Source organism: Ziziphus jujuba, chromosome 11, assembly GCF_031755915.1.
Source record: "Ziziphus jujuba cultivar Dongzao chromosome 11, ASM3175591v1".
Lineage (NCBI taxonomy): Eukaryota > Viridiplantae > Streptophyta > Magnoliopsida > Rosales > Rhamnaceae > Ziziphus > Ziziphus jujuba.
In genome coordinates, this window is record NC_083389.1 from 21339342 (window position 1) to 21483520 (window position 144179).

At 36.4% G+C, this 144179-nt stretch overlaps 1 protein-coding gene across 2 annotated transcripts; it reads left to right on the forward strand.

Moving 5' to 3' along the window:
- The first annotated feature begins 123888 nt into the window (after positions 1 to 123888).
- LOC107433045 (WUSCHEL-related homeobox 11) lies at positions 123889 to 126981 on the forward strand. Of its 2 annotated transcripts, XM_025079527.3 has the most exons (3): positions 123889 to 124676; positions 125667 to 125842; positions 126785 to 126981. In XM_025079527.3, exons 1-3 carry the CDS (start codon positions 124070 to 124072, stop codon positions 126800 to 126802), a joined length of 801 nt encoding a protein of 266 aa, XP_024935295.3. In that variant the 5' UTR covers positions 123889 to 124069; the 3' UTR covers positions 126803 to 126981. The 2 variants fall into 2 exon arrangements, with proteins under 2 accessions (XP_024935295.3, XP_048321917.2); XM_048465960.2 differs by lacking the exon at positions 126785 to 126981 and having other exon boundaries at positions 125667 to 126769.
- Positions 126982 to 144179: the final 17198 nt, after the last annotated feature.

Below are 144179 nucleotides of genomic sequence, written 5' to 3' on the forward strand. Positions count from 1 at the left end.
TTGGCCGAATGGAGCTTTCTTCACCTAGTTTCGGTTTTTGTCTTGCTTCAAAGGTTACTTCTCCAAGCACTTGGATTTGATCTTCCACTGTTAGAAACTCCTCCAAACCATGATCCTCCACTGCTCCTCTTGAATTGATGCTCTAATTTAATAGCCAAATGCAACATCTCCTCCAATTCCACATATTGTTGCAATTCTAGTTGATTAGCTATTTCAGGATTCAAACCACCAAGAAACCTTGCCATGGTTGCTTCTCTATCCTCATTCATGTTTAACCTCATCATAAGCATCTCCATCTCCTTGTAATAGTCTTCCACGGATCTACTTCCTTGAGATAAAGATTGAAGCCTTTTATGTAGCAACCTATGATAGTGTGATGGTACGAATCGCTTCCTCATGGCTCCTTTCATTTGTCGCCATGTAGTGATCAAGTCATGACCAACACTCCTTCGGATGTTTTGCTCATTGATCTACCATTGGAGTGCATAATGACCAAGTTCCATTGCTGCCAATTTCACCTTCTTAGCCTCCGAATAGTTATGGCAATCGAAAATCATCTCCATACGCTCCTCCCATTCCAAGTAAGACTCCGGGTCACTTTTCACCATGAAAGGTGGTATGTTTACTTTGATGTTGCCAAGATCATCATCTACCTCTTCTTTCTTATGCCTCCCACCGCCTAGCCTCTCTTGGACAGCAAGTGTTTCATCCATTCCTTCCTTGAAATCATCTTCAAAAATTTCCTCTTCTAACTTCTCTCTAGGTCATCCACGTCCTCCTCGACCTCAATCTCATCCTCCATGGAACTCTGGCCTCAAACTTGGTCCACCATGAGATGTTTCTATTCTATCCATCCTTTAATTTATGTGGTCAAATTGAGCATTCATCCACTGTAGTTACTCCAAGATAGACCTCATGTCCATTTGGTCACTACTCCCCGAAGCTCGAGAACTGCCATGGAATCCTATGGACACTTCTTCATTAATTCTTAAAGGTGGATCTCCTCTTTTCACCCTTGAATCTACCATGTTAGTATAAATAATGCAAAATAAAATAAATTCTCACCAAAAGTCACTCCCTCATGTGTTTCACTCAGATAAGGTCTCGACACACTAGTTTTGGCTTTTACCCTCTTTTAAGCTCACACACTCTTGCATTTTTCCACTTAATGAATTATCTCAAAGTTCTAATTAAAACACCCACAAAATAGCAATTAGATCATAAGTATGTTTTAATTAAACTTATCAACAAAACAGTAGCAAGAAGTAAGCAATACCGAATGAATTGACAAAACTTAATTTTTGGCTTTCTAGGCAAAATAAAGCAAAATAATAAGGAAAATTTCGAAATTTTTAAGAATTGGACCAGATGGTAACTGTTTAGGGATTCAATAATAAAATTTAGGAAAAAGAATTTCAAATACGGACAAGAATCAAATTGAACAAAAATATAGAATAGTATTGGTTGTTGTTCTTGTAATTCAAGTTTTGTATCAATTCCTTTATCTAATTTTAATCCAAATAACTGAAGCACCCAAAATCCAAATATCCAGCAGCAAAAATAATTCTCCAGCAAGTCCAAATATGTAACAAAGAGTCAACAATGCAGCAGTTCAAAGAATTTTCCAGCAAACACCAAATTCAACAAACCAAAATTTTGTTTTTTCTTAATCCTGCTTTTTGTTTCTTCTTCTTCTTTTTTTTTTCACTCACAGATCATAAAAAAATTGCAATAGCAAATATAAACACTAAAAATTGCAATTCCACACCAAAAATCTACCAAACCTGTGGCCTCCAAGAAAATACAAAAGTGCAGTTTGAATATATGAATGAAAATATTGAAGACTAAAACAGCAAAGAAAAATCAACAAAAACCAAAATTAACAAGAACAATAATGAAAGACAACCAACAAACTAGGAAACAAAAATACGATAAAACTAGAAAATCCTAATTCAATTTGAAATGAATTATTATTATTATTTTTTTAAGGTGCAGAATGTGTATGGAATGGATGCAACCTTGAACTATTGATAAAATTAAGAATAAAATAAAAACATATAAAGCAAATAAAGATAGATCAAACCTGAACAAAATCTGGCTTTGATACCAAATGATACAAACCTAGTACGACCTGCTCCTAATTATATTAGCCCTGATCTAATTATGTTGTTCTAATGGTCACCTTAACCCCTAACCAACCTATGATTAGAAACCTTGGTATATAAGGAAGACACCACAATAGATGATAGAAGTTCTATTGATAAGTCAAACTAAAACATTCACTCTCTAATGGTGTTTTAGATGTTCAAAAGAACAAAGAGAATTCAATCTCACAAATAAATTTTTGTATAAAATTCAAGCTTGATTTTTGATTGCAAATAAGCCTTTAAGTAGGCTATGATTACAAAGAAAAAAACCTAAAAAAATTAATTCAAAACCGGACTCAAAGTTTGGAGAAAAAGAAAGTAGAGAAAAAGAACGTGCCTAATTTTTCGTAGTTTCTTAAACTAATTTGGATTAATTAATTCTTTTATTTTGAATTAGGAATTAATTAATTTACAATTGAAATACTAAAATAATAACTTTCCTAAACTTATTTTTCCAGCAAATAAATAAATAAAAATAAAAATAAAAGACTAATTTCCGAAAACAAAAAGTCAAAGTCAAATTAGGAAACTAGTTGACTAGTTTGACTACTAAGGTATCTTTGACAAATCTCCAGCTTGTTTGGGCTCCAAATCAGCTTCCATATCCTATTTAGGATGCCAAATATAATTAATAATGATTCCCACACGTTGCCCCTTGATTGGAATAAGTCAAACAAGAAGAAAAGTCAAAATCAGCGCCAAAACAACACATTTTCGGCCAAATTAAGATGTTGTCTGTACAAGTCCTTTTTAGATGCTTTTGGTTCTACCTTGGCTGGATTCCATGTCCTTTTAATGATATTATTTGATTTCATGAAGTGTTAGACCCATTCCTTACTATCCGGACTCCATAAATGCACCAAAACTGCTACCCGGGCCCGTATTGGCTTCCACCACTTGTATGCCCAAAACAAGTCTTGGATGTTCAGATGTGGAAAAGTGTTCTTGAGAATGAATTGCCCCTAAATAAAAGTGGCAAATTTGTCCATAAACATCTGAGCTTAAGCCCTAGTGATTGGCCCGGTCTTCATCAATTGTGCGGGCTCGGTCGGAATCACATCAGATTGGCCTGAACTTCAACTGTATAGGATCTGCACCTAGTGGGTTATCGATTGAACAGGTATGGGTGGATTCTCATCAATTCTCTTACCAAAGCTTTACAACCCTTGGGTTCATTTGAATTAGATGATTACTCATTTTTAAAAACCTCTCATATTTATAGGAAAAATCAAGCATGTGTGGCTTTATATTCCTACCTCCACCATGACCCTTTGGAACAATAAGGTGTGTGCCTTACCTCCATGTGGGGAGAGACAACGATCGGTATCATGATGCCATACTGCAATGGCTGCACCATGCCTCAATAGGAGTTTAGCCTAAGTTAATGTTATTCGTAACACCGTGCTATTTTCACTTTTAGGGGGTTATGATATGTTCCCAATTCTGGTTATTGCATAGTATGTGTATCATGTATTTAAGATGTTTGAGGAATTACTTCAATGATATTAGGCTAGGAACCATTTACAATAGAACCCCTATCAATGGTGGTATATCTAAATTTAAGGCAATATTTTATCTCTATGATCATAAGACTGAGAACATTGTTTTTTGTCTTACTCATTCATTAGAACATCATAACATAAAGTATAGTGGTGTTTGATCTTCTTTATGTTTAGGCTATTATTTTGGAGACAATATTTTGAGACCAATATATATATATATATGTATTTTTTTTTCATTTCTATTAAATTAATCTTGGATAATATAATATTTTATCCAATGTTTTGTGGATTTCACCTTAACACCTAAAGCCCACCCCATTGCTAAGTTTACTTGTAGACCAAATTTACTTGGTGGCCAAATTTCATAAATTTGTTTATAATTTGACCTCTAGTTGAATTATATATTAATCTAAAGAAGCTATTATAATATTCATAATCAATCATGATCTTTAATATATTAACATTATTAAAAACACAACTCCAACATTGTCCACGTGCCATGCATGTTGCACATTCTTGTTATTAGATAAATTGCCTCTCTCTCTCTCTCTGTCTCTCTCTCCATTCCAATTCTCCTGCCACTTTCCCTCTAGACCCAAATTTGTCTCTCTCATTTTTCCATCATTCATCACCATCCAATTGGCTTCATGGTCTCTCTCAGGAAATTCACCCATCATGTGTCTTTCAATCTTTGTTTTCATCTTTCTCTCTCTCTCTCTCTCTCACACACACAATCTTTGTTTTTCATTTTTTTTTCTTTGGTTTCTTCTTGGTTATGGTAATCAATTATATGTGTTTTCCCTTTTTATGTCTATATTCTCATGATGTCTGGTATTTTGGAGTAATGCACCTGTTTTAAGGTTTTATTGTTGAGTTCTTACAATTGAAAGATTCGATTGAATGGTGTCTTGCAATAGAATCTTTAGGGTTTTTGATAAACATAGGGAGGCAAATGCTAGGTTTTAAACTGGTTAATGGAAGGAGCTATGACATTCAATCTTTGTTTGGTCATCTTTAGGTATTTTTTAATTAATTTTGCATTGGTATGAAGATTAATTTTATCCTCGATCTTATGTATTAGAGGTTGTTAGGAAAAATTATACATAAAATAATAATAATAATAATAATAACACAATGAAATAATACATGCTTTTCCCCCTTTTCTGCAATAAAATGGGCAAGCAACAACCAAAACAGTAATACAAATAAATAAAATTAATAGAAATAACACCTAAAAATTTTACGTCGAGACCCTTAAAATAAAGGGATAAAACCATAGTACATTATCTCAAACTCATCTACTAAAACTAATGAGATATACCCTCTCTCTAAACAAGTTTAGAGGCTCTCACACTTCACTCAAAGAGTGGCTTTTACCTAAATGGTATGTTCTAGGAAGTGGAATTAACAATAATAAAAAAAGAGAATCCAATAGTCCATGACTATTGGACAAACTAGAAGAACCACCTTTTTTTCTTTCTCTCTCTTTTGCCCTCTCCCTTTTTCTTTACACCTTTCTCTCTTTCTGTCTTCCAGAATTCAATTGCAAAACTCTACAACACTTAGGTTCATTTCAATTGGATGATGGCCTATTTCAACATCCTTCGCATCCATAGGAAAAATTAGTAGGCATGTCTTAATATTTCTACCTCCACCTGAAGCTTTTTGGAACTATAAGGTGTGTGCCTTATCTTCACGTGGGGAGAGATCATCCATGCTATGGTGAGGCCATTCTCCAACTGATGCATTATGCCTTACAATGCCACACAATGTCTCAATAGGGAATTAGCCCAAGTTAATGCTACGTCTAATATCATGCTATTTTCTCTTCTAAGGGATTGTGATATTTTCCCATTTATGGTTATTGTATAATATCTGCATCATGTATTTAATGTGTTTGAGGAATTACTTCAATGATATAAGATTGGGAGTATTTTTGCATTAGCATTAGAAGCCCAACTAAAGGTGGTATGTTTAGATTTACAGCTATTTGTTATCTCTATGATCACAAAATTAAGAATGTATTTTTTGTTTTACTTATTAGAACATTGTAACATGAAGCAGTGGTAACTACTCCGTTTTATTTTTAAGCTAAAATTTTGGCGAGCATATTTTAAGAGCACTACATAGATATATATATTGTTTTTTTTTTCATTGTATTAAATTAATACTATGGTAATTTAATATTATATGAAATGTTTTTTGTGGTGTAGCTTAACTTGTAAAGCTCAACCATTATAGTTTTGCTTGTTTACTAAGTTTACTTGTTCACCAAGTTTACTTGGTGGTCAAGTTCCATAAGAACCTATATAATTTGATCTGTAGTTGTACTATATACTAAAATATAAAGAAGATATTGTTACATTAATAATCAATGAAAAACTTGAATATATGAAGATTACTAGCAACACAACTATAACATGGCCAAGGTGCCTTGACCACACCCATAATAGTTATAAGATAAACCACCTCTGTCTCTCTCTCTTTCTCTCTCTCTCTATTTCATATTTCCTGACTCTTTCCCTCTATACTCAATTTTTCTTCCTCGATTTTCTATCATTTGTTGCTATCCAATTTGCTGCATGGTCTCTCTTAGGTAATTCACCATCCATGTCTCTTCTATGTTAGTCTTTGTTTTCCTCTCTCTCTGTCTATCTCTTTTTCTTAGTCTCTATTGTTAATCTTTTTTTCTCCGGTTTATTCTTGATTATAGTAGTCATTTATATGTGTTTTCCTTTCCTCTTTATCTTTTCTTTGCCATATAATTTTTTATTATTTTACAACAATGCATATGGTTTAGGGTTTGTTTTTGGTTTGTAGGTATTAAAAAATTTGGTTGAATGGAGTCTTGAAATAGAATATTTAGGGTTGTTGATAAGCATAAAGATGCAAATGCTAGGCTTTAGGTTGTTCAATGGAATGACCAATGATGTTCAATCATTGCAATTCCTGAGGTATTTGTTGAGTAATTTTGCATTGTTATGAAGATTAATTTTTATCCTCAATATTATTTAGCAAGGGTTGTTAGGAAAAATTACACAAATAATAATAATAATTATTATTATCACAATAGGATAATAATAATAATAATAATAATAATAATAATAAAATTGTTGAATAATATATGTTTTTCGCTATTTGTGCAATTAAATGGGCAAGCAGCAACCAAAACAATAATATAAATAAATAAATTGGAACAAAAATAACGCCAAAAAATTTTACATAGAAACTCTTAAAATAAAGGGAGAAAATCATGGTACCTTAGTCCAGACTCATCTACTAGAATGATGGGGTACATCAAACTCTTTTTGAGCTATTTTAGAGGCTTTTTTAAACATTAGTTAAAGAGTAACTCTCACCCAAATGGTATGTTCTACGAAGTGGAATTGACAATAATTCAAAAAGAGAATCTAATATTATATCGTTCTTGGACGACCTGCTCCTAAACCCGTATTATATTAGCCCGAATCTTTAATTAAGTTTAAGTTCTAATGGAATGGACCTCAACCCCTAACCAACCTGTGGTTAGAAACCTTGGTATAATGTAGACGCCACAATAGGGGATGGAAAACCTATTGATAAGTCAAGCTAAAACAACCAATTCTCTAATGGTGTTTTAGGTGTTCTCAAATAACAAAGAGATAATTAATTTCACAAGTATTTTCTCAATCAAATCAAAGTTGTTTTCTTATTGATAACTAAGCCTTTAAATAGGCTACAAAGCCACAAAATAAAACCCTAGAACATAAAGAAAACCAGCCACCACACATAAAGAAACCTAGTTGGCTGAAACTATACTTCCTTTCCTAATCTAAGTTTGATTAATTAATTCCTTTATATTAAATTAGGAATTAATTAATTTACAATGGAAAGAATAAAATAAAAACCTTCCTAAAGTTATTTGTCCAGAAAATAAATAAATAAAATCCAAAAAGTAATGGTAGTTTCCTAAAACAAAAAGTAAAAACAAATTAGGAAACTAAAAATGCTAGCTTTTTTATCAAGTTGAATTTGATCAATCTTTGACCTCTTTGAGCTTAAAATCAGCTTCTAGATGATTTTTAGGATGCCAAATAAGCTGAATATGAAGTCCCACACGTTGCCCATGCTTGGAAAAATAAGAAAAGGCTAATACAGTAAAATACAGTAAAGCCAGCAAGCAATATAGCAAATTCGGCCAAATTGTTGATGCTGTCCATACAAGCCCTTTTTGATTGCATTTGAGGCTGCTTTAACTTGATTCCATGACCTATTAGGCATATGTATTGAACCCATAAATCATTGGAACCATTTCATGCTTCCCGGACTCAAAAAATGTACCAAAACTGTCACCCGGGTCCGTATCGGCTTCCACCACTTGGATGCTTAGAATAGGCTTTGTATCTTCAAGTATGGACAAGCTCTGTTGAGATTGATTACCCCCTGTATAAATACTCCCAGGTTGTCCTTAAATCTCTTAATTTGAGCTCTTGTGATTGGCCTAGTCTTCATCAGTGTCGAGTCAGCACCCCAGCGGGTTATCGGTTGAGCGGGCTCGGGCAGAATCACATCATTCCCCTCCTCTTGAAAAGGATTTGTCCTCAAATCAAGATCATCACCCGCAGGAAAAGGAGTTAAATCAGCAACATTAAATGCAGCACTCATGTTATACTCACCCAGTAAATCAAGCTTGTAGGCATTCTTGTTATTCGGCTCAAAAACTTGAAAAAGTCCATCCATAGGCGGTATGAGCTTTGACTTTCTTTGTTTAGGAAACATTTCCTTTCGTAAGTGCAACCAAATCAATTCCCCTGGGTCAAACACTATTACAATAAAATCTAGGAATACATGCTCATTATGGTAAAAATTACACTTTTTAAAGTTAGCAATCAATATTTCCCAAATTCTCAAATTACCAATAAGTAAAGCTCTCAACAATGCAGATAAAGTTCTATGCAATAAAGACATCTTTAAATAAGTATCTTTAAAATTCATGGTCAGCAATGATTTCTTATTCATAATTACTTTATTAACATCACCAAAGCTAAGATAAAAATTTATATTCTTCCTTTCTTGTCTTCCTTTTCCTTTCTCACTCAATGCCATCTCACCTTCCTCACTCTGGGCTTTTGCACCAAACTTTTCACTCTTGGTTTTATTAAAATCTTTCCACACAACCTGAGTATTAGAAGACTTACCTTGGATAGCAAGCTCACCTTTTCCCTCTTGATTGGATGGTAGTCCACTTGGAATTTCATTTGGGAAGACATCTCCAAATTCCTTCAAAAGAGAAATCATTGAATTGGGCAATTCAAGTTCTTCAAAGTTAGTTTGATCATTAAAATAATTTTCTTTATAAATCATGACCAGCAAAGGTTTCTTACACTCAATAACCTTATTAATATCCCCTAAACTCAAATAAAAATTCTGGTTTTTCCTCTCTTTTCTTTCTTTTCTTTTTCTTTCCTTGGTTAGGCTCTCATTGGCGGAAATTTCCAGTTTTTTTGTTCTTTCGGGTTTGCTCTCTTTCCTCACCCCTCTCTCAGCTTTTTCTTGGTCTTTCCACTCAATATGAACCTTAGAAACCTTACCTTGGTCAGCAACCTCAATCTTACCTTCTTGAAAGGATGGTGAAGCCGTTGGTGCCATACTTGCTTTTTCCTTGAGCTTTTCGGCTTCTCTCCTTTGTTGCATTTGTAATTGGTCTTTGTAAACCTCTTTAGGAGATAATGGTTCCAGCTTGACCTTCTTCCCTTTAATCCTGAAAACAATACTATTTTCTCGACCAAAATGAGTAGCATCTTTATCAAATTGCCATGGTCTACCTAATAGTATATGTCCGGCAATCATGGGTACAATATCACATAAAACTACATCCTCATATCTACTTATATTAAATTTTACTTTGGCTTGTTTGTTTACTTTCATCTCACCACTATCATTAAGCCATTGTAATCTATAAGGTTCTGGATGTTTAATTGTTTTCAAGCCTAATTTATCAACTACAAGATTACTTATCACATTAGTACAACTCCCACTATCTATAATCATGCTACAAATTTTACCTTGTATTTCGCAGCGAGTGTGGAAGATGTTTTCTCTTTGTATCTGCTCTTCATCTTTGTAGACAGCAAGTACTCTCCTTGAAACCAAGCTCAACTCGGCATTAGATGTATCTACAGGTTCGGCTTCATCTTCATTGCAATCCTCCTCTTGCTCGGTTTCAGCCCCACTTTCTTCACTTGCGGATTCCAGATCACCATCACCCTTTAATACCATGATTCTTCTATTTGGGCATTGGCTGGCTATGTGTCCTCTTCCTTGGCACTTAAAACAAATTATTTCTCTTGATTTTTGAGGTTTAGGATCAGATTTTATCTCACCTCTAAGTGCTTGGACAGATTCGGTCTTGACCTCCCTTCTTGGCCGGTTGGTAGATTCTTCTCCTAATTTCAGCTTCAACTTGTTTTCATAAGTGGAATTGTTTTTCCAGCCACTTGAACTTGTCCTTCCACTGCTAGAAACTCCTCCAAACTGTGTACTAACACCCCTCCTCTTGAATTGGTTCTCAAGCTTAATGGCTACATGCAACATCTCCTCCAATTCCAAGTATTGTTGTAATTCAAGTTGGTTGGCAATGTCTCGGTTTAACCCTCCAAGAAATCTTGCCATGGTTGCCTCCCTATCCTCATTCATATTCAGCCTCATCATTAACATCTCCATCTCTTTGTAATAATCCTCCACGGACCTACTTCCTTGAGACAAAGATTGAAGCCTTTGATGCAGCAACCTATGGTAATGGGATGGCACAAACCGCTTCCTCATGGCTCCTTTCATTTGTCGCCATGTTGTAATTAAGTCATCACCAACTCTCCTTCAGGTGCTTTGCTCATTTGTCCACCATTGGAGTGCATAATGGCCAAACTCCATTGCTGCCAACTTCACCTTCTTACCTTCCGAATAGTTGTGGCAGTCAAAGATCATCTCCATTTTTTCTTCCCACTCCAAATAAGCTTCGGGATCACTTTTACCCATAAAAGGTGGGGGATATTAACCTTGATATTTCCCAAATCATCATCTGTATCTTCCCTCCTATATCTCCCATGGCCAGCTCTATCTTGGACAGCAAAGGTTTCGTCCATACCTTCCTTAAAGTCGCCGTCGAATGGCTCCTCATCAAATTCCTCTCTCGGCCTCTCGCGACCTCCTCGTCCTCGGCCTCGTCCTCCATGGAATTCTTGCCTATTTCTTGTATTCGGCCTTCCTTGTGAGGCTTCTAGTCTTCCCACTCTTTGATTTACATGCTCAACTTGAGCACTAACCCGCTGTATTGACTCCAAAACAGCTCTCATGTCCATTTGGTCTCCACTCCCGGTAGCTCCGGCATCGCCATGGAATGCTACGGACTCTTCCTCATTGATCCTCAAGGATGGATCTCCTCTTCTTATTCTAGAATCTGCCATGTTAGTAAAATACTGCAAAAAATAAAATAAACCCTCACAATATTCACTCCCTCACGTGTTTCACTCAAACAAGGTCTCGACACTCGTGTTTGCACACTAGTTTCGGCTTTTACCCTCTTTTAAGCTCACACACTCTTGCCTTTTTCCACTCAATGAATTATCTCAAAGTTCTAATTAAAACACCCACAAAACAGCAATTAGATCACTAGTATATTTTAATTAAACTTATCAACAAAACAGTAGCAAAAAGTAGGCAATACCGAAAGAATCCAACAAATCATAATTTTTGGGCTTTCTAGACAAGAAAACACAAAATAATGGAAAAATGTTGGAATTTTTGAAAACTGCACCAGATGGTATTAGATTATGAGTTCAAGAATAAAATTCCAGGAAAATAAATTCAAATACGAACAAGAATCAAATGGAACAAAAATATAGAATAGTCGTTGGTTGTTGTTCTTTGTAATTCAAGTTTTGTATCAAATCCTTTAACTGATTTTAATCCAAATAATTTAAGCACCCAAAATCCAAATATCCAGCAGCAAAAATAATTTCCCAGCAATTCAAATATTGAATAAATAAACAAAAAACCAGCAGCTCCAACAAATTCCCAGCAAACAAATCAAACTCCAACAAGCCGAAATATTTTTTTTTCTTTTTGTTTTTTTCTTTTTTGTTTTTTTTTTTTATCCGGCTTTGCCTCTTCTTCTTTTTTTTTTTTTTTCACTCACAGGACATAAACAACTTCAGTAGCAAGAGTAAGTACCAAAATTGCAATTCCAAATCCAAAACAAACACCAAACCCGTGATCTCCAAATAAACAAAATGTGCAGTTATTTTTAATTTTTTTTTTTAAATGTTGCTGCAAACTTTTTTTTCTTGTTTTTTTTTTTTTGAATATATGAATGCAAATATTTAAAACTAAAAAAGCAAAGAAAAATCAACAAAAACCAAATTAACAAGAACAATGATAATAGACAACCAACAAACTAGGAAACAAAAATACGATAAAACTAGGAAATCCTAAATCAACTAGGAATGAATTTTATTTTATTTTATTTTATTTTTTTAAGATGCTGAACGTGTATAGGATGGATGCAACCTTACCCTAATGCTAAAATTGCAGAATAACACAAAAACAAATAAAGCAAAAAAAGATAGATCAAACCTGAACAAAATTTAGCTCTGATACCAAATGATACGAACCTAGGACGACCTGCTCCTAAACCCTTATTATATTAGCCCGGATCTTTAATTAAGTTCAAGTTCTAATGGAATGGACCTCAACCCCTAACCAACCTGTGGTTAGAAACCTTGGTATAATGTAGACGCCACAATAGGGGATGGAAAACCTATTGATAAGTCAAGCTAAAACAACCAATTCTCTAATGGTGTTTTAGGTGTTCTCAAAGAACAAAGAGATAATTAATCTCACAAGTATTTTCTCAATCAAATCAAAGTTGTTTTCTTATTGATAACTAAGCCTTTAAATAGGCTACAAAGCCACAAAATAAAACCCTAGAACATAAAGAAAACCAGCCACCACACATAAAGAAACCTAGTTGGCTGAAACTATACTTCCTTTCCTAATCTAAGTTTGATTAATTAATTCCTTTATATTAAATTAGGAATTAATTAATTTACAATGGAAAGAATAAAATAAAAACCTTCCTAAAGTTATTTGTCCAGAAAATAAATAAATAAAAGCCAAAAAGTAATGGTAGTTTCCTAAAACAAAAAGTAAAAACAAATTAGGAAACTAAAAATGCTAGCTTTTGTATCAAGTTGAATTTGATCAATCTTTGACCTCTTTGAGCTTAAAATCAGCTTCTAGATGATTTTTAGGATGCCAAATAAGCTGAATATGAAGTCCCACACGTTGCCCATGCTTGGAAAAATAAGAAAAGGCTAATACAGTAAAATACAGTAAAGCCAGCAAGCAATACAGCAAATTCGGCCAAATTGTTGATGCTGTCCGTACAAGCCCTTTTTGATTGCATTTGAGGCTGCTTTGACTTGATTCCATGACCTCTTAGGCATATGTATTGAACCCATAAATCATTGGAACCATTTCATGCTTCACGGACTCAAAAAATGTACCAAAACTGTCACCCGGATCCGTATCGGCTTCCACCACTTGGATGCTTAGAATAGGCTTTGTATCTTCAAGTATGGACAAGCTCTGTTGAGATTGATTACCCCCTGTATAAATACTCCCAGGTTGTCCTTAAATCTCTTAATTTGAGCTCTTGTGATTGGCCTAGTCTTCATCAGTGTCGAATCAGCACCCCAGCGGGTTATCGGTTGAGCGGGCTCGGGCAGAATCACATCATTTCCTCTCTCTCTTTCTCTTTATTATGGATTCCTTACAAAAACATTCCAACACCTCGGTTCACTTCAATTTGATTATGGCCCATTTTAACATCCTATTTTACTTATAGGAAAAATTACACATGTGTTACTTTACATTTCTACTTCCTCCTCAAGCCCTTTGGAACCACAAGGTGAGTGTCATATCTCCACATTGGGAAATGATGTGATTCCACCCGAGCCCGCTCAACCGATAACCCGCTAGGGTGCTGACCTAACACGGATAAAGATTGGGCCAATCACAAGAGCTCAAATTAAGAGATTTAAGGACAAACTGGGAGCATTTATACAGGGGTAATCAATTGTCAATAGAGCTTGTCCATACTAGAAGGTACAAAGCCTATTCTAACCATCCAAGTGGTGGAAGCCGATACGGACCCGGGTAGCGATTTTGGTACAAATATGGACACCGAGTAGCATGAAATGGTTCCAACTCTTTATGGATTCAATGCATATGTCGAAGAGGATATGGAATCAATTCAAGCCAGCTTCAAAGGCATTCAAAAAGGGGTTGTACGGACAGCTTCAAATTTGGCCTGTTTTTTTACTGTATTTTGTGCTGGCTTCACTGTATTTTGCTGAGTTGGCTTTTTGTTCTTCTTCCAAGCATGAGCAACGTGTGGGACTTCATATTCAGCTTATTTGCATCCTAAAAAGCATATTGAAGCTGATTTGGAGTTTAAATTGGTCAAAGATTAGTCAAAGTCAACTTAGTCAAAAAGCTAGTATTTTAGTTTCCTAATTTGTTTTTACTTTTTGTTTTAGGAAATTAGTTTTTTATTTTGATTTTTATTTATTTATTTGCTGGAAAAATAAGTTTAGTAAAGTTATTATTTTAGTATTTCAATTGTAAATTAATTAATTCCTAATTCAAATAAAGGAATTAACTAATCCAAATTAGTTTAGGAAACTAGGAAAAATTAGGCGCTTTCTTTTTCTCTACTTTCTTTTTCTCCACACTTTGAGTCCTGTTTTGATTTAAGTTTTTTAAGATTTTTTCTTTGTAATCTTAGCCTATTGAAAGGCTTATTTTTCAATAAGAATGAAGCTGGAATTGATTGAGAAAATATTTGTGAGATTAATTATCTCTTTGTTCTTTGAGAACACTTAAAACACCATTAGAGAATTGGTTGTTTTACGTTCACTTATCAATAGGTTTTCCATCCCCTATTATGGTGTCTACATTATATCAAGGTTTCTAACCATATGTTGGTTAGGGGTTGAGGCCAATTCCATTAGAACTTGAACTTAATTAAGATCAGGGCTAATATAATACGAGTTTAGGAGCAGGTCGTCCTAGGTTCGTATCATTTAGTATCAGAGCCAAATTTTGTTCAGGTTTGATCTATCTTTATCTGCTTTATTTGTTTTTGTGTTATTCTACAATTTTAGCGTTAGGTTAAGGTTGCATCCATCCCATGCACGTTTTGCATCTTAAAAATAAATAAAAATTCATTCCTAGTTGAATTAGGATTTCCGCCTTTTATCATATTTTTGTTTCCTAATTTGTTGGTTGTTTTTCATCATTGTTCTTGTTAATTTTGGTTTTTGTTGATTTTTCTTCCCTGTTTTAGTCTTAAATATTTGCATTCATAAATTCAAAAAAAAAAAAAAAAGAAAAGAAATTCGAACAAATATTAAAAAAAAAAAAAACTGCACTTTTGTATTTTGTTGGAGGCCACGAGTTTGATGGATTTTTGGTGTGGAATTGCAATTTTTAATGTTGATCTTTGCTACTGCAGTTGTTTTATGATCTGTGAGTGAAAAAAAAAAAGAATAAGAACAAGCCAAATAAAAAAAAAAAAAACTTTTGGTTTGTTGGAGTTTGATTTGTTTGCTGGAAATTAGTTGTAGCTGCTGGTTTGTGATTATTTATTCAATATTTGAGTTGCTGAAGAATTATTTTTGCTGCTGGATATTTGGAATTTTGGGTGCTTAAATTATTTGGATTAAAATTAGTTAAAGGGTTTGATACAAAACTTGAATTACAAGAACAACAACCAACACTTTTCTATATTTTTGTTCTCTTTGATTCTTGTTCGTATTTGAATTTCTTTTTCTAGAATTTTATTCTTGAACTCATAATATATTACCATCTGGTCCAGTTCTTAAAAATTCCAAAGATTTATCCTTAATTTGCTTTATTTTGCCTAGAAAAGCTGAAAACTAGGTTTTATTGAATTCTTCAGTATTGCCTACTTTTAGCTACTGCTTTATTGATAAGTTTAATTAAAACATACCTGTGATCTAATTTCTGTTTTTTGGGTGTTTTAAATAGAACTTTGAGATAATTCATTGAGAGGAAAAAAGCAAGAGAGTGAAAGCCAAAATTAGTGTGCAAACACGAGTGTCGAGTTCTTATATTTAGTGAAACACGTGAGGGAGTGAATCTGGTATGAATTTATTTTATTTTTGCATTATTCATACTAACATGGCAGATTCAAGGGTGAAAAAGGAGATCCACCTTTGAGAATTAATGAAGAGGAGTCCATAGGATTTAAAGGTGATTTCCGAGCTTCAGGGAGTGGTGAGCAAATGGACATGAGGGCTATATTGGAGCAATTACCGCGGATGAATGTCCAATTTGACCATTTAAATCAAAAGATGGACAGGTTAGAAACATCCCAAGGAGTGCCCAATATAAGGTTAGATGTTCATGGAGGTCGAAGAGGCCGAGGGCGACCAAGAGAGGAATTCAGGGGAAGTAACTATGGAGATGACTTGGATGAGGGGTTTGATGAAATTTTTGAACATCCAGAAAGGCTAATCCATGGGAGACCAGTAAGGAATGAAGATGAAGATCTTAGCAACATCAAGGTAAACATCCCACCATTAATGGGTAAAAGTGATCCAGAAGCAAATTTGGAATGGGAAGAGAGAATGGAGATGATTTTCGATTGTCATCATTATTCGGAGGTCAAGAAGGTGAAGATGGCAGCAATGGAGTTTGGTTGTTACACACTCCAATGGTGGACTAATTGTTGAAGTGTGGCAATTTTGCCACTTGATGGTGCATGTCACCGGCTAGCATGCACACCTTGGTATCAAATCCTTTCCTTTTATGAGTTTATATTTTTTTTTGTATGTTTTTAATTTATGCAAGGTATATTTTGATAATGTTTTGTGCCTAATTTATGTATGCAAAAGTATAGGCAAAATTATGCACAAAAGAGTAGGAATGTTATGCTTGAAATGCCTATGGTGCTGGATTCATAATTTCCAGCAACATAGTTCCACTATTTATCTTATATCTCAGGTTGCAAATGGAGTTTTGGGGTGACATTTTGAGGCATGTCTACAGACATATATAGACGACTATGGTTCAAATTTCAGGTCCAAATGACATGGGAAAGTCCATTTTCTATTCCAAAAAGATTGCTGTATCTGATGGGCCCAGTATACAGAGTATGGGTCAGCTTTGGAGCTGTTTGGCCCATGATCCGGTTCCAGAACTTTCCTAGCTCTTGGAACAATATTTATTGATGACCAAGGATGCTTCAAACCAAGTTTCATAAGCAGATACAAAGGGAAACTAAGTAGGTGAAGCTAGTTTGGTTGTTTACCCAAACTAGTTAAACAATAGGAACTTAGTTCAAACCATGTGCCACTTTTTACTATATTTGGAATAGACATGTTGCAGCTGGTTTTTGACTCTTTTGTGTATTAAAAGTTAGGTGTTGACCATTTTAATTTTTAAATTTCAAATACTTTACTCATTTTGTAAGCTCACATGCTTGGCATGTGTGAACTAGTTGTAATTTCAAGCTTATATTGTAAAATGAATGAAATGGCTAATCAACTAAGCCTTATTTTCAAAAGCCAACGTGTTCCTCTTCTTCTTATCTCTTCTTCAACACCTTAGAACACTTTAGGAACCCTAAAAACCAGAAAACACCATAACCAAAACCTAAAAACACAACTCACACACAACCATTCCCAAGGGCATCACCAAAAGCTTGCTTGTTGCTAACACTTCAAGCTAGCTTGCTCTTGGTCATAACCTTCTCACCCCAACAAAGTGGTATCAGAGCAAGGCACATTTTTGTGAGATTTGTGAGGTTTTTGGGCTGGTTCGTTCCTTGAGAGTGAAGAGATACTTGAAATCACAAATATATTTTCATATTCCTTCATACTAGAAAGCAACATTCACATGGCTTCTTCAAGTTTTTCAACTCCTTCTCCTCCTATCTTCAATGGGGAGAACTACAACATTTGGAGTATCAAGATGCAAGCCTACTTGAAGGCTTATGGTCTTTGGGAGGTCACCATAAATCCCCAAGAACCCGAGCCTTTGAGACAAGGGGCAACGGTCAACCAAATCAAGCACCATGAGGAGGAATTGGCTAAAGGTTTCAAGGCTCTCACTGCCATTCATTCTTGTATTAGTGATACCATTTTCACAAGGATAATGGCATGTGAGAGTGCCAAAGAAGCTTGGGACAAACTTCAAGATGAGTTCCAAGGGAGTGCAAGGACAAGGCAAATGCAAATCCTTAACCTAAGGAGGGAGTTTGAGACTATCAAGATGAAAGACAAAGAAACGGTTAAGGAGTTCACCACAAGGCTTCTTAATGTGGTGAATCAAATTAGGGTGCTAGGTGAAAGATTAAGTGACCAAAGGATTGTGGAGAAGGTGTTGGTCTCCTTGCCCGAGAGGTTTGAAGCTAAGATATCTTCATTGGAGGAGTCAAGGAACCTAAATGAAATTTCCTTGATCGAGTTGGTGAATGCCTTGCAAGCTACGGAGCAAAGGAGGAGGATTAGACATGAAGAATCAATGGAGGCTGCATTTGTGTCTAAACAACATCAAAAGACACAAAATCAAAAGAAGAACAAGCTTAAGGTCATAAAGGAGAAAGGTGAAACTAGCAAACCCGAGAGGAAGTCCTATGAACCTTGTCACCATTGCAAGAAGAAAGGTCATCATCCAAGAAGGTGTTGGTGGAGTCCGGATGCATTTGGCCATAAATGCCAACAAAAGGGTCATGTGGAGAGAGTATGCAAGGCTAACAAGAAAGATAAGCAACAAGCAAATGTTGCTAAAGATAATGTAAGTGATAGTGAATCCGAAGAGTTGTTTGTTGCTACTTGTTTTAGTAGCATCAAGAATGATGAAGGATGGATCATTGATAGTGGAGCAACACACCATATGTCTCACAAGCATGAGTGGTTCACAAACTTGGATAGGAGCAGCCACAACAAAGTCAAAATTGGAAATGGAGCCTTGATGGAAGTGAAAGGCAAAGGAGATGTGGTGATACACACCACCAAAGGTATCAAAACTATCCATGATGTTCTCTATGTACCTTCTTTACGTGAGAACTTACTTAGTGTAGGTCAAATGCTTGAGAACAAATATGCATTACACTTCTCAAACATGACATGCACTATAGTTGATCCACATGGAAATAAATTAATGTGTGTTGGAATGAAGAACAAGAATTTTAGGTTGAATATGGATGAAAATGGTGCATCGGTTGCATTGAACACCAAAGTTGAGAACACCTCTCAACTTTGGCATAAAAGACTAGGCCATGCTAGCTTTAAGTCATTGGTAGGCACACATGAACTTGTTAGGGACATGCCATTGGTGGAGAAGCAAGAACATGTGTGTGAAGTGTGTCAAAAAGGAAAGCATACTAGGCTAGCATTTCAATCTTGTTCTTGGAGATCAAAGGAGAAGTTAGGACTTATACATTCGGATATTTGTGGTCCTATGAGTATTCCATCCTTAAATGGCAGCAAGTATTTCATAACTTTCATTGATGATTACTCAAGAATGTGTTGGGTGTATTTCCTTGCTCAAGAAGTTTGACATGGAGGATTGTAATAGCGTTGCCACACCTATGAATGAAGGCACCAAGTTGGTGAAGGATGATGATTCTCCAAAGGTAAATCCTTCCATCTATAGAAGTTTAATTGGTAGCCTTTTATATGTATGCTCTACTAGACCGGATATCATGTTTAGTGTGGCTGTTTTGTCAAGATTTATGCATAGTCCATCACAAAATCATCTTAGTTGTGCAAAAAGAATCCTAAGGTATTTGAAAGGTACTAGTGATTTTGGTATATGGTACAAGGATGGCATGAATGAAGCTTTGCTTGGTTATAGTGATAGTGATTGGGCTGGTTCTTTGGATGATAGCAAAAGCACATCGGGCTACATTTGCACTCTTGGAAATGGTCCTTTCTCATGGAATTCCAAGAAGCAACAAACCGTTGCACAAAGCACTGCGGAAGCCGAGTATATTGCTTGCTCAAGTTGTGCTAATCAAGGTGTTTGGCTTAGGAAATTATTGGAGGACTTGAGCTTGAAGCAAGAGGAAGCCACGGTAATATTGTGTGACAATACTTCAGCAATAGCAATTGCTCAAAATCCAGTCCAACAGGGGAGGACCAAGCACATACCGGTCAAGTATCATTCCTTAAGGGAATTTGAAGCAAATGGTGAAGTGAAGTTGGAGTATGTGACTTCCGAGGAGCACTTGGCGGATATCTTCACCAAGCCATTGGGAAAGAAGAGATTTGAGATATTGAGAGGACTTCTCAACGTCTCATACAAAATTGCCAAGGAGGAGTGTTGAAGTGTGGCAATTTTGCCACTTGATGGTGCATGTCACCGGCTAGCATGCACACCTTGGTATCAAATCCTTTCCTTTTATGAGTTTATATTTTTTTTTGTATGTTTTTAATTTATGCAAGGTATATTTTGATAATGTTTTGTGCCTAATTTATGTATGCAAAAGTATAGGCAAAATTATGCACAAAAGAGTAGGAATGTTATGCTTGAAATGCCTATGGTGCTGGATTCATAATTTCCAGCAACATAGTTCCACTATTTATCTTATATCTCAGGTTGCAAATGGCGTTTTGGGCTGAAATTTTGAGGCATGTCTACAGACATATATAGACGACTATGGTTCAAATTTCAGGTCCAAATGACATGGGAAAGTCCATTTTCGATTCCAAAACGATTGCTGTATCTGATGGGCCCAGTATGCAGAGTATGGGTCAGCTTTGGAGCTGTTTGGCCCATGATCCGGTTCCAGAACTTTCCTAGCTCTTGGAACAATATTTATTGATGACCAAGGATGCTTCAAACCAAGTTTCATAAGCAGATACAAAGGGAAACTAAGTAGGTGAAGCTAGTTTGGTTGTTTACCCAAACTAGTTAAACAATAGGAACTTAGTTCAAACCATCTGCCACTTTTTACTATATTTGGAATAGACATGTTGCAGCTGGTTTTTGACTCTTTTGTGTATGAAAAGTTAGGTGTTGACCATTTTACTTTTTAAATTTCAAATACTTTACTCATTTTGTAAGCTCACATGCTTGGCATGTGTGAACTAGTTGTAATTTCAAGCTTATATTGTAAAATGAATGAAATGGCTAATCAACTAAGCCTTATTTTCAAAAGCCAACGTGTTCCTCTTCTTCTTATCTCTTCTTCAACACCTTAGAACACTTTAGGAACCCTAAAAACCAGAAAACACCATAACCAAAACCTAAAAACACAACTCACACACAACCATTCCCAAGGGCATCACCAAAAGCTTGCTTGTTGCTAACACTTTAAGCTAGCTTGCTCATGGTCATAACCTTCTCACCCCAACACTAATGAGCAAAACACCCGAATAAGAGTTGGTGATGACTTGATCACTACATGGCGACAAATGAAAGGAGCCATGAGGAAGCGATTTGTACCACACTATCATAGGTTACTGCATCAAAGGCTTCAATCTTTATCTTAAGGAAGTAGTACCGTGGAAGACTATTATAATGAGATGGAGATGCTCATGATGAGATTGAACTTGAATGAAGATAGAGAAGCAACCATGGCAAGGTTTCATGGTTATTTGTATCGTGAAATAGCCAATCAACTAGAATTGCAACAATATGTGGAATTGGAGGAGATATTGCATGTGGCTATTAGATTAGAACATCAATTCAAGAGAAGGGGTGTAAGCTCATGGTTTGGAGGTGTTTCCAATAGTGGAAGGTCTAATTCAAGTGGCTGGAGGAACAACCCCATCTATGAAAGCAAGCCAAAGCCGAAAGTCGGGCAAGATAGTTCCAATCGGCCAAAAAGATAAGCTAAAGCCAAAGCTATCCAAGCACACAAATATGAAGACAAATCTGATCAGAAACCTTTAAGAACTCATGAAATTGTGTGTTTTAAGTGCCAAGGAAGAGGATACATTGCCAATCAATGCCCGAATAGAAGGATCATGGTGTTGAAAGGCAATGTTGAGCTAGAATCGAAAAGCGAGGAAAGTGAGGATGAAGCCGAGCAAGAGAAGGAGTACTTAAAGGATGAGGCCGAAACTTTGAATGTGACCAATGCCGAATTACACTTGGTTTCTAGGAGAGTGCTTGCTATATACAAGGATGAGGATCAAGTCCAAAGAGAAAACATCTTCCACACCCGATGTGAAATCCAAGGTAAAATTTGTAGTATGATTACTGATAGTGGAAGTTGTACAAATGTAATTAGTAACATTATGGTTGATATATTAGGTTTAACAACATTTAAAAATCCCAAACCATATAGATTACAATGGCTTAATGATAGTGGTGAAATAAAAGTGAATAAACAAGCCAAAGTAAAATTTAGTATAGATAAATATGTGGATGTTGTTTTGTGTGATGTTGTGCTTGTGCATGCCGGACATATTCTATTAGGTAGACCATGGCAATTTGATAAAGATGCTACTCATTTTGGTCGAGAGAATTGTATTGTTTTTAGGTTTAAATGAAAGAAGGTCAAGTTAGAGCCATTAACTCCTAAGGAAGTGTATAGAGACCAATTACAAATACAACAAAGGAGAGAAGCCGAAAAACTCAAGGAGAAGGCTAGTATGGCACCAATGGCTTCACCAACCATCTAAGAAGGTAAGTCCAAGCTTGCTGTCCAAGGTGAGTGTTCAACTTGAGTGGAAAAACCAAGAGAAAGCCAAAAAAAAGGTGAGAAAAAGAGAGAAACCCGAGAGCTTTGGTGAGGAACCTGAGAGAGGGAAACCTTGTGTCGTGGCCTAGAGAGAGAAAGAAAAAGAAAGGAAAGAGAAGGAAAATAAAAAATTTTATCTTAGCTTTGGTGATGTTAATAAAGTAATTATGAATAAAAAACCATTGATGGTTATGAATTATAAAGATGCTAATTTAAAAATGCTTTTGTTGTATAGAACTTTATCTGCATTATTAAAAACTTTACTTAGTGGAAATTTGAGAATTTGGGAGATATTATTTGCTAATATTAAAAAGTGTGATGAATTTGTATTTCTAGTATTTGTTGTGATAGTGTTTGACCCAGGAGATTTGGTTTTGTTGTACTCAAGAAAGGAGAGGTTCCCCGAACAAAAGAAAAAAAAAAGTCCAACCTTATGCCGCATGTGGATGGATCTTTTCAAGTTTTGGAGCCGAATAACAAGAATGCCTACAAGCTTGACTTACCGGGTGAGTATAACATGAGTGCTGCATTTAATGTTGCTGATTTGTTCCCTTTTGCTGCAGGTGATGATCTAGATTTGAGGACAAATCCTTTTCAAGAGGAGGGGAATGATGTGATTCCACCCGAGCCCACTCAACCGATAACCCACTGGGGTGCTGACCCAATAGATAAAGACTGGGCCAATCACAAGAGCTCAAATTAAGAGATTTAAGGACAAACTGGGAGCATTTATACAGGGGGTAGTGAATTCTCAATAGAGCTTGTCCATACTAGAAGGTACAAAGCCTATTTTAAGCATCCAAGTGATGGAAGCTGATACGGACCCGGATAGCGATTTTGGTACAAATATAGACACCAAGTAGCATGAAATCGTTCCAACTCTTTATGGACTCAATACATATGTCTAAGAGGATATGGAATCAATTACATCCAGCTTCAAAGGCATTAAAAAATGGGTTGGACGGACAGTTTCAAATTTGGCCTATTTTTTACTGTATTTTGTGTTGGCTTCACTGTATTTTGCTGAGTTGGCTTTTTCTTCCTCTTCCGAGCATGAGCAACGTGTGGGAATTCATATTCAGCTTATTTTGCATCCTAGAAAGCATATTGAAACTGATTTGGAGTTTAAATTGGTCAAAGATTAGTCAAAGTCAACTTAGTCAAAAAGCTAGTATTTTAGTTTCCTAATTTGTTTTTATTTTTTGTTTTAGGAAATTAGTTTTTTATTTTGATTTTTATTTATTTATTTTCTGGAAAAATAAGTTTAGGAAAGTTATTATTTTAGTATTTCAATTGTAAATTAATTAATTCCTAATTCAAAATAAAGGAATTAATTAATCCAAATTAGTTTAGGAAACTAGGAAAAATTAGGCACTTTCTTTTTCTCTACTTTCCTTTTCTCCACACTTTGAGTCCGGTTTTGAATTAATTTTTTTAGGATTTTTTCTTTGTAATCTTAGCCTATTTAAAGGATTATTTTTCAATATGAATGAAACTGGAATTGATTAAGAAAATATTTGTGAGATTAATTATCTCTTTGTTATTTGAGAACACCTAAAACACCATTAGAGAATTGGTTGTTTTACCTTGACTTATCAATAGGTTTTCCATCCCCTATTGTGGCGTCTACATTATACCAAGGTTTCTAATCACGGGTTGGTTAGGGGTTGAGGTCAATTTCATTAGAACTTGAACTTAATTAAGATCTAGGCTAATATAATACGGGTTTAGGAGCAGGTTGTCCTAGGTTCGTATCAGGAAAGACCATGCATGATATGGTGAGGTCATACTTCAATAGTTGCACACTACCTTAGTATGCTACACTATGCATCAACTAGGGTGTCGGCAAAGTTAATTCTATTTTTAATATCATGTTACTATTGTTTTAGGGTATTGTGATTTGTTTCCAATTTTTGTTATTACATAATATCCACATCATATGTTTGAGGTGTTTGATGAATTACTTCAATGATATAAGGTTGGAGCATTTTGAATTAAAAACCCTAGTGGAGGTTGTATATCTAGGTTTAGGGCAATTTTTTATCCCTACGATCACAAAACTAAGAATATATTTTTTGTCTTACTCATTAGAACATTAAGTAATGAAATAGGATCTTCTTTATATTTAAGACAGTATTTTGGTAAGAATATTTTGATGGTAATAGATATATATTTTATTCATTTTATTAAATTAATATACATTAAATTAATATATAGGTAATATAATGTTATATCCAATGTTTTGTGCGATCCAACTTAACTTTTGATGCCAAGCCAATTTGAGCTTTACTTGTTGACCATGTTTATTTGTTGGCCACGTTGGTTTTTTAAAAAGATAACCTTATTAGCCTATAAATTAGTGCTAGTTTTTTAGTCTTATATCATTGACAATGTAAAATTTTAGATAATTTAGGGAGAGTTTTGAGAGAGCTTTTTTTTTTTTTTGTATATATTAATGTCCATAAAGAAATGATAATACATCTTTTTTTTTTCTTTTTCAATTTTTCTGTTTTTGTTTTCTTTTATTTATTTATTTATTTTTTTAGTGTTTTTATGGTTAGAGAATCACAATAAATTGTATCAGAGCTTCAGGTTCAGAGATAGGGTATGTTGCAAAGAAGCTCCAAATAGATATTTAAGCATACTAGATGATAGATCTCATTACGGCAAAGAGAATGGGCGTAACTAGACAGCCACGCACTGCTGCATGTGCCATTTAAAGTTTTTGTAGTTTTTATCATGTGTTGGTCACACACACATGCACCACTATGTGTTTTAAGGGTTGAAGATAAATCGAGTCCAGCTAAGCCATGAGAAAAAGCCACACTAGAGACACATTAGCTACGATGCAGTGCCAACTTGTTTGACATGTTAGCATATTTGCCACCTCATGCAAAACATAAGCAATGGTCCCAAATTTTTTAAAAATTATAAATATATTCATATAGTTGTTGGAATTTGCAAGTCAACCCCATAACCTATGTATTTGCAATTTGACTCTAAAATTTTTAAGATTCTGATTTTGACCTCGGAATAGTCAAATCCAAAATTTTTAATTGGTTTAGATGCATTGGTGAACTTTGTTTTGCAAGGTTCATCTTTGATTTTTTGATTAAGCCATTATAGAGCAAGATACCAATGGAGGAATCATCTTCAGGAGCTATGATTAAGTTTACTACCATCAGCAATACACTTTGGAGACCATGGATGGAAGATATCCTTAATTAATAAGATTTTTTTGAACACTTAGTTGCTAAAGGAAAGAATCTTAATCTCACTAAAGGAGCAAAATAGAGGAAGCTGAACATGAAAATAATCGATAAGAATTGATAGTGAATTGATCATAGCATCTTCGATCGTGCTTTGTTGGATATAGACATATATGCCTTCTAGAAGAAATTAAAGAACATGTACCAGCCTAAAATTACTTAGAATAAATTTAAATTTAAAAGGTTAATGGCGAATTTGAAGTTAAAGAGTGAAACTTTTGTAGCTAAGCCCACTAATAGGTTTCATAGATTGGTATTAAGCCATTTACGGTGGAGTTACAACTAGGAATAAGGGACATACACTCCTACTTCTTAGCTCTCTTGTAGACAGTTGGGAGACGCCAGTAGCCTCTCTTCATAATTTTGCCCTAAATGAGAAACTTACTTTGACTATGGTAATGGATGCCTTATTTAATAAGGAGGCTAGGGAGAAAAGAGATAAGCATTAATCAATCACATGCTTTTATCACAGAGAAAACAGGGGAGATAGTAATAAGGTAGTCTAGGCAAGGGGAGTGGCTGGAGATAGAGTAGAGATAAATCAATAATGGGAAAAGGTCAACATATGAGTGCCATTATTAGAGCTTAAAAGGTCATTTGAAGAAGAACTACAAGAAAATGTTATGGGAACAAGGATAGAAAAGCAATAAACCAAATAAGGATGGAGAAGTGGCATACTACTCTACCCATGAAGAGACATGCCTTCACGTACGAAGGCAAGAAGTAGAGTGGGTAGTTGATACTATAGCATCCCACCACATCACTTTGCATAAAGATACTTTGGTACAATAAAGATAGGAAATAACAATTTTACGAGGAGTGTTAGATTTAATGATGTTCAAATAAAGAGCAATAAAGAAATATCTAATTACTTTGAAGGATGTCTATCAAGTTTCAAACCTTCAACTCAATATGCTTTGAGGAATAGACTTTGATAAGGCTAGCTTAACCAATTTAGCAATGACACATAGAAAATGCTAAAAGGTGTCATGGTTAAAGCTTGAGGGCATATATGTGGAACACTTTACAAGACTCATGTGAAGATTTATGTAGACAGCCTTAATATTACAAAAGGTGAGGTGTCTCAAAATTTGTTGCATTAAAGACTCAATTACATGAGTGAGAAAGAATTATTTGTATTGGTGAAAAAGTTTATCACTGCTTTCAAGGATGCTGTGCTAGATCCTTAGAATAATTATTTGTATGGTAGAAACATAGTCTCTTTCAAGTCATCATCAAGGCGAATAATAGAGTTACTCACTCTGGTGCCGTTCGATATTTGTGGTCCCTTAAAGGTGGAATCACTAGATGGCAATAAATGTTTCCTGAATTTTATTAATGATGCTTCTCAAAAGGAGTAGGTTTATTCCGTAAAGATGAATGGCTAAGTTTTAGACCACTTCAAACAGTTCCATGCCACAAGAGAGCATGAGATATGAAAAAACCTAAAGTGCCTTCACTCAAACAATGGAGATACGTATACTTTAAGAGAACTCGATTCCTACAGTAGAGGATGGTTCCCTTGAATCCCACAACATAATGAAGTAGCCAAGAAAGTGAATTGAATGATCATGGGAAAGGTCATAAGCATGATCAATATGGCTAATATGCGAATGCCAATTTAGGGAGAAGCTATTTATATTGTCTGCTATTTGATCGATAAATTTGCCTCAGTACGATTGAATTTTGATTCAAAGATAATTTGATATAATAATAATCACTTATACTCTCATTTAACTATATTTAGATGTTTAATATTTGCACATGTATGCAATGAACTTAGGCAAAACCTTGATGCAATGACTACTCCATGCATCTTCATAGGATATGGAGATGAAAAACTCAAGTATAGACTATGTGATTCAATAGTAAAAAGATTATTAGAAACAGCGATATAGCATTCCATGAAAATAAGACAATAGAAGACATTAAAAAGCCCATGAAATTTTTGAGTTCTAGTGCATATGATATTGTTCTTCATCCAGCACCATCACAAACCACCATAGATGACAACAAGGTGCATAGAAAATTACCAAAAGCAGAACAAAAATGAGAAAAGGATGTTGAGTAAGGTGAGACTCAATCCTTTCCACCAGAAGCTACAACCAGCAAGGCAATCATAGTGGTTAAATGATGGTATATCTCTTGAAACTAATAGTTTATAGGTCTAAGATCTATGTGAAGCCATATTCCATGAAGGAGATATCCAGTATCTCAATGTATCCTGCTTATTGAAGAGGGAGAGCTAAAGAGTTTTCGGGAAGCTAATTCCCTTAAGGAACAAGAAAAACAGTTGCAACCAATGTAAGATGAGATGATATATTTACAAAGGAATAATTTTGAGTTAGTTGAGCTTCCAACATTAAATGGGTGTTTAAGTTTAAAAAAGATGGTGGTGCAAGGGTTGTAAAACATAAAGCCTGATTGATAGACAAAGTTTCTATTTAGAATAAAAGAATTGACCTTGATGAGATTTTCTCACTAGTAGTGAAGATGGAAGCAATATGAGTTATTCTTAGCCTAGTTGCCAGTTTAAACATATAGTTTGATCAAACGGATTTAGAGACAACATTTCTTCATGGTGATTTACATTAAGAAATATATAAGGAGTAACCAAAAGGCTTTGACATTTCAAGGAAAGAGAACCTTGTTTACAATTTAAAAAATAGCTTGTACGGCCTTAAGTAAGCACCTAAATAATGGCATAACAAGTTTTACTCTTTTATGGTGAGTCAAGGATATAAGAAGATTGTCATAAATGAGTTGGTCTATATTTAGAGATTTAGAGATGGAAACTTCATTGAATTTTGACATATGTAGATAAAATGTTAATTGTTAGAGAAGATGCAGTAAAAATTAGTCAGCTAAAGAAGAAACTTTCAAAGTCTTCTCAATAGATTTTAAAAATGCAAATAGCCTAAAGCAGGAAGAATCACAGGTTATTGCTATCTCAGGAGAAGTATTAAAAAGAGTGATAAAGAGATGCAACATGGATAAGGCCAAACTAGTCAATATTCCATTAGCATACCATTTTAAGTTAGGCAAGAGATCATGCCTTTCATCCAAGAAAGAGATGGAGGAAATGGTTTCGGTGCCTTATTCTTCAATAGTAGGAAGTCTAGTGTATCCAATGGTGTGTACTAGATCAGACGTTTCTCGAGCAATGGGTATCGTTAGTAGATTTCTTTTGAACCCTAGAGAGGAACACTAGGAAGTAATTAAACAGATTTTTATGTATCTTAAGGGTACATCAAAAGCGTGCTTGTTTTACGAGAGAGGTGATCTAGTTCTAGAAATGCTTGTTTTATGAGAGAGGTGATCTAGTTCTAGAAGGCTATACAAATTCAAATAAGGCAAGGAACCTTAAATGTAGAAAATCTACTTCAGGTTAAGTTTATAATTTTGCTAGAGAAGTTGTCTCATGGTAGTCAAAATTGCAGAAGTATATAGCTTTATCTATGACAGAAGTAGAGTACATTACTGTAGGGGAAATTGGTAAAGAAAAGTTGTGTTTGAAATGTTTGCTTAATAAAGTGGGCATCATGTGAAAGTGCTATGAATTTAAGCAAGAACTCAATGTATGATCCCTGGACAAGGCACATTAATATTTTTTAATAGAGCATAAACTATTCAAATCAATAAATATTCAAGTAAAGGAGAATCCAACAAACATGCTTACAAAGGTTGTCATGCCAAAGAAGGTAAAGTTATACAGAGACTTGGTTGGAATGGATTGTAGGTGAACATTAATTTGGAAATGTGGCTAGAGGGGGAATATTTTAGGATCTAGCTTGATGAGAATCCGCCTGTACCCCTACAACCGACTGCCCGCTAGGTTGCTGATCATTTACAAATGAAGACGGGACCAATCACTAGGGCACAATCTAGGAAATTCAAGGATAATCTGGTTAGCTTCATCAAATATGTGACTTAATCTCAAAAGGGCATGACAATACTCGAAGATCCGAAGCCCGTCTTGTGTATCCAAGTTATGAAGGTGGAAATGGACTCGACAAGCTGTTTTGGTACATTTTTGGACCCCGGGCAGCAAGGAATGGATTAAGCACTTTATGAACTCAATTGATATCACCAAGAGGCTATGGAATCATGTCAAGTCATAAGCAAAAAGCATTTAAATTCCACTTGTGCACATAACTCATCTTTTTGGTTGAAAATGCTCATTTGATGCTGACTTTGATTTCTTTTGTTGATCAAGCAAGTTTAACTTATTCCAATCAAGGGGCAACGTATGGTAATTAGTACTAATCCTATTTTTCATCCTACATGGCATATGCAAGCTGATTTGGAGCCTAATCTAGCTGGTCATTGATCAAAGACAGGTTGTTTGACAAACTAGTCAACTAGCTTCCTAATTTGAACATTTAACTTTTGTTTTAGGAAATAATCTTTATTTCTGTTTTTATTTATTTATTTGCTGGAAAAATTAGTTTAGGAAAGTTGATATTTTATTATTTTAATTGTAAAATTCATTAATTCCGATTTCAAATAAAGGAATTAATTAATCCATATTATATTAGGAAATGATTGAAATTCTACCAACACCATTGTTTTCTAATCTCTATGGCCGGTTTTAATGACAAGACCCACCCCGGGAATCCTCCGAGGATTTCCTGGGTGGTCCCATCTGGTGAAATACCACCAGACAATCCTTAGAGAATATCTAATGGAACCTCACCTTAAAACGTGGACAACGAACACATGTAATAACAATAATACCTCAATATGTATATATAAAAATAAATCCATAACAACGTAAAGTCCACAACTGGCCTACTGTACTACAGGCCATAACTACACACATAAGTACCATGGCTTCTACTGAGTCCCATATTGAAAATTAGAGCATTCAAAAAGTGTTAACGAAGTCTAGGTGTACAGATAAGTAATAAATAAGTCCAGAAGATAACAATAGATAAAGAAAGGATAAATACGGCTGCTGTAGTGGAAGGAAACAAGCGATAAGCTGTGCCCGAGGTAGACTGCTACTAGCTGCCTGGGCCTAGGAGAATGAATTTAAAACAAATAAAACAGAAGACAAAGAAATCTCAGTGAATGGTATAGTATAATAGAAAAATAATAATTTATGTATGAAAAATCTCTCTCAAGACCTCTCGTTCCATTCGTTTGAAAAGTTCCCCGTTAAAAAATCATTTCACAAAATCCAAACTTATATCCCAAATTAATATCATAAAATCGATGCTCAAACGTATCAAGTGCATGATTAGTGTAAGATTATAAAATGTATTAATCAAGATATAAGTATTGAGCATAATATGTAATGAATGCAGTTCCACAAAATAAATATGAAAATGCAGAAATCACCATAATATTTGTAAATCAACAATATATTCAAATGTGTATAATGTACCATTTGATGTACCAAATTGTAAACCGTGGGATACCCCCACCTCATGACCCTCAATAACAGAAAGGTATCGTGGAAATAGTAAACCATCGGGACATACCTAACCTCACGGTCCGTGGCAATAATATCCTGTAGGCCGAGCCCAAACTTACGGTACCGTGGCAATAATAACATGTGGGATAAACCCAACCTCACAATCTGTGGCACTAATATTCTGTGGGCTGAGCCCAACCTCACGGTACCGTGGCAATAATAATAAACCATCGGATAAACCCGACCTCATGGTCCGTGGCAATAATATCCTGTGGGCTGAGCCCAACCTCACGATACCGTGGCAAAAACCCAGCGTGCTATAATATAATATAATATAATACTGATCCAAGATATTGGCATTACATGGTACATCAATTTAAAAATAACCGATACAGTATCCTTAAAACAATCTTGTAAGATCTCAAATACTTTTCCAAACAATACTGTATTATGGGTCCTTATTTAATTTCCAAATTTATCTGCTTATTTAAATATTCCAAAATTTCAAATCATCATTTCATATAAACCAGAAATACCACAGGGAAAAATATTCATCATAAACCAATTTTAAGCATATAAAATTTTAAAATACTTGAACATGCTTAAAATCATATAATTTTTAATCTGCTTTCTCAAATCAATCATACCACAAGTTCACTTAGGAACTCATTAGAATTGGAAACCATTTAAAATATTATTAAGGGTCACATAAAATGACAACTCATATTTATAAAGACAGATTTGTATATATATACATAAACCAAATATTTAATCAAATGGTATGTACGCAAATTATTCAAAGCACATATATATTATATTATACCCCAAACAGTGCTGTAGATGCTCATTCCTGCCTCTCTGCAGGATCACCTCCAGGCTCAACTCGAGTGCCTGTAATATAATAAAATATTCATCAGGCTCTAAATAACTAAACCAAAGAAACTTGTAAGACCCAAATGTCTTAAACTAATTTATGGTACTATAAAATTATATAAATTGGACAATGAACAGTCCAATTACACCGCGTATCCTTAGGACCCGGTACCCAAAATTGAGAATTTTCACCCAAAGCCTAATTTTTCAAAATTGAACCACCTAATGGGTCCTAATAATATCCAACTTCACTAGTCCAACTCCCATTTTAACCAATTTGACCAATTTTGTCCAAACACAGTCCTAACTTATTCGAAAATTAACTAATTGACACAAAAATGGAAAAATTATCAAACGACCTCCAAAATTCACAAACTTTATATCCACGGAAAGCCCAAGAGACAAGGAACCCAACATTATACTCTCCTCCGTCCAAAGATTCTTTGGTGGCCAGAAAACACTGTTGAAGCATCGGCCAAACTTCCTGTTGTCGGATCTCTCAAATGGTGAGGAATCTGGGAAAAATAACCATGGGAATGAGTTCAAACGGGTTGGCCCACCTCGCCAGCCATCGCAGACTTTGCCGACCTGATCTTGGTGCGTCCGGCTGCCTCTCTCCATGAAATTTCATGGTTCATCTCGCCTTCAAGTGAGCTTTCTATGTGGCTAGCGTGTGTAAATGGTGATTGGTCGAAGATGGACAAAACGGTGGTGACCGGGTTTGACAGTAAACAGGTTGAAATGACCCAGTTCGAAGCCATGGATCAAGGGGAGAATATCTCAGGTTTCGGAGATGAAATGGCTATTTTGGGGTTTACTTCTTGTTTAGCATGCTTATCGAGGCTTATATAGAGCCTAAGGTCACTAACAGACAAAAACTGGGATTGATTTGGACATTGACATAAAACTTATGCTTAAAACTTCTTAGAACCATAACTTTTTATCTGTAACTCGAAATTTGACATGCTACCAGTGTATGAACTTGTATCAATGAGATCTACACAATGATACCTCAGTTAGATAAAAAATATTGGCTATTGAAAAAGTCAACTTGGACCACATATTGTTCACTTGGTCAAACTTACTCAACTAGGTCAAACTTGTTTGAAATATGTGTATTTTGGTAGGGGGTTACATTTAACCTAGTGTTTTAGGGTTTTTTTTGTGAAATTTAGCCTATTTAAATGCTTATTTTTTCAATAATATTCAGTACATTATTCATACAGAAACATATTTGTGAGAAAGAATTTTTTTGTACTCTTTGAACACTTAAAACAACTAATAGAAATCAACTGTTTTAGCTCGACTTGTCAATAAGACATCCATCACCTATTGTGGCATCTTCATCATGTACCAAAGTCTCTAATTACAAGTTGATTAGAGGTTAAGGTGACCATTAGAACATGAACTTACTTGTGACTTGGGCTAATATACTACGGGTTTAGGAGCAAGTCGACCTAGGCTCGCATCATTTGGTATTAGAGAAGAATTTTGTTCAGGTTTGATCTATCTTATTTGATTTATTTTGTTTTGTGTTATTCTGAAAGTTTATAATTAGGTTACAGTTTTTTCCTATTTATCCGCGTTCTATATATTACAAAAACAAAAAAAAAATGATTTTTTTCTTCATAGCCAAATTTGTTCCTTATTTCATCTAAATTTTTACTTACTAGTTTTTTGGTTGTTTTGCATATTAATTCTTAGTAATTTGGTTTATTGTTGATTTTTCTTTTCTGTTTTAATCTTAAATTAGTTGCATTCATATATTGAAAAAAAGAAAAAGAAAAAAAAAGGAGTTTGAGAACATATTGCATAAAACTTACAAATTTTTGCAATTTGCTTTTATTGAAAGTTTGTCTCAGGTTTGGTGGAAATTTGGCATTTGAAATTGTAATTCTGGTGTTGTTTCTTGCTGCTGGAGTTTTTGTTCACAAATTGTGGGCGACTTAAAAAAAAAAACATTCTACACATAGATCGGTTTGCAGAAGGTTGAAAAATTGAGTTTCCTTTGGTGTGGAATTTCAATTGTGATTATTTGGAGTTGCTGTTATTTATTTTGTGTAGCTGCCAGAGGTTTTAATTTTGAGTGCTAAAATTTTTTGGATTAAAATTGGTAAAGAATTTGAAACAAAAACTTAAAATTACAAGAACTACAACCAACAATTTTTCCATATTTTGTTCAAATTGTTTTTTGTTCATTGTTTGAATCTCTTTTCCATGCTTTATCCTTGAATTATTGGCCCTAAATATTTTGATTCATCCCTTGTTAAACAAAAACAATTTCTTTGCTAATTTACCTTGTTTTTGGTTAGTTAGATTGAGACAATATTTTATCAATTTACCCGATATTTGCTTGTTTTCGTTGCTATTTTGTTGATAAGTTTAATTAGGGAATACTTGTGATCTAGTTGCTATTTTGAGTATGTTTTAATAGAACTTTGAGATATTTGTGTGAGTGGAAAAGTGTAAGAGAGTGTGAGCCTGTAAGAGGGTCAAAAGTCAAAACTAGTGTGCAAACACGAGTGCCGATACCTTATTTAAGTGAAACAAGTGAGGGAGTGGATTTGGTGTGAATTTTTGTGTTATTTATACTAACATAGCAAATTAAATAATGAGAAGAGGAGACGGCTCATTAAGAATTAATGAAGAGGAATCCCTAGGGTTCAAGGGTGAATCTCGAGCAACGAGAAGTGAAGATGAACCTATCGACATGATGGCAATCTTGGAACAGCTCCAAAGGATGAATGCTTGCTTTGACAACCTAGATAAAGAATGGACAAATTTGAGAATTCACAAGGTGGGCCGACTCCTAGGGTGGATTTTAGTGGAGGCCGAAAGAGACGTCAAAAAGGCCGTTGACATCCTAAGGTAGGATCTGAGGAAGGTAATTTTGGAGACAATCTAGAGGTGGAGTTTGATGGTATTTTTGCATTTCAAGGAAGGCAAAACCATGGGAGGCAAGTTAGAGATGAAGATGATGACCTTGGGAATGTAAAAGTGAACATGCCACATTTTTTGGGGAAAAGTGATCCAGAGGCTTATCTAAAGTGGGAGGAGCGTATGGAGATGATTTTTTATTGCCACAACTATTCCGAGGCAAAGAAGGTTAAATTGGCTGCTTTGAAATTTGTACATTATGCAGTCCAGTGGTAGAATAATGAGAAAAGTACCTGAAGAAGAGTTGGAGATGAACCCATTACTGCTTGGAGACAAATGAAAGGAGTCATGAGAAAGAAATTTATACCAAGTCATTACCATAGGTTGCTACATTAAAAGCTTCAATCATTGACACAAGGAAGTGCGATCGTGAAGGATTGCTATAAAGAGATGTAGATGCTAATGATGAGGTTGAGCATGAATGAGATAGCTAACCATGACCCAGTTTTTGGGTGGTTTGAATCATGAGATAGCTAACTAAGTGGAGTTATAGCAATATATGGAATTGGAAGAGATGCTTCATATGGCTATTAGAATTGAGAACCATTTTAAAAGGAGGGGTACAAGTTCATGATTTGGAGGTGTTTCAAACAGCGAGAGGACTAATTCAGGTGTTTGGAGAAGCAATCCCATCTATAAAGTAAGGATAAAACCAAAGTAAGGAGATGGGAGTACCAATTGGCCCATCTATAAAGTAAGGACAAAACCAAAGTAAGGAGATGAGAGTACCAATTGGCCCAAGAGGGAGATTAAGGTCGAACCTACACAAGCAATAAAGTTTAAAGGTAAAACTAATCCTAAACCTTCTAGAACCTGTGACATTGTTTGTTTTAAGTGCCAAGGTCAAGGAAATGTTTCCATCAATGTCTAAATTGAAGAATTATGGTGCTAAAAGGTAATGGAGAGTTGGAGTCTAAAAGTGAAGAATCTGGGGGAGAGTGATGTGATTCCGCCCGAGGCCGCTCAACCGATAATTCGTTTGGGTGCTGACTCGACACGGATGAAGACTAGGCCAATCACAAGAGCTCAAATTAAGAGATTTAAGGACAAACTGGGAGTATTTATACAGAGTGTAATCAATCTCAACAGAGCTTGTCCATACTTGAAGATACAAAGCCTATTCTAAGCATCCAAGTGGTGGAAGCCGATATGGACCCGGGTGACGGTTTTGGTACATTTTTGGAGTCCGGGAAGTATGAAATGGTTCCAATGCCTTATGGGTTCAATCCATATTCCTAAGAGGTCATGGAATCAAGTTAAATCAGCCTCAAATGCAATCCAAAAGGCTTGTACGGACAGCATCAACAATTTGGCCGAATTTGCTGTATTGCTTGCTGGCTTTACTGTATTTTACTGTATTAGCCTTTTCTTATTTTTCCAAGCATGGGAAACGTGTGGGACTTCATATTCAGCTTATTTGGCATCCTAAAAAGCATCTAGAACCTGATTTGAAGCTCAAAGAGGTCAAAGATTGATCAAATTCAACTTGATAAAAAAGCTAGCATTTTTAGTTTCCTAATTTGTTTTTACTTTTTGTTTTAGGAAACTACCATTACTTTTTGGCTTTTATTTATTTATTTTCTGGAAAAATAACTTTAGGAAGGTTTTTATTTTATTCTTTCCATTGTAAATTAATTAATTCCTAATTTAATATAAAGGAATTAATTAATCAAACTTAGATTAGGAAAGGAAGTATAGTTTCGGCCAACTAGGTTTCTTAATGTGTGGTGGCCGGTTTTCTTTATGTTCTAGGGTTTTATTTCATGGCTTTGTAGCCTATTTAAAGGCTTATTTTTCAATAAGAATATAACTTTGATTTGATTAAGAAAATACTTGTGAGATTAATTATCTCTTTGTTCTTTGAGAACACCTAAAACACCATTAGAGAATTGGTTGTTTTAGCTTGACTTATCAATAGGTTTTCCATCCCCTATTGTGGCGTCTACATTATACCAAGGTTTCTAACCACAGGTTGGTTAGGGGCTGAGGTCCATTCCATTAGAACTTGAACTTAATTAAAGATCCGGGCTAATATAATACGGGTTTAGGAGCAGGTCATCCTAGGTTCGTATCATTTGGTATCAGAGCTAAATTTTGTTTAGGTTTGATCTATCTTTATTTTCTTTATTTATTTTGTGTTAATCTGCAATTTTAGCATTAGGTTAAGGTTGCTTCTATCATCATACACGTTCTGCATCTTAAAAAAAAAAAAATTCATTCCTAGTTGTATTAGGATTTCCTAGTTTTATTGTATTTTTGTTTCCTAGTTTGTTGGTTATTTTCTTTTCATCATTGTTCTTGTTAATTTTGGTTTTTGTGGATTTTTCTTTGCTGTTTTAGTCTTAAATATTTGCATTTATATATTTAAAAAAAGAGAAAAAAAAAAAGAGTTTACGGCAACATTTAAAAAAAAAAAAAACTGCACATTTGTGTTTATTTGGAGGTCACGGGTTTGGTGTTTGTTTTGGAGTTGGAATTGCAATTTTGGTAATTATTCTTGCTACTGCAGTTGTTTATGTTCTGTGAGTGAAAAAAAAAAAAAAAAAAAAGAAGAGGTAAAGCCGAATAAAAAAAAAAAAGAAAAGAAAAAATATTTCGGTTTGTTGGAGTTTGATTTGTTTGCTGGAAATTTGTTGGAGCTGCTTTTTTTTTATTATTTATTCAATATTTGAGTTGCCGGAGAATTATTTTTGCTGCTGGATATTTGGATTTTGGGTGCTTAAATTATTTGGATTAAAATTAGATAAAGGAATTGATACAAAACTTGAATTACAAGAACAACAACCAACACTATTCTATATTTTTGTTCAATTTGATTCTTGTTCGTATTTGAATTTCTTTTTCTAGAATTTTATTCTTGAACTCATAATATATTACCATCTAGTCCAGTTCTTCAAAATTCCAAAATTTTCTCATTAATTTGCTTTATTTTGTCTAGAAAAACCGAAAATAGGTATTTTCATTCCGTTCGGTATTTGTTTATTTTTGCTTACTGTTTTGTTGATAAGTTTAATTAGAACATACTAGTGATCTAATTGCTGTTTTATGGGTGTTTTAATTAGAACTTTGAGATAATTCATTGAGTAGAAAAAGGCAAGAGTGTGTGAGCTTAAAAGAGGGTAAAAGCCGAAACTAGTGTGCAAACACGAGTGTCGAGACCTTGTTTGAGTGAAACGCGTGAGGGAGTGAATATTGTGAGGGTTTATTTTTTTTATTTTTTGCAGTATTTTACTAACATGGCAGATTCTAGAATAAGAAGAGGAGATCCACGCTTGAGGATCAATGAGGAAGAGTCCGTAGCATTCCATGGCAATGCCCAAGCTATCGGGAGTGGAAACCAAGTGGACATGAGATCTGTTTTGGAGTCAATACAGCGGGTTATTGCTCAAGTTGAGCATGTGAATCAAAGGATGGGAAGGCTAGAAGTTTCCCAAGGAATTTCGAACACAAGAAATAGGCAAGAATTCCATGGAGGACGAGCCCAAAGACGAGGAGGTCACGAGAGACCGAGAGAGGAATTTGATGAGGTGCCATTCGGTGGAGACTTTGAGGAAGGTATTGATGAAAATTTTGCTGTCCAAGATAGAACTGGCCATGGAAGATATAGGAGGGAAGAAATAGATGAGAATCTTAGCAATATCAAGATCAACATCCCACCATTCATGGGAAAAAGTGACCCCGAAGCATATTTGGAATGGGAAGAAAAGATGGAGATGATATTTGACCGCCATAATTATTCGGAGGCTAAGAAGGTGAAATTGGCAGCAATGGAGTTTGGCCATTATGCACTCCAATGGTGGACCAATGAGCAAAACACCCGAAGGAGAGTTGGTGACGACTTGATTACTACATGGCGACAAATGAAAGGAGCCATGCGGAAGCGATTTGTACCATCACACTATCATATGTTGCTGCATCAAAGACTTCAATCTTTATCTCAAGGATATGGATCCGTGGAGGATTATTACGAGGAGATGGAGATGCTTATGATGAGATTGAACTTGAATGAAGATAGGGAAGCAAGCATGGAAAGGTTTCTTGGTGGTTTGAATCGTGAAATAGCCAATCAACTAGAATTGCAACAATATGTGGAATTGGAGGAGATGTTGCATGTGGCTATTATATTAGAGCATCGATTCAAGAGAAGGGGTGTAAGATCATGGTTTGGAGTGTTTCCAACAGTGGAAGGTCCAATTCTAGTGGCTGGAGGAACAATCCCATCTATGAAAGCAAGCCAAAGCCGAAAGTCAAAGAAGAAAGTTCAAACTGGCCAAGGAAGGAGACTAGAACTGAATCTGTCCAAGCACCAAAGAATGAGGTAAAATTAGATCCTAAACCTTCTAGAACTCATGATGTTGTGTGTTTTAAGTGCCAAGGAGGAGGACACATTGCTAGCCAATGCTCGAATAGAAGAATCATGGTGTTAAAGGGCAATGACGAGCTAGAAACGGAAAGTGAAGAAAGTGAGGATGAAGCCAAGCAAGAGGAGGAGGACTTGGAGGATGAACCCGAAACCTTGAAAGCATCCAATGCTGAATTAAACTTGCTTTCTAGGAGAGTACTTGCTGCATACAAAGATGAGGATGAAATTCAAAGAGAGAACATCTTCCACACCCGATGTGAAATTCAAGGTAAGATTTGTAGTATGATTATTGATAGTGGAAATTGTACAAATGTAATTAGTAACAGTGTAGTTGATAAAATAGGCTTAATAACTATTAAACATCCAGAACCTTATAGATTACAATGGCTTAATGATAGTGGTGAAATAAAAGTGAATAAACAAGCCAAAGTAAAATTTAATATAGGTAGATATGAGGATGTAGTTTTATGTGATATTGTACCCATGATTACTGAACATATACTATTAAGTAGACCATGGCAATTTGATAAAGATGCTACTCATTTTGGTCGAGAAAATAGTACTATTTTCAGGTTTAGAGGGAAGAAGGTCAAGCTAGAACCATTATCTCCTAAAGAGGTTTACAAAGACCAATTACAAATGCAACAAATGAGAGAAGCCGAAAAGCTCAAGGAAAAAGCAAGTATTGCACCAACGGCTTCACCATCCTTTCAAGAAGGTAAGAATGAGGTTGCTAATCAAGGTAAGGTTTCTAAGACTCATATTGAGTGGAAAGATCATGGAAAAACCAAAAGAGAGGGGAAAGAAAGTGGCAAACCCGAGAGCTTGGAGAAGGAAGAGAAATTCGAAGGTTTGCGTCAATCCAAGGGGGAAAAAAAGAAAGAAAAGAAAGGTTAAGTAGCAATTTTTATTTGAGTTTAGGGGATATTAATAAGGTTATTGAGTGTGAGAAACCTTTTCTGGTCATGATTTATAAAGAAAAATATTTTAATGATCAAATTAACTTTGAAGAACTTGAATTGCCAAGTTCAATGATTTCTCTTTTGAAGGAATTTGGAGATGTCTTGCCAAATGAAATTCCAAGTAGACTACCATCCAATCAAGAGGGAAAAGGTGAGCTTGCTGTCCAAGGTAAGTCTTTTAATACTCAGGTTGTGTGGAAAAATTTTAATAAAACCAAGAGTGAGAAATTCGGTGCAAAAGCCGAGAGTGAGGAAGGTAAGATGGCCGTCAGTGAGAAAGGAAAAGGAAGACAAGAAAGGAAAAATATAAATTTTTATCTTAGCTTTGGTGATGTTAATAAAGTAATTATGAATAAGAAATCATTGCTGACCATGAATTTTAAAGATACTTATTTAAAGATATCTTTATTGCATAGAACTTTATCTGCATTGTTGAGAGCTTTACTTAGTGGTAATTTGAAAATTTGGGAAATATTGTTTGCTAACTTTAAAAAGTGTAATTTTTACCATAATGAGCATGTATTTCTAGATTTTGTTGTAATAGTGTTTGAACCAGGAGAATTGGTTTGGTTGCACTTACAAAAGGAAAGGTTTCCTAAACAAAGAAAGTCAAAGCTCATGCCGCCTATGGATGGAATTTTTCAAGTTTTGGAGCCGAATAACAAGAATGCCTACAAGCTTGATTTACAGGTTGGGTATAACATGAGTGCTGCATTTAATGTTTCTGATTTAACTCCTTTTGCTGCAGGTGATGATCTTGATTTGAGGACAAATCCTTTTCAAGAGGAGGGGAATGATGTGATTCCGCCCGAGGCCGCTCAACCGATAACTCGTTGGGGTGCTGACTCGACACGGATGAAGACTAGGCCAATCACAAGAGCTCAAATTAAGAGATTTAAGGACAAACTGGGAGTATTTATATAGAGTGTAATCAATCTCAACAGAGCTTGTCCATACTTGAAGATACAAAGCCTATTCTAAGCATCCAAGTGGTGGAAGCCGATATGGACCCGGGTGACGGTTTTGGTACATTTTTGGAGTCCGGGAAGTATGAAATGGTTCCAATGCCTTATGGGTTCAATCCATATTCCTAAGAGGTCATGGAATCAAGTTAAATCAGCCTCAAATGCAATCCAAAAGGCTTGTACGGACAGCATCAACAATTTGGCCGAATTTGCTGTATTGCTTGCTGGCTTTACTGTATTTTACTGTATTAGCCTTTTCTTATTTTTCCAAGCATGGGAAACGTGTGGGACTTCATATTCAGCTTATTTGGCATCCTAAAAAGCATCTAGAACCTGATTTGAAGCTCAAAGAGGTCAAAGATTGATCAAATTCAACTTGATAAAAAAGCTAGCATTTTTAGTTTCCTAATTTGTTTTTACTTTTTGTTTTAGGAAACTACCATTACTTTTTGGCTTTTATTTATTTATTTTCTGGAAAAATAACTTTAGGAAGGTTTTTATTTTATTCTTTCCATTGTAAATTAATTAATTCCTAATTTAATATAAAGGAATTAATTAATCAAACTTAGATTAGGAAAGGAAGTATAGTTTCGGCCAACTAGGTTTCTTAATGTGTGGTGGCCGGTTTTCTTTATGTTCTAGGGTTTTATTTCATGGCTTTGTAGCCTATTTAAAGGCTTATTTTTCAATAAGAATATAACTTTGATTTGATTAAGAAAATACTTGTGAGATTAATTATCTCTTTGTTCTTTGAGAACACCTAAAACACCATTAGAGAATTGGTTGTTTTAGCTTGACTTATTAATAGGTTTTCCATCCCCTATTGTGGCATCTACATTATACCAAGGTTTCTAACCATAAGTTGGTTAGGGGCTGAGGTCCATTCCATTAGAACGTGAACTTAATTAATGATCCGGGCTAATATAATACGGATTTAGGAGCAAGTCGGCCTAGGTTCAAAACTTGAAAAGGTCCATGCCCATGCGGCATAAGCTTGGACTTTCTTTGTTCAGGAAACCTCTCATTTCTTAAGTGGAACTAAACCCAATCTCCAGGTTCTAAAACAACCTTTATTCAGCCTTGGTTAGCAATCCTTGCATATTGTTCGGTCCTCCTCTCAATAATTTCCTTTGTCTTTTCATGAATCTGCTTCACAAAATTAACTTTTTGCTTTTCATCTAGATTAGCACGTTCACTTAAAGGTAAATGCATTAAATCTAATGGAGTCAATGGATTAAAACCACAAACAATTTCAAATGGAGTATATTTAGTAGCTTAATGCAAAGATCTATTATAACCAAATTCAAGATGTGGCAAACATTCTTCCCATGTTCTTAAATTTCTAATAATTAAAGCCATTAACAATGCAGATAAAGTTCTATTTACTACTTCAGTTTGTCTGTCAGTTTATGAATGGCAAGTAGTTGAAAATAAAAGTTTAGTTCCTAATTTAGCCCACAAAGTTTTCCAAAATAACTTAAGAACTTAATATCCCTATTTGAAATAATAGTTTTAGGCATACCATGCAACCTCACAATTTCCTTAAAGAATAAATTAGCAACATTAGATGAATCATTAGTTTTATTACATGTAATAAAATATGCCATCATTCTATCCACAACAACAAAAATAGAATGTTTATCTGTTCTAGACCTAGGTAAACCAAGAACAAAATCCATAGACAAATCCACCCAAAGAAAGGTTAAAATCGACAAAGGATGATACAAACCATGGGGCTTGAATTTAGACTTGGCTTTTCGACATTTCAAGCATCTTTCACATATTATCTCCACATCGATCCTCATGTTAGGCCAATAAAAATGTTCTTGCAGCAAGGATAAAGTTTTTAAAACACCAAAATGACCTATTAAACCACCACCATGACCTTGCCTTACTAACAATTCCTGAATGCTACAATTAAGCACACAAAGTTGGTTTTCCCTAAATAAATATCCCTCAAAGATGTAAAATTTATCAAACCCATGTTATGTACAGCTTCTAAATATTTTACCAAAATCACTATCATGCTCATAAAGTTCTTTCAATTGTTTAAACCAAAACAATCTAGCATGTAAGGATGAAAACATTACATACCTTCAGGATAATGCATCGACAACCACATTTTCCTTAGCATGCTTTTGGTTGAGCTTCCTTTGACCTTTAATGTTCTTCAAAGATTCATGATCCATATGAATCACAAACTCCTTTGGCATTAAGTAATGTTGCCATGTCTCCAAAGCTCTCACCAAAGCATACATCTCTTTATCATAGGTCGGGTACTTCAATGCCGCTCTATTTAGCTTCTCACTAAAGTATGCTATGGGTCTTCCTTCTTGCATCAAAATAGCTTGAATACCTACACCCATAGCATCACATGAAATTTCAAAATTTTTATCAAAATTAGGCAAAACTAGCAAAGATGCATTAGACAATTTTTCTTTCAAAAAATTAAAAGATTTTTCTTGTGCTTCCCCCCATTTAAAGCTAACATTCTTTTTTACAACTTCAGTCAAACGTGCTGTGACGGTGCCAAAATCCTTGACAAATCTTCAATAGAAATTAGCCAAATGATGAAAGGTCCTCATTTAGGTAATAGAGATAGGTTTCAGCCACTCTTGGATTGCTTGTACCTTGGATTGATCAACTTTAATTCATGCGGCACCTATAACAAATCCTAGGAAAACAAGTTCATCTTTGTAAAAATCACACTTTTTTAGGTTAGCAAATAACCTTTCCTTCCTAAGCACTCCTAAAACTAACCTAAGATATTCTATATGCTCATCTAAATGCCTACTATATACAAGAATATCATCAAAGTAGACAACCATAAATTTTCCAACGAATGGTCGTATAACATGGTTCATTAATCTCATGAAAGTACTAGGTGCATTAATTAAACCAAAAGGCATCACTAACCATTCACACAATCTATATTTAGTTTTAAATGCGGTTTTCCATTCATCACCCTCTTTTATCCTAACTTGATGATACCCACTCCTAAGATCAATTTTAGTAAACATGCATGCACCATGTAATTCATCTAACCTAGGAATTCGATGCCTATATTTAGTGGTTATGTTATTAATGGCCTTACAATCTACACATATGCACAATGAAACATCTTTCTTAGGTACTAACAAAATAGGAACAACACATGGACTCATGCTATCACGAATACAACCTCTATCTAATAGCTCACTTACTTGTCTTTGTAGCTCCTTTGTCTTCTTAGGATTACTCCTATATGCAGGTCTATTAGGAATTGTAGCTTCCAGCACAAAAATTAATTTGATGTTCAATTCCTCGAATAGGTGGTAAACCATTAGGAATTTGCTCGGAAAGACATTATCAAAATCCTATAAAAAAGAAAAGATAGAACTTGGCAATTTAAGTTCTTTGGGATTAGGTTTATCATTTAAATATATATCTTTATAAATCATAGTCAGCAATGGTTTCTTATTCAAAATTGCTTTATTAACATCACCAAAGCTAAGATAAATTTTTTTATTTTTCTTCTCTTTCCTCTCTTCTTCTTTCTCTCTCTCGACCATCTCACATTTACTCTCATTCTCGGCCTTGTCCAATTTTTTTCTCCGCTCAGCTTTTTTATCCCTTTTCACCCTATTGGCTTTCTCTCTTTCTTTCCCCTCAAGTTTGAGTTTAAGACACTTACCTGGTTGGTCTTGTTTGGTCTTTCCCCCTTGGATTGGAGTTGAAGCTGTGGGTGCCACACTAGTTCTTTCTTTGAGCTTTTCGGCCTCCCTCTATTGTTCTATTTGAAGTTGGTCTGTAAATACCTTCTTGGGAGTCAATGGTTCCAACTTGAACTTTTTACCTTTAAATCTAAAAAAAATAGCATTCTTTCAACCATAATGTATAGTATCTTTATCAAATTGCCATGGTCTACCTAATAAAATATGTCCAGCATGCATAGGCACAACATCATACAAAACAACATCTACATATTTATCAATGCTGAATTTTACTTTGGCTTGTTTGTTTACTTTCATTTCACCACTATAATTAAGCCATTTTAATCTATATGGTTCTAGATGTTTAATTGTTACTAAGCCTAATTTTCTACCACAATATTACTAATTCTATTTGCATAACTCCCACTATCAATTATCATACTACAAACCATACATTGGATTTCACAATGAGTGTGGAAAATGTTCTCTCTTTGAATTTGATCCTCATATTTGTGCACGGTCAAGACTCCCCTAGTCACCAAGCTCAATTCGGTGTTGGAAGCATTTAGGGTCTTGGCTTCATTTTCAATTTCCTCATCTTCTTGCTTGGTTTCACCCTCACTTCCTTCACTTTTGGATTTTGACTCACCATTACCTTTCAACACCATGACTCTTCTATTCAGGCATTAATTGGCAATGTGTCCTCATCCCTAGCACTTAAAACAAACAATATCACGAGTTCTAGAAGATTTAGGATCATATTTACCTTCATTCCTTGGTGCTTGGACAAATTCATCTTTGGCTTCTTTCCTTGGCTGATTGGTGCTTTCTTTACCAAGCTTCGGTTTTTGCTTGTTCATATGTGGGATTGCTTCTCCAAACACTTGGATTTGTCCTCTTGCTGCTTGTACCACCTCCAAACCTTGAACTTGTACCCCTCCTCTTTAATTGATTCTCAAGTTTGGTAGCCACATGTAACATCTCTTCCGATTCCACATATTGTTGTAATTTTAGTTGATTGGCTATTTCTTAATTCAAATCTCCCAAAAGCCTTGCAATGGTTACCTCGCGATCCCTATTCATACTCAATATCATCATGAGCATCTCCATCGCCATGTAATAATCTTCTATGGACTTATTTCCTTGAGATAAAGATTGTAACCTTTGATGTAGCAACCTAGGGTAATGCATCAATACAAATCGCTTCCTCATGGCTCTTTTTGATTTGTAGCCAAGTAGTAATCAATTCATCACCTACTCGCCTATGAGTACTTTCTCATTTTTCCGCCATTGGAGTGCATAATGACCAAAAATATCATCAATTTCTTCTTCAAGGTTATCTCCAAAATTACCTTCCCCGAATTCCTCTTTAGGTCACCCTCGACCTCCATGTACATCAAACCTTGTATTCGGTTCATCTTGTGAGTTCTCCACTTTGTCCAATCTTTAATCTAGGTGATCAAAGTAAGCATTCATCCATTGGACTTGTTCCATGATCGCCATCATCTCTGTATGTTCGCATCCACTTCTCATTACTTTTGAATCAACTTTGAATGCCACAGATTCCTTTTCATTAATTCTTAAAAATCCATTTCCTCTCTTTGTCCGTAAATCTCTTGTTAATAAAAATAATACAAAAATCCTCACCAAATTCACTTCCTCACATGTTTCACTCAAACAAGGTCTCGATACTCGTGTTCACACACTAGTTTTGGCTTTTACCCTCTTTTAAGCTCACACTCTCTTTCCTTTTTCCACTCAAAGAATTAACTCAAAGTTCTACTTAAAACGCACTTAAACACAAGCTAGATCACAATTGTACCTTAATTTAAACTTATTGACAAATTAGCAAGCAAAGATAATCAATTACCAAGCGGATTGATAAAACCTAGTCTCGGCCTTTCTAGCAAAAACAAGGTGAATCAGCAAGCAAATTTTTGGAATAAATAAAAAGCTTACTAGAATATTAATAAACTAATAATTCAAGAATAAAATATAGAAAAGAGATTCAAACAATGAACAAGAATCAGTTAGAATAAAATAGGGAATATTTGTTGATTGTTGTTCTTGTAATTTAAGTTTTTATGTCAAATCCTTTACCAATTTTAATCCAAATAATTTGAGCACTTAAAATTCAAATATCCAGTAGCAAAATTGAATTTCTGGCAACTCCAAATTTCACAATTCAAAATTTCCAGCTTAAACGAATTCAAAATCCAAATTTCAACAAACGGGCCTCCTCTATTTATTTTTTTTTAATTCACTTGTAGAACTCAAACACAACTCCAGTAGCAAGAATCAACAACAAAAATTGCAATATCAGCACAAAAATTACACCAAACCTGAGACCTTACTCCAATAATAACAAATTCCACAACCTTTAGGTTTTTATGCAATATGCTTTAAAAACCCTCTTTTTTTTTTTTTTTTTTTAATATATGAATGCAACTAATTAAGATTAAAATAGCAAAGAAAAGTCAACACTAAACCAAATTATCAAGAACAATGATGGAAAACAACCAACAAAGTAGGAAGTAAAAATACGGTAAGACAAGGAAACCTAATTTGACTAGGAATAAATTTTTGTTTTTTTTAATATGCAGAACATGTATGATGATAGAAGCAACCTTTACCTAATGCTAAAATTGCAGATTAACACAAAATAAAATAAAGCAAATAAGATAGATCAAAATTGAACAAAATCTTGGCTCTAATACCAGATGATACGAACCTAGGTTGACTCGCATCTCAACCCATATTATATCAACCCAAAATCGAAAAATTAAGTTCAACTTCTTACGGTTACCTCAATGCCCAATCACCCTATGACTAGAAACCTTGGTATATGATGCGGACGCCATAATAGGTGATGGAAATCCTATTGATAACTTAAACTAAAATATTCACTCTTTAATGATGTTTTAGGTGTTCAAAGAAAACAAAGAGAATTCTTTTCTCACAAATAATTTTTGCTAGCTGATTTTTCGTTAAAAATATGCCTTGAAATAGGCTTGAAAGAACAAAATAGAAACCCTGAAAACTAAGACAAAACTGGCCATACATTGACACATTCCTAATGTGGCTGAAAATTCCATTCCTTTCCTAATCCAATTTTGATTAATTAATTTGATATTAATCTTGGATGACCTACGCCTAAACCCGTGTTATATTAGCCTGGATCTAATTATGTTTAAATTCTAATGGTCACCTTAACCCCTAACCAACCTGTGATTAGAAACTTTGGTATATAATGAAGATACCACAATAGGTGATGGATATCCTATTGATAAGTCAAAACTAAAACACTCATTCACTAATGGTGTTTTAGGTGTTAAAAGAGAATAAAGAGAATTCAAAAAAGTGAAACCCTAAAACAAAAAAGGAAAAAAACCAAAACTGGCCATTTTAGTTGTTTCCTAAAGGTGGTCGAAACTTGCATACTTTCCTAATCGAAATTGGATTAATTAATTTCTCTATTTTTGAATTAAAAATTAATTAATTTACAATGAAAATATTAAAGTAATAACTTTCCTAAACTTATTTTTCCAGAAAATAAATAAATAAAATCCAAAAAGTAACGGTAATTTTGTAAAACAAAAAATAAAATCAAATTAGGAAACTAAAATACTAGCTTTTTGACTAAGTTGAGTTTGATCAATCTATGACCAATTTAAGCTCCAAATCAGCTTCAATATAATTTTTAGGATGCCAAATAAGCTTATTATGGAGTCTCACACGTTTTCCTTTCTTGGAACAAAGAGAAAAACCCAATTCAGCAAAATACAATAAAATCAGTGGAAAATATAGCAAAACCGGCCAATTCTTCAATCCATGCGCATAACCCCTTTTTGGATGGGTTTGAATCTGCCTTGAATTGATTTGATATCCTATTAAACATATGCATTGATTTCATGAAGCATTGGAACCAATTCATGCTGCCCAAACTGTTGGGGTGAGAAGGTTATGACCAAGAGCAAGCTAGCTTGAAGTGTTAGCAACAAGCAAGCTTTTGGTGATGCTCTTGGGAATGGTTGTGTGTGAGTTGTGTTTTTAGGTTTTGGTTATGGTGTTTTCTGGTTTTTAGTGTCAGGACCCGTCCAAAGTTCCCCACCGGAACCCTAGACAAGCCCTGATCCCAGGGAAACCCTACCGGACCCTTCTGTGGAAGATCCGGCAGAACCTCCCCTAAGGGATGGACTTACCACAAAATTTCCTGCACTGAAAACACACTTCTATAATTGTTCCCTTATTCCTCCCACAGTACGACGAACTGGTTCCACAAATTTCAGCACTCCAAAATAAAAATACAGTAATCCAGTGCAATACAAATACATAAGTGTCTCATACAGTATACAGAGCTTTATGAAGTACTACAAAATACAGAATACAGTAAAAGTGAAAGAAATAGTACAACTGCAGTAAAAGAAGAACAGGGTACTGCACGAACAAATACAGCGAGGAAGATCGAGTCCGCTCCGAGTGAACACCGACAACCTGGTACCTAGAGGAACGGAATTTAAGAGTGTGAGATGCTAATCATCTCAGTGAGCGACCCTACTACTCTACACTATCATACCACGGTAATAGGTATATAAATAATAATTATTTGGAAATAATAATGTCTCTCAAAACCCTTACAATTCTCTCAGTTGGAAAGGTTCCCCTTTTAAAACATTTTCACAAAACCCTTTATTCATATTTCCCGAAAACCAAGACATCAATTAAATACCAGAAGCGGTAACAATTATATTTTTCATTAACATTTTATTTTTAAAACACAGTTCTGAAAATCATTTGATGCACCCACTATATACCAGTGGCGCCAACAGTACCCAGCGTCCCAAGGTACCGCCAGACAGGAGGTTATAGAAAGAAACCGGCATACGGTCGCGTGGCGTCCCACTGCGCCGCTGCTAACCTGGTGTCCCGGCCAAAGGGGGGTGGCCGCCCTCTCCGATGGCATCCACAGGACACCCTCATAATATCAACCGCGCGCTACTCACACCCACCTGCGCGCTAATCATATCCGTGTGCACAATATCCATATCACATATACCATATCACATAATCAGAACACCAGTACGTGCACGGTGCATCTAAAAATCATAAAATCCACAATTTAAATTATAAAACAAATTTCACATTTTTCATAAACATAGCGGGCATAATCCATCCGCTTGAACCGGGAAATTCTCCACAATTTCCTTATAATTAATACCATAAATTCCATGATTTTCAAATCCATCAATTCAAATATCCACATTTTTTCCAAGCATAAATAATTTCTCGAAATATCAGAATCAAATCCCATAATATTTTATGGGCATATTTCATAAAAATTGAAATCACCAACATAACCAAATATTTTCCTTGAAATATTTGAAAATCAAATCGTACCCAATTTACCATTAAAACCACACCACTTTCAAAATCCTCAAATCCATAAAATAATTTCACATGGCATACTTTTATAAAATGCACATTTTCTTAAATCCAATAAATTCATAAATAATTCTACAATAAATCCAATAAATATTTGGCACATAGAAATTAAATTCCAAATATTTAATTCACACATAATATATTCATCAATTGAATTCCCCAAATTAATTTGAAGGTGGGTCACTCACCTTGTGCACGTATCTCAATCAAGATCCTCCGCAGGATCGACTCCGCTACTTGCACGTGCACCTAAAACATCCACAGTACCAAAACCACAAATATTAATATTTTATTCGGGTAATCCCCAAATGGGTACCCGAGGAGCGAACACCAAACGATAACTAAAATTTACGAATTATATACCGAATCGAAGCTCGAGTGATGCTAATCACAGATCCGGTCTTAATTTCCGATGATCGTACCCGACGGGGTCGAAATTTATCGGGAAGCTTTTCGGGTTTCGGCTCCGCAATTCTCCCAAACCGTCGCGAATTGGTGGAAACGGAAGTCGGATTTGGGTTCAGGAGGTCGAACACTGCGGACTGGAGCTGGCCGGAATTTTCAGGGTACTCGCCGGAACAGTACTTTCCGGCGGGCCGCCACGTCACCGGCAACCGTCGCCGGAACAGTAATTTCCGACGGTGGCCGTTTGCTGTGAAATTTTGCAGATTTGTAGATCGTGAGGAGAGCAATCCAACGGGACCGACGGTGAGCAAAACGGAGGTCGGACGGCGGAGAAATCACCGTTTGAAGATTTTCGACCCCTCGCCGGAAAACGCTCCGATCCCGGCGCGTCGGTGGTCCGATGGCCGTGATTTTTGGTGGGTAGGCCGGACTTGAGGAGAGGATCAAGGCTGTCAGGCGCGTGTGGCCGGAAAATGGCCGGAACAGTGCCGATTCGCGGTGGCCGGCGGTGGAGGGGAAAAATCGCCGCCAAACTTCGGACGTCCGATCCGGGCGCGTCCGGCGGCCGTTCGCCGTGAAATTTGGAGGTTTTGCCGGAAATGAGGTGGGCAATCTGGCTGGCCGGCGCGTGTACAGTAACTAGGCCGGAAAAACGTGAAAATGGCCGGCGGCCGGCGGGTCCTCTCTCTCTCTTTCTCTCTCCTCTCTCTCTTTCTCTCTCTTCTCTCTCTTTCTCTCTCTTCCCCGAGAGTTTTTCAAAATTAAAACCCTGCATGATACTGTTCATGCCACGTGGACCACTCAGAAGCTGACACGTGGCATTTCACTGTTCACGACCCAAAAACATTAAAATAATACGGTATCCGGTAAACTTCAAACGTCCATAACTTTTTAACCGGATGTCCGATTTAAGCGTGCCGCTAGTCTATGAACTCGTATCGACGAGTACTTTACAACCATACAAGAGTCAACTCACAATTACATCACAAGAAAAAGTCAACTCCCGGCACCTTTTAGACAGTTTACACTTCAACTTGTTTTGCCCATAACTTTCAAACCGTAGCTCCGTTTTCGACGTGCTACTAGTCTACGAACTCAGGGCGTCATGCACTTCGCCACGGTACCCTGGTCAACTCGAAATTCCCACCGAGTCAAAAAGTCAACTTTGACCCCTTCGGTCAACGGTCAACGGTCAACCTCGGTCAACGTGCACGGATTCCGGTGCGATTCGGGACGGGGTGTTACAGCCTTCCCCCCTTACAAAAATTTCGTCCTCGAAATTTCCGCACGTCACTGGAACAGATACGGGTACTGCTCACGCATCTGTGCTTCGGGTTCCCACGTTGCTTCCTCGACCAAGTGGTTCCGCCATAAGACCTTAACTAGAGGAATAGTCTTGTTGCGTAGCGTGCGTTCCTCGCGATCCAAAATCTGTACTGGCTGCTCCACATACGAAAGATCTTCCCTTATCTCTATATCCGGACTCTCGAGTACGTGCGACGGGTCTGCAATATACTTCCGTAGCATCGACACATGAAACACGTTGTGTACTCGAGCTAGCTCTTCCGGTAACGCCAACCTATACGCCACCGGGCCAATCCTCTCCGTAACCTCGTAAGGCCCAATATAACGAGGACCCAACTTACCTCGTCGTCCAAAACGTACTACTCCTTTCCATGGAGATAGTTTTAGGAATACCCAATCTCCTACCTCGAATTCCAAATCCTTTCTACGCACATCGGCGTAACTCTTCTGTCTATCTTGGGCAACCTTCAATCGATCCCTAATGATCTTCACCTTGTCCAAGGTCATCCTTAAATACTCAGATCCGACCGCATTAGTTGTTGCAAGGAGCCTCTCTTCTCCTACCTCACTCCAACACAAAGGTGTCCGACACTGCCTCCCATATAAAGCTTCATACGGGGACATTCCAGTACTCGCTTGATAACTGTTGTTGTAGACAAACTCTATCAGTGGCAGTTGTTCATCCCAGCTACCGCTAAATTGCATAATGCAAGACCTTAGCATGTCTTCTAATGTCTGGATTGTGCGCTCTGCTTGTCCATCAGATTGTGGGTGAAAAGCGGTGCTGTAGTTAAGTCTTGCTCCTAGTGCATCAGCCAACTTCCGCCATAGTCGTGAAGTAAAGCGCGGATCTCGATCGGAGACGATGGCTAACGGTACTCCATGAAGACTTACAATGCGTTGCACGAACAACTGGGCTAACTTCTCGGGCGAAAAACGTTCTCGTACCGGTAGGAAGTGTGCCGACTTGGTGAGACGATCAATGATTACCCAAATGCCGTCGTACCTTCTAGGTGTGGAAGGAAGCTTGAATACGAAGTCCATGTTGAGTTCTTCCCACTTCCACACGGGAATCGGTAAAGGTTGGAGTAGTCCCGAAGGCTTCTGTCTTTCTGCTTTCACTTGTTGACAAATCAAACACTTTGATACAAAGTCTGCCACTTCTCTCTTCATACCAATCCACCAATAATACTTAACAAGCGTCCGATACATCTTGGTACTCCCAGGATGCATCGCATACATCGAGCTATGCGCCTCCTCCAAAATCTCCTTCTTGAGTCCTGGGATATCCGGAACGCAAAGTCGTCCTTTATACACGAGGGCTCCATCCCTCCTTATGGAAAATTCCGGATCAAGACCTTCTTGTACCTTGCCCTTAATTGTCCTCAACTTAGGATCTTCCATTTGGGTCTCTACTATACGATCCACCAACACCGGTCGTACCTGGAAGCTAGCCATGAGAACTCCTGAAGGATGCATATGCATTAACACCCCCATCTTCTTCAACTCCACCATGAGAGGTAGTTGGATGACTTGGATGTGAGCAAGGGATCCAGTAGCCTTCCTACTCAAAGCATCTGCCACTACATTCGCCTTACCCGGGTGATAGTCAATCACACAGTCATAATCCTTTAACAACTCCATCCATCGCCTTTGCCTCATATTTAACTCCTTCTGAGTGAAAATATACTTGAGGCTCTTGTGGTCGGTATAGATTTGGCACGTGGCCCCATACAAGTAGTGCCTCCACTTCTTTAGAGCAAAGACTACCGCCGCCAATTCTAAGTCGTGCGTAGGGTAATTCTGTTCGTGCTGCTTCAATTGCCGAGATGCATACGCTACCACCCTTTGATTCTGCATTAGCACGCAACCCAACCCTTGATGGGATGCATCACAATAAACTTCAAAACCTTCATTCCCATCAGGTAAAGTTAAAACAGGTGCGGATGTCAACTTTTGCTTCAACTCCTGAAAACTCTGTTCACACCTGTCCGTCCAACTAAATTCAACATTCTTTCGGGTCAATCTATGAAGCGGCCCGGCAATCCTTGAAAACCCTTCAATAAAACGACGGTAGTAACCCGCTAATCCAAGAAAACTTCGTACCTCCCTCACAGTGGTAGGGCGCTCCCAACTCAACACTGCCTTTACCTTATCAGGGTCCACATAGATACCTTCTGCCGACACGATATGTCCGAGAAAACCCACTTGATTCAACCAGAATTCACACTTGTCGAATTTAGCATATAGCTGATGCTGCCTTAGAGTTTGGAGCACTCTCTTCAAATGCCTCACGTGCTCTTCTTGGCTCCTTGAATAGATCAGAATGTCATCGATAAATACAATGACAAAATGATCCAAGTACGGACGAAACACCCTATTCATCAAGTCCATGAAAGCTGCTGGGGCATTGGTGAGTCCGAACGACATCACTAGGAATTCATAATGTCCGTACCTCGTCCTAAAGGCAGTCTTAGGAATGTCCGACGCTCGGATCCTTAACTGATGGTATCCCGACCTCAAGTCGATCTTGGAGAACACCTTGGCACCTTGGAGTTGGTCGAATAGATCATCTATCCTTGGCAACGGATAGCGATTAGGAATGGTGACCTTATTAAGTTATCGGTAGTCTATACACAGCCTTAGACTACCATCCTTTTTCTTTACAAACAAAACTGGGGCTCCCCACGGCGATATACTTGGTCTAATAAACCCCTTATCTACCAAATCTTGCAACTGGACCTTTAGCTCCCTTAACTCCACTGGAGCCATCCGATACGGTGGTAGAGAAATAGGCACGGTGCCTGGAATCAATTCAATGGGAAAGTCAACTTCCCTTTCCGGAGGCAATCCTGGTAACTCCTCAGGAAACACGTCCGGGAAATCCCTCACAACGGGCATGTCTTCCAACCTGACCCCACTTACTCGGGTATCTATCACATGAGCCAAATACCCCTGGCAACCTTTATTCAGTAGCTTCTTGGCGGTAAGGGTAGATATCAACCTCGGTAAGGGCCTTCCAACTCCTCCACGGAATACTACTTCTGGCAACCCTGGCCTCCTGAATGTAACTTCCTTGCTGAAACAGTCTACAGATGCATGGTTCCTTGCCAACCAATCCATGCCCAAAATTACATCAAGTCCGGACAGATCCAACAGGATCAAGTCCGCCTCCATCACTTGATCTTCGATGCAGAAGAAACATTCCTTGATTAACTGGCTAGGCCACAAGGATTCTCCTGCAGGAGTGGCTATCTCTACTAGACATTCTAAAGGAGTAGGGGTCATACCGACCCGAGTGACGAATTCCTTGGAGATAAATGAATGTGTTGCTCCCGGGTCTATAAGTACTAATGCATCATTACCAAATATATTCAACGTACCTGCCACGACGTCCGGTGTAGCTAGGGCCTCCTGCTGCGTCATCGCAAACACTCGACCCTGCCCTGTCTGCTGGGGCCTCCGTCCTCTACCCCTGCTCGGTCCAACAGGCTGTGGGACTGATCCCGATGAACCTCCTACTGCATAACTCCCTCGGGAACTCTGACCCCGCGATCCACTGGCCTGATGTGATGGTGGGCTCGCCCCTAACACTCCCGCCTCTCCATAAGGGCAATTTCTCTTAATATGTCCCGCCTGTCCACACTGAAAGCACACACCCTCAAACTGGCAAATCCCATGGTGTGCTCTATTGCAACGTCTGCAGAATGGCTTGGGGCTAAACCCAGAGTGCTGATATGAGCTCGTGCCGCCGCTGATGGAATGGCGCGCTGGTTGGGGCATACGATAGCCGCCTCTCCTCTGAAATCTGCCTCGAGGGCTGAACCCACCACTGTCTGAGCCTGAACTATGACTCTTCTTAGATGCCCCCTGTCGAGGTACCCCGCTGTACGAACCTTCGAACGGTCTGCGCCTCGAGGGTCTGTGTATCTCCGCCTGTCTCTCTAGCTCGAGCGCTGCATCCCTGGCGGACTGATAGGTGGGGTGTACTGACCCAGAAAGGGTGTAGCCGATGCTCTCGTTCAACCCGTCTATGAACCTCACCTTCTTCGCGTGATCGTCGGGAATCAAGTGCATGCAGAACTCTGACAGCTCCCGGAACCTCCTCTCGTACTCTGTCACCGTCATGTTTCCCTGGCGCAGTCCCTCGAACTCTCTCCTTCTCGCCTCACGGTAGGCAGGAGGACAGAACTCAGTAGAGAAGGCAATCTTGAACTGGTCCCACGTATGCCTTCTGCGGGTCTTCTCCATTTGCCACCACTTCCGGGCGTCTCCCTCTAACATGAACCCAGAAATCCTCACCATATCCTCATCGGGGCACTGCATCCCCTCTTCCAAGATTTTCTCCATGCTGGATAGCCACTTCAAGGCTGCAGCTGGGCCTTGGCTTCCATCGAACTCCACGGCTCCTAAACGTCGAGCCTGATCCACGGATCGGTTACTAGAGCTTGAACCTCCTAAGGCTCTAGTTAGCTGGGAGACCAGATCTCTAAGGCTTGATCGACTCCCGGAACTCTCAGCCGAGCGTTCCCGAGTTCTACGTGTGTCCCGCCGACTCATCGTAGTCGATTAAACTGAAGAAACAAACAAGAGTTTAGAAACAGGGACACTTAAGCACGATTACAAAAGGAAGGACTTTACGGATGGGCTGTACAGCAATGCACAGTCCCTTAGGATTACAAGAACCTATGCTCTGATACCAACTGTCAGGACCCGTCCAAAGTTCCCCACCGGAACCCTAGACAAGCCCTGATCCCAGGGAAACCCTACCGGACCCTTCTGTGGAAGATCCGGCAGAACCTCCCCTAAGGGATGGACTTACCACAAAATTTCCTGCACTGAAAACACACTTCTATAATTGTTCCCTTATTCCTCCCACAGTACGACGAACTGGTTCCACAAATTTCAGCACTCCAAAATAAAAATACAGTAATCCAGTGCAATACAAATACATAAGTGTCCCATACAGTATACAGAGCTTTATGAAGTACTACAAAATACAGAATACAGTAAAAGTGAAAGAAATAGTACAACTGCAGTAAAAGAAGAACAGGGTACTGCACGAACAAATACAGCGAGGAAGATCGAGTCCGCTCCGAGTGAACACCGACAACCTGGTACCTAGAGGAACGGAATTTAAGAGTGTGAGATGCTAATCATCTCAGTGAGCGACCCTACTACTCTACACTATCATACCACGGTAATAGGTATATAAATAATAATTATTTGGAAATAATAATGTCTCTCAAAACCCTTACAATTCTCTCAGTTGGAAAGGTTCCCCTTTTAAAACATTTTCACAAAACCCTTTATTCATATTTCCCGAAAACCAAGACATCAATTAAATACCAGAAGCGGTAACAATTATATTTTTCATTAACATTTTATTTTTAAAACACAGTTCTGAAAATCATTTGATGCACCCACTATATACCAGTGGCGCCAACAGTACCCAGCGTCCCAAGGTACCGCCAGACAGGAGGTTATAGAAAGAAACCGGCATACGGTCGCGTGGCGTCCCACTGCGCCGCTGCTAACCTGGTGTCCCGGCCAAAGGGGGGTGGCCGCCCTCTCCGATGGCATCCACAGGACACCCTCATAATATCAACCGCGCGCTACTCACACCCACCTGCGCGCTAATCATATCCGTGTGCACAATATCCATATCACATATACCATATCACATAATCAGAACACCAGTACGTGCACGGTGCATCTAAAAATCATAAAATCCACAATTTAAATTATAAAACAAATTTCACATTTTTCATAAACATAGCGGGCATAATCCATCCGCTTGAACCGGGAAATTCTCCACAATTTCCTTATAATTAATACCATAAATTCCATGATTTTCAAATCCACCAACTCCCAAATCCATCAATTCAAATATCCACATTTTTTCCAAGCATAAATAATTTCTCGAAATATCAGAATCAAATCCCATAATATTTTATGGGCATATTTCATAAAAATTGAAATCACCAACATAACCAAATATTTTCCTTGAAATATTTGAAAATCAAATCGTACCCAATTTACCATTAAAACCACACCAATTTCAAAATCCTCAAATCCATAAAATAATTTCACATGGCATACTTTTATAAAATGCACATTTTCTTAAATCCAATAAATTCATAAATAATTCTACAATAAATCCAATAAATATTTGGCACATAGAAATTAAATTCCAAATATTTAATTCACACATAATATATTCATCAATTGAATTCCCCAAATTAATTTGAAGGTGGGTCACTCACCTTGTGCACGTATCTCAATCAAGATCCTCCGCAGGATCGACTCCGCTACTTGCACGTGCACCTAAAACATCCACAGTACCAAAACCACAAATATTAATATTTTATTCGGGTAATCCCCAAATGGGTACCCGAGGAGCGAACACCAAATGATAACTAAAATTTACGAATTATATACCGAATCGAAGCTCGAGTGATGCTAATCACAGATCTGGTCTTAATTTCCGATGATCGTACCCGACGGGGTCGAAATTTATCGGGAAGCTTTTCGGGTTTCGGATCCGCAATTCTCCCAAACCGTCGCGAATTGGTGGAAACGGAAGTCGGATTTGGGTTCAGGAGGTCGAACACTGCGGACTGGAGCTGGCCGGAATTTTCAGGGTACTCGCCGGAACAGTACTTTCCGGCGGGCCGCCACGTCACCGGCAACCGTCGCCGGAACAGTAATTTCCGACGGTGGCCGTTTGCTGTGAAATTTTGCAGATTTGTAGATCGTGAGGAGAGCAATCCAACGGGACCGACGGTGAGCAAAACGGAGGTCGGACGGCGGAGAAATCACCGTTTGAAGATTTTCGACCCCTCGCCGGAAAATGCTCCGATCCCGGCGCGTCGGTGGTCCGATGGCCGTGATTTTTGGTGGGTAGGCCGGACTTGAGGAGAGGATCAAGGCTGTCAGGCGCGTGTGGCCGGAAAATGGCCGGAACATTGCCGATTCGCGGTGGCCGGCGGTGGAGGGGAAAAATCGCCGCCAAACTTCGGACGTCCGATCCGGGCACGTCCGGCGGCCGTTCGCCGTGAAATTTGGAGGTTTTGCCGGAAATGAGGTGGGCAATCTGGCTGGCCGGCGCGTGTACAGTAACTAGGCCGGAAAAATGTGAAAATGGCCGGCGGCCGGCGGGTCCTCTCTCTCTCTTTCTCTCTCCTCTCTCTCTTTCTCTCTCTTCTCTCTCTTTCTCTCTCTTCCCCGAGAGTTTTTCAAAATTAAAACCCTGCATGATACTGTTCATGCCACGTGGACCACTCAGAAGCTGACACGTGGCATTTCACTGTTCACGACCCAAAAACATTAAAATAATACGGTATCCGGTAAACTTCAAACGTCCATAACTTTTTAACCGGATGTCCGATTTAAGCGTGCCGCTAGTCTATGAACTCGTATCGACGAGTACTTTACAACCATACAAGAGTCAACTCACAATTACATCACAAGAAAAAGTCAACTCCCGGCACCTTTTAGACAGTTTACACTTCAACTTGTTTTGCCCATAACTTTCAAACCGTAGCTCCGTTTTCGACGTGCTACTAGTCTACGAACTCAGGGCGTCATGCACTTCGCCACGGTACCCTGGTCAACTCGAAATTCCCACCGAGTCAAAAAGTCAACTTTGACCCCTTCGGTCAACGGTCAACGGTCAACCTCGGTCAACGTGCACGGATTCCGGTGCGATTCGGGACGGGGTGTTACATTAGGGTTCCTAGAGTGTTCTAAGGTGTTGAAGAAGAGATAAGAAGGAGGGGACCACGTTGCTTTTGAAAAATGAGGCTTGGATGTGTAGCCATTTCATTCATTTTACTATATAAGCTTGAAATTACAACTAGTTCACACATGCCAAGCATGTGAGCTTACAAAATGAGTAAAATATTTGAAATTTAAAAAGTAAAATGGTCAACACCTAACTTTTCATACACAAAAGAGTCAAAAACCAGCTGCAACATGTCTATTCCAAATATAGTAAAAAGTGGCACATGGTTTGAACTAAGTTCCTATTGTTTAACTAGTTTGGGTAAACAACCAAACTAGCTTCACCTACTTAGTTTCCCTTTGTATCTGCCTATGAAACTTGGTTTGAAATATCTTTGGTCATCAATAAATATTTTTCCAAGAGCTAGGAATGTTTTGGAACCGGATCATGGGCCAAACAGCTCCAAAACTGACCCATACTCTGCATACTGGGCCCATCAGATACAGCAATCTGTTTGGAATAGAAAATGGACTTTCCCATGTCATTTGGACCTGAAATTTGAACCATAGTCTTCTATATATGTCTGTGGACATCCCTCAATATTTCAGCCCAAACCTCCATTTGCAACCTGAGATATAAGATAAATAGTAGAACTATTTTGCTGGAAATTATGAATCCAGCACCATAGGCATTTCAAGCATAACATTCCTACTCTTTTGTGCATAATTTTGCCTATACTTTTGCATACATAACTTAGGCACGAAACATTATCAAAATATACCTTGCATAAATTAAAACATTCAAAAAAAAAAATATAAACTCATAAAAGGAAATGATTTGATACCAAGGTGTGCATGCTAGCCGGTGACATGCACCATCAAGTGGCAAAATTGCCACACTTCAACACTCCTCCTTGGCAATATTGTATGAGACGTTGAGAAGTCCTCTCAATATCTCAAATCTCTTCTTTCCCAATGGCTTGGTGAAGATATCCGCCAAGTTCTCCTCGGAAGTCACATACTCCAACTTCACTTCACCACTTGCTTCAAATTCCCTTAAGGAATGATACTTGACCGGTATGTGCTTGGTCCTCCCATGTTGGACTGGATTTTGTGCAATTGCTATTGCTGAAGTATTGTCACACAATATTACCATGGCTTCCTCTTGCTTCAAGCTCAAGTCCTCCAATAATTTCCTAAGCCAAACACCTTGATTAGCACAACTTGAGCAAGCAATATACTCGGCTTCCTCGGTGCTTTGTGCAACGGTTTGTTGCTTCTTGGAATTCCATGAGAAAGGACCATTTTCAAGAGTGTAAATGTAGCCCGATGTGCTCTTGCTATCATCCAAAGAACTAGCCCAATCACTATCACTATAACCAAGCAAAGCTTCATTTATGCCATCCTTGTACCATATACCAAAATCACTAGTACCTTTCAAATACCTTAGGATTCTTTTTGCACAACTAAGATGATTTTGTGATGGACTACGCATAAATCTTGACAAAACAGCCACACTAAACATGATATCCGGTCTAGTAGAGCATACATATAAAAGGCTACCAATTAAACTTCTATAGATGGAAGGATTTACCTTTGGAGAATCATCATCCTTCACCAACTTGGTGCCTTCATTCATAGGTGTGGCAACGCTATTACAATCCTCCATGTCAAACTTCTTGAGTAACTCCTTCACATAGCTTTCTTGAGATATGAAGATGCCCTTGGATGATTGGACAACTTCAATTCCAAGAAAGTATTTCATCTCTCCAAGGCTAGACATCTCAAAGTTCAATTCTAGCTCACCTTTGAAGTTGCTCACTTCTTTCTCATTACCACCGGTCACTAGGAGGTCATCAACATAAAGAGACACCAACACCATGAAACCATGAGTCCTAATATACAATGTAGGCTCATTAGGACTCCTCCTAAATCCATGCTTTGTCAAAAAACCATCTATCTTGGCATACCATGCCCTAGGAGCTTGTTTAAGGCCATACAAGGCCTTGTGTAGCTTGTATACCTTCTCTTCACTTCCTTTCTTCACAAAACCTTCGGGTTGCATAACATAGACCTCTTCCTTCAATATTCCATTCAAGAAGGCTGACTTCACATCAAGGTGATATACTTTCCAAGACTTTTGTGCCAAAATTGCAAGGAGAAGTCTTATGGTTTCCATCCTTGCAACCGGTGCAAAAGTCTCTCCATAATCCACACCGGCTTGTTGTGCATATCCTTTGACAACAAGCCTTGCCTTGTGCTTATTTATGGACCCATCCGAATTGTACTTGGTCCTAAAGATCCACTTCACCCCAATAGCATTCTTTCCCTTCGGTTTTGTTACCAAGCTCCAAGTGTCATTCTTGTTTATCACATCAATTTCATCTTGCATGGCTTGTCTCCACTCTTTTCTTGCCATAGCCTCATGGACATTGATTGGATCACTCAATGCCACATTACACCTTTCATAAATCTCATTAAGAGGTCTTGTGCCTCTCACACCATCACCAATCTCCAAATCAGCCCCTATGGAGATTTCTAGCTCATTCTCATTATATTCATCATCATGGGCAGCACCTTCATCATTTCCTTGTTCCTCATCGTTATCATGAGCTTCAAGGCGATTGTCTTCATCCATACTAGCTAACTCCTCCTTACTACAAACCCATTTAGCTTCCTCATCAACTTTCACATCTCTACTTATCACAAGTTTCTTGGTTTCCAAGTTATACACTCTATATCCCTTGGTCACATCACTATAGCCAACCAAAACACCAACTTGTGACCTTTCATCAAGCTTTCCTCTCTTCTCTTGTGGTACTAGGATGTAACAAATGCTTCCAAATACCCTTAGATGATCAAGAGAAAGCTTATATCCAAACCAAAGCTCAAATGGGGTTTTACTCCTCAAAGACTTGGAGTAAAGCCTATTTTGGATGTAGATGAATGTATTAACTCCTTCAGCCCAAAACTTCTTTGGCAAGCCACTTTCAAACAACAAACATCTAGCCATCTCCATGATGGTACGGTTCTTCCTTTCACATACACCATTTTGTTGTGGTGTGTACGGTGTAGTGAATTGATGAACTATACCATGATCCTTACAAAGTTGTTTGAAAGCCTCACTTGTGTATTCCCCACCATTGTCCGTCCTTAACACCTTTATAGTGCAACCGGATTGATTTTGCACTAACTTCATAAATTCTACAAACTTCTCCAAAGCTTGTGATTTTCTTTCAAGGAAATACACCCAACACATTCTTGAGTAATCATCAATGAAAGTTATGAAATACTTGCTGCCATTTAAGGATGGAACACTCATAGGACCACAAATATCCAAATGTATAAGTCCTAGCTTCTCCTTTGATCTCCAAGAACAAGATTGAAATGCTAGCCTAGTATGCTTTCCTTTTTGACACACTTCACACACATGTTCTTGCTTCTCCACCAATGGCATGTCTCTAACAAGTTCATGTGTGCCTACCAATGACTTAAAGCTAGCATGGCCTAGTCTTTTATGCCAAAGTTGAGAGGTGTTCTCAACTTTGGTGTTCAATGCAACCGATGCACCATTTTCATCCATATTCAACCTAAAATTCTTGTTCTTCATTCCAACACACATTAATTCATTTCCATGTGGATCAACTATAGTGCATGTCATGTTTGAGAAGTGTAATGCATATTTGTTCTCAAGCATTTGACCTACACTAAGTAAGTTCTCACATAAAGAAGGTACATAGAGAACATCATGGATAGTTTTGATACCTTTGGTGGTGTGTATCACCACATCTCCTTTGCCTTTCACTTCCATCAAGGCTCCATTTCCAATTTTGACTTTGTTGTGGCAGCTCCTATCCAAGTTTGTGAACCACTCATGCTTGTGAGACATATGGTGTGTTGCTCCACTATCAATGATCCATCCTTTATCATTCTTGATGCTACTAAAATAAGTAGCAACAAACAACTCTTCGGATTCACTATCACTTGCATTATCTTTAGCAACATTTGCTTGTTGCTTATCTTTCTTGTTTGCCTTGCATACTCTCTCCACATGACCCTTTTGTTGGCATTTATGGCAAAATGCATCCGGCCTCCACCAACACCTTCTTGGATGATGACCTTTCTTCTTGCAATGGTGACAAGGTTCATAGGACTTCCTCTCGGGTTTGCTAGTTTCACCTTTCTCCTTTATGACCTTAAGCTTGTTCTTCTTTGGATTTTGTGTCTTTTGATGTTGTTTAGACACAAATGCAGCCTCCATTTATTCTTCATGTCTAATCCTCCTCCTTTGCTCCGTAGCTTGCAAGGCATTCACCAACTCGGTCAAGGAAATTTCATTTAGGTTCCTTGACTCCTCCAATGAAGATATCTTAGCTTCAAACCTCTCGGGCAAGGAGACCAACACCTTCTCCACAATCCTTTGGTCACTTAATCTTTCACCTAGCACCCTAATTTGATTCACCACATTAAGAAGCCTTGTGGTGAATTCCTTAACCGTTTCTTTGTCTTTCATCTTGATAGTCTCAAACTCCCTCCTTAGGTTAAGGATTTGCATTTGCCTTGTCCTTGCACTCCCTTGGAACTCATCTTGAAGTTTGTCCCAAGCTTCTTTGGCACTCTCACATGCCATTATCCTTGTGAAAATGGTATCACTAATACAAGAATGAATGGCGGTGAGAGCCTTGAAACCTTTAGCCAATTCCTCCTCATGGTGCTTGATTTGGTTGACCGTTGCCCCTTGTCTCAAAGGCTCGGGTTCTTGGGGATTTATGGTGACCTCCCAAAGACCATAAGCCTTCAAGTAGGCTTGCATCTTAATACTCCAAATGTTGTAGTTCTCCCCATTGAAGATAGGAGGAGAAGGAGTTGAAAAACTTGAAGAAGCCATGCGAATGTTGCTTTCTAGTATGAAGGAATATGAAAAATATATTTGTGCTTTCAAGTATCTCTTCACTCTCAAGGAGCGAACCAGCCCAAAAACCTCACAAATCTCACAAAAATGTGCCTTGCTCTGATACCACTTTGTTGGGGTGAGAAGGTTATGACCAAGAGCAAGCTAGCTTGAAGTGTTAGCAACAAGCAAGCTTTTGGTGATGCTCTTGGGAATGGTTGTGTGTGAGTTGTGTTTTTAGGTTTTGGTTATGGTGTTTTCTGGTTTTTAGGGTTCCTAGAGTGTTCTAAGGTGTTGAAGAAGAGATAAGAAGAAGGGGACCACGTTGCTTTTGAAAAATGAGGCTTGGATGTGTAGCCATTTCATTCATTTTACTATATAAGCTTGAAATTACAACTAGTTCACACATGCCAAGCATGTGAGCTTACAAAATGAGTAAAATATTTGAAATTTAAAAAGTAAAATGGTCAACACCTAACTTTTCATACACAAAAGAGTCAAAAACCAGCTGCAACATGTCTATTCCAAATATAGTAAAAAGTGGCACATGGTTTGAACTAAGTTCCTATTGTTTAACTAGTTTGGGTAAACAACCAAACTAGCTTCACCTACTTAGTTTCCCTTTGTATCTGCCTATGAAACTTGGTTTGAAACATCCTTGGTCATCAATAAATATTGTTCCAAGAGCTAGGAATGTTTTGGAACCGGATCATGGGCCAAACAGCTCCAAAACTGACCCATACTCTGCATACTAGGCCCATCAGATACAGCAATCTGTTTGGAATAGAAAATGGACTTTCCCATGTCATTTGGACCTGAAATTTGAACCATAGTCTTCTATATATGTCTGAGGACATCCCTCAAAATTTCAGCCCAAACCTCCATTTGCAACCTGAGATATAAGATAAATAGTAGAACTATGTTGCTGGAAATTATGAATCCAGCACCATAGGCATTTCAAGCATAACATTCCTACTCTTTTGTGCATAATTTTGCCTATACTTTTGCATACATAACTTAGGCACAAAACATTATCAAAATATACCTTGCATAAATTAAAACATTCAAAAAAAAAAATATAAACTCATAAAAGGAAATGATTTGATACCAAGGTGTGCATGCTAGCCGGTGACATGCACCATCAAGTGGCAAAATTGCCACACTTCAACACAAACTCCTTAAATGTACCAAAACCGCTACCTGGGCTTGTATCGGCTTCCACCACTTGTATGCTCAAAACAAGTCTTGGATCTTTGGGTACGGATAAGCCCTCTTGTGAATGAATTACTCCCTGGATAAAGGCAGCAATTTTTCCCTAAACCTCTTAGATTGAGCCTTAGTAATCGGCCCAGTCTTGATCCATATCTGGTCAGCACCCCAGCGGGTTGTCAGTTGTACGGGTTCGGGGTAGATTCGCATCATAATTCCTTTATTTTGAATTTGGAATTAATTAATTTAAAATTGAAATAATAAAATAACAACTTTCCTAAATTAATTTTTCCAGAAAAATAATAAAATAAAACCAAAATAAAAGCTAGTTTCCTAAAACAAAAAGCCAAAATCAAATTAGGAAACTAGTTGACTAGTTTGACTACTAAACTAATTTTGACTAATTTACAGCTTGTAATGACTCCAAATCTAATCCAATGTGCCATGTAGGATTCCAAATATTTATGATGCCCATACATTTCCCTTGACTGGAACAAAAAGAAAATGGTTAATCAGCAAAATACAGTAAAGCCAGCAACAAAAACAATAATATTGGTAAAAAATTCCTCCTATGCGCCAATGCATTCTTTGATTGCTTTTTCTTTTACCTTGATTTGTTTCCATCACCTCTTAATAGTATGAATTGAATTCAAGAAGTGTTTAACCCATTATGTGCTGCCTAGAGTCCATAATTGCACTAAAACAGCTACCCGGATCCGTATTAACCTCCATCACCTGGATGCATAAAACTGGTCTTGTATCTTTTGATATGGATAAACCCTTTTGAGAATTGATAACTTCCTGTATGAATCCATCCAAGTTATCTTTAAATCTCATGGCTTGTGCTCTAGTGATTGGCCCGGTCTTCATCTGTATTGGATCAACAACTCAATAGGTAGTCGGTTGTACGGGTTCGGATGGATTCTCATCACTTAAATGCCGAAAGTCCAAGTCGAGGTTGAAATTGCATGGTCTTTACATGCCTTTACTGATCCCATCCTTTCCTTGGGTAGATTTACTTATGGATTTTGTTCTTAGTTTACCTAGATCTAAAAAAGCCAAGGATTCAATTTTTGTTGTTATGGATTGGTTTTCTAAGATCGTACATTTTATTGCATGTAATAAAACTGATGATGCATCTAATGTAGCTAGTCTATTCTTTATGGAAGTAGTAAGACTGCATGGAATGCCTAGGACAATTGTCTCGGAAGTAGTCTATTCTTAAGTTACTTTTAGAACACATTGTGGGCGAAGTTAAGGACTAATCTTTTATTTTCAACTACTTATCATCCACAAATTGATGGAAAAACCGAGGCATTAAATAGAACTTTGTCTACATTGTTAAGGGCATTAATTAATAGAAATTTAAGTGACACAAACTTAGGATGACCTACGCCTAAACCCATATTATATTAGCCCGGATCTAATTATATTTAAGTTCTAATGATCGCCTTGATCCCTAACCAATCTGTGATTAGAAACCTTGATATATAATGAGGATACCACAATAGGTGATGGACGGTCTATTGATAAGTCAAACTAAAATACTCATTCACTAATGGTGTTTTAGCTGTTCAAGATAACAAAAAAAGATTCAATCTCACAAAATAAATTCTAAATATTATTAATGGTGTGTTCTTACTAAAAAACAAGCCCTTTTTATAGGCTAAAGGAAAACAAAATAAAGCCCTAAAAGCTAAAGGAAAAATCGGCCAATAGGATTAGGAAACTAAGCATGGCCAAATTTTCTCTCTCATTTCCTAAACTAATTTGGATTAATTAATTCCTTTATTTTGAATTAGGAATTAATTAATTTCCAATGAAAATAATAAAATAATAACTTTCCTAAACTTATTTGTCCATAAAATAAATAAATAAAAACAAAAAAGTAAAGGTAATTTCATAAAACAAAAAGTAGAAATCAAATTAGGAAACTAAAACACTATCGTTTTGACTAAGTTGACTTTGACTAATCTTTGACAAATTTAAGCTCCAAATCAGCTTCCATATGCTTTGTAGGATGCCAAATAGGCTGATCATGAAGTCCCACACGTTGCCCTCCAAGGAAAGAGAAAATGCCAACTCAGCAAAATACAGTAAAGCGAGCGGGTAATACAACAAAATCGGCCAAATTGTCATGTTGTGCACACAGCCCCCTTTTAGATGCTTTTGAAGCTGCCTTGATTTAATTCCATGACCTCTTATAATATGTATTGAATCCATGTAGCATTGGAACCATTTCATGCTACCCGGACTCTATAAATGCACCAAAATCGCTACCCAGGTCCATATCGGCTTCCACCACATGTATGCTCAAAACAGATCTTGTGTCTTTGGGTAAGGATTGATGGAATTTGGTGTAGGTTTATGTTGTTGTACCCTAGAGCATAATCATTCAAGGTGTTAGTCAAGAATGATTGTTGTTGGTTCTTCGTTCTTGATTTTGTTTTTTTTTTTTTTTTTTTTTTTGGTTTGTTAAGGTTTTGTTTTTGGTTTTAATGGCGGTTTTGGGTTCTTAAGAAGGTTGTTAGCTTTTGGGAATAAGAAGAAAACAAATGTAGTAGTTGAGAGAGAGAGAGAGAGAGAGAAAGCCGAAATTGTTGTTTTTCAAAATTTTTTTTTTGAATATATTTCCCCCTTTTTTCATTACAATTTTCATTCTTTTAAATACATAAAAAAAGACAATAAATACAAAAGCATTAAAAGTAACCAACCAAGCCAAACTACCTCAACTAACTCCAATCAATGTGCTGGGCATGCAAGAAACCTTCTTTAATGGGCAGTTTGGCTTGTCTAAGGCATTTGAATTTGAAAACCAGCTCCATTTGACATGAAAATTGGAGGGAAGCCTTTTTCAATATTAAGCTGTGTTCTAACCAAAAGACAGATAAAACAAAGTCCATTTTCCCATTCAAAAATAATCAAACCCGAGGCAGTTTTGCCCAGTTTTCTGGGCAACAAAACTGCACAAGGGTCAGATTGTTTAGGGCTTAACTAAGCCTTCCCAGCTCCAAATTGGGCCATTCTTTTTTGATGTTGCTTCCTCTGTATTTCTAGCTTACTATATCCAAAATTCAGATCCAAATCCCAAACCTTCTTAAAACGGCATCCAAGGAAGTGGACTTATGTTGCTGGAAATACAATTCCAGCAACTAGACAAAAAGGCCCTAAGCTTTAGTTAATGAGCTTAGGGCATTACAAAAAGGATATTGTTCTTAAACATTACAAGATAAAATAAAATACATAAATATAAATAATGTTTGGTCTTTGATGTTGCAAAACAAAGAGTGCAAGTGTAACCGAACTACCTTTCACATTGTGGCAAGATCACCACATTTTAACACTCCTCCTTGGTGTTCTTGCTTGTAATATTTAGAAGCTTCCTCAAGGTCTCAAATCTTGCTTTTGGAAGTGGCTTGGTGAAGAAATCTACAAGGTTATCTTCAGTCTTGATATATTCCAAGCTTACTTCTCCATTTTCTTCAAACTCCTCAAAGAGTGATACTTCACCGGTATGTGTTTTGTCCTTCCATGTTGAACGGGGTTCTTGGCTATTGATATGGCTGAAGTATTGTCACATTTAATGATGGTTGAACTCTCTTGAGGATAACCAAGGTCCTCCAATAATTTCCTAAGCCAAATGCATTGATTTGTACAAGAAGAGCAAGCAATGTACTCGGCTTCGGTGGTGCTTTGAGCGGTTGTTGCTTGCTTCTTTACATTCCATGAGAATGGTCCACTACCAAGTGAGAAAAGATAACTTGAAGTGCTCTTCATATTATCCAAGCATCCAGCCCAATCAGTATCTGAGTAGGCCATTAATCTCATCACATCTTGCCTATCATACCAAACTCCAATGTCTTGTGTTCCTTTTAAGTATCTAAGAATTCTTTTGGCACCTACAAAATGATTTTGGGATGGTGATTGCATATATCTAGACAAAACACATGTGGCATGCATAATATCTGATCTTGATGAACATACATAGAGCAAACTTCCTATCATGCTTCTATATAGGGTCGGGTTTACCTTTGGTGTGTCATCTTCCTTCTTGTATTTGTCTTCTTGGCTCATTGGTGTTGACATTGGCTTGCATTCATCAAGGTTGAACTTTTTCAAAAGATCTTTGATGTATTTCTCTTGAGATATGAAGATACCCCTAGAGCATTGCATCACTTCCACTCCAAGGAAGTAATTCATTTCACCAAGGCTTGACATGTCAAACTCCTTTTCAAGTTCATTTTTCAAAACTTCCACATTCTTTTCATTTTCACCCATGACCAACAAATCATCCACATAGAGTGAGATAACAATCATCACTTCTTCATTCTTTATGTATAGTGTTGGCTCATTTGAACTCCTCCTAAAGCCTTGGTAGATCAAGTAACCATCAATCTTGCCATACAAAGCCCTAGGTGCTTGCTTTAACCCGTAAAGTGCCTTGTGTAGATGGTAGACTTTGTCTTCATGTCCTTGAACAATGAAGCCCTTAGGTTGCTTAACATAAACCTCCTCTTGAAGCACACCATTCAAGAAAGCCGACTTTACATCAAGGTGGTATACCTTCCATGACATTGAGGCCAAGATGGATAGGATGAGCCTTATGGTCTCCATTCTTGCAACCAGTGCAAACGTCTCTCCATAATCTATACCCGCTTGTTGTGCATAGTCTTTTGCCGCAAGCCTTGCCTTGTGCTTCCATATTATTCCATCTAGGTTGAACTTGGTCCTAAAGATCCACTTGACACCAATTGGTTTCTTGTTTTTAGGTTTAGAAACCAAAGACCAAGTTTCATTCTTTTCTATCATATCCATTTCTGTTTGCATGGCCTCCATCCACTCTTTCTTTTGCATAGCTTCTTGAGCATTCGTAGGATCACTCAAGGCAACATTGCACCTTTCATATATTTCGGACAATGGCCTTTCTCCTCTAACACCATCTCCAATCTCCAATTCGGCTCCAATGGTCTCAAGTGCATCCTCCTCATCATCTTCATTTTCTTCATTGTCATTGTCATTGTCATTGGTTTCTTCTTCTTCATCATCCAACCGAGCATTATCTTCATGGACAAGAAGCTCCTCCTTTGTCCAATCCCAAATAGCATCTTCATCACCCCTCACATCCCTTGTTACCATAAGTTTCTTGGTTTCCAAGTTGAAAACCCTAAAACCTTTGGTAACCTCACTAAAGCCGACCAAGATGCCCATGTTTGCCCTTTTGTTAAGCTTGTCTCTCATGTGTGGATGAACATGGAGAAAACAAACACTACCAAAGATCTTTATGTTGTCCAATGATGGTTTTTTTCCATACCATATCTCATAGGGTGTCTTGGACTGGGCTTTGGTGTATGCTCGGTTTTGGATGTAGCTAGCTGTGTATATGGCTTCGGCCCAAAACTTCTTTGGCATGTTCTTCTCATGTATCGTGCACCTTGCCATCTCCATCAAGGTCCTATTTTTCCTCTCACAAACACCATTTTGTTATGGTGTGTATGGTGTTGTGAATTGATGCACCATTCCAATTTCTTTGCAAAAATCCTCCATAGCCAAGCTTGTATATTCTCCACCATTGTCGGTTCTCAAGCACTTCATCTTTTACATTGCTTTGGGTTTCCACCATCTTCTTGAATTCCATTAAATTCTCAAGCACTTGTGACTTGGTTGTTTGAAAATATACCTAACACATCCTTGAATAGTCATCAATGAAGGTTAGGAAGTACTTACAACCTCCAATTGATGACAAACTCATTGGTCCACGCACATCTGAATGGACTAGCTCAAGCTTCTCCTTAGCTCTCCATGAACCGGCTTTAGGGAATGGAAGCATGTGGATTTCCCTAGTTGGCATACATCACATAGGCTTCTCATCTCCTCAATCTTTGGCATGTCCTTCACAATGGCATTGGTGTTTTTCATGGCACCATATCTAGAATGCCCAAGCCTTTTATGCCAAAGTTGAGAAATGGACTCCACTTTGGTTTGTAAGGCTTGTTCATTCTTAGCTAGGTCCAATCTATAGCTTTTGTCCTTCAATGGTACCTTAAACAGCTCATTACCACAAGCATCATATATAATACATCCATCTTTTGCAAAATTTAAAGAAAAGCCTTTTTCTACCAATTATGCTGCACTAAGCAAGTTTTCACACAAACTAGGAACATATAGCACATCTTTTATAATTTTGGTACCTTCCTTGGTGTTCAAGCACATATCTCATTTGCCTTCTACTTCCATGAACCGGCTATCACCAATCTTCATTTTGGTTTTGTAGTTTCGGTCAAGCTCCATAAAACCATCCTTTTGGAAACTCATGTGGTGTGAGCAACCACTATCCACAAGCCAATCGAGACCACTACTTGTGGCCTTAAGGCATGTGGCCAAAAATAGGTTCTCGGCTTCTTCATTAACCACATTGGCTTGTTGTCTCCTTTGCTTGCATACTTTGGCAATGTGGCATTTTCCTCCACATCTTTCACAAGATGCATCCAGCCTCCAAAAACACTTGGATGGTGGATGTCCAAGCTTCTTGCAATGAGGGTAAGGTGGATGCCCTCCTCGGTTTTGATGGCTTTTTTGTTGTTGTTGTTGATTCCATCCACTTTTGTTGTTGTTTGTGTTGTTGTTGGTTGTAAAACTAGTTTGGTTGGTGTTGTTGCTCTTCCTTCCTTTATTCTTCTTTTTGTTACCGTGGCCACCATAGAATGCACTCTCTATGGTCTCCTCCTTTCTAATGGCTCTCCTTTGTTCAGTTGCTTGAAGAGCATTGATGAGCTCACTCAAGGTTATTTCACTAAGATTTCTAGATTCTTCAAGGGAGGAAATCATAGCTTCAAACCTTTCAGATAAGCTCACCAATACTTTCTCTACTACCCTTTGATCGGTCAATTGCTCACCAAGGACTCGAATTTGATTTACCACTTTGAGCATTCTTTCGATGAAATCCTTGACAAGCTCGTTCTCCTTCATCTTCAAGGTCTCAAACTCTCTTCTTAGGTTTAAAACTTGCATTTGCCGAGTTCTAGTATTTCCATGGAACTCCTCTTGAAGCTTTATCCAAACCTCTCTAGTACTTGTGCATGACATTATCCTTGTAAAAATGGAATCACTCACAGAGGAGTGCAAGGCAGTGAGGGCCTTGAACCCCTTGGCAACGTTGGCCTCATGTGCATTTCTCTGTGCTTGGGTTACATTAGCTCTCAACTCTTCCACTACATAACCTTCTTCTATGACTTCCCACAAACCAAAGGCTTGAAGGTAGGCTTTCATTTTTACACTAAAAATGGAATAGTTTTGGCCTTCAAACTTAGGTGATGTTGGGGTTGCAAAGGATGGTGAGGCCATTTGAAAAAATGGTTTTTGAAAAGTTTTGAAAAATGGACACAAGAACAAGCTTTCGGGTGGTGGTGTTTTGGTGAGTTTCAACTAGCCTTTTTGGGAGGTTTTTTTTTTGTTTTTTTTTGTGGTTTCGGTTGGAAAGCTTTAGGTGGGGGATCCTCTCACTAATAAAATGGTCTAGGTTGAAAGCTCACAAGGTCCTAAGAAATTACACTATGCTCTGATACTATAATGGAATTTGGTGTACGTTTATGTTGTTGTACCCTAAAGAACAATCATTCAAGGTGTTAGTTAAGAATGATTGTTGTTGGTTCTTGGTTCTTGATTTTGTTTTTTTTTTTTTTTGGGTTTGTTAAGGTTTTGTTTCTGGTTTTAATTGCAGTTTGGGGTTCTTGAGAAAGTTGTTAGCTTTTGGGAAGAAGAAGAAAACAAATGTAGTAGTTGAGAGAGAGAGAGAGAGAGATAGCCAAAATTGTTGTTTTTCAAAATTTATTTTTTTGTAAATATATTTCCCCCTTTCTTCATTACAATTTTCATACTTTTAAATACATCAAAAAAGGCAATAAATACAAAAGCATTAAAAGTAACCAACCAAGCCAAACTACCTCAACTAACTCTAATCAATGTGCTAGGCATGCAAGAAACCTTCTTTAATGGGCAGTACGACTTGTCTAAAGCATTTGAATTTGAAAACTAGCTCCATTTGACTTGAAAATTGGAGGGAAGCCTTTTTCAATATTAAACTATGTTCTAGCCAAAAGACAGATAAAACAAAGTCCATTTTCTCATTCAAAAATAATTAAGCCTGAGGCAGTTTTGCCCAGTTTTCCGGGCAACAAAACTACACAAGGGTCCCATTGTTTAGGGCTTAACTCAGCCTTTCCAGCTCCAAATTGGGCCATTGTTTTTTGATGGTGCTTCCTCTACGTTTCTAGCTTATTATATCCAAAATTTAGATCCAAATCCGAAACCTTCTTCAAACGGTATCCAAGGAAGTGGACTTATGTTGCTGGAAATATAATTCCAGCAACTAGACAAAAAGGCCCTAAGCTTTAGTTAATGAGCTTAGGGTATTACAAAAAGGATATTGTTCTTAAACATTACAAGATAAAATAAAATGCATAAACATAAATAATGTTTGGTCTTTGATGTTGTAAAACAAATAGTGCAAATGTAACCGAACTACCTTGCACATTGTGGCAAGATCACCACATTTCGACAATGATAAGCCCATAAGCCCCCTTGAGAATGAATTAATCCTTGGATAAAGGCAGCAAGGTGTCCATAAACCTCTTAGCTTGAGCCCTAGTGATCGGTCCGGTGTTCATTCGTATCGAGTCAGCACCGTAGCGGGTTGTCGGTTATGAGGGCACGAGCGGATTTGCATCATTAAGAACATGGGAGGAATGTTTGCCACATGTTGAACTTGATTATGATAGATCTTTGCATTCAGCTACTAAATATACTCCATTTGAAATTGTTTATGGTTTTAATCCTTTAACTCCATTAGATTTAATACCTTTACCTCTAAGTGAATGTGCTAATCTAGATGGAAAACAAAAAGCTAATTTTGTAAAGCAAATTCATGAGAAGACAAAAGAAAACATCAAGAGGAGGGCAAAACAATATGCAAAGAATGCTAATCAAGGCTGAATCAAGAATTTTTTTGAATCTGGAGATTGGGTTTGTTGCATTTAAGAAAGGAGAAGTTTCCTGAGCAAAGAAAGTCAAAGCTGATGCCTCAAAAGGATGGACCTTTTCAAGTTCTAGAGAGGGTTAATGAGAATGCTTATAAACTTAACTTATTAGGTGAGTATAATGTGAGTGCTACATTTAATGTTGCTAATTTATCTCCATTTTCTGCAGGTGATGACTTTGATTTGAGGGCAAATCCTTTTCAATAGGATGGGAACAATGAGAATCCGTCTATACCCATACAACCGACTACCCGTTGAGGAGCTAACCCTTTCCAAATGAAGCAGGGATCAATCACTAGGGCATAAGCTATGAAATTCAAAGGCAATCTGGTTATCTTCATCCAAGGAGTGATTCAATCTCAAGAGGGCAGGACATTATCCGAAGATCCAAAGCCCATCTTGTGTGTCCAAGTTACGAGGGTGAAAATGGACCCAACAAGCTGTTTTGGTACATTTTTTGACCCAGGTACCAAGGAATGGATTTAACACTTTATGAACTCAATTGATATCACCAAGAGACCATGGAATCATGTCAATTCAGAAGCAAAAGCATTTAAATTCCACTTGTGTGCATGACTCCTCTTGTTGGCCGAAATTGCTCATTTTGGTGTTGACTTTGACTTCTTTTGTTGTTCAAGCAAGTTTGACTTAGTCCAATCAAGGGGCAACATATAAGAATCATTATTAATCCTATATGGCATCCACATGGCATATGGGAGCTGATTTGGAGCCTAAACTACTTGGATATTGATAAAGATAGCTTAGTTGTCTACCAGTCAACTAGTTTCCTAATTTGAGTATGATTTTTTTTTTTTTAAGGAACCTATCTTTTATTTTTATTTTTATTTGTTTATTTGCTGGAAAAATTAACTTAGGAAAGTTGATATTTTATAATTTCAATTGTAAATTAATTAATTCCTAATTCAAAATAAAGGAATTAATTAATCCAGATTAGAATAGGAAATGATTGAAATTCGGCCAACACCATTGTTTCCTTATCACTATGGTCGATTTTAACCTTGTGTTTTAAGGTTTTGTTTTGTGAACCGTAGTCTATTCAGCACATTATTCATATAGAAAAATACTTGTGAGAAATAATTCTCTTTATTCTCTTTGAACACCCAAAATATAAATAGAGATTGTGTGTTTTATTTTGACTTATCAATAGGGAATCCATCACTTATTATAGCATCTTCATCATATACCAAGGTTTCTAATACAAGTTGATTAGGGGTCAAGGTGACCATTAGAACTTGAACTTAATTATGATCTGGGTTAATATAATACAGGTTTAGGAGCAAGTCGACCTAGGTTCTTATCAAGATTTTTAATCGTTTACCACATATCTAAAGGATTGAATATCAAATTAACTTTGTTTTGGGAGCGCCATTCGAAATAGGCCTGCATATAGGAGTAATCCTGAAGAGACAAAGGAGCTACAAAGGCAGGTAAGTGATTTGTTAGACAAGGGTTATATTTGTGAGAGCATGAGTCCATGTGCTGTCCCTGTTTTACTAGTACTTAAGAAAGATGGTTCATGGCACATGAATGTTGCTTGTAGGGCTATTAATATTATAACTATTAAGTATAGGCACCCCATTTATAGATTAAACGATATGCTTGATAAATTACATGGTGCATGCATGTTTTCGAAAATTGACCTTAGGAGTGGGTATCATCAAATTAAGATGAGAGATGAATGAAAAACCACATTTAAAACTAAGTATAGATTGTATAAGAGGTTATTCATGCAACCACATTTAAAACTAAGTATAGATTGTATAAGAGGTTAGTCATGCCTTTTAGTTTAACTAATGCACCTAGCACTTTTATACGGTTAATGAATCATGTCATGTGTCCATTCATTAGAAAATTTATGGTTTTTTATTTTGATGATATTCTTGTATATAGTAGAAAGTTACTTCATTCAAGGAGTGATTCAATCTCAAGAAGGCATAACAAAACCCGAACATCCAAGCCCGTCTTGTGTGTCCAAGTTATGAAGGCGAAAATGGACCTAACAAGCTGTTTTGGTACATTTTTGGACTTCGAGCAGCAAGGAATGGATTCAACACTTTATGAACTTAATTTATATCACAAAGAGTCTATAGAAGCATATCAAGGAAGAAGCAAAAACATTTAAATTCCACTTGTGCACATAATTCATCTTTTTGGCTGAAAATGCTCATTTCGGTGCTTACTTTGACTTCTTTTGTTGATCAAGCAAATTTGAGTTATTCCAATCAAGGGAAAATGTATGGGAATCAATATTACTCATATTTGGCATCCTACATGACATATGGGAGCTGATTTGGAGCCTAATCTAGCTGGTGATTGGTCAAAGACAACTTGTTTGACAAACTAGTCAACTAGTTTCCTAATTTGAACATTTAAATTTTGTTTTAGGAAATGATTTTTATTTTTGTTTTTATTTATTTATTTACTGGAAAAATTAGTTTAGGAAATATGATATTTTATTATTTTAATTGCAAAATTAATTAATTCATATTTCAAATAAAGGAATTAATTAATCCAAATTAGATTAGGAAATGAGTGAAATTTGGCCAACACCATTGTTTCCTAATCTCTATGGCTGGTTTTAGCCTAGTGTTTTAGGGTTTTGTTTTTTAAATTTAACCTATTTAAAGGCTTATTTTGTCGATAACATTCAATACATTATTCATACAGAAAAATATTAATGAGAAAGAATTCTCTTTGTTCTCTTTGAACACATAAAGTATCGTATAGCAATCAAGCGTTTTAGTTTAACTTATCAATAGGACATCCATCACCTATTGTGGTGTCTTAACCAGGTACCAAGATTTCTAATCACAAGCTGATTAGAGGTTAAGACAACCATTAGAACCTAAACTTAATTATGATACAGGCTAACATAATACAGGCTTAGGAGCAAGCCAACCTAGATTTGTATAATAGCCTGACTCCTAAAGCCCAGTCCATTAGAGATTTACATGTTCGCTATTTACTTGTTAGTTAAGTTTATTTTATGGCTAAATTATTTTGTAAAAATGCTAAAAAAAAGAAACAAAAGAAGAAGAAGAAGCAAAAATTTAGGTGATCAAGGTTATTTGGTGGCCAACATGTTTTGTAAAAATGCTAAGGAAAAAAAAAAAGAAGAAGAAAAAGAAAAAAAAAAGTTAGGAGGTCCTTTGTTTGAGAGGGTGCTATCCCTGAAAGAGCTAGTGATCTTTAGGTCGAGAGGGTGAAATGTAGAGTGTGCAAACATATGTCCCATATTTGCTAGACATAGGTATTTTAAAAGGTATATAATGGACTTGGTTGGTTATTTCCCCTATAAGAAATCCTAAGCCTCAACATTTTTTTGGTGATTAGTATGATAAGATCTAACCTTAGCATATATTGGTTTTTTATTTTTCTTTTTCTTTGGAACCTGTATTCCTGGGGTAGAAGATATTATCCATATCATTCTTTTTCTTTATATTTTTATTAAGTAAAGTATAGCTAATAAGAGCAAAGTCATTCTTTATATTTTCTCAAGTAAAGGATAGGCGATAAAAGAAAAATAAATAGAAAGAAGATTAAAAAGTCAGTCAGTTACTTGGTTTTCGGCTGAACAAATGATATGCAAGGCCTTCTTCTTCTTCTTCTTAAATATCCTTAACCTCAAATCACTTGTTGTTCTTCTCCTTATCTTCCAGTTCATTTTTATTTTTACAAAGTCATATCCTATAAGAGGAATAAAATCCCCTAAAATAATCCTTATAAAATCTAAACTTTAATTAGAACCTTTGAACTATACAACTATAACAAAGCCTAGACTAATAGGCTTTACTACAGGCCAGGCCTTCTTCTTGTTCTTAAATTTCCTTAACTACAACTGACTTCTTCCTCTTTCTTCTCTCTGGAGTGATTTACCAAAATCCCTTGAAATAACATTTACAGTAGTAGACTTTAAGGTTTGAAAGAACTCTAAAGTTAAATGTGCTTATGTAAGAGCAGTCTTAAAATGGGTGAGAGGTCCGCCAATGGAAGCGGGGTGTTATAAGGGTAATGATCATAATTACCCAAATCTAAGCTACCCAAATCTAAGCTACCAGATTTGCATGAAGATGGGCTTCATTCAAAGTAAGTGGGTTCAAGCATGAATGAGTGTAGGTTATGTCCTTTGTATGAGTTTGAGCTAAAAGAATAGGCATAGATATTGATGAGGACCTACCTAGGAGTACAACAAGCTAGAACCAACATCTTATACTATTGAAGACAGGAAAAGAGAATAAAGAGAATTCTTTCTCATAAGCATTTTTCTGTATGGATATTGAAAGCTAATTTCTCATTGTAAATAAGCCTTTAAATAGGCTTCAAATGAACAAAATAAAACACTAAAAGTCTGGGGTAAAATTCAGCCAATAACAAAGCAAAACAATGGTGGCCGAATTTCTCTAGTTTCCTAATCCTATTTTAATTAATTAATTCCTTTATTTTGAATTAGGAATTGATTAATTTACAAGAAAATAATAAAATTGTAACTTTCCTAAATTGATTTGTCGAGCAAATAAACAAATAAAAACTAAAAGAAAATATAGTTTCCTTAAAGTTAAATTCAAAGTAGGAAACTAGTAGACTACTTTGATAACTAAGCTAACTTTGACCAATTTCCAACTTGTAAAGACGAATTTCCAACAAGGAGATAATGCCACCTCAACAAAATACAGCACAGTCAGTGGCAAATACAATAATTTCAGCCAAAAATCCCTTCTATGTGTAAATGACCTGCTTAGTTGCTTTTTCTTCTGCCTTGACTTGATTCCATGGTCTCTTAGTGATTTCAAATAAGTTTATTAAGTGTTGAACCCATTGCTTGCTGATCGGAGTCCATAAATGTACTAAAATAGCTACCCCGGTCCATATTAAAGATCACCTCTTGGATGCATATAAAGGGCTTCGAATCTTCGGGTATTGTCATGCCCTCTAGAGATTGAATCACTCCTTGGATAAAGCTAAATAGATTGTCCTTGAATCTCCTAGCTTGTACTCTAATGATTGGCCCCGCCTTCATTTGTATAGGATCATCACCCCAACGGGTGGTCGGTTGTATGGGCACGGGTAAATTCTCATCATTCATCTCCTCTGGAAAAGAATTTTCCCTCAAATCAAAATCATCACCTACAGAAAATGGAGATTAGTCAGCAATATTAAATGTAGCACTAACATTATACTCACCCAATAGTCAAGCTTGTAAGCATTTTCATTAACCCTCTCCAAAACTTGAAAAGGTCCATTCCCTCGAGGCATATGGTTTAACTTTCGTTGCTCTGAAAACCTCTCCTTTCTTAAGTGCAACCAAACCAAATCTCTTGGGTCAAACACTATCACAACAAATCCTAGAAATACAAGCTCATTCTGGCAAAAATCACACTTTTTTATATTAGCAAACAAACTTTCTTTCCTAAGCACTTTTAAAACTAATCTAAGATGTCCTACATGATCATCTAAATTTTTACTATATACAAGAATATCATCAAAATAAACAACCAAAAATTTTCCAATGAATGGGCTAATTACATGGTTCATTAATCTTATGAAAGTGCTAGGTGTGTTAATTAATCCAAAAGGCATTACTAAACACTCATACAATCCACACTTAGTTTTAAATGTGGTTTTCCATTCATCTTCCTCTTTCATCCTATTTGATTAGGTCCATTTCCAAGATCAATTTTAGTAAACATGCAAGCACCATGTAATTCATCAAGCATATCATCTAACCTAAGAATTGGATGTCTATATTTACTAGAAATATTATTTATAGCTCTACGATCTACACACATGCGCCATGAACCATCTTTTTGAGGTACTAACAAAACAGGAATAGCACATTGACTCATGCTCTCAAGAATATATCATTTATCTAATAACTCACTTACTTACTGTTGTAGCTTCTTTGTCTCATCAGGATTGCTCCTATATGTAGGCCTATTAGGAATCGCAGCTCTCGGCACAATATCAATATGATGTTCAATCCCTCAAATAGGTGGTAAACCATTAGGAATTTCATCTGGAAAGATATCATCAAATTCTTGTGAAAGAGAAGAAATAGAACTTAGCAATTCAAGTTCTTCAGGGTTAGCTTGATCATTCAAATAAGCATCTTTATAAATCATGCTCAACAATGGTTTATCACTCAAAAATGCATTTTTAACTTCACTCAAGCTAAAATAAAAATTTTTCTTTTTCCATTATTTTCTCTCGCTTTCTTTCCCATTCATGAGTTCCACTTTTCCACTCTCACTCTTGGCTTTTTCAGATTTCCTCTCACTCTCTGGTTTGTCGTGCTCTTTCCACTCAATTTGAGTTTTAGAATACTTACCTTGGATAGCAAGCTGGGACCTACCGTTTTGAATGGATGGAGAAACCATGGGTTCCATGCTTTTTTTCTCCTTGAGTCGTTTGGCCTCCCTCCTTTGTTACATTTAAAGTTGGTCTCTAAACACCTCCTTTGGAGTTAACAGCTCCAGCTTGATCTTCTTTCCCTTCAATTTGAAAACAATGGAATTCTCTCTTCCATAGTTGATACGAACCTAGGACGACCTGCTCCTAAACCCGTATTATATTAGCCCGGATCTTTAATTAAGTTCAAGTTCTAATGGAATTGACCTCAACCCCTAACCAACCTGTGGTTAGAAACCTTGGTATAGTGTAGACGCCACAATAGGGGATGGAAAACCTATTGATAAGTCAAGCTAAAACAACCAATTCTCTAATGGTGTTTTAGGTGTTCTCAAAGAACAAAGAGATAACTAATCTCACAAGTATTTTCTTTATCAAATCAAAGTTTTTTTTCTTATTGAAAAATAAGCCTTTAAATAGGCTACAAAGCCACGAAATAAAACCCTAAAAATAAAGAAAAACCAGCCACCACACATAAAGAAACCTACTTGGCTGAAACTATACTTCCTTTCCTAATCTAAGTTTGATTAATTAATTCCTTTATATTAAATTAGGAATTAATTAATTTACAATGGAAAGAATAAAATAAAAACCTTCCTAAAGTTATTTTTCCAGAAAATAAATAAATAAAAACCAAAAAGTAATGGTAGTTTCCTAAAACAAAAAGTAAAAACAAATTAGGAAACTAAAAATGCTAGCCTTTTTGATCAAGTTGACTTTGATCAATCTTTGACCTCTTTAAGCTTCAAATCAGCTTCTAGATGCTTTGTAGGATGGCAAATAAGCTGAATATGAAGTCCCACACGTTGCCCATGCTTGGAAAAATAAGAAAAGGCTAAAACAGTAAAATACAGTAAAGCCAGCAAGCAATACAGCAAATTCGGCCAAATTGTTGATGCTGTCCGCACAAGCCCTTTTTGATTGCATTTAAGGCTGCTTTAACTTGATTCCATGACCTATTAGGCATATGTATTGAACCCATAAAGCATTGGAACCATTTCATGCTTCCCGGACTCCAAAAATGTACCAAAACCGTCACCCAGGTCCGTATCGGCTTCCACCACTTGGATGCTTCGAATAGGCTTTGTATCTTCAAGTATGGACAAGCTCTGTTGAGATTGATTACCCTCTGTATAAATACTCCCAGGTTGCCCTTAAATCTCTTAATTTGAGCTCTTGTGATTGGCCTAGTCTTCATCTGTGTCGAGTCAGCACCCCAGCGGGTTATCGGTGGAGCGGGCTTGGGCGGAATCACATCATTCCCCTCCTCTTGTAAAGGATTTGTCCTCAAATCAAGATCATCACCTGCAGCAAAAGGAGTTAAATCAGCAACATTAAATGCAGCACTCATGTTATACTCACCTAGTAAATCAATCTTGTAGGCATTCTTGTTATTGGGCTCCAAAACTTGAAAAGGTCCATCCATAGGCGGCATGAGCTTTGACTTTCTTTGATTAGGAAACCTTTCCTTTTGTAAGTGCAACCAAACCAATTCTCCTGGGTCAAATACTATTACAACAAAATCTAGAAATACATGCTCATTATGGTAAAAATTACACTTTTTAAAGTTAGCAAACAATATTTTCCAAATTTTCAAATTGCCACTAAGTAAAGCTCTCAACAATGCAGATAAAGTTCTATGCAATAAAGACATCTTTAAATAAGTATCTTTAAAATTCATGGTCAGCAATGATTTCTTATTCATAATTACTTTATTAACATCACCAAAGATAAGATAAAAATTTGTATTTTTCCTTTCTTGTCTTCCTTTTCCTTTCTCACTCACGGCCATCTCACCTTCCTCACTATCGGCTTTTATACCAAAATTCTCACTCTTGGTTTTATTAAAATTTTTCCACACAAACTGAGTATTAGAAGACTTACCTTGGACAGCAAGCTCACCTTTTCCCTCTTGATTGGATGGTAGTCCACTTGGCATTTCATTTGGGAAGACATCTCCAAATTCCTTCAAAAAAGAAATCATTGAACTTGGCAATTCAAGTTCTTCAATGTTAGTTTGATCATTAAAATAATTTTCTTTATAAATCATGACCAGCAAAGGTTTCTTACACTCAATAACCTTATTAATATCCCCTAAACTCAAATAAAAATTGCTACTTAACCTTTCCTTTCTTTCTTTTTCTTTTTTTCCCTTGGATTGGCGCAAACCTTCGGATTCCTCTTCCTTCTCCAAGCTCGTGGGTTTGCCACTTCCTTTTCCCTCTCTTTCGGCTTTCCCTTGATCTTTCCACTCAATATGAACCTTAGAAACCTTACCTTGGTCAGTAACCTCAATCTTACCTTCTTGAAAGGATGGTGAAGCCGTTGGTGCCATACTTGCTTTTTCTTTGAGCTTTTTGGCTTCTCTCCTTTGTTGCATTTGTAATTGGTCTTTGTAAACCTCTTTAGGAGATAATGGTTCCAGCTTGACCTTCTTCCCTTTAAACCTGAAAACAATACTATTTTCTCGACCAAAATGAGTAGCATCTTTATCAAATTGCCATGGTCTACCTAATAGTATATGTCCAGCAATCATGGGTACAATATCACATAAAACTACATCCTCATATCTACCTATATTAAATTTTACTTTGGCTTGTTTGTTTACTTTCATCTCACCACTATCATTAAGCCATTGTAATCTATAAGGTTCTGGATGTTTAATTGTTTTCAAGCCTAATTTATCAACTACAAGATTACTTATCACATTAGTACAACTCCCACTATCTATAATCATGCTACAAATTTTACCTTGTATTTCGCAGCGAGTGTGGAAGATGTTTTCTCTTTGTATCTGCTCTTCATCTTTGTAGACAGCAAGCACTCTCCTTGAAACCAAGTTCAACTCGGCATTAGATGTATCTACAGGTTCGGCTTCATCTTCATTGCAATCCTCCTCTTGCTCGGTTTCAGCCCCACTTTCTTCACTCGCAGATTCCAGCTCACCATCACCCTTTAATACCATGATTCTTCTATTTGGGCATTGGCTGGCTATGTGTCCTCTTCCTTGGCACTTAAAACAAATTATTTCTTTGGATTTTTGAGGTTTAGGGTCAGACTTTATCTCACCTCTAAGTGCTTGGACAGATTCGGTCTTGACCTCCTTTCTTGGCCGGTTGGTAGTTTCTTCTCCTAATTTCGGCTTCAACTTGTTTTCATAAGTGGAATTGTTTTTCCAGCCACTTGAACTTGTCCTTCCACTGCTAGAAACTCCTCCAAACCGTGTACTAACACCCCTCCTCTTGAATTGGTTCTCAAGCTTAATGGCTACATGCAACATCTCCTCCAATTCCAAGTATTGTTGTAACTCAAGTTGGTTGGCAATGTCTTGGTTTAACCCTCCAAGAAATCTTGCCATGGTTGCCTCCCTATCCTCATTCATATTCAGCCTCATCATTAACATCTCCATCTCTTTGTAATAATCCTCCACGGACCTACTTCCTTGAGACAAAGATTGAAGCCTTTGATGCAGCAACCTATGGTAATGGGATGGCACAAACCTCTTCCTCATGGCTCCTTTCATTTGTCGCCATGTTGTAATTAAGTCATCACCAACTCTCCTTCAGGTGCTTTGCTCATTTGTCCACCATTGGAGTGCATAATGGCCAAACTCCATTGCTGCCAACTTCACCTTCTTACCTTCCGAATAGTTATGGCAATCAAAGATCATCTCCATTTTTTCTTCCCACTCCAAATAAGCTTCGGGATCACTTTTACCCATAAAAGGTGGGATATTAACCTTGATATTTCCCAAATCATCATCTGTATCTTCCCTCCTATATCTCCCATGGCCAGCTCTATCTTGGACAGCAAAGGTTTCGTCCATACCTTCCTCAAAGGCGCCGTCGAATGGCTCCTCATCAAATTCCTCTCTCGGCCTCTCGCGACCTCCTCGTCCTCCATGGAATTCTTGCCCATTTCTTGTATTCGGCCTTCCTTGTGAGGCTTCTAGTCTTCCCACTCTTTGATTCACATGCTCAACTTGAGCACTAACCCGCTGTATTGATTCCAAGATAGCTCTCATATCCACTTGGTCTCCACTCCCGGTAGCTCGGTCATCGCCATGGAATGCTACGAACTCTTCCTCATTGATCCTCAAGGGTGGATCCCCTTTTCTTATTCTAGAATCTGCCATGTTAGTAAAATACTGTAAAAATAAAATAAATCCTCACAATATTCACTCCCTCACGTGTTTCACTCAAACAAGGTCTCGACACTCGTGTTTGCACACTAGTTTCTGCTTTTACCCTCTTTTAAGCTCTCACACTCTTGCCTTTTTCTACTCAATGAATTATCTCAAAGTTCTAATTAAAACACCCACAAAATAGAAATTATATCATTAGTATGTTTTAATTAAACTTATCAACAAAACAGTAGCAAAAAGTAGGCAATACCGAAAGAATTCAACAAATCCTAATTTTTCGGCTTTCTAGACAAGAAAACACAAAATAATGGGAAAACGTTGGAATTTTTAAAAACTGCACCAGATGGTAGTAGATTATGAGTTCAAGAATAAAATTCCAGAAAAAGAAATTCAAATACGAACAAGAATCAAAGAGAACAAAAACATAGAAAAGTGTTGGTTGTTGTTCTTGTTATTCAAGTTTTGTATTAATTTCTTTAACTAATTTTAATCCAAATAATTTAACACTCAAACTCAAATATCCAGCAGCAAAAATGACTCTCCAGAAACTCCAAATATGGAATAAATAATTAGCAAAGCAGCAGTTACAAAAAAATTTCCAGCAACAAACTTCAACACCAATTTTCAACAAACCGATATATATATATATATATTTTTTATATTCGGCTTTCTTTCTTTTTTTCTTTTTTTTTTTCTCCTCTTTTTCACTCACAGAACATAAAAAACTGCAGTAGCAAGAATAATTACCAAAATTGCAATTCCAACTCCAAAACAAACACCAAACCTGTGACCTCCCAACAAACAAAATGTGCAGTTTTTTTTTTTTTTTTTAAATGTTGCCACAAACTCTTTTTTTTTTTTTCTTGTTTTCTTTTTTTTTTTTATAATATATGAATGCAAATATTTAAGACTAAAACAGCAAATAAAAATCAACAAAAACCAAATTAACAAGAACAATGATAAAAGACAACCAACAAACTAGGAAACAAAAATACGATAAAACTAGGAAATCCTAATTCAACTAGGAATGATTTTTTTTTTTTTTTAAGATGCTGAACGTGTATAGAATGGATGCAACCTTAACCTAATGCTAAAATTGCAGAATAACACAAAAACAAATAAAGCAAATAAAGATAGATCAAACCTGAACAAAATTTAGCTCTGATACCAAATGATACGAACCTAGGACGACCAGCTCCTAAACCCGTATTATATTAGCCCAGATCTTTAATTAAGTTCAAGTTCTAATGGAATTGACCTCAATCCCTAACCAACCTGTGGTTAGAAACCTTGGTATAGTGTAGACGCCACAATAGGGGATGGAAAACCTATTGATAAGTTAAGCTAAAACAACCAATTCTCTAATGGTGTTTTAGGTGTTCTCAAAGAACAAAGAGATAATTAATCTCACAAGTATTTTCTTTATCAAATCAAAGTTTTTTTTCTTATTGAAAAATAAGCCTTTAAATAGGCTACAAATCCACGAAATAAAACCCTTAAAATAAAGAAAAACCAGCCACCACACATAAAGAAACCTAGTTGGCTGAAACTATACTTCCTTTCCTAATCTAAGTTTGATTAATTAATTCCTTTATATTAAATTAGGAATTAATTAATTTACAATGGAAAGAATAAAATAAAAACCTTCCTAAAGTTATTTTTCCAGAAAATAAATAAATAAAAACCAAAAAGTAATGGTAGTTTCCTAAAACAAAAAGTAAAAACAAATTAGGAAACTAAAAATGCTAGCCTTTTTGATCAAGTTGACTTTGATCAATCTTTGACCTCTTTGAGCTTCAAATCAGCTTCTAGATGCTTTTTAGGATGGTAAATAAGCTGAATATGAAGTCCCACACGTTGCCCATGCTTGGAAAAATAAGAAAAGGCTAAAACAGTAAAATACAGTAAAACCAGCAAGCAATACAGCAAATTCGGCCAAATTGTTGATGCTGTCTGTACAAGCCCTTTTTGATTGCATTTGAGGCTGATTTAACTTGATTCCATGACCTCTTAGGCATATGTATTGAACCCATAAAGCATTGGAACCATTTCATGCTTCCCGGACTCCAAAAATGTACCAAAACCGTCACCCGGGTCCGTATCGGCTTCCACCACTTGGATGCTTCGAATAGGCTTTGTATCTTCAAGTATGGACAAGCTCTGTTGAGATTGATTACCCTATGTATAAATACTCCCAGGTTGCCCTTAAATCTCTTAATTTGAGCTCTTGTGATTGGCCTAGTCTTCATCCGTGTCGAGTCAGCACCCCAGCGGGTTATCGGTGGAGCAGGCTTGGGCGGAATCACATCAATAATGTATGGCATCCTTATCAAATTGCCATGGCCTTCTCAATAAAATATGACCGCATGCATGGAAAAAACATCACACAACAGAACATTCACATATTTATCAATGCTGAAATTTACCTTGTCTTGTTTGTTTACTTTCATCTCACCACTATCATTAAGCCATTGTAACATATATGGTTCTAGATGTTTAATGGTTGTTAAGCCTAATTTATCAACTATCACATTACTAATTACATTTGCACAACTTCCACTATCAACTTGTTGAAGTGTGGCATTTTTTGTTAAAAAGGTGGTAATCTTGCCACCGCAAACCAAAATCCACCAAGGTTTGCACCGTGTTTCTTTCTTTAAAAGAAATATGTTCTTGAATGACTTAATACAATATTTATGTCTATATTTTATGTTCCTTTTAATGTATTTTGAATACCTAAGTTTTATTGTATTTAGATTAGGAATTGTCTCTTCGTTGGATGTTGATTTTATTTTGTAAAATGGCTATTTGCTGGAAACAATGCTTCCAACAACATAGGTCCATTGTTGGGGCTGTAGTTCTCTGAGCTTTTATAATGAGGTTATGATTTTTGGCTATATTGTAATGGACATGTAAAAGAAAATATAGAAAAAATAATGACTCAAAAAGGCATTGGGAAACCCAAGATATGCAGGTTGCAAGTTGGCATAACTGCTGAGATTTCCAGCAGTTATGGCCCATGGGTTTGAGATGAATTGGAGCCCTTACCGAGTTCTTTTGGACTTGATATTCTTTAGATTTCATTTCCAATATTTCAAAATGCCACATGCCAAAATTCAAGCAATTTGGATAAAGATATCTCAGCCTTCCATCTGGTCAAAATAGTAGTACAGGATTAGGTGGAGGCAATTTTTTTAAATTCAAAATCTCACCAACCCTTGTCATAATTATGCATTCACATGTGAGCTGGTGGTTGAATGGCTATGTATCATAATTTTAAGTGGGAAATGTGTAAATTTTGAATTTTAAAGGCTTCCATTTGGTCCCACACACACCTCACATGTATGAGACAAGTTTTGTATCTATATATGCAACAAATGAATGACAAGAAAAATGAATTAGTGTGCTGTCTAGTATTGTGTGGCCTACTCTAACATCTTCTCTTCTTTTTTATCTTCTTCTTCTTCCTCCAAAACAAAATCCCTAACAATCCTAAATATCACCATACCAAAAATAAACACAAAAATTACCTAAACATGAAACCAAAAACCTGGTTAAAAGTTGTGCACAAGACTAACAACTTGTGTACAACACTCTTGGTAAAGTGAACCTAAAACCCCATCAAGCTCGAACATGGTATCAGAGCTTTGTTTGAACCATTGAGGACATTATGAGCTTTCTTTCTAGCCTATTTTCTTGTGAGAGAACCCCCCATTTCTTTCCTTTCATTTTTGGTTTGAAGTGGTACAAAAATCTAGTTAGAAAACTCACCAAAAATCTTACCCAAGAGCCATTTTCTTCAAAAATCTGGTTTTGTGTCATGGCGTCTCAAAGTTTTGCACCTCCCACTCCACGAAAATTTGAGGGCCAAAATTACTCCATTTGGAGCATAAAGATGAAAGCCTACCTACAAGCCTTTGGACTTTGGGATGTGATGGAAGAAGGTTATGAAGTTGAGGAGTTAAGAGCAAATGCCACACAAGCACAAAGACTTGCACATGAGACCGAGATAGCTAAAGGATTTAAGGCTTTAACAGCCCTTCATTCTTTGGTGAGTGACTCCATCTTCACTAGAATCATGTCTTATACAAGTGCTAGAGAAGTTTGGTTAAAGTTGCAAGAAGAATTTCAAGGAAATGCTAGAATAAGACAAATGCAAATTTTGAACTTAAGAAGAGAGTTTGAAACAATTAGAATGAAAGAAAATGAGTTAGTTAAGGACTTCACCGATAGACTACCCAAGGTTGTGAACAAAATTAAAGTTCTTGGAGAGCCATTGACCAACCAAAGTGTTATAGATAAGGTATTGGTGAGCTTACCCGAAAAGTTTGAAGCTAATATTTCTTCCCTTGAGGAATCAAGGAATCTTAGTGAGATTACATTGAGTGAGCTTATCAATGCCCTCCAAGCAACAAAATAAAGAAAAGCCATAAGAAAGGAGGAGCCTTTGAAAAGTGTTTTTATGTCTAGTTAAAGCAAAAAAAAGAATAAAAGGAACAACAACAATAATAAAGGAGGAATCGGTTATGGAGGTTTCAACAACAACAATTCCAACAACAACAACAATGCAAGGCAACAACAAGGAGGACAACAACAAAACCGTGGGGGTTATCCACCATGCCCTCGTTGCAAGAAGCATGAACATGCACCAAACAAGTGCTTTTGGAGACCGATGCAACTTACGACAAATGTGGGCAAAAAGGACAAGTTGTCAAAGTATGCAAGTGACGAAGGCAACAAGTAAATGTTGTGAATAAGGAGGCCAAGACCTTATTTTTGGCTACATGCCTTAAAGCTACAAGTAGTGGTTTGAAGAAACCAACTTTGTGGAGCTTGACTGATCCTACAAGACAAGGGTGAAAATTGGGAATGAAAGCTTCATGGATGTAGAAGGAAAATGAAACATCTCATTTAACACCAATAAAGGTTCAAAACTTATCCAAAATGTCCTATATGTGCCTTCATTATGTGAAAACTTGTTGAGTGTTGCACAATTGGTTGAAAAGGGATATGTTTTGACCTTTGGTTGTGATGGTTGTTTGATATCGGATGCTTTTGGAAATGAGGTGTTTAAAGTTTCCTTGAAAGATGAAAGCTATAGGTTGAATTTACTAGATAGTGAACAAGCTTTGAAAGGCAAAGTTGAGTCCATTTCTCAACTTTGGTATAAAAGGCTTGGTCACTCTAGTTATGGTGCAATGAAGAATACTAATGCTTTGGTGATAGATATGCCCTTGATTGATGATGTGAAAAATGTGTGTGAAGTTTATCAACTTGGAAAATCTACTAGGTTGCCATTTCTTAAAATTGGTGCATGGAGAGCCAAGGAGAAGTTAGAACTTGTTCATTCGGATGTGTGTGGTCCCATGAGTGTGTCTTCCTTGAGTGGTCATAAATACTTTCTCACCTTTATTGATGACTACTCTACGATGTATTGGATTTATTTTCTCACACATAAGTCACAAGTTCTAGAAAAATTATGGAATTCAATAAGTTCCTTGAAAATCAAAGTAGGTCCACTTTGAAGTGATTGAGGACCAAAAATGGTGGTGAATATAATAGCCTAGCTCTTGAAGATTTTTGCAACGAAAATGGAATAATTCATCAATATACCACACCATACACACCACAACAAAATGGTGTTTGTGAGAGGAAGAATAGGACATTGATGGAGATGGCTAGTGTATGATACATGAAAAGAAAATGCCAAAGAAATTTTGGGCTGAGGATATCTATACTAGTTCCTACATTCAAAATCGATGCCTCACCAAATCCATTGAAGGCAAGACACCCTATGAGTTGTGGTTTGGAGAGAAACCATCTTTAAAGAATGTTAAAGTGTTTGGTAATGTGTGCTTTCTCCATGTTCACTCAAACATGAGAGATAAGCTTGACAAAAAGGCTAATGTTGATGTCTTGGTGGGATATAGTGAGGTTACCAAAGGTTTCAGGGTTTATATCCTAGAGACCAAAAAGCTTATGGTAATAAGATATGTGAAGATTGATGAGAATGCAAAATGGGATTGGAATAAGGAGGAGCTATTGGTGAATGAGGATGAGCCATGGCTTGAAGCAGAAAATGAAGAATGAAATGTTGAAAACAACAATGATGAAGATGACAATGATGAAGACAATGAGGAGGATGATGATCTACTTCAAGAAACCATTAGAGCCGATTTGGAGGTTGGTGATGGTGTTAGAGGGGAGAGATCTCTATCCAAGATTTATGAAAGGTGTAATGTTTCACTTGGTGACCCTACATGTGTGGAAGATGCCTTAATGAAGAAAGAGTGGAAGGAGGTAATGGATGTGGAAATGGATGTGTAAATGGAGATGATTGAGAAGCATGAGACTTGGTCCTTGGTCACTAAACCAAAAAACAAGAAAGCAATTGGAGTTAAATGGATATTTAGAACTAAATACAATTTGGATGGCACCATTTGCAAACACAAGGCAAGGTTGGTGATCAAGGGTTATGCACAACAAGCAAGAGTTAACTATAGGGAGACATTTGCACCCATAGTAAGGATGGAAACCATTAGACTCATCCTTACTCTTTCGGCTACCAAGCAATGGAGTGTGTTTCACTTGGATGTGAAATCAGCATTCTTGAATGGTGTATTGCAAGAATAAGTGTATGTGAAGCAACCCACGGGCTATGTGATTGAAAGACATGAAGATAAGGTTTACAAGCTTCACAAACCCTTATATGATCTTAAGTAAGCACCTACGTCTTGGTATGGAAGGATAGATGGCTACTTGCTTGAACATGGCTTTACGAGGAGCCAAAATGAACCCACTTTGTATGTGAGGATTGAAGGAAATATGATAGTGGTTTCTTTGTATGTGGATGAATAGTTGGTCATCGGTGAAGACCTAAGGAATGTGGATAAGCTAAGGCATGAACTTGAGAAGGAGTTTGAGATGTCTAGCTTGGGTCTCATTAATTACTTCCTTTGTGTGGAAGCAATGCAATGCCAAAGAGGAATATTTATATCACAAGAAAAGTACATCAAGGATCTTTTAAAGAAATTTAATCTTGAATAATGCAATCCAATGAGCACTCCAATGATCCAAAGAGAGAAGTACCAAAAGGAAGATGGCACACCAAAGTTAAATCCTACTTTTTATCGATCCTTAATTGGTAGTTTGCTTTATGTGTGCTCATATAGACCAGATATTATGTATGTTGTGTGTGTGCTTTCAAGATACATGCAAGCACCTCCCCAAACTCATCTTAAAGGTGCCAAAAAAATTCTTAGGTATCTTAAGGGCACTAGTGATTAAGGAGTTTGGTATGAAGCAAAGGATGAGTTAAAGCTTATTGGCTATTTGGATAGTGATTTGGCAGGCTGCATTGATGATATAAGGAGTAATTTGGGCTACCTATTTTCACTTGGGAGTGGTCCTTTTTCATGGAATACAAAGAAGCAAAGCATAACAGCTCAAAGTATTCCTTTTTCATGGAATACATTGCTTGCTTATCTTATGCAAACCAATTTATTTGCTTAAGGAAGTTGATGGGAGATATTGGTCATACTCAAGAAAGTCCAACCATCATCAAATATGACAACACTTTAGCAATTTCAATAGCCAAGAACCCGGTACAACATGGAAGAAAAAAACATATTCCAGTGAAATATCATTCCTTGAGGGAGTTTGAAGATCTTGGAGAAGTCTCTTTGGAGTATGTGAATTTGGAGGAGAACCTTGCGTATGTGTTCACAAAACCACTTGGAAAGACTAAATTTGAGGCATTAAGGATCTTTGTAATGTCTCTAGCAAGATTACCAAGGAGGAGTGCTGAAAAGGTGGTAATCTTGCGAACTTGTGCAAACCAAAATCCACCAAGGTTTGCACCCTTTTTCTTTCTTTAAAAGAAATCTTTTGTTGAATGACCTAATGCAATATTTATGTCTGTATTTTATGTTCCTTTTATTGTCTTTTGAATGCCTAATTTTTCTTATATTTAGCTTAGGAAATGTCTCTTGTTGGGTATTGATTTTATTTTGTAAAATGGAACTTTTAGAACAAGATTATGATTTTTAGATATGTTGTAATAGACATGTAAAAGAAAATATAAAGAAAAGAATACTAAAAAAGACCTTGGGAAGCCCAAGATATGCAAGTTACAAGTTGGCATAATTGCTGAGATTTCCAGCAGTTATGGCTCACGGGTTTGAGATGAATTGGAAACCTTACCCAATTATTTTGGATTTGGTCTTCTCCACATTTCATCCTTAATATTTCAACATGCCACATGCCAAAATTCAAGCAATTTGGATGAAGATATCCCAGCCTTCCATCTGGTTAAAGTAGTAGTATAGGATTAGGTGGAGATAGTTTTTTAAATTCAAAATCTCACCAACCCTTGTCATAATTATGCACTCACATGTGAGCTGATGGTTGAATGGTTATGTATCATAATTTTGAGTAGGAAATGTGTAAATTTTGAATTTTAAAGGCTTCCATTTGGTCCCACACACACCTCACATGTATAAGACAAATTTTGTATCTATATATGCTACAAATGAATGAAAAGAAAAATGAATTAGTGTGCTGTCTAGTTTTATGTGGCCTACTCCAACATCTTCTCTTCTCCTTCATCTTATTCTTCTTCCTTCAAAATAAAAACCCTTATAATCCTAAATATCATCATACCCAAAAAAAACACAAAAATTACCTAAACATCAAACCAAAAACCGAATTAAAGATTGTGCATAAGACTAACACCTTGTATACAACACTCTTGGCCAAATGAACCCAAAACCACATCAAAATCCAACAATTTTGCCACTTAATGGTGCATGCACTACCCGACTAGCATGCACACCTTGGTATCATCTTCTTTCTTTTATGAGTTTATATTTTCTTGTATGTTTTTAATTGATGCAAGGTATATTTTGAAGATGTTTTGTGCCTAAGTTATTTATACAAAAGTATAGGTAAAACTATGCACAAAAGAGTAGGAACATTATGCTTGAAATGCCTATGGTGCTAGAAAATGTACCATGATTTACGGATGACTTTTTGGTGGGTGAATACAAAAAGAGAAATTGCTCACCATGTCGAGCAATGTTTAGTTTGTCTGTAGGTTAAGGCTGAGCATCAGAGACCATCTAGTTTGTTGAAACCTTTAGTGGTATCTGAATGGAAGTGGGAGAAAATTTCGATGGTTTTTGTTGTTGGGTTGCCGAAGACACTGAAGGGCTATAATGCTATATGGTCATTGTGGATCGTTTAACCAAATTTGCACAATTTCTGCCTATACGTACCACATTCAATATGGATCAATATGCTCAGTTGTATGTTAATGAGATCGTGAAGTTGCATGAAGTCCTTTTATCGATTATTTCTTATCATGATCCGATCATCCGAGGTTTACCTCGAATTTCTGGAGAAGTCTACATAAAGCTATGTGTACGAAGCTTAATTTTAGTACTGCATTTCATCCCCAGATGGATGGACGATCAAATAGGACCATTCAAACTTTGGAAGACATGCTTCGAGCATGTGTGATAGATTTTACTGGTAGTTGGGATAAGCATCTACCTTTGGTAGAGTTTGCATATAATAACAGTTATCACACAAGCATTAAAATGGCCCTATATGAGGCACTTTATTGACGTAAGTGTAGGTCCCCAGTACATTGAGATGATGTTGGAGAAAAAAGATTTTAAGGCCAGAGATTGTTCAGAATGCTAGTGAAGTCATCATTAAGATAAAGGAGAGAATGATGGCAGCTCAGAGTTGATATAAGAGTTATGCGGACAATTGAAGGAAATATTTGGAGTTTTCTATAGGAGATATGATGTTTCTTAATGTTGCTCCTATGAAATGGATGATGCGGTTTGGGAAAAAAGGCAAGCTAAGTCTGAGATTTGTTGGACCTTTCAAGATTCTAGATAGAGTTGGTGATTTAGCTTATAGGCTTGCTTTACCACTTGTGTTATTTGGAGTGCATAATGTTTTCCATGTATCCATACTCCGCAAGTATGTTCATGATCCTTCACATGTGGTATGTTTTGAGCCCCTTCAACTCAATATGGACTTTACATATGAAGAGTTACCATTCCGAATTGTAGACCAAAAGGAAAAAGAACTACGCACTAAGAATGTCAGGACCCATCCAAAGTTCCCCACCGGAACCCTAGACAAGCCCTGATCCCAGGGAAACCCTACCGGACCCTTCTGTGGAAGATCCGGCAAAACCTCCCCTAAGGGATGGACTTACCACAAAATTTCCTGCACTGAAAACACACTTCTATAATTGTCCCCTTATTCCTCCCACAGTACTACAAACTGGTTCCACAAATTTCAGCACTCCAAAATAAAAATACAGTAATCCAGTGCAATACAAATACATAAGTGTCCCATACAGTATACAGAGCTTTATGAAGTACTACAAAATACAGAATACAGCAAAAGTGAAAGAAATATTACAACTGCAGTAAAAGAAGAACAAGGTACTGCACGAACAAATACAGCGAGGAAGATCAAGTCCGCTTCGAGTGAACACCGACAACCTGGTACCTAGAGGAACGGAATTTAAGAGTGTGAGATGCTAATCATCTCAGTGAGCGACCCTACTACTCTACACTATAATACCACGGTAATAGGTATATAAATAATAATTATTTGAAAATAATATTTTCTCTCAAAACCCTTACAATTTTCTCAGTTGGAAAGGTTCCCCTTTTTAAAACATTTTCACAAAACCCTTATTCATATTCCCCAAAAACCAAGACATCAAATGAGTATCCGAACAGTAATAAATAAATTTTAATTCCAATACAGCTTTAAAACATTTTATTTTATTTTATTTTTTTTTAAAACACAGTTCCAAAAATCAGTTGATGCACCCACTATATACCAGTGGCGCCAACAGTACCCAGCGTCCCAAGGTACCGCCAGACAGGAGGTTATAGAAAGAAACCGGCATACGGTCGCGTGGCGTCCCACTGCGCCGCTGCTAACCTGGTGTCCCGGCCAAAGGGGGGTGGCCACCCTCTCCGATGGCATCCACAGGACACCCTCATAATATCACCTGCGCGCTACTCACACCCACCTGCGCGCTAATCATATCCGTGTGCACAATATCCATATCACATATACCATATCACATAATCAGAACACCAGTACGTGCGCGGTGCATCTAAAAATCATAAAATCCACAATTTAACTTATAAAACAAATTTCACATTTTTCATAAACATAGCGGGCATAATCCATCCGCTTGAACCGGGAAATTCTCCACAATTTCCTTATAATTAATACCATAAATCCCATGATTTTCAAATCCACCAACTCCCAAATCCATCAATTCAAATATCCACATTTTTTCCAAGCATAAATAATTTCAATATCATAATCAAATCCCATAATATTTTATGGGCATATTTCATAAAAATTGAAATCACCAACATAACCAAATATTTTCCTTGAAATATTTGAAAATCAAATCGTGCCCAATTTACCATTAAAACCACACCAATTTCAAAATCCTCAAAACCATAAAATAATTCCACATGGCATAAATTGGTGAAATGCACATTTTCTTAAATCCGATAAATTCACAATAATTTCCACAATAAATCAAATAAATATTTGGCACATAAAAATTAAATTCCAAATATTTAAATCACACATAATATATTCACCAATTAAATTTCCCAAAATTAAATTGAAGGTGGGTCACTCACCTTGTGCACGTATCTCAATCAAGATCCTCCGCAGGATCGACTCCGCTACTCGCACGTGCACCTAAAACATCCACAGTACCAAAACCACAAATACTAATATTTTATTCGGGTAATCCCCAAATGGGTACCCGAGGAGCGAACACCAAACGATAACTAAAATTTACGAATTATATACCGAATCGAAGCTCGAGTGATGCTAATCACAGATCCGGTCTTAATTTCCGATGATCGTACCCGACGGGGTCGGAATTTTATCGGGAAGCTTTTCGGGTTTCGGCTCCGCAATTCTACCAAACCGTCGCGAATTGGCGGAAACGGAAGTCGTATTTGGGTTCAGGAGGTCGAACACTACGGACTGGAGCTGGCCGGAATTTCGGGTACTCGCCGGAACAGTATTTTCCGGCGGGCCGCCACGGTCACCGGCAACCGTCGCCGGCGGCGCGTGCGTGCAGTGGCCATTGGCTGTGAAATTTTGCAGACTTGTAGATCGTGAGGAGAGCAATCCAACGGGACCGATGGTGAACAAAACGGAGGTCGGACGGCGGAGGAATCACCGTTTGAAGATTTCCGACCCCTCGCCGGAAAATGCTCCGATCCCGGCGCGTCGGTGGTCCGATGGCCGTGATTTTTGGTGGGTAGGCCGGACTTGACGAGAGGATCAAGGCTGTCAGGCGCGTGTGGCCGGAAAATGGCCGGAACAGTGCCGATTCGCGGTGGCCGGCGGTGGAGGGGGAAAAATCGCCGCCAAACTTCGGACGTCCGATCTGGGCGCGTCCGGAAATGAGGTGGGCAATCTGGCTGGCCGGCGCGTGTACAGTAACTAGGCCGGAAAACGTGAAAATGACCGGTGACTCTCTCTCTCTCTCCTCTCTCTCTTTCTCTCTCTTCCCCGAGTGTTTTAACAAATAAAAACCCTGCGTGATACTGTTCATGCCACGTGGACCAATCAGAAGCTGACACGTGGCTTTACTGTGCACTTAAGCCAAATATATTAAAATAATACGGTACCCGGCGAATTTCAAACGTCCGTAACTTTTTAACCACATGTCCGATTTAAGCGTGCCGCTAGTCTATGAAGTCGTATCGACGAGTACTTTACAACCATACAAGAGTCAACTCAAAATTACATCACAAGAAAAAGTCAACTCCCGGCACCTTCTGGACAGTTTGCACTTCAACTTGTTTTGCCCATAACTTTCAAACCGTAGCTCCGTTTTCGATGTGCTACTAGTCTACGAACTCAGGGCGTCATGCACTTCGCCACGGTACCCTGGTCAACTCGAAATTCTCACCGAGTCAAAAAGTCAACTTTTGACCCCTTCGGTCAACGGTCAACGGTCAACGTGCACGGATTCCGGTGCGATTCGGGACGGGGTGTTACAAAGAAGATTCCTTTGGTAAAAGTTTTATGGAGAAATCATTTAGTAGAAGAAGCCATTTGGGAACGTGAACATGAGATTCACTAGAAGTATCCCCATCTATTCGATACTTAAGGTAAATCAATTTTGAGGGCAAAATTCTTTTAGGGGGGGGGGGGGGGGGGGGATTTGTAATATATGGGTAATACATATATATATATATTCTTTTTAAAGAAGATAGAGTTTTTATCCTAATAGGTTTGATATTTCAATTTTGTTAGGAAATTGAAAAAAAAAAAAGGGTATTTACTCTATTTTTGGTTTTTTTCAAAGGAAGGAAAAAATACGTTTATTTTACTTTTACGTTGTTTTCAATTTTACGCCGCTAGGGTATTGGGTAAGTCATCTTTTTCTTTTTCTTCTAGCCCTAAAAGCTATTAGGGTTAATATTAAAGGCTTCTGATCTTACTTTAGGGTTTTGGTATCCATTTAAGATTGTTACGGATTAAGCATCTTTGGAGATTTCGATTTCTGATCAAGTTTTAGAGTATAGAAAAGAAGATCCTGAATCTTTGAAGTTGTCAAGGTTGGTTTTTTTCTGACTTTTTCATGTTATATGATATTGTTTGAGATGTTTTGGAGTTTATTTGTTGAAACTCTAATTTGGAATTTATTTGGGATCTATACAAAGTGATAGTTTGAATTGTTTTTGAATATTTAAAGATTTCTTTTGGCACTAAAATTTTATGGATGAAAATAGACATGTTTATGAATCAGTAGAAATTTATTTGGGGCAATTTGGATCTTTTTTCAATTTATTACAAAATTTTGAATTTATGCATTCTGTCTCATTTTTCTGTGCGATTGTAATGTGGTTCGTATGTAAAAATTTAAAAACAGATCCAAACAAAATTATTTTTATCTGAAAATTTTTATACTTTATTCTCTTTATGTCTAATATTAGTATAAAATAATTTATCTTCAAATTATTTATATTTTGGCTGTGGTGATTTTTTGAGTTACCTATATCCAGCTGTCTGAATTTATTTTTTGGTCCATTTAGTAAAAAATAAAATTCGATTTAAAACAGTTTTCAATCTCTATTTGACCTAATAATTTTTATATATCATTATTACTATATATATTTAAACTGTAAAATATTTATGCTTTTAGAAATTTATTTTATTTTTAATGAATTTTTGTATAGATGGGTTCCCCTGTGAATTGCTGATTTTCAGTTTCGGTCATTTAGATACTAAATTTAATTTGACTATGTTTTCTACCTTTGTTTTAAATGTGTCTAATTTTAATGTGTAAAATTTGAAATGGATAAAAAAATTTATGAGAAAGAAACAAATAAAACATTAAATGAAGGTTTCTTAAAATCTAATAGTTTCAGTATTTTCTTTATTAAATTTTCAATGAGTTTTGAGTGGAGTACTAATAAGGGTAGAAATTATAAAACAAAGATGAACGAAATATTACAATTGAAATAAATGAAGACAAGATAACTTCTCGAACTATGACAGCGACGGAGATTAGGTTCACTCCGGAAGAACGACTACCACCCCTTGCACCTAAAGGAACGAAATTTAAAAATATAAGATGCTAATCATCTCAGTGAGTGACCCTATCTACTGTACATTTTTAATATTAATAATATAACAATAAAAGGAATTTAATTAATCAATACCAAACAATTAAATAAATAAATAATAATCCTTTCAAAGTAATATTTTCTCTCAAAACCCTCACTATTCACTCCATTGGAAAGGTTCCCCTTTTAAAATATTTTCGTAAAACCCGTTATTCGTACACCCCAAAATCAAGGAATCGTTATTTAATAAATAATAATTAAATAATCCAAATATAAATAAATTGTAATAAAATATAATAAATAATTTTAGAACACTTTAGGGTTTGAAATTTCTATCTGAAAATTTATACTTGACGCACCACACCATATATCAGTGATGCTCTCCGATATCCAGCGTCCCGAGCACCGACTGGTGGGGGGCTAAAGAGAGAAACTTGCATACAGTCGCTTCGGCGTCCCGACAGCGCCGCTGTTGAAACCGTCATCCCGGCCATGGAGGGGGGCGGCTGATGCGCATTACATAAAACTTGCCTGCCCTCGGTCCAATGGCAACTCACGGGAGACATTATAACTTGCGCGCTCATCCACATATACAGTACAGAACACCAGTACTATATGAGTGCGTGTAAAATAAATAACCAAATTTTATTATAAAAAGATACGCAAACTTTTCCAACATCCACCATGGGAATTATACCATTTTTCGAACTCAACCTCCTACATTTTCTTTAACATTTCCAGTACAAATCCACCGATAACCATATACAAATAATTTTTCTCGTATCACAAAATCCATCAAATAATGTTCCACGGGCATAATTATAAAATTTGAAACCACCAATATAAACCAATATTTTTCTTGAAATATTTAAAAATCAAATCATGCCCAAAAATAATCTTTAAATCCAAATACAATTAATTAATGAAAGTATCTTGCTCATGTGTAATAAATACAATTACATCACAATAATAATAATCGAGAATTTCTTAATAACTCAAACTTTCATTTACCATCAATGGGTATATATATATATATATAAATAATAGTTTTTCCACAATTATATTTAAAATTCCACCACATGAGCATAATTCCAGATATCAAATTAGCACCAAATAAATATAATTAATCACCCCAAAATAGTTTTAAAGGTGGGTCACTCACCTTAAGCACGTGTATCAATCAAGATCCTCCGCAGGATCAACTCCACTGCCCACACGTGCACCTAACACATCTGATGTGATTCCGCCCGAGCCCGCTCCACCGATAACCCGCTGGGGTGCTGACTCGACACGAATGACGACTAGGCCAATCACAAGAGCTCAAATTAAGAGATTTAAGGGCAACCTGGGAGTATTTATATAGAGGGTAATCAATCTCAACAGAGCTTGTCCATACTTGAAGATAGAAAGCCTATTTGAAGCATCCAAGTGGTGGAAGCCGATACGGACCCGGGTGACGGTTTTGGTACATTTTTGGAGTCCGGGAAGCATGAAATGGTTCCAATGATTTATGGGTTCAATAACTATGCCTAAGAGGTCATGGAATCAAGTTAAAGCAGCCTCAAATGCAATCAAAAAGGGCTTGTATGGACAGCATCAACAATTTGGCCGAATTTACTGTATTGCTTGCTGGCTTTACTGTATTTTATTGTATTAGCCTTTTCTTATTTTTCCAAGCATGGGCAACGTGTGGGACTTCATATTCAGCTTATTTGGCATCCTAAAAAGCATCTAGAAGCTGATTTGAAGCTCAAAGAGGTCAAAGATTGATCAAATTCAACTTGATAAAAAAGCTAGCATTTTTAGTTTCCTAATTTGTTTTTACTTTTTGTTTTAGGAAACTACCATTACTTTTTGGCTTTTATTTATTTATTTTCAGGACAAATAACTTTAGGAAGGTTTTTATTTTATTCTTTTCATTGTAAATTAATTAATTCCTAATTTAATATAAAGGAATTAATTAATCAAACTTAGATTAGGAAAGGAAGTATAGTTTCGGCCAACTAGGTTTCTTTATGTGTGTGGCCAGTTTTACCTAGGGTTTTCAGGGTTTATTTTGTCTCTTTCAAAGCCTATTTAAAGGCTTATTTTTCAATAAGAAAAAACTTTGATTTGATTAAGAAAATACTTGTGAGATTAATTATCTCTTTGTTCTTTGAGAACACCTAAAACACCATCAGAGAATTGGTTGTTTTAGCTTGACTTATTAATAGGTTTTCCATCCCCTATTGTGGTGTCTACATTATACCAAGGTTTCTAACCACAGGTTGGTTAGGGGTTGAGGTCCATTCCATTAGAACTTGAACTTAATTAAGATCCGAGCTAATATAATACGGGTTTAGGAGTAGGTCGTCCTAGGTTCGCAACATCCACGATACATCAAACCAATTATTTTAATATTTTAATCAGGTAACACCCACATGGGTACCCGGGGAGCGAACACAAACGACAACCAAAATTGAGGAGTAATATACCAAATCGAAGCTTGGGTGACGGGGATTACGAATCCAGTCTTACTTCCCAAAGATCGTACCCGAGGTGGCCGGAATCTCGCCGGAAGCTTTTGGGATTCAACTCTTCGATTCTCTCAAACTGTCGCAAATTAGAGGAAAAGGATCCTGGATCTGAGCTCAAGGGGTCGGAATTTGTGGGGAGGGACCGGCGGTGCAACTGGTACTTGCCGGTACTGGATTTTCCAGCAAGCCACCGAATCCCACGGGAAACCGTCACCGCCGATGGTGCGTCCGGTGGCTGGTGGCCGAGAGTTTTTAGGGTTTTGTAGATCGAGGGGAGAGGGTTCCAACGGGACAGGCGGTGAGGCTAACGGAGGCCGAACAATGAAGAGATCTGGGTTTGAAGATTTTCGGCCTCTCGCCGGGAAATACTCCGTTTTGAAATTTGGGTCAGAGGTCCGGTAGCCATGAAATTTGGTGGGCTGGCCGGAAATGAGGAGGTGGTGAGGGGTGGCTGGTGCGTGTGGCCTCTCTCTAGCTCTCTATCCCTCTTTCTCTCTCTCTCTCTCTTCTTTCCCCTACCGGCCCACCCATTTTGCCAAAATAAAAGCCACTGTGGGTGACACTGTTCATCCACATGGACCTCTCAAATGTCGACATGTGGCATCACTGTTCACTTAAGCCAGATATATTAAAATATTACGGTATTCGGAAAACTTCACATGTCCATAACTTTTTAACCAGATGTCCAATTTAAGTGTGCCATTAGTCTATGAACTCGTATCAACGAGTATTTTTCAACCATACAAAAGTCAAAGCAAAATTCTACAACCATAAAAAGTCAACTCCCGGCACCTTTTAGACAGTTTGAATCTCGACTTGTTTTGTCCACAACTTTCAAACCGTAACTCCGTTTTCGATGTGGTACTAGTCTACGAACTCGGGGCATCAAGTACTTCGCTACGGTACCACAGTCAACTAGAAATTTCAACTGGAACAAAAAGTCAACTTTTGACCCACTCGGTCAATGGTCAACCTAGGTCAACGTGCAAGAATTCCGATGTAGTTTGGGATGAGGTACTTATAAGAATTTCTTCCTCGAAATTCTGTACGTAATTGAAACAGGTAGGGGTACTGATCACGCATCTACGCTTCGGGCTCCCACGTTGCTTCCTCGATTAAATGATTCCACCATAAGACTTTAACTAAAGGAATAGTCTTGTTACGTAGTACCCGCTCCTCGCGATCCAAAATCTGTACTAGTTGCTCTACATACGAAAGATCTTCCCTCAATTCTATGTCAGGAGTCTCGAGTACATGTGATGGGTGTGTAATATATTTCTGTAGCATCGAAACATGAAATACGTTGTGCACTCGGGCTAGCTCTTCCGGTAATGCTAGCCTATAAGCAACGAGGCCAATCCTCTCCGTAATCTCGTAAGGCCCAATATAACGAGGACTTAACTTACCTCGTTGACCAAACGTACTACTCCTTTCCATGGAGATAACTTTAGGAATACCCAATCTTCTACTTCAAATTCCAAATCCTTCCTACACACATCGACATAACTCTTCTGTTGATCTTGGGCAACCTTCAACCGATCCTGAATGATCTTCACCTTGTCCAAGGTCATCCGTAAATACTTAGATCCAACTGCATTATTCGTTGCAAGGAGTCTCTCTTCTCCTACTTCACTCCAGCATAAAGGTGTCCGACATTGCCTCCCATATAAGGCCTCATACGGGGACATCCAATTACTCGCCTGATAACTATTGTTATAAAGAAATTATATCAATGGCAATTGGTCATCCCAGCTACCGCGAAATTGCATAACACAAGACCTTAGCATATTTTCTAATGTCTGAATTGTGCGCTCAGCTTGTCCATCAAATTGCGGGTGAAAGGTGGTGCTGTAGTTAAGTCTTGCTCCTAATGCATCAGCTAACTTCCGCCATAGTCATGAAGTAAAACATGGATCTCGATCGGATACGATGGCTAGCGGTACTCCATGAAGACTCACAATACGTTGTACGAACAACTGGGCTAATTTCTCGGGTGAAAAACGCTCTCGTACCGGTAAGAAGTGTGCCGCCTTGGTAAGAGGATCAATGATCACCCAAACACCATCATATCTCCTGGGTGTAGGGGGAAGCTTAAACACAAAATCCATATTGAGTTCTTCCTACTTCCATACGGGAATAGGTAAGGATTGGAGTAGTCCCGAAGGCTTCTGTCTTTCTGCCTTTACTTGTTGACATATTAGGCATTTTGATACAAAATCTGCCACTTCCCTCTTCATGCCCATCCACAAATAATACTTAACAAGCGTTCAGTATATTTTGGTACTTCCAGGATGCATCGCATATATCGAGCTATGCGCCTCCTCTAAGATCTCCTTCTTGAGTTCTGGAATATCAGAAACGCAAAGTCGTCCTTTATACACGAGGGCCCCATCCTTCCTTATGGAAACCTCCAGATCAAGACCTTCTTGTACCTTGCTCTTAATTGTTCTCAATTTAGGGTCTTCCATTTGAGTCTCCAATATACGATCCACTAACACTGGTCGCACCTGAAAACTAGCCATAAGAACTCCAGAAGGATGCATATGCATTAACACCCCCATTTTCTTCAACTCTACCATGAGAGGTAGTTGGATGGCCTGAATGTGTGCAAGAGATCCGATAGCCTTCATACTCAAAGCATCTACTACTACATTCGCCTTGCCCGGGTGATAATCAATCACACAGTCATAATCCTTCAATAACTCCATCCATCTCCTTTGCCTCATATTTAGTTCCTTTTGAGTGAAAATGTACTTGGGGCTTTTGTGGTCGGTATAAATTTAGCACGTGGCCCCATACAAGTAGTGTCTCCACTTCTTTAGAGAAAAGACTACCGCCGCCAATTCTAAGTCATGCGTAAGGTAGTTTTGCTCATGCTGCTTGAGTTGCCGTGAGGCATATGCTACCACCCTTTGATTCTGCATTAGCAGGCAACCCAACCCTTGATGGGATGCATCACAATAGACTTCAAAACCCTCATTCCCATTAGGTAAAGTTAATACAGGTGCGGATGTTAACCTTTGCTTCAATTCCTAAAAACTCTGCTCACACCTCTCCGTCCAGCTAAATTCAACATTCTTTCGGGTTAAGTTATGAAGCGGTCTGGCAATTCTCGAAAATCCTTCTATAAAACGACGGTAGTATTCCACTAATCCAAGAAAACTTCGTACTTCCCTCACTGTAGTAGGGCGCTTCCAATTCAACACTGCCCTCACCTTATCAGGGTCCACATAGATACCTTCGATTGACACGATGTGTTCGAGAAAACTCACTTGATTTAACCAAAACTCGTACTTGTCGAATTTAGCATAAAGTTGATGTTGTCTTAGAGTTTGGAGCACTCTCTTCAAATGCCTCACGTGCTCCTCTTGGTTCCTAGAATAGACCAGGATGTCATCTATAAATACAATGACGAAATGATCCAAGTACGGATGAAACACTCAGTTCATCAAATCCATAAAAGTTGTTGGGGCATTGGTAAGTCTGAATGACATCACTAGGAATTCATAATGTCCGTACCTCGTCCTAAAGGCAGTCTTAGGAATATCCGACTCTCGAATCCTTAACTAATGATATCCAGATCTTACGTCGATCTTAGAAAACACTTTGGCACCTTGGAGTTAATCAAATAGGTCATCTATCCTTGGCAACGGGTAACGATTAGGGATGGTCACCTTGTTAAGTTGTCGGTAGTCGATGCACAGTCTTAGACTACCATCCTTCTTCTTCACAAACCATACTGGAGCTCCCCATGGCGACATGCTTGGTCTAATAAACCCCTTATCTACTAAATCTTGCAATTGGACCTTTAGCTCCCTTAACTCTGCTGGAGCCATTTGATACGGTGGTAGAGAAATAGGCACGGTACCCGGAATTAATTCAATGGTAAAGTCAACTTCCCTTTCCGGAGGCAATCCCGGTAACTCCTCAGGAAACACATCCGGAAAATCCCTCACCATAAGCATGTCTTCCAATCTAACTGCACTTACTCGGGCATCTATCACATGAGCTAAATACCCTTGGCAACCGTTATTCAGTAGCTTCTTGGCGGTGAGGGTAGATATTAATCTTGGCAAAGGCCTCCCAACCTCCCCACGAAATACCACTTCAGGCAAACTTGGCCTCCTAAATGTAACTTCTTTGCTATAACAATCTACGGAAGCATGGTTCCTTGCTAACCAATCCATGCCTAAAATTACGTCAAGTCCGAATAGATCCAACAAGACCAAGTCTGCTTCCATCACTTGATCTTCAATATAGAAGAAACATTCCTTGATCAACTGGCTAGGCCACAAGGATTCTCCTGCAGGAGTGGCTATTTCTAATAGACACCCTAAAGGAGTAGGGGTCATATCGACCCGAGTGACAAATTCCTTTGAGATGAATGAATGTGTTGCTCTCGGTTCTATAAGCATAAGTGCATCGTTACCAAAAATATTCAAGGTACCTGTAACAAAGTCAGGTGTGGCCAGGGCTTCCTGCTGCGTCATGGCGAACACTCGACCTTGATCCCGTCTGCTAGGGCTTCCTTCCTCTACCTCGACTGGATCTTGCAGACGATTGGGGCCGATCCGATGAACCTCCTACTGCTTTACTTCCCTGGGAACTCTGACCCTGAAATCCACTAGTATGCTGTGCTCGCTGACCTGCCACTAACACACTGCCACTACCATAAGGGTAATCCCTCCTTATGTGGCCTGGCTGCCCATACTGAAAACATACACCATCCATCTGGCACTGCCCGAAATGCTTCCTCTTACAAATTGGACAAGTCCGTGTAAGACCAAGGTGTGACTGCTGATATAAGCTTGTATCCCCACTGATCGAATGGCGAGCTGTCTAGGGCATACGATAACTGCCTCTCTGCTGAAACCTGCCCCGTGGGGTCGGTCCACCACTACCCGATGAACCTGAACTATGGCTCTTCTTGGATGCTCCCTGACTCGGTGCCCCACTATATGAACCTTCAAATGATCTACGCCTTGAGGGTTTGCACATCTCCACCTGCCTCTCTAGCTTCAGCACTGCATCCCTAGCAGACTGATAAGTAGGATGCACTGATCCAGCAAGGGTGAGGGCTATGTTCTCGTTCAAGCCATCTATAAACATCACCTTCTTCATATGGTCGTCGGGAATCATGTGGATGCAGAATTCGGAGAGTTCCTGAAACTTTCTCTCGTACTCGGAAACAGTCATGTTCCCCTGCCGCAGCTCCTCAAACTCTTTTCCTCTGGCCTCATGGTAGGCAGGAAGGCAATATTCGATGGTAAAGGCAACCTTAAACTGATCCCATGTGTGCCTTCTACGAGTCTTTTCCACCTTCCACCACTTCCGGGCATCTCCTTCTAACATAAAACCAAAGATCCTAACCATATCTTCATCGGGGCACTGCATCCCTTCTTCTAGAATTTTCTCCATGTTAGATAGCCAATTCATAGCTACAGCTGGACCTTGGCTTCCATCGAAATTCACGGTTCCCAATCGTCGAGCCTGGTCCACGAAATGATTACTAAAGCTTGAATTCCCTAAGGCTCGAGTTAGTTAAAAGACAAGATTTCTAAGGCTTGATCTACTCCTGGAACTCTCAGCCGAGCGTTCCCGAGTACTACGTGTGTCCTGCCTACACATCATAGCAAATTCTGAAGAAACAAACAAGAGTTTAGAGATAAAAACACTTAAGCACGGTTACAAAAGGGAGAAATTTACGGATGGGCTGTACAGCAATGCACAGTCCCTTAGGATTATAAGAACCTATGCTCTGATACCAACTATCAGGACCTGTTCAAAATTCCTCACCGGAACCCTAGACAAGCCCTGATCCCAGGGAAACCCTACCGGACCTTCCAATGGAAAATTCGGCAGAACCTCCCCTAAGGGTTGGATTTACCACAAATTTCCTGTACTGAAAACACACTTCTATAGCACCACCTTATTTCTCCCACATTACTACAATTTAATTCCACAAATTTACAGCACTCCAAATGAATAATAAAAATTAGTGCATAATTAATACATAAATGTCCAAGACAGTGTACAGAGTTTCATGAAGTACTAATAAGGATAGAGATTATACAACAAAGATGAACGAAATATTACAATTGAAATAAATGAAGACAAGATAACTTCTCAAACTATGACAGCGACGGAGATTAGGTTCGCTCCGGAAGAACGTCTACGACCCCTTGCACATAAGGGAATGAAATTTAAAAATATGAGATACTAATCATCTCAGTGAGTGACCCTATCTACTATACACTTTTAATATTAATAATATAACAATAAAAGAATTTAATTAATCAATACCAAACAATTAAATAAATAAATAAATAATAATCCTTTGAAAGTAATATTTTCTCTCAAAACCCTTACTATTCACTCCGTTGGAAAGGTTCCCCTTTTAAAACATTTTCGCAAAACCCGTTATTCATACGCCCCAAAATCAAGGAATCGTTAATTTAATAAATAATAATTAAATAATCCAAATATAAATAAATTGTAATAAAATATAATAAATAATTTTAGAACACTTTAGGGTTTGAAATTTCTATCTGAAAATTTATACTTGATGCACCACACCATATACCAGTGATACACTCCGATACCCAGCATCCCGAGCACCGACTGGCGGGGGGGTTGAAGAGAGAAACTTGCATACGGTTGCTTTGGCGTCCCGATAGCTCCGCTGCTGAAACCGTCATCCCGGCCATGGAAAGGGGCGGCTGATGCACATTACATAAAACTTGCTTACCCTCGGTCTAATGGCAACTCACAAGAGACATTATAACTTGCTCGCTCAACCGCATATGCAGTACAGAACACCAGTACTGTATGAGTGCGTATAAAATAAATAATCAAATTTTATTATAAAAGGATACGCAAACTTTTCCAACATCCACCATGGGAATTATACCATTTTTCGAACTCAACCTCCCATATTTTTCTTTAACATTTCCAGTACAAATCCACTGATAACCGTATACAAATAATTTTTCTCGTATCACAAAGTCCATCAAATAATGTTCCACGGGCATAATTATAAAATTTGAAACCACCAATATAAACCAATATTTTCCTTGAAATATTTAAAAATCAAATCATACCCAAAAATAATCTTAAAATCTAGATACAATTAATTAATGAAAGTATCTTGCTCATGCGTAATAAATACAATTAAATCATAATAATAATAATCGAGAATTTCTTAAGAACCCAAACTTTCATTTAGCATCAATGGGTATATATATATATATAAAAAAATAATAGTTTTTCCACAATTATATTTAAATTCCACCACATGAGCATAATTCCAGATATCAAATTAACACCAAATAAATATAATTGATCACCCCAAAATAGTTTTAAAGGTGGGTCACTCACCTTAAGCACATGTATCAATCAAGATCCTCCGCAGGATCAACTCCACTGCCCACACGTGCACCTAAAACATCCACAATACATCAAACCAATTATTTTAATATTTTAATCGGGTAACACCCAAATGGGTACTTGGGGAGTGAACACAAACGACAACCAAAATTGACAAGTAATATACCAAATCGAAGCTTGGGTGACGAGGATTACGAATCCGGTCATACTTCCCGGAGATCGGACCCGAGGTGGCCGGAATCTCGCCAGAAGGCTTTCGGGATTCAACTCTTCGATTCTCTCAAACCATCGCAAATTGGAGGAAAAGGATCAAGGATCTGAGTTTAGGGGGTCGGAATTAGTGGGTGGCGGTGCAACTGGGTACTCGCCGGAACTGGATTTTCCGGCGAGCCGCCAAATCCCACCGGAAACCATCACCGCCGGTGGTGCGTCCGGTGGCTGGTGGCCGAGATTTTTGGGGGTTTTGTAGATCGAGGGGAGAGGGTTCCAACAGGACCGGCAGTGAGGCAAACGGAGGCCGGACGGCGAAGAGATCTGGGTTTGAAGATTTTCGGCCCCTCCCTGGGAAATACTCCGATCCCGGTGCGTCGAAGGTCCAGTAGCCATGAAATTTGGTGGGGGGCCGGAAATGAGGAGGTGGTGAGGGGTGGCTGGTGCGTGTGGCCTGAAAATGGCCGGAAATGGGTCAAACGGCGATGGCCGGTGGTGGAGGGGAAAAATAGCCGTCACCGGAAAATGCTCTGATCCTGGTTCGTTACCGGTAGGTTGGTCGTGAGATTTGGGTGGCCGGTCGGAATTGAGGAGGCAGAGGCAGTGGGGTGGCGCGTGTGAGGAAAGGGTGGCCGGAAAATGGTTAAGTGGCGGTGGCCGGTCGGTTCTCTCCCTCTCTCTCTCTCTCTCTCTCCTTTCCCCCACCGGCCCACCCGTTTGCCAAAATAAATGCCACCGTGGGTGACACTGTTCACCACATGGACCTCTCATATGTCGACACGTGGCGTCACTGTTCAATTAAGCCAGATATATTAAAATATTACGGTATTCGGAAAACTTCACATGTCCAAAACTTTTTAACCAGATGTCCAATTTAAGCATGCTGCTAGTCTATGAACTCGGATCAACAAGTATTTTTCAACCATACAAAAGTCAAAGCAAAATTCTACAACCATAAAAAGTCAACTCCTAGCACCTTTTGGACAGTTTGAATCTCAACTTGTTTTGCCCATAACTTTCAAACCGTAACTCCGTTTTCGACGTGCTACTAGTCTACGAACTCGGGGCATCATGTACTTCGCTATGGTACCACAGTCAACTATAAATTTCAACTGGAACAAAAAGTCAACAAAAAGTCAACTTTAACCCACTTGGTCAACGATCAACCTCGATCAACGTGCAAGAATTCTGATGTAGTTTGGGACGGGGTGTTACATTTTGAATTGGAGTGTTACATCTGGTTCTAGTGGAAAAGGTGGCAATTAACATGATCTGAGTAAAGGCAGTAAATTCTTCCTTACATGATATTGGTCTTGATATCTTGTTTTACATATAACATGTATAAGGAATGCAAACATATTTGTCTTGTCCAATATCTCATATTTGCAAGGAGTGCGATGGGGCTGGTTATTGAACAGCTGAATGTGGGCTTCCTTTTGTGCTAGGTGTGCATTTATACAAGTGCCTCCCTCTGCAATTCTTAACATGCTCATTGAAGGTCAGTGCTTGGTGTTGCTCAACTTAGAAATATCTGTTTGTAGTGCATATAAATATATAGATATTTTACACACACACAGATATATATTTATATATATATATATTATTTCTATTTTGAATACTTAGGTCCTCCTCAATTAATTACCAAAATAAAAAAATAATAAAAAAAGAGTAAATGTTCAGTTCAGATTGGATAAAATTGAAATGCTATTTCATTTGAATATGCTAAAAATGACTCCGGGTAATTTGCTGTCAAAGTTAATCATCTCTAACCAGCCACGCAAACAGTATAAAAAACAATTCTCAAGAAATTGATTTCAGAAAAACTAATTTTAGAGAAATTTATATTTCTAGATATAAATTTTCTTTTGAAATTACGATACTTTCCAAACAGAACACTAGATGATTTATTGTCAAAGTTGCCAAGCTAGTTAATAGCCATTAAGAATTGACATTAATACTTCCTTGAGCATACTAATGGGATTTTCTTTCCAAAACAACATTTTTATCAATGTTTTGTTTTAACGTTGCCTAGACATTGACTACTTAACATAATGTAAGAAATCTATAGTAGAAAAATATCAACGATCGAGTACCATTAATTTGAATAACAATTATACAATAAAAGTTTCTAAGGGTCTTTATAGTAATAGTAAAAAATGTCAAAATATATAATTACATTTTAAAAAAAAAAAAAATAAAGAAACTTCACGAGTGAAAGAGGACGGTGGAGAATGAGGACAATGAAATGGAGCATTTTCTTGCATCAGAATCATTTGTGTCGCACATATAGAGAAGTACCGAAGTTGGCATTACTACTAGTTGTTAATATAAAAATTTTGTACAATGGATGAGAAAAACAAGAGAGCTTGTCAACCACAGTGAAGATTCCTTTGGCTGTCAATGAGCAGGCAGTTTTCCATTTCTGGCTAAATTCCAATCCTCCATGAAACCTTGTAAAGTTGTCAGAGACTTGGCAAACTACCAAACTAGCTTCCCACAGTCCCATGCATCCTTTTTATTTTTTATTTTTCCCTTTTTCAAACATCGGCCAACTTTTCTTTTTCTTTTTCATTTTCTTTATTTTTCTACTTTCTGACTTTAATTAATTTTGGCAAATTATTTTAATGAAATTGTAAGCTGGACTGTAAAAGATAATAGTTTTTTGACACCGACCAACATTTGGTTCTGCTTTTGGGGTACAAGTATTTTGCGGTTTCCCATTTGAAAGCTCACAACTTTAACCTTTGAGGTTTGCTTCACACTACATAAGGAGGTCTAACGATTGACCAATTTGAACAAAATGTTCTTAGACACTAGATAATATTAGGTGTACCAACTAAATTTATTAAGGTTTTGAATACCAATTTATGCGATAATACAATTTATTTTATAGTTATGTTTACCTTTGCATGAATGTGTTATTATTATTTTTTTCAACGAATATAGTATCACGCAATTTTGATAAATTATTATTGAATATTCAATACTCATGTAAAGACGTAGAAAATTGTAAATATATATATAATAAAATAAGAGATTGTACCCCATTTGAGATTAGTTTTATAAATTATACATGTTGAGTTTGATTTGATTGTAACCTTTAAGCTTATTTTGATTCAAGTAAAATTGAGAGAGAGAGAAAAAGATAATAAGAAGGTCCCAAGAAAAAAACTAGTTTAATTTTAATTTTTTTTTTTTGGGAATAAATTAAACGATACTATAGGAGTTAAAATCATAAAGCTCACCATGAATTTAATCAGAATAATGATGGGCATATGGTTTTAATTATATGCAATGATAACACCTTTAACAGTATAACCTGACCATGCATGAACTTCTTCCTAAAATATTGATTCCTTTGATTAATTAATTTTTGAAAAGAAAAATGATTAATAGAAAAGAGGAGAAAAAAGAGACTAGGAGCCGCTCAGGCCCTAAAAACTGCTGGTTGTTCTTTTGGGTAAATTAATTAAGCATATATAGATAATTACAAGCGCTTTTGAGCTAGCATCCTCATCTGAAAACCCTCCGCTTTTGATTTTGTTATGTAGTTATATATATTTTATCCTCTTTACAATGGAAGTGTTGGGAAAAAAATAAAGGTTTTGAAGCAAATTTATAGATTAATTGTTGATAGGTAGGACTCTATCAATGATTATATCTATCGAGCATAACAAAAAATTGCCTTTAATCATCAAAAGTCAATTATGTGATTTACATATGTATTTTGTGTAGTTAAAAATGTTACTTACGAAATTTGTTGCGACCACAAATCGTATATATATGGATAGTGAAGCTGACAATATTTCTTTATGTGACTAACTAATAACTATAGAGAAATGACTCATGTTTCAAATAGTAGAACTATTTACTAGCTAGACAGAACTTGACGGGAAGAGCTTTTTATTATTTTTTTGGGGAAGGAAAGGGAAAATAGAATACCTTTCCCTAAGAAATAAAATCAACATCCAAGCGGACAAAAGGATCAAACCAAATTGGACCCTACTCCATCCATATTTCACAATTTTCTAACCAAATAGCTTTCCTATCTAGAACATGAGCCACAGTATTTGTGCCACTTGAAGAGAATACAGAATGGCAATGCCTAAATTGTGCTAGCTTGGCTATAATAGTTTCCATAAGAAAACAATAAGGGGAAAAAGAAAAAAAAATATAATAAGGTTTATAACTTCTTCTCTCGGGAGCCTAACAGCTTCTTGCGAGTAAACCCTCTAATATACCACCATAAAATCCAGCTTGGACACAATAATCAATAGCATTTTATGTAGCTAAAAATTCTGTCTCGACGGAGTCATCCTTCCTTGATGGGGAGAGTTGGTCATCAATTTGGTATTGCGTAGTAAGAAAATAGTTGAGTTTAATTTGTATGATAAAACTAGAAGGGTTTCTTAAAAGAAGAAAAAAATTATGTGGTATAATGAGACCAGTTTAATTAATTTGAGGGAAAAAGAAAATAAGAAAATAAAAGGAGAACATTATGACGAAGACTTAAAAATTAATTGGGTAAAGTGTTTAGCTAATTAAGTAGATAAGAATTTTATATTCATCATGATATTGGCGTAATAAATTTGTCAAAAACCTTAAAAAGTTGCTAAATAACAAAAGAGCATTGTCACCGGATAGATACATAATTTTCCAACACATCCACACATATACTGCAACGGTGTCAAGGGTACTCAAGAAAGAGAATCCCAACATTAAATATGGAGGAAGTTTATAGAGCTAGTGTTAAGGGTATAATTATTAATCCATCCAATAAATATGGACTTGCTACATAAACATCTTTAATTTACTTAGATAAAAAATTCTCATAAAAGATTCACTATATATATATATATATATATATGAATAAAACCAATATTAAATCAAAATATATGTGTTCGAGGCACCATGACATTCGATCAATATGGCTATATATAAAGAAAGGGTACAGATGGATTATGCGCAAACAATAAAAAGCAAAAAGAATCCAAATAAAAAGGACAAAGATATTAGAGAATTCAAGGAACTCTATTGGGTAAAATTATAATGATATGAATTATGTATAAGTATTTACCAATATTGCAGCTGATACCGAACTTATTAATTGCTGAAACTGAATTTATTAATTGATACTATTCAATAGAGATTTTTCAAACAAATTGAACATGCATTTTTTTTTAGCTTAATTAAAAACATATATATATAAAAAAAAAAAAAAAAGAATCCACCTCATGACAAATAGGGCGGAACCGAGGGGAGGAAGGTCAAGCCAGTCTTTAATTGGTACTCATTACCTATTTTAAGTGATATTGACTCATAAATGAATCATAAAAAACCACCTAAAACCTTACTAATATAAAATATTTTCATAAAGAAAAATGTTATCTGTCTGGTAATTTAGTAAACGCTATAGTTGTAAAAATTTAAAACGATCTCCGCCATACTACCTCCCAATTCACAATGATACGGATCCCATATATAGTTGATAGGAGGCTACGATTTGCTTGCTTCTACGGTTTACTTTAAAATAAAATCAATTGATTAGAATTACTCTTGAAAAGAGTGTGTGTCCGATGACTTGAGTTCCTCTACTAATGAAATCATAATGTAATGTAATGTAATCTTATGAGTTTTAGAGGCTGATATATGCAGGTAGTGATCGAGAAATATACAAGGCAAGCTTAGTCACGAAGCAATCAACGTACTGAGAGTATAATCTCTGAAAACAATGAAAACAGTGCAGATCAGAGTCAGATAACCGCGTCTGCTGGGAAGCGTAGTCGGTACCAGTTTTGTACTTATATATGTATATATATATATATCTATATGATAATATATTTTATATTATATTATTAATTATCATATAAATATTAGATAGTAGTGCATATCTTTTATCAGATTAATCTAGTAATATTATATTAAAATCTGTAATCACAACTGTACAGTTTGTTTAGGTTAATTTGCTTAATTTGGTTGGATTTTTTTTTTTTTAAACTAAATCAAAATAACTAATTTAATTGATCTTCATTATAGTACTAGCTTAGATAGATACGATGAAAGACTGATCTTGAATGGTATACGGTAAAAATGATAAAGTTGCTCGAGACTTAAGACAACCTTTACGGCCTTCTAACATCCTTTCCTTTAATATAAAAAGCTTTGAGAAAGAGAGGGAAAGAGGGAGCAGGCAGTAGTGGCAGTGTAAGCCATGTTTGAATAACGTCACTTTAATAAATTATAGCACGGTTTCTTGACCATCCATTTGGATTGTTCCTCCATTTTCACCATTTTTTATTTCCTTCTTCCTTTACAGCGACCCAGCTTTCCATGCATACCTTCACATGCATTTGGTCTCCTCTAAACCCTAGTTTTCTTCCACCTTTTTTTTTTTTTTTTTCAACATCTTTGACACTCCAAATTCCTCTTTTACCATTTTGTCCCTTCTTTTTTTGTTACTTTCTCATGCAACCTTTTAAGATATATACACTTGAGTCCTATTAATAATTAAGATCAATTACATTTCAATACTTTCAACGTATAGAATCTTCTGTTTCTATAATGAAATTGAAAACAATAGAGTCTGAGAGAAAAGAAAAGAAAGCAATAATGTGGATGAAATTATTATCAATTTGTTCAGCCAAATTGTGAATTGGATCAATATGTAACAAATTGAAAAATTAAGGTGTTAAATAGCTCCTCTTAATAATTGAGGACCAATATGTATCAATGTGCAATTGACTATAATAATTAATAGTAATATATACAATGCAAAACAATCTCGTAATAACTAGTCATTATGGTGATCTAGGATCGTAATAACTAGTCATTATGGTGATCTAGGATCAAGACCACTGCATCCAAAGAAAACAGTCAAAGTTTTGAATTTTTTGCAAAGTTTTAAAAAATTGATCGAAATTGACCAAAAAGGTTTAATAGTTGACTTTTTGGTACAATTGAAGTTTCATTTTGATTAGAGCATCATTGTGCAAGGCATGCCACCACGAATCTATAGACAGGTAGCATGCTAAATTCAGAACTAAGATCGAGAAATTATGGTTAGAAAAAGATGTGATTCGAATTGACTAAGTATAGCCCAAGATTGACTTTTTATTTGGTCAAGGTTCGGTGTTAATCAGCATATCATCTCATAGTGCTCATTCATACAATTTTGTACATTGGTAGCAGACTTAAAACAGATTTGCGGTTAGGGGGTTATGACTTTGCAAAGTTTATAATTTGTTTTCTTGAACAAATTTCCCTCGGTAGTTTATGTATGGAGCACATGAAAAAAGGGGAAGAAATTAAACTATGTACTAACAGGTCCCACTGTCAACATCTGAGTGGTGCTCTTGTGTAAACAGCGGCCATTGGATTCAAATTAAAAAAGGGAGAGAGGGAGATCGGCAGGGAAAAAGAGAGAACAACCACCAAATTTACCATTTTCTAGCCATCCATAAACAACATGCACCAGCCCTAAGGAAAGCCCATTGTTTTGCAATCTTGGCCACCAATTTTCATGGGCAACCACCATTGCATGCACCTAGATCGACCAGTCGAAGCCGATGGCGATTGTTTTCAATTTTCTAGCAATATGGCCATTTTTCGACAAACTCAATCTAACCCATATCTCCATCCCTTCTATTTTAGACCTTCTGATTCTGAATATGGCCTCTATTCTTCCTAATTTCAAGCTTTTTAATGGTTATGCTGAATTGAAGTTTAACTGGACAAAACCTACGACTGACCTTACGGTAGAGGAACAATAAGCAGCATCAATACTATGAGTGGCATGCAGAAAAAACCTATAGCTAACAGTATGATGGGGCAATGATATGCAGCATCAGTAATATGAATAGTATATTTTCTTTGAGTTCTACTTTTTAGTTATGAAATATTTACAGCAATTATCTAATTAATCGTGGTATTTATATTAATAAAATGTGTAAATATATTTTATGTATTCTTATAAGTATATTTCTTATGATTAATTGTGATTATTTTATGAAGTTTAGATTTAACATGTTATTTATATTATTATTAGTTATATTACTGCATTATGCAAATCTGCACTATTAAGTCTCTTTAAATTGAAAGTCTATATGTTTTTGTTTAATGAATTTTATTTATTAGTTTAATTTTAAATGCCGGATTGTGATATAGAGGTTGGTTTTAAAGTGGTTTCATTTTTCCCTAAAGTAATTTTGGCATAATTAAATATTAAATTATTATTATTTTGACATTGAATTTTAATGTGGCCTTCCCAACCAACTTATATTTACATATGCATATATATACAAATATATGTATGTATGCATCTATATATATGTGTGTGTGTGTGTGTGTGTGTGTGTGTGTGTGTGTGTGTGTGTGTGTGTGTGTGTGTGATATCAGTATTACTATTATATTAGACTTCCACTGTACTAAAGAAAAAAATGAAAAATGAATTGGGATATTAATGTGCTTGCCTAGTGTATCTATTATATCATAAATTGGTTATGGAAAAATGGTTGAAATTATTTATTTAGGTTGATTTTAGATTTAAAAAATATAATTTATATAGTATCTTTTTAAATGTTTCAGTACCTTAATTTGATAATAAATATGTTTATGTGTGTATGTGTGTGAGTTATACAAATATGAATGGTATATCATTTCCTAAATTATGTTTGAGTGATGTAAAATATTTATTATTAATTTTAGATTTAATGAGGTATTCATAATGTTAGAACATGTTTATATATATATATATATGTATAAAGTTTTGTAAGATTATATGTTTACTTATATTTATTTATTTATTCATTTATTTATTTACTTGTATGTTGATTTAAAAAAATTGAGAGTTATAAAAATATTTAGCATTAAGATGATTTTAACATAGTATATTTTTCTTAAAATTATATTTTGGATTTCAAAATATTTATTATAGAATATTGGTTTTTGGGTGATATTTAAATGGATAGGGTTACATTTGATTTTATGAAATTTTAAGATTATTTGCTATGTTTACTTTTAATTATTTCTATTTGTTTATTATTTATTTATTTACATATTTACCTAAAGGTTTTATTTTTATGAAGTGAGAGATATTATTATTATTAATATTACAATTGTTATTGTTAATTATGGTTTCCTTAAGTATATGTGTTATCTTATTTTAATAATCAACCCGAGTTATGTTTTACAAAAACTAAAAAAAGAAAAATTGAATTTGTGGAAAATTGGTACTTTTAAATTTATGGTGGTAGAATATTTAGATGTACATATAGTATCAGTATTCTTGAGATACAACACTATTGGCATGCAGGTTTGTTTTAGTCATCTTATTGGAGCTAAGGTAAGTGAGATTGAGAGGTATTTTGTAGTGATTGCATTAATCAGTCTTCTCTTAACCATAGGATAACAGGTTGTTAACTATGGTTATGATATTAGCGCGCAGGTTTCATTAATCCATCTTATGGAAGACAAAGTGAGCAAGGACAAACAAAAATTTTGTGGTGATAACATAGCCACCCTCTCCTAATCCATGGGATGCCAGATTGCTTAGTATAGGCCCCTTTAGGAAGCCAAAAGCTCCAATTAAAAATGCTTTTATGTTAAAAGTTTAGCCCTCGAATATGATAATTTTTATTCGAACTCAAATCTATAATACTAGATGTAAATATATATATACACACACATATATATAAAATCAAACTTACATTATGTTGACATGATAGTTTTAGCATTAAGTATTTTTTTTTCAATCCTTCAATTACTTCAAGGGCTGAGTTAAAAATTCATTAATAACCTAATTTGGATTTAGTGATGATAATTCAATATTATTTAAGGAGTAAATCTTATCCGACCTATAAACCATAAATTCATTTTTAATTCTCACTAGTTGACGTAATCTAATGATTGATAAAGGAAGTTCTCATGGTAAAATAACAAAATCGATTTTATGTAAGTCTTGTTATATATTTGTATATATGATTTTGTGTATAAATATATAGTCAATCTCTTATCACGATATTTTGATGGATTTTCTATTAGAATCTTACTTATTAGCCTTTAGATCTTATCAAGGGATTGAGATTTAAATATCTATTTAGGATTTAAATGAGTTTTGATAGGGTTGCCCTTTTAGAGTTCTAGTATTTCATTAGAGTTAAATAAAAGTTCAAATACATTTTTAAATCTTAACTTTAGAAAAAAATTTAAGTGCTGATAAATAAGGTTGTGATGGAAAATCTATCAGAACATTAGGATGGCGATTAACCTATATATATTTATATGGCAACCCTTAATGTTTTTCGCATAAGCATTCACTATTTAATAAACTATAAAATCTTTCCCTAGAAAATTGTTATTCATATGCCTATATATGCTCCTGTTAAATTTCCTTCTCTCCTATTTAAGGTGTAACTGTTATAGCGTTATTTACATCCCTAAACTCCACCCTTCTTTAGGTTAAATTATCTTTTAGATTATTGGTCGAATCGGTCAGAACCTCCTTCAATTTGTCAAGGAGAAGAGGTACAGATGGTACCGTTTAACTATAGGAGTTAGCAACATATTATAATATTTTATTATGTTATGACCAAAACACTAGCATTCCTCGTTAAAATTACAGAAGTTATATTAATTAAGCTGTATGGATACAAACATTATAAACAACATACACGAAAAAGTTAATTAGGGGCTTTTGATATAAGCTTTGAGAAATCATCAAACGGACTTTGTATATAGAATTCGAATTTGACTAATATATTTAACATAAACATATTCAAGCTTCTGCTGTCAATAGAAGGTTTAATTAATAGTATCAGTTCTTAAACTATATAGAGTATAGGGATAATTTCTCGACCTATTGAGATTTTTGTTTTCTTTATTTCAACCGGAGCTTTAGTGGTGTTAAAAAATGTTATACGCCCCAACGAAGAGTGAATGATAGAAAGAGTGAATGATAGAAAATGATGTTAAATACAAGGGATGTGAATCCAATGGCTAAAAAAGATAGATGAAGATTTTAAAAAGCTAAGTTAAAAAATATAAGTCTTTTCACTTGTTTCACCCTTTGCGAAAAGGCTTAAATTTTGAAGGTGGTTCTTCGTTACATTTTATATTATTTTAATATATATTAGTCCTCACATACAAATCCAATCATCATTATTTTAAGTTATTCAAGAATTCATCACAAGCCCTTATGAATCTCTAACTTTAAATTATTTAAGTTGAATTAGCACCTTTTTCAAAAATTTAAGCTTATGAAAGATAGATGGATATATTTTCACATTTATATGATCTTAACACATTAAAATTATTATTATTATTATTATTATTATTATTATTGGTAACTACTTTGAAACTTCTGTTGACAAAATGCAACTATTTGTTTTCAGGATTAATACCATTCACGTCTTCTTAAGTTTTGGTCAAGTTCACTAAACTCTTGTTTGAAAAAATAACACATACCTTCCAAGTGGTCTCAATAGACATTATATTTCTTTCGTACTGTTTCATTCCCACTTTTGGAATTAATACCGTTTACACTATCTGTTGATTAGGACACACATATCATCCAGTGCATATGAAACTAACTCTATTTTTTATTAAGGGATTATTGCATTTTAGTGCCTTTAATATTCATAATTTTACTATTTAAGTCTTTTAGTTTAAAAGTAGCCATTCAGGCATTTGATTTACAAATTTGTTACAATTTCGATGATGTTTGACTTTGACTAACAGGACTATTAATAGTAATCTCATACGAGATGCTTTTAGGACATTAAATCGCAATTGTTTTTTTAAAAAAATTAATACTTTATTATTTTAAAATTTTACGGCTTTCTAGTTTAAAATTTAATGTAGTTAAATACTACTCATATGGCCTGCTCATAAGATAGTTGGTATTAAATTGAATCAAATTTTTAATTAGATAATTTTTAAGTGAAATTTTAAAACTAGTATATGTTAATTTCAAAATAGTTGCAATTTGTTATCTCAGCACCTCACATGAGATCGCTATTAACACTCCCACTTAAATATGGTCCAAAATGCAATAAAGTTGTAAATTAAATGCTTAAATTACAGCTTTTGAAAATGAAAAATTTAAAGATTAAATTTACAAATATGCAGTTCACTTTTATTTTTTTTATTAATGAACTACAAAACCCTCCATTATGCACATAGTGATGCAATCTGCATAGGTGGAAATTCGAATTCGCGTCTTATGAAATGGATCGTATAGTCAAAGAAGAATTTTAAAATATTAGTATGAAGTTATTATATTTGTTTTTATTTTTTTCTGGCTAACAGAAGTTATTATTTTTGTTAATTCATCGTGGCGTCGTTTCAACCGTAAATCTGACTCATAGACTACATTTGTAATTAATATGCGTTACTTATACAATGCATTTAATATATGAGGCGGTTTACTCATTTATATAAAAATATTTAACCCAAAATAGTTATATATACACACACACACACACACACACACACACACACACACACACACATATATATATATATATATTGTTGTATAGCTAGTTTGAATTTTTTTTTTCCATTTATTATTATCATTTGGAATTAATTACCATATTATCAAAGTTTTAGATTAATAAAAGTATATCGACTGGCTTAATTAATTTTCCATTACCACCTCAAAATATGCTAACTTGGAAGGAAGCATTTTTTTTTTTCTTTTTGTTAAGATAAATTACAAAACATTAATTATATCAGGGTACATCAGTTTTTTTTCTTTTTTTTTTTTTTTGAGGTTGAAATATATATTTCATATCTAATTGATGGGAATGCAATAATTAAGTGGACTAGAACTAATCCGTAACACCTCCCAGTTTGTAAAAATAATTTCATTTTTGGGTGTATGTTTTTTGGGTTACGAACAATATGTGGGTGTTAATTTGGATAATAACTTTCATTTGAGAAGTGTTATATATTTACCATTAGTTTGGTGCTAGAACACGATAAAACACATATTACTTAAAATCTTGTATTAATTGTATTTTAATATTTTATATTTTAATTAGATTGTATATTGGAGTTTTAAATTTATAATATTTTAAATTAACACTTTAATTTACAGTTTGTTTCATATTAGTCTAATTTTAAAATTTGCATTCAAAATGGCTAATATAAAATTTTAAAATTGAAAAAAATATTATCTTTTATTAATTAATTAATCAATTTTTTATTTTTATGTTGCTTGTAGATTAAGCAAATTAGTCAATCAATTTTGTATTTTTTTTATTAATCAATTTGAAATTAATTTAAAAATTTAACCAATATAAAACAAATATAAAATTGAGACTTCATGTGAAATATTTTAAATTTAAAGGTGTATACAATCTGACTGCAATATATATTGGATATTAAACGGCAATTAGTCTTAGAATCTTTGAAGTCGGTTTTTGTGAAAGCGTTGAATGTGAGTGATAGATAAACTTTATCATTTATTTTGTTTTTTGTTTTTTAAATTGTTGGACTATCCTGATTTCATGTTAAGACAATTTCTAGCAGAATATTTGCAATTAAATATATGAAGGGGCAGCTTAGTAACTTCACAAAGATCCGCATTCCCTTCAGCACTTTATATACAACTCCACCCCTCTCGAAGCAGTAGTCACTGTAGTCTATTGCCTTCATGTACTTTTTACGTTTTTTATTTTTATTTTTCCTTTATTAATCACCTAGGTTTCAGCTTCAACAACATTTCTTTATTGCTTTCTGTCTGTCTCTCTCTCTCTTTCTCTCTTTCTCTCTCTCTCTCTCTGTCTCTGTCTCTCTCTCTCTCTCTCTCTCTCTCTCTCTCTCTCTTTCACAAAATGGAAGATCAAAGCCAAGAACCTAATAGTCCAAGCAATGGTTCGGAGCGAAACGAACCAGTAAGGTCAAGATGGACTCCAAAACCCGAACAAATCCTTATTCTGGAGTCCATCTTTAACAGTGGAATGGTAAATCCTCCCAAAGATGAGACCGTACGAATAAGAAAGTTGCTTGAGAAATTTGGTTCTGTTGGTGATGCAAATGTCTTCTACTGGTTCCAAAACCGGCGTTCGAGATCTCGCCGCCGACAGCGCCAGATGCAGGCCAGCCAGCTCGAGCAAAGAAATCAGCCACAAGCTGCTGGTGGCGGTGGCGGTGGCGGTGGTAGTGGTGCAATTCAGTATGAAAGCAGTTCAGCGACGACGACAAATCCGTTGGCTTTGGGATATGGAGTTTCATCCTCTTTTGCTTCTTCTTGTCCTTCTTCTTATCTTGTGGGTTCTTCTTCTTCATCTTCATGTGGACTTACGGGAGATGATCATCATGGTGTGGATAGCTTCTTTCCTATCTCCGCTAGTCAAATACCTTTTCCGGAATTCGAGCAAAGCTCGTCTGTAACGCCTGTTTTATGCCCTGAAGATACCTCAAATATGCACTTTCAATCTGGTAAAATGCATGTGTTTGATTTGATTTGACTTTGTTTGTTTGCCTTTGATTTTTTTTTTTTTTTTTCTTGTTCTTCTTTATGTTTGCTTTTGAGCCTAGCTTCTTAAAGTAGTGCTTGTTCTTGAGGGAACAGCCTGACGGTAAAATAAGATCCACCACCTTCTTTTGAAGTTTTTTTTTAAAATATTGTCAAACCCAATTCAATTATTCGCTTTATTTTCGGTCCAAAAAGAAGTACTTAATTTTGTTCGTTTCAAGTACTTTCTCAAATTAACCTTTTGGTAAATGATAAGCAATCTTTTTCCCCAAACTAATTGAAACTTTTTTGGAAAAATTTCAGATGTTGGAAAAAAGTTTTGTGTTCTTGCTCTCTTGGTTATTCTGAGAGTTGTGATGGAAAAAAAAGAGAAAAAAAAAAAAAAAAGGAAAAGGAAGTAGCAACTTTTAATAATGTGACAGTTCTTGTGTTTGTATAATCTGAAAGTCTAACTTCACCCCGATAACATGATGGTTCTTTTCAATTGCAGTCGTTAATTTGTAATTATATTTAGTTTAATTTAATTAATTTATGTCAAATTTTACAAGAAAATCTAACCCTGCTAGGTAATCCAAATGATGACTTTTTCTTTTTAATAGACCACATAAATATGCCAACAAAACATAATTATGTTTATTGTTTGTTTATTTCTCTCTTTTAGACAAAATAAGTATTTATTATTTAATTAATTAGCTTTATTTCTATTAACAACAAAGATTTTAATTACTACTTTTCTCAATCAAGGAATCCGCTTTTCAGAATCTGTAATCCTTTCTTCAGGCTTAGATTCTGGCTTTTTGCAATCTTTGTTCATCAAAATAAAATACGAAGGAAAATCATGGAATTTTCTAGCATAATCTTTATATTCCGTAATTAAAAAGAAACACCAAATTAATTGTCATACGTAATTAATTTGTTAGTAATCAATTATTTTCAATCATCTTTCTGTCCAGGATTCATCACGGTGTTTATCAACGGGGTTCCAACAGAAGTTCATAAAGGGCCAATTGACTTGAAAACAATGTTTGGCCAAGATGTGGTTTTGGTCCATTCCTCTGGAATTCCAATTCCGATGAATGAATTTGGGATTTTAATGCAGAGCTTGCAGCCTGGTGAAAGCTATTTCCTGGTAACAATCTATAATGCTATTAATTAAATAATTAAAACCACTATTAATATGTACTACTCCCTCTCTGCCTAGTGTTTATGTATCTATTTTCTTTTGTGGCTTTGCGTTTGTATGCACGCGTACCATTGGTGGAGAGGTTCTTCTTATTTCTTATAATTACTTAATTACTTCGTATTTTGTTTTATATTAATAATAAAACTTCGTTTTTGTTAAAGTATTTAAGAATGGAACTTTGTCTCAAGAACACTGCATTAGCTTTGTCTTTCATCTTCTTCTTGTTCTTGTTTTGTTTGTCTCTCCTACCCTTCCTCTATATATAATCTCCTATATCAAAATATCCTAATCTTAAAAAGAATAGATATATTGTAAATTAGGGTAAATTAATCATTTAATACATTTATTCTCCATGTATAATCTTTTATATCCAAATATCTTAATCTTAAAAAGTTTAGGAGTATTGAAAATCAATTAGGATAAATTAATCATTTAATACATTTATTCTGACTTATTTGTATTATATCGTCAATATTTTCTAAGTCAAGATATCTTGACATTATAATTGTTGCATAAAATTGAGAAAGTAATGATATATTGAAATATATTTTCAACATAAAATGGATAAGTGTTCACATGTCAAACATTCATTAAGAATGCCATATCAATTAATAATTAATAATTTAATATTAAAGTCCTAACTAATTGGGCATATAACAACTTTTAACACTTGTTACAATATTGAAAGGTCAACATAAGGAAGAATTATGTTATCAACAAATTAAAACTGTATATATATATATATTTCATTTTCTTGGGTATGGTTTAAGGATTATATACGAACTCTATCTTTGTATCTATATACATAAATTAAAGCTTTAATAGCCAGTAGTTCATGGAATCAAGAATGGAAAGCAGAGGACTAAGACACTAACAATTTTGGCACAGGTTTCAAGACCAACATAAGGGACCTAAAGCTGCAACCGCCAATACAATGGAGCTTCCTCTATATTTCTTTCTAGCTTTCCAATTACTTTTTTTAATTTTCTTTTCTTTCCTTTGCTACCACTATGTGGTTTCACAATATTAGCCGACCCATATGATATATGTGATTATATATAATTAAGATCATTATGACCTAGCCATCATGCATGCATGTTTTGATTTGTTCTCTCATTCATTTACTCTTTATTTCTATCTTTCTTTTCTTATTTGATAAATTATTTCCTAAGTTTAATATAATATTAGTTACGATTATCAATCCAAATTCTGCACATGAAACATGAGATTAATTAACTGTTGGAACTTTCTTTAAAGTAAGCACATTCTTTTTAAGTTCTGAATGAAATGCCTACTATACTGACTAAAAGCTTCTGATGTTGGCTTTTAGTGTTTCCTCGAGAATTCCTCTTACAACTCCAATTACAAAAAGAAGCATTGTGTTCCTCAGATTTCCTCTATTTTTTTTTTATTTTTTTTATTTTAGTTTATAAACTTATACTATCATAACAGCTCTCCTGCAATATTATTTCAAATGAAGCTAGCTGAATTTGTGAAGTAGATATGCTTCTCTTTTTTTTTTTTTTCCCCCTCTGATCCTAGTGAAAGGAATTCAAACTTCGGTCATTTAAATAAGCTTTTATTAAATTCATATAAGGTTGAGAATGTACATGATAAAAAAATAAAAAAATAATGTTGAGAATATGCATGTTTCTTTTTTGTGTAATCACAGTCGCTTTCTTAAATAAAAATTTTATATTTTAAAATATATTATAATATTTAACATGGTATCACAATTGGTGGTCTGTTATGTTTAAATCTGTTTGATTAAGACACCCCCAAAAATTACATTTTGGGTATCTCCTTTATTTTCTGAAACGGCTGAGATATAACAATTAAACAAGTTGAGAATTTGAAGAGTAATAATTAATACAAAACTAAGCAAACACATATGCTTGTTTGGAAGATAACTCCTCTAGATCATTGAGTAATGCTTGAGAATTATTTAATATATATGGATATTCTTATCATGATTTCTATAATAAATATACAATATATTCTCATCAAATTCCTCGTTGAGCGCAACACCTTTCTGCTTCTGAATTGATAAAAAGTTTTGTTAATATACTTTTATGTACAACAGTGCCGAAAGAGTTGATGTTTTGGGTTTTAAGAGTCCATCTTCTTTATATATATAATTATTTCGAAGAAAGTAAAACTATATATTAGTAAATCCCACAGAAACAGCTTCCCAATAAGTTATATATTATATGGTACTCCTGCCAGCGTGCCTGCCAGAAAGCCCAAGAGAGTTGCTTCATAAGATCATTATTTTGAGTTCATCAACGTCAAAATTATTTTAGACTTTAGAATAAAAAAACATATTATTTATACAGTTTATAAAACAAAACTGAATTGAAAACTTAGAAGTTGATGAAACTGCATGACCAGTACGTGGATTCCTTCTTGAATGGAAGCCTCAAACTTCAACGAAAGAAAATAAGCAACTTGGCCTCCCAAACCGACCAATATAACCAATCCAAAACAGACGGATGTTTGTTTGAGGATTTCTTTAGTTTAATCACACAACATTTTGGCACATTTACTTAGAAATACCATGTGATATATAAGAATTAACAAGTTTTATTGGCTGGCATTTCCATTTTAATTAATTGCATTTTTTTACTTTAAGATTCTCCATATACTTCTAGATACCGTAATACTAAAATAATTTATATTTTATTCTTCATAATGTGGTAACTTGTAGGAATATAGATTTTGTTTGACTGCATAACAATTCGGTCAATCTAGTTGGGGAATCCAAAGCATGAAAATTTTAACCATGCTCATGATTTGAAAGGGTGTAAAAAACTAATGGATCCATTTTCTCATAAACCCGGCAAGGATTTTTTTTCTTTTTTTTTTTTTTTGGGTTGTCGTGTAGATTGCGTGGATTCAACTCTTATAAGACTTTTCTGTTTGAATGCATGCTATGGCTGTAATTCTAGCTAGTTTTGACCATATTCTCTCACTCATTTTATTATTATTTTTATTTCATTTTCCTTATTTGTTTAGAAACTTTATTTTCGCACTTTTAATAAAACCACTCGTGATGGACAGCATGAGTGTAATTATCTTTTCTAGGAAAGATTATTATTTTCGGAGCAATATTTACAAAACAAATTTGTATGAAAACAAGAAATTCTTATATATATATATATATATATATAAATTTTAAATGCCACGCCAACATTAATATATCCTTCTCTTGACCACAAGTGGGGAGAAAATTACATTGATTATTGTTAAGAGGTTTTCAGAGTTACCTATTGGAACTTATGGCCCCGACTATGGGTAACCTCACCGAAACTTTTATAGAAAATTCACCAACATCTTCCCTGTAAACCGGATTCTATTAAATGTACCCTACATAGAAAATTTACTTCAAAAAATATATATCTGCCTTATATCTCCCCACATTACTACAAGTTTTTACAAATTTGCAGAACTTCAATAACAATGATATATGAATTAAAATATAAAAAAATAATAAAGCATAAATATCTTTATATGTGTTGGAACCCCTTTTGGAGCTTACTTCTTGAGCTCCATGATGGCCCCGACTCTTTCCAAGTATTAACCCAACACAGAAAATACATACTTCTATAAATTCATATCTGACCATACCTGCCACTTACTATAATTTCACATTTTTACAGTATTTGATGAATATATCAAACACATAAATGTAAATAGAAAGATAATAATAATAATAATAATAATAATATAATCTGGATCTCAAACACTAAATCATTTAGTCTACCTTATAACATGTAGAAAATGTACAGATAAAAATTTTACCGCTAATAATCTATAAATTGTAAGACAACTTTTGATATAAATAAATTACTTTAAGAAAATGTAAATAACATAGCAATATTTTAAATTGAAGAATTGAGGCCCTCAACGGTAACTCCAATATTTCAAATGGTAAATATACATGTATATATATATATATATATATTTATTTATTTTTTCTATATATATGCATATAAACCACTCGAAGAGTTTGGATAACTTGTCCAAAGAATGCAATACCTGCTTGGACGCTAGCACATATGTCTCATTTTTGTCTTAAGATGACAATAACTACCCAGAGGCTATTATACTTGCTTGAAGATAACGATTGATACGAACCTAGGTCGACTCATGCCTAAACCCGTAGTATATTAATCCGGATCTCAATTAAGTCTAAGTTCTTATGGGAAAATCTTAACCCCTAACTAATCTGTGATTAGAAACCTTAGTATAATGAAGACACTACAATGAGTTATGGAATTTCATTGATAAGTTAAAACAAAAACATGTTGGGGTGAGAAGGTTATGACCAAGAGCAAGCTAGCTTGAAGTGTTAGCAACAAGCAAGCTTTTGGTGATGCTCTTGGGAATGGTTGTGTGTGAGTTGTGTTTTTAGGTTTTGGTTATGGTGTTTTCTGGTTTTTAGGGTTCCTAGAGTGTTCTAAGGTGTTGAAGAAGAGATAAGAAGAAGGGGACCACGTTGCTTTTGAAAAATGAGGCTTGGATGTGTAGCCATTTCATTCATTTTACTATATAAGCTTGAAATTACAACTAGTTCACACATGCCAAGCATGTGAGCTTACAAAATGAGTAAAATATTTGAAATTTAAAAAGTAAAATGGTCAACACCTAACTTTTCATACACAAAAGAGTCAAAAACCAGCTGCAACATGTCTATTCCAAATATAGTAAAAAGTGGCACATGGTTTGAACTAAGTTCCTATTGTTTAACTAGTTTGGGTAAACAACCAAACTAGCTTCACCTACTTAGTTTCCCTTTGTATCTGCCTATGAAACTTGGTTTGAAACATCCTTGGTCATCAATAAATATTGTTCCAAGAGCTAGGAATGTTCTGGAACCGGATCATGGGCCAAACAGCTCCAAAACTGACCCATACTCTGCATACTGGGCCCATCAGATACAGCAATCTGTTTGGAATAGAAAATGGACTTTCCCATGTCCTTTTGACCTGAAATTTAAACCATAGTCTTCTATATATGTCTGTAGACATCCCTCAAAATTTCATCCCAAAAATCCATTTGCAACCTGAGATATAAGATAAATAGTGGAACTATGTTGCTGGAAATTATGAATCCAGCACCATAGGCATTTCAAGCATAACATTCCTACTCTTTTGTGCATAATCTTGCCTATAATTTTGCATACATAACTTAGGCACAAAACATTATCAAAATATACCTTGCATAAATTAAAAACATACAAAAAAATATAAACTCATAAAAGGAAAGGATATGATACCAAGGTGTGCATGCTAGCCGGTGACATGCACCATCAAGTGGTAAAATTGCCACACTTCAACACTCCTCCTTGGCAATTTTGTATGAGACGTTGAGAAGTCCTCTCAATATCTCAAATCTCTTCTTTCCCAATGGCTTGGTGAAGATATCCGCCAAGTTCTCCTCGGAAGTCACATACTCCAACTTCACTTCACCACTTGCTTCAAATTCCCTTAAGGAATGATACTTGACCGGTATATGCTTGGTCCTCCCATGTTGGACTGGATTTTGTGCAATTGCTATTGCTGAAGTATTGTCACACAATATTACCGTGGCTTCCTCTTGCTTCAAGCTCAAGTCCTCCAATAATTTCCTAAGCCAAACACCTTGATTAGCACAACTTGAGCAAGCAATATACTCAGCTTCCGCGGTGCTTTGTGCAACGGTTTGTTGCTTCTTGGAATTCCATGAGAAATGACCGTTTCCAAGAGTGTAAATGTAGCCCGATGTGCTCTTGCTATCATCCAAAGAACCAGCCCAATCACTATCACTATAACCAAGCAAAGCTTCATTCATGCCATCCTTGTACCATATACCAAAATCACTAGTACCTTTCAAATACCTTAGGATTCTCTTTGCACAACTAAGATGATTTTGTGATGGACTATGCATAAATCTTGACAAAACAGCCACACTAAACATGATATCCGGTCTATTAGAGCATACATATAAAAGGCTACCAATTAAACTTCTATAGATGGAAGGATTTACCTTTGGAGAATCATCATCCTTCACCAACTTGGTGCCTTCATTCATAGGTGTGGCAACGCTATTACAATCTTCCATGTCAAACTTCTTGAACAACTCCTTCACATAGCTTTCTTGAGATATGAAGATGCCCTTGGATGATTGGACAACTTCAATTCCAAGAAAGTATTTCATCTCTCCAAGGCTAGACATCTCAAAGTTCAATTCTAGCTCACCTTTGAAGTTGCTCACTTCTTTCTCATTACCACCGGTCACTAGGAGGTCATCAACATAAAGAGACACCAACACCATGCAACCATGAGTCCTAATATACAATGTAGGCTCATTAGGACTCCTCCTAAATCCATGCTTTGTCAAAAAACCATCTATCTTGGCATACCATGCCCTAGGAGCTTGTTTAAGGCCATACAAGGCCTTGTGTAGCTTGTATACCTTCTCTTCACTTCCTTTCTTCACAAAACCTTCGGGTTGCACAACATAGACCTCCTCCTTCAATATTCCATTCAAGAAGGCTGACTTCACATCAAGGTGATATACTTTCCAAGACTTTTGTGCCGAAATTGCAAGAAGAAGTCTTATGGTTTCCATCCTTGCAACAGGTGCAAAAGTCTCTCCATAATCCACACCGGCTTGTTGTGCATATCCTTTGACAACAAGCCTTGCCTTGTGCTTATTTATGGACCCATCCGGATTGTACTTGGTCCTAAAGATCCACTTCACCCCAATAGCATTCTTTCCCTTCGGTTTTGTTACCAAGCTCCAAGTGTCATTCTTGTTTATCACATCGATTTCATCTTGCATGGCTTGTCTCCACTCTTTTCTTGCCATAGCCTCATGGACATTGATTGGATCACTCAATGCCACATTACACCTTTCATAAATCTCATTAAGAGGTTTTGTGCCTCTCACACCATCACCAATCTCCAAATCAGCCCCTATGGAGATTTCTAGCTCATTCTCATCATATTCATCATCATGGGCAGCACCTTCATCATTTCCTTGTTCCTCATCATTATCATGAGCTTCAAGCCGATTGTCTTCATCCATACTAGCCAACTCCTCCTTACTACAAACCCATTTAGCTTCCTCATCAACTTTCACATCTCTACTTATCACAAGTTTCTTGGTTTCCAAGTTATACACTCTATATCCCTTGGTCACATCACTATAGCCAACCAAAACACCAACTTGTGACCTTTCATCAAGCTTTCCTCTCTTCTCTTGTGGTACTAGGATGTAACAAATGCTTCCAAATACCCTCAGATGATCAAGAGAAGGCTTATATCCAAACCAAAGCTCAAATGGGGTTTTACTCCTCAAAGACTTGGAGTAAAGCCTATTTTGGATGTAGATGGATGTATTAACTCCTTCGGCCCAAAACTTCTTTGGCAAGCCACTTTCAAACAACAAACATCTAGCCATCTCCATGATGGTACGGTTTTTCCTTTCACATACACCATTTTGTTGTGGTGTGTATGGTGTAGTGAATTGATGAACTATACCATGATCCTTACAAAGTTGTTTGAAAGCCTCACTTGTGTATTCCCCACCATTGTCCGTCCTTAACACCTTTATAGTGCAACCGGATTGATTTTGCACTAACTTCATAAATTCTACAAACTTCTCCAAAGCTTGTGATTTTCTTTCAAGGAAATACACCCAACACATTCTTGAGTAATCATCAATGAAAGTTATGAAATACTTGCTGCCATTTAAGGATGGAACACTCATAGGACCACAAATATCCGAATGTATAAGTCCTAGCTTCTCCTTTGATCTCCAAGAACAAGATTGAAATGCTAGCCTAGTATGCTTTCCTTTTTGACACACTTCACACACATGTTCTTGCTTCTCCACCAATGGCATGTCTCGAACAAGTTCATGTGTGCCTACCAATGACTTAAAGCTAGCATGGCCTAGTCTTTTATGCCAAAGTTGAGAGGTGTTCTCAACTTTGGTGTTCAATGCAACCGATGCACCATTTTCATCCATATTCAACCTAAAATTCTTGTTCTTCATTCCAACACACATTAATTCGTTTCCATGTGGATCAACTATAGTGCATGTCATGTTTGAGAAGTGTAATGCATATTTGTTCTCAAGCATTTGACCTACACTAAGTAAGTTCTCACATAAAGAAGGTACATAGAGAACATCATGGATAGTTTTGATACCTTTGGTGGTGTGTATCACCACATCTCCTTTGCCTTTCACTTCCATCAAGGCTCCATTTTCAATTTTGACTTTGTTGTGGCTGCTCCTATCCAAGTTTGTGAACCACTCATGCTTGTGAGACATATGGTGTGTTGCTCCACTATCAATGATCCATCCTTCATCATTCTTGATGCTACTAAAACAAGTAGCAACAAACAACTCTTCGGATTCACTATCACTTGCATTATCTTTAGCAACATTTGCTTGTTGCTTATCTTTCTTGTTTGCCTTGCATACTCTCTCCACATGACCTTTTTGTTGGCATTTATGGCAAAATGCATCCGGCCTCCACCAACACCTTCTTGGATGATGACCTTTCTTCTTGCAATGGTGACAAGGTTCATAGGACTTCCTCTCGGGTTTGCTAGTTTCACCTTTCTCCTTTATGACCTTAAGCTTGTTCTTCTTTTGATTTTGTGTCTTTTGATGTTGTTTAGACACAAATGCAGCCTCCATTGATTCTTCATGTCTAATCCTCCTCCTTTGCTCCGTAGCTTGCAAGGCATTCACCAACTCGGTCAAGGAAATTTCATTTAGGTTCCTTGACTCCTCCAATGAAGATATCTTAGCTTCAAACCTCTCGGGCAAGGAGACCAACACCTTCTCTACAATCCTTTGGTCACTTAATCTTTCACCTAGCACCCTAATTTGATTCACCACATTAAGAAGCCTTGTGGTGAACTCCTTAACCGTTTCTTTGTCTTTCATCTTGATAGTCTCAAACTCCCTCCTTAGGTTAAGGATTTGCATTTGCCTTGTCCTTGCACTCCCTTGGAACTCATCTTGAAGTTTGTCCCAAGCTTCTTTGGCACTCTCACATGCCATTATCCTTGTGAAAATGGTATCACTAATACAAGAATGAATGGCGGTGAGAGCCTTGAAACCTTTAGCCAATTCCTCCTCATGGTGCTTGATTTGGTTGACCGTTGCCCCTTGTCTTAAAGGCTCGGGTCCTTGGGGATTTATGGTGACCTCCCAAAGACCATAAGCCTTCAAGTAGGCTTGCATCTTGATACTCCAAATGTTGTAGTTCTCCCCATTGAAGATAGGAGGAGAAGGAGTTGAAAAACTTGAAGAAACCATGTGGATGTTGCTTTCGAGTTTGAAGGAATATGAAAATATATTTGTGCTTTCAAGTATCTCTTCACTCTCAAGGAACTAACCAGCCTAAAAACCTCACAAATCTCACAAAAATGTCCCTTGCTCTGATACCACTTTGTTGGGGTGAGAAGGTTATGACCAAGAGCAAGCTAGCTTGAAGTGTTAGCAACAAGCAAGCTTTTGGTGATGCTCTTGGGAATGGTTGTGTGTGAGTTGTGTTTTTAGGTTTTGGTTATGGTGTTTTCTGGTTTTTAGGGTTCCTAGAGTGTTCTAAGGTGTTGAAGAAGAGATAAGAAGAAGGGGACCACGTTGCTTTTGAAAAATGAGGCTTGGATGTGTAGCCATTTCATTCATTTTACTATATAAGCTTGAAATTACAACTAGTTCACACATGCCAAGCATGTGAGCTTACAAAATGAGTAAAATATTTGAAATTTAAAAAGTAAAATGGTCAACACCTAACTTTTCATACACAAAAGAGTCAAAAACCAGCTGCAACATGTCTATTCCAAATATAGTAAAAAGTGGCACATGGTTTGAACTAAGTTCCTATTGTTTAACTAGTTTGGGTAAACAACCAAACTAGCTTCACCTACTTAGTTTCCCTTTGTATCTGCCTATGAAACTTGGTTTGAAACATCCTTGGTCATCAATAAATATTGTTCCAAGAGCTAGGAATGTTCTGGAACCGGATCATGGGCCAAACAGCTCCAAACCTGACTCATACTCTGCATACTGGGCCCATCAGATACAGCAATCTGTTTGGAATAGAAAATGGACTTTCCCATGTCATGTTGACCTGAAATTTAAACCATAGTCTTCTATATATGTCTGTAGACATCCCTCCAAATTTCAGCCCAAAACTCCATTTGCAACCTGAGATATAAGATAAATAGTGGAACTATGTTGCTGGAAATTATGAATCCAGCACCATAGGCATTTCAAGCATAACATTCCTACTCTTTTGTGCATAATCTTGCCTATAATTTTGCATACATAACTTAGGCACAAAAAATTATCAAAATATACCTTGCATAAATTAAAAACATACAAAAAAATATAAACTCATAAAAGGAAATGATTTGATACCAAGGTGTGCATGCTAGCCGGTGACATGCACCATCAAGTGGTAAAATTGCCACACTTCAACAAAACACTCATTTTCTAATGGTGTTTTAGGTGTTCAAAGAGAACAAAAAAAATTCTATCTCACAATTAATTTTCTGAATATTATTAAAGTTGTGTTCTTCCTTAAAATCAAGCATTGTAGTTGATAAATTTGGCTTAATAACTATTAAACATCCAGAACCTTATAGATTACAATGGGTTAATGATAGTGGTGAAATAAAAGTGAATAAACAAGCCAAAGTAAAATTTAATATAGGTAGATATGAGGATGTAGTTTTATGTGATATTGTACCCATGATTGCTGGACATATACTATTAGGTAGACCATGGCAATTTGATAAAGATGCTACTCATTTTGGTCGAGAAAATAGTATTGTTTTCAGGTTTAAAGGGAAGAAGGTCAAGCTGGAACCATTATCTCCTAAAGAGGTTTACAAAGACCAATTACAAATGCAACAAAGGAGAGAAGCCAAAAAGCTCAAGGAAAAAGCAAGTATGGCACTAACGGCTTCACCGTCCTTTCAAGAAGGTAAGATTGAGGTTGCTAACCAAGGTAAGGTTTCTAAGGTTCATATTGAGTGGAAAGATCAAGGGAAAACTGAAAGAGAGGGAAAAGGAAGTGGCAAACCCGAGAGCTTGGAGAAGGAAGAGAAATCCGAAGGTTTGCGCCAATCCAAGGGAAAAAAAGAAAAAGAAAGAAAAGAAAGGTTAAGTAGCAATTTTTACTTGAGTTTAGGGGATATTAATAAGGTTATTGAGTGTAAGAAACCTTTGCTGGTCATGATTTATAATGAAAATTATTTTAATGATCAAACTAACTTTGAAGAACTTGAATTGCCTAGTTCAATGATTTCTCTTTTGAAGGAATTTGGAGATGTTTTCCCAAATGAGATTCCAAGTGGACTATCACCTATTCGAGGGATAGAACATGAATTGCCAAGTTCAATGATTTCTCTTTTGAAGGAATTTGGAGATGGCTTCCCAAATGAGATTCCAAGTGGACTATCACCTATTCGAGGGATAGAACATCAAATTGACTTTGTTCTAGGGGCTGCCATACCAAATAGACCAGCTTATAGGAGCAATCCCGAAGAAACAAAGGAGCTGCAAAAACAGGTAAGTGATTTGCTTGATAAAGGATACATTCATGAGAGTTTAAGTCCATGTGCTGTTCCTGTTTTATTAGTGCCAAAAAAAGATGGTACATGGAGAATGTGTGTTGATTGTAGGGCTATAAATAATATTACCATCAAATATAGACATCCCATTCCTAGATTAGATGATATGCTTGATGAGTTGCATGGTGCTTGCATGTTTACAAAAATTGATCTTAGGAGTGGTTATCACCAAATTAGGATGAAAGAAGGTGATGAATGGAAAACTGAATTCAAAACTAAATATGGGCTGTATGAATGGTTAGTTATGCCTTTTGGATTATCCAATGCATCTAGTACTTTCATGAGGCTTATGAATCATGTAATGCGTCCATTTATTGGTAAATTTGTGGTTGTTTATTTTGATGACATTCTAATATATAGCCGAAATTTGGATGACCATGTGGATCAACTTAGGCAAGTTTTGCAAGTTCTTAGAAAGGAAAGATTGTTTGCTAACATTAAAAAATGTGAATTTTGCAAAGATGAGCATGTTTTTCTAGGATTTGTAGTAAGTGCTGCAGGAATAAAAGTTGTCCAAGCTAAGGTGAAGGCAATTCAAGAGTGGCCGGTTCCTACTTCTATCACCCAAGTGAGGAGCTTTCATGGCTTGGCAAGCTTTTATAGAAGATTTGTCAAGGATTTTAGTACCATAGAAGCACCATTGAATGAAGTTGTCAAGAAGAATGTCAGCTTTAGATGGGGGGAAGTACAAGAAAAATCTTTTAATTTGTTAAAAGAAAAATTGTGTAATGCACCTTTGTTAGTTTTGCCAAATTTTTCTAAGACTTTTGAAATTGAGTGTGATGCTTCGGGTGTAGGTATTGAAGCTGTCTTAATGTAAGAAGGAAGACCCATAGCCTACTTTAGTGAAAAATTAAATGGAGCTGCCCTAAACTACCCGACTTATGACAAGGAGATGTATGCTTTGGTGAGGGCTTTGGAGACGTGGCAGCATTATCTCATGCCAAAGGAGTTTGTGATTCATACGGATCATGAGTCTTTGAAGCATATTTAGGGTCAAGGAAAGCTCAACTGAAGGCATGCCAAGTGGATTGAATTTATTGAAACCTTTCCATATGTGATCTGCTACAAAAAGGGTAAGGAAAATGTGGTTGCCGATGCATTATCCCGAAGGTATGTACTCTTTTCTACCTTACATGCTTGATTGCTTGGATTTGAACAATTGAAAGAACTTTATGAGCATGATAATGACTTTGGAGAAATTTTTAGAACCTGTTTGAAACGTGGATTTAATAAATTTTACATATTTGAGGGATATTTGTTCAAGGAAAACAAACTTTGTGTGCCTAATTGTAGTATTAGGGAATTATTGGTTCGGGAAGGACATGGAGGTGGTTTAATGGGTCATTTTGGTGTTTTGAAAACTTTATCCTTGCTGCAAGAACATTTTTATTGGCCTAACATGAGAGAATTTGTGAAAGATGTTTGAAGTGCCGAAAAACAAAATCAACATTGAAGACGCATGGATTGTATAAGCCTTTGCCAATTCCTGCCTATCCTTGAGTAGATTTGTCTATGGATTTTATTTTTGGGTTGCCTAGGTCAAGGCCAGGTAAGGATTCAATATTTGTTGTAGTAGATAGGTTTTCTAAGATGGCACATTTTATTGCATGTAACAAAACTGATGATGCATCCAATATTGCTAATTTATTTTTCAAGGAAATTGTGAGATTGCATGGAATGCCAAAAACTATTGTTTCGGATAGGGATGCTAAGTTCTTAAGCTATTTTTGGAAAACTTTGTGGGCTAAATTACGTACTAAGCTTTTATTCTCAACTACTTGTCATCTACAAACTAATGGACAAACTGAAGTAGTAAATAGAACCTTGTCTGCATTGTTGAGAGCATTAATTAGTAGAAATTTAAGAACTTGGGAAGAATGTTTGTCACATGTTGAATTTGCATATAATAGGTCTTTACATTCAGCAACTAAATTTACTCCATTTGAAATTGTTTATGATTTTAATCCTTTGACTCCATTAGATTTAACACATTTACCTTTAAGTGAACGTGCTAATCTAGATGGAAAACAAAAAGTTGAATTTGTAAAGCAAATTCATGAGAAGACACGAGCAAATATTGAGAGGAGGACCAAGGAATATGCAAAGGTGGCTAATCAAAGTCGAAAATCAATGGTGTTTAAACTTGGAGATTGGGTGTGGCTGCATTTAAGGAAAGAAAGGTTTCCTGAACAAAGGAAATCCAAACTCATGCCGAGGGGCAATGGACCTTTTCAAGTTTTAGAGAGGATAAACGACAATGCCTACAAACTTGATTTACCGGGTGAGTATAGCGTTAGCGCCACTTTTAATGTTGCTGATTTATCTCCTTTTGCTGCAGGTGATGACTTCGATTTAAGGACAAATCCTTTTCAAGAGGAGGGGAATGATGCAAACCCGCCCGAGCTCGCACCACCGACAACTCACTAGGATACTGATCCGGTATGGATGAAGACTGGACCGATCACTAGGGCTGAAACTAAGAGGTTTAAGGACAATCTTGCTGCCTTTATCCAGAAAGTAATTCATTCTCAAAAGGGCTTGTCCATACCTGAAGATAAAAGACCTGTTTTAAGTATCCAAGTGGTGGAAGCTGATACATCGGATACCCATACATCGGACATTTTATATCGGACACCCTTGCCTCGGACATCGGAGCCTTGCTTCAGACATCTGATCTCGGACTTCGGGCATCGGATGTAACTTAGCTCGGACAGACATCAGTTAGCTCGGCCAGACATAACTTAGCTCAGACAGACATCAGTTAGCTCAGTCAGACATAAGTTAGCTCGGACAGACATCAGTTAGCTCGGATAGGCCATAAGTTAGCTCGGACATCAGGTAGACATAAGTTAGCTCTGTTGAAGACATAATTCAGCCTAGATGTCAAAGTCAATTCGTTACCTAATTTGCGATTGACTTTATTTCTTTTTGGGTTTTTATTTATTTATTTTCTGGAGAAATAACTTTAGGAAGGTTTTTATTTTATTGTAAATTAATTAATTCCTAATTTAATATAAAGGAATTAATTAATCAAACTTAGATTAGGAAAGGAAGTATAGTTGCGGCCAACTAGGTTTCTCTATGTGTGTGGCCGGTTTTACCTAGGGTTTTTTTAGGGTTTATTTTGTTTCTTTCAAAGCCTATTTAAAGGCTTATTTTTCAATATGAACACAACTTTGATTTGATTGAGAAAATACTTGTGAGATTAATTATCTCTTTGTTCTTTGAGAACACTTAAAACACCATTAGAGAATTGGCAAAAGACTAGGCTTCCCAAATTGTGATGTGTAGAAGCTAGCTGGTGGTTTGGGTCTACTATGAAATAATGAGATTGATTTGGAGATGGTTAGGAAGAGTGATAGATTATTTTGTTATGATATCCAAAGTGCTGAAGGATTTTCTCTTTGGAGGCTTTTTGTTTGCGATGCAACCTCTTACATGAGAGAAAAGGAAAATTTTTAGGAGTAGCTGGTGATGCAAACCCGCCCGAGCTCGCACCACCGACAACTCGCTAGGGTACTGATTCAATACAGATGAAGACTGGACCGATCACTGGCTCAAGCTAAGAGGTTTAAGGACAACATTGCTGCCTTTATCCAGAAAGTAATTCATTCTCAAAAGGACTTGTCCATACTCGAAGATAAAAGACCTGTTTTAAGTATTCAAGTGGTGGAGGCTAATACATCGGACACCCATACATCGGATATTTTATATCGGACAGCCATGTCTAGGACATCTGATCTCGGACTTCGGATATCGGAGCCTTGCCTCGGACATCTGATCTCGGACGAGTCTTGCCTTGGACATCTGATCTCGGACTTCGGACATCGGATGTAACTTAGCTCGGCCAGACACAACTTATCTCGGATAGACATCCGTTAGCTCGGCCAGACACAACTTAGTTCAGACAGACATCAGTTAGCTCGGCCAAACACAAGTTAGCTCGGACAGACATCAGTTAGCTCGGATAGGTCATAAGTTAGCTCGAACATCAGGCAGACATAAGTTAGCTCGGTTGAAGACATAATTCCGCCTAGATGTCAAAGTCAACTAGTTACCTAATTTGTGATTGACTTTCTTTCTTTTTGGGTTTTTATTTATTTATTTTCTGGACAAATAACTTTAGGAAGATTTTTATTTTATTGTAAATTAATTAATTCCTAATTTAATATAAAGGAATTAATTAATCAAACTTAGATTTGGAAAGGAAGTATAGTTGCGGCCAACTAGGTTTCTTTATGTGTGTGGCCGGTTTTATCTAGGGTTTTTTAGGGTTTATTTTGTTTCTTCCAAAGCCTGTTTAAAGGCTTATTTTTCAATAAGAATACAACTTTGATTTGATTGAGAAAATACTTGTGAGATTAATTATCTCTTTGTTCTTTGAGAACACCTAAAACACCATTAAAGAATTGGTTGTTTTAGCTTGACTTATCAATAGGTTTTCCATCCCCTATTGTGGCGTCTACATTATACCAAGGTTTCTAACCACAGGTTGGTTAGGGGTTGAGGTCCATTCCATTAGAACTTGAACTTAATTGAGATCCGGGCTAACATAATACGGGTTTATGAGCAGGTCATCCTAGGTTCGTATCACTACAGGTCTATTTGGTATGGCAACCCTTGGAACAAAGTCTTTTTGATGGTCAATACCTCTAATTGGTGGTAATCCCTTTGGAATCTCATCCTGAAAGACATCTTCAAAATCTTGCAAAGGAGAAATAATTGAACTTGGCAATCCAAAACTCAAATAAAAATTTTTATTCTTCCTTTCTTTCCTTTCTTTTCCTTTCTCACTCAAGGTTTCATTGAATTTTGCATCACACTCAGCTATTTCTCCAAGTTTCTCACTCTTGGGTTGATTATAATTTTTCCACTCAACCTGAGTTTTAAAGGACTTACCTTGGACAGCAAGCTCACCTTTTCCATCCTGAATGGATGGTGGAATCGTTGGTGACATACTTGCCTTTTTTTTTAGCTTATTGGCTTCCCTCCTTTGTTGCATTTGTAATTGGTCTCTAAAAACTCCTTCGGGGTCAATGGCTCTAGCTTGACCTTCTTACCTTTAAATCTAAAAACAATACAATTCTCTTGACCATAATGAGTAGCATCTTTATCAAATTGCCATGGTGTACCTAATAGAATATGTCCGGCATGCATAGGCACAATATCACACAAAACAATATCCACATATTTATCTATACTAAATTTTACTTTGGCTTGTTTATTCACTTTTGTTTCACCACTATTATTAAGCCATTGTAATCTATAAGGTTTTGCATGTTTAATAGTTGTTAAACCTTATTTGTCAACCACAATGTTACTAATTACATTTGTACAACTCCCACTATTAATTATCATACTACAAATCTTACCTTGGATCTCACATTAGGTGTGGAAGATGTTCTCCTTTTGAATTTCATCCTTATATTTGTATGCAGCTAGCACTCACCTAGAAGCCAAGCTTAATTCTGTATGGGAAGCATTCAAAGTTTTAGCCTTACCTTCAAGCTCTTCCTCCTCCTTTTGCTCGGTTTCATCACCGCTTTCCTCACTTTCCAACTCTAGCTCACCATTACCCTTCAACACCATGATCCTTCTATTCGGGCATTGGCTAGCGATGTGTCATCATCCCTGTCACTTAAAACAAATAATTTCTCTTGATCTTGAAGGTTTAGGATTAGATTTTACCTCATTTTTATGTGCTTGGACAAATTCAGCTTTAGGCTCCCTTTTTGGCCGATTGGTGCTTTCTTCTCCCACCTTCGGCTTTGGCTTGCTTTCATAGGTAGGATTGTTTCTCCAGCTACTTGGAATTGATCTTCCACTATTGGAAACACCTTCAAACCATGAGCCTATACCCCTCATCTTGAATTGGTGGTTTAATTTAATAGCCACATGCAACATCTCCTCCAATTCCACATATTGTTGTAATTCTAGTTAATTGGCTATCTCACGATTCAAACCACCAAAGACTTTTGCCATGGTTGCTTCTCTATCCTTATTCATGCTTAACCTCATCATAAGCATCTCCATCTCCTTGTAATAATCTTCCATGGACTTACTTCCTTGAGATAAAGATTGAAGCCTTTGATGCAGCAACCTATGATAGTGTGGTGGTACGAATCACTTCCTCATGGCTCCTTTCATTTGTCGCCATGTAGTGATCAAATCATCACCAACTCTCCTTCGGGTGTTTTGCTCATTGGTCCACCATTGGAGTACATAATGACCAAACTCCATTGCTACCAACTTCACTTTCTTGGCCTCCGAATAGTTATGACAATCAAAAATCATCTCCATTCTCTCCTCCCATATCAAATATGCCTCCAGATCACTTTTTCCTATGAAAGTGGAATGTTTACCTTGATATTCCCTAGATCGTCATCTTCATTCCTTGCTGGTCTCCCATGGATTAGCCTTTATTGAGGTTCAAAAATTTCATCAAACCCCTCATCCCAGTCATCTCCAAAGTTACTTCCCCCAAGTTCCTCTCTTAGTCGCCCTCGGCCTCCTTGACCTCAACTTCAACCTCCATGAGCATCTAACCTTATATTTTCCCTCCTTGTGATGTTTCTATCATGTCCATTGTTTGATATATATTGTCAAATCGGGCATTCATCCGCTGCAATTGCTCC

What these genes read in the sequence shown, in the direction of transcription:
- LOC107433045 (XM_048465960.2), top strand. Translation starts at nt 124,070, where the DNA reads ATGGAAGATCAAAGCCAAGAACCTAATAGTCCAAGCAATGGTTCGGAG. An exon ending in AAATATGCACTTTCAATCTG is followed by an intron (nt 124,677 to 125,666) that starts GTAAAATGCATG and finishes CTTTCTGTCCAG; the next exon opens with GATTCATCACGGTGTTTATC.